General features: G+C 33.7%; 3 protein-coding genes and 2 pseudogenes across 8 annotated transcripts; 1 reads left to right on the top strand and 4 right to left on the bottom strand.

Moving 5' to 3' along the window:
- Nucleotides 1-23,693: 23,693 nt before the first annotated feature.
- Nucleotides 23,694-62,640, top strand: LOC18604822 (U5 small nuclear ribonucleoprotein helicase). The gene is made up of 49 exons (XM_018117714.2): nt 23,694-23,898; nt 24,706-24,764; nt 24,877-25,045; nt 25,536-25,989; nt 26,071-26,136; nt 26,891-26,995; nt 27,078-27,380; nt 28,501-28,617; nt 28,713-28,772; nt 28,924-28,995; nt 29,077-29,193; nt 29,284-29,445; nt 35,003-35,068; nt 35,186-35,338; nt 35,422-35,505; nt 36,536-36,610; nt 36,697-36,828; nt 36,919-36,984; nt 37,930-37,995; nt 38,083-38,205; nt 38,543-38,692; nt 39,235-39,447; nt 39,770-39,925; nt 40,017-40,241; nt 40,325-40,426; nt 40,525-40,605; nt 40,723-40,803; nt 41,289-41,492; nt 41,604-41,720; nt 41,837-41,959; nt 42,478-42,567; nt 43,433-43,558; nt 43,675-43,737; nt 44,849-44,937; nt 45,694-45,784; nt 53,499-53,648; nt 53,731-53,922; nt 54,011-54,076; nt 56,279-56,434; nt 56,534-56,677; nt 57,784-57,851; nt 57,949-58,114; nt 58,211-58,273; nt 59,791-59,886; nt 60,136-60,303; nt 60,906-61,076; nt 61,442-61,591; nt 61,659-61,790; nt 62,220-62,640. Exons 1-49 carry the CDS (start codon nt 23,789-23,791, stop codon nt 62,325-62,327), a joined length of 6,300 nt encoding a protein of 2,099 aa, XP_017973203.2. The 5' UTR covers nt 23,694-23,788; the 3' UTR covers nt 62,328-62,640.
- Nucleotides 62,641-63,111: 471 nt separating this feature from the next.
- LOC18604821 (protein CANDIDATE G PROTEIN-COUPLED RECEPTOR 2-like) lies at nt 63,112-65,992 on the bottom strand. Of its 6 annotated transcripts, none has more exons than XM_018117717.2 (8): nt 65,946-65,992; nt 65,424-65,725; nt 64,722-64,913; nt 64,419-64,451; nt 63,829-63,991; nt 63,630-63,732; nt 63,425-63,530; nt 63,112-63,333 (listed from the first exon to the last, which is right to left on the bottom strand). In XM_018117717.2, the coding sequence occupies exons 2-8, from the start codon at nt 65,700-65,702 to the stop codon at nt 63,256-63,258; spliced, it is 954 nt and encodes a 317-aa protein (XP_017973206.2). In that variant the 5' UTR covers nt 65,703-65,725; nt 65,946-65,992; the 3' UTR covers nt 63,112-63,255. The 6 variants fall into 6 exon arrangements, 5 of the variants coding, with proteins under 5 accessions (XP_017973206.2, XP_017973204.2, XP_017973207.2 ...); XM_018117715.2 differs by having other exon boundaries at nt 65,901-65,985; XM_018117718.2 differs by having other exon boundaries at nt 63,425-63,506; nt 65,901-65,985.
- Nucleotides 65,993-69,216: 3,224 nt separating this feature from the next.
- On the bottom strand, nt 69,217-71,776 carry TT7 (Cytochrome P450 superfamily protein). Its single transcript, XM_007037486.3, has 3 exons — nt 71,213-71,776; nt 70,481-70,927; nt 69,217-69,965 (listed from the first exon to the last, which is right to left on the bottom strand). The coding sequence occupies exons 1-3, from the start codon at nt 71,651-71,653 to the stop codon at nt 69,330-69,332; spliced, it is 1,524 nt and encodes a 507-aa protein (XP_007037548.1). The 5' UTR covers nt 71,654-71,776; the 3' UTR covers nt 69,217-69,329.
- Nucleotides 71,777-98,746: 26,970 nt separating this feature from the next.
- Nucleotides 98,747-101,172, bottom strand: LOC148763749 (uncharacterized; annotated as a pseudogene).
- Nucleotides 101,173-103,383: 2,211 nt separating this feature from the next.
- Nucleotides 103,384-118,440, bottom strand: LOC148763748 (flavonoid 3'-monooxygenase pseudogene; annotated as a pseudogene).
- Nucleotides 118,441-121,322: the final 2,882 nt, after the last annotated feature.

The following is a 121,322-nucleotide window of genomic DNA, read 5'->3' as shown; positions in this document are numbered from 1 at the left end:
TATCTGGTATTTAGATTGAGTATTTAGTGTAAGAACAAAGTAGTACCATGTGACTTTTCTTTTTATTCTTTTGAATTTAAGCAATAATATGAAATGAGATGATGCCATTAAGAAAAATGACTCATCTGTCAGTTACCACTATGAATCTGCATTCTGTAGTTGAGGGGGGGCTTCTAACTATAGTAGCCTCATTTAGTTCAATCAACCAGGTTGGCAGTGGTGCCCACATGTTGGTTTTCTTCTTGGCTACCATTATGATGTCCTTTGATGCATTATTTTTGACCTTTTGATTGCAGCATCATGTTATCAGCATTTGGGAAATGCTGGACTTAGTGTGAGATTGTGCTGATCCTACATTTTCTTTTTCTTTTCAAGGAACTACAAAAAGGTAAAAATGGCTACTATGGCCTATGGGGTACCTTCTTTGACCACAGATTTAACAACCCTATGCATTTTCCACACTATTGGATCTCAAATCTCTTCCCTCCATGCTGAAAAACTACATCTAGGGTGCATGGAGTTTGTAAAATTGCAGTAGTAAAAGGAACTACTTTAGTTTCAAATAAAGCAATCGTTTTGCCAATTGTGATCTGTGCCTTGAAAGTACATCCATAAAACAAGGAAAACGTTATCAAAGGAGCATTTTCTAAATTCATTGGTGTAGAGGACTCTAACTTTGCTAAGTTTACAACTTCTTATTCTCTCATTATCGAAAGTGACTCGAGCAATACATTTCTTTCATCTAACAATCACTCCATTGTACTTCGGCGAAAGAAACATATTTCGAATCACATTGAGAGCCATAAGTGCAGAACTACAGGTTTGGCTTTCAAGCATATATTCAGAGAGACAAACTCCATTGCAGACCGGTTAGCAAAAGCAATGCTCCTACATTCTAAGGACTTGGTTGCTATTGTGTAAGTCTCATTATATGGGGACTTTAATCTTTTCGTTTTAATTTCACTGCCTTTCAAAAAAAAAAAAAATCGCAACTAAAATTTCAATTAGAGGAAAATTCAAAACATGTAACAGTAAAGTTTAATATTATCCCTTCACCATAAACATTTTAATGTAATAGGACTCACTACACAAGCTATTTAACACACCTTTTTCGTATTATTCTTTCTGTTTTTGATTTCTTACAATGCGTGTTTACACAAAACTAACAATAACAATAGGATGGAGGGAGTAATATTCAAAGAAGAAACCCCTAATACAAAGCATTTTACACAATTAACCAATAACCAGCTCATTCAGTTAGCTTACCAAGAATCTAGCCAGCTTGGAACTAAAAGTAAGATTGTACAAACATTCAACAACTCTTACTGGGTTCTTTATTTGTTCTGGACGTTAAAAATATAACTTTTATAGAGGTGGTGTTGTCATAAAATAATCTAGAATCTATGCCCGCAAAATTGTTCTGAAGGAAAGCTCACAGAACATACAGTCAGAGAGTCTAGAGAGCTTACCCCGTGGGTCTAAATGCAGCTGTTTAGATGTAAATATCAACAACTTCACACCATCAATGTAACTTGTCAGCACTGAATTTTTTTATATCCATGAGCTGAAACAGTTGACTGTAATTCTGTTGGGATCTACACATCAAAGAAGCCATTCAAGTAATAAGATGAGTCCAAAATTAAAATTGTAAAAGGAAAATTAATTTAAGCCAGAATTCGATGTTGCAGCACACCTTTCCGTATAATCCACAGGATAAAAGTATAATGCAATGTCACAAAGATCTAGACAACCATTCTGGAGTATATCTGCCTGAAGGTGACACTGGTGAAGCACATTAACCTGAAGGACTGGGGGCATTTTCTGTGAAGACTTGTATGCTTTACGATGGACTCTGCATGGAGGTCAAGCCAGGAAACCACCGTAAAATTCACTTGGGGTAGCAGTATATCAAGAAATTTGAGACCTCCCCTAAAAAAGGATGAGAAAAGGTCAATATGAAGGCATGTCAGTGACTTCTGTCTGTGAGTAAATAGAGTAAACCTTTTGAAAGGAGCTATAAATGCAAACCCTAATTGCAAATTGCATGCTAGAATACATATGCGGGACCTCATGAAGACTACATGCCATATACATAACTTGAGACAAATTGCTTTTAACATTATAAGGATAGAAGAGGGCCTGACATGCTAAGAGGACTGAATTATTGAGAATGCTGTACTACTTATTTAAATTGTTATGTATAGAAATCAATGCCATTGTTTTGAGCTGTGATGAATTATGTTGATACAAATTTTCAGCAAGTAGACAATTACATAACATGAAGAAAGAATATGGTATGTACAATGTCTTGGAAAGACATGTTACTCACGCCCAGGTAGTATGAAGAGCAGGAAGATGTGGGCAGTATAGGGAAACCTTAAGTCGAATATTCCAGGTTTCTCTTTCTGCAACATCACAGTTCTCAGGTTCAGCAGCATCATAAAAGTTTCGACCTGAGAAAGCATTTGTTTAAAGAGGACATAAACATAAAAGTAAATTAAAATTGATCAGCTGCAAAAAAAGATTAATATAAACTATATCACCACTATAATCTGAAAACAATCAAACATCTGGATGGTAGGATACCACATAGAATTGGAAAATCAAGGTTATAGTTTTATCATTATTTCAAAAAGGTAGAGTACTGTGAAGTGATTAGAAAAATTCTCTTGCCTGAACCTACAATAGTTGTATGAAGCCTTGATGGTGAAGGTCTGCTTGATCTCATAGCCTCCTCTGTCTTTGTAGGAAGAATTGTTTGCTTATTATTAGGTAGGATGGCATCCGATATCTGTCCCTTGCAAACATTCTCTTTGTTGGGAACAACAAGGTCACTTTCTACTGAAAAAAGAACATAAGAGCAGCAATTTGTCACCACAAGGTAGATACGCACATATAAATCAAGTAGCTAAGACAACAGTATAAGTGGATAAACTCAAACAAAAAGCATACAGCACCAGTAGCTTTATAAAGACCAATTTAGACCACTTGATGATCTTCAAAATTGATACTTCTGACCAAGTTGCACCATGAAGATTTAAATTTTAAGAAAACTAAGCTCAAAAGTTGATTCACTCAGACCAGAAGTATGACCACATAAAAGGGACTGGCATACAAGTAAATTCTGGTAGAATATTTATGTTCAAAATGCAGTTACATGGAAGTCAAGTTGATGAGATGAGTGATAGCACCCAAATGTTAAATATAAGTAATGGGCATAATAAGTAAGATCATAATCTCTGTCTCTTACCTCACTACGAAATTTATGAGATTCCAAACTTCTAGCAAACTTCTGTGCTAGAAGTTTGGAACAAAATATTTTTCACCTTTCTAACAATTGATTTCTGAACTTCAAAAGATCATATGATACCTTCTGCCTCCTCTGCATCCCTATAAGAAAATGCACCTTTAGTAATTTTCAAGGCAAATCTCTTCCTAATATTCCATCAAGCTTTTCCAAAGCAAATCATTTGGGTTTTTCTATATAAGGAAAAACACACAAACAGAACAAACAAGTCAAAATGATATCATTTTAGAAACTTTCTTGCCGGTATTGATGATAGGCAAACTAAGCGTTATGGTTGGAGATGCAGACACTGTCTCTTTCATTTTGTTCATTGCTTTAGCATTAACGGTCTTGACTTCTTTCACAGACACAACAGAAGATACTGGCTCTTCATTACTACAGTATGTCTTTGCAAGCGTCTGAGGAGCTTTTTCTTCTGCATTGGGGCACAGAAGCAAAACATTCTAAGAGAAATCTGCATAGAGCAGTCTTTAACAAGACGTACGGGGGCAAGAAATCTATATCATTCATGCAAAGTAAAGTGCACAGCCACATTTACCCTATGCACATCAAAATTGCCATCAATGCTTATATAAGTTTTTGCGCTTCCAAAAGAAAACTAGCATAAAGTTCAAATAATTGTCTCATTTTTTGTCCAGCATCAGGGAAAAGAAAATCTAGGTTCTTGTCTAAGATTAAAAGTTTAGCATAATGGACACAGGCGAAACATAAAAAAAATAATATTCAACAACAATAAACAACCTTGATTTAAGGCATCAGATATTATAAAACATAAGATAAACTTGCAATCATATTTCGCATTGACTGCACCAAAAGCTCACAAAATATCATAATCTGGACCAACCGACTCCAACATACACCAACTCAACAGTGCTCAAAAGTATCTGTTTGTTTCCTGAAGCACCAACTCCAACAACTTGAGTGAAACATTCAAACAAAAAACTTTTACAAATAATCTAAACGAAACAAGCTCACCATCTGGAACTTCTTCCATTGTTACATCTTTCAACACTTCTCAAGACAGAAACTTTATGCAAAATATAAAAATCATGTTGGAAATCTCAAAAATTTTGTTATATTTGCAAACTATTATATGCTAAAGTGATGAAGGATAAAACTGGAAAACTGAAGAAAGATAAAACGAAGGAGAAAATATAATTAAACTCAAAGTCTCTCTACAATATTTCCATTCAACAATAACACTTATAAATATATTTAGAGAGAGAGAGAGAGAGAGAGAGAGAGAGAGAGAAAACAACATTAAAATAAAATAACAGTAAAATAAAATAATTGTGCAATATGCATGTCTTACATAACCACCTATTTCACAATACAAAATCACTACTCAACATGATAATAACTATAAAAAAGAAAATAAACTGATATTAACTAATAAACTAAAAGTTGTTGAGAATAACTTGTTAAATATATTCACATGCATATGTATGTACACATAAATAAATAATGAATAATAGCATAAGCAGAAATAAATAAATATAGGTAAATATCAACTATGATTTAACAATGATAGTGCACCTTTGTATACTGCAGATAAACCCATCAAATAAAACCCTCAATAAGGATCATGATACTAACCTTCAGCTATAGCAAATGTCAAGCTTCTTCCTTCACAAACTCACCTTTGGAGTTTTTAGTCTATTCCTAATGAGTTATTTTAACCCAAACAACAATTTTACAGTGATAGTATTATGGTATTTGTTTTCTTAAAAATTATTTTGGGTTGGGGATCTATATGTTTATTTTATAAGTAAAATCCCTCCCATTAAGGAGATAATTGCTACCTTGAAATTAAGGAATGTTAAAAATAATGGGTAATAATCATAATTCCATTCAAATAATGGGTAGTTATCGCAATCCCATTAAAACCATATCACTTATCATGAAATTTAAAAGTTAGGACTATTAAAGATAAATGAGATTTTAAAATTTTAAAATTAAAATTTCAACATTCTCCCACTTGATCCAAACTTTTATTACACAATTATTTTCGCGATATAATAAGCTTATTCCCTATATGCTTAAATAGAAAAATGGAATTACATAAATCATGGGGGTAAGTCCTTTTATAAATAAGTATTACCTTCCATGTATTACAATGTAATTTCTCTTTTTTTGAATAAACTTCATAAGATGATATATTACTTTATAAATAAACCTCAAATGTTTATTCTAGGTCCCTAATTTTTTGTTGTTTTCAAACATAAAATGTATACAATCATAAATGAGAAAACAAATTAAAATTATGAGTTTCATTACAAAGAAAGATGTGCTAGCATCTCAACTCAAATAGTAAGTGACAGATCGAAAATCAATCTCATTTTCGTTACATGATCCTTGAACGTCTTTAGTGGCATGCCTTTTGTCAAAGGATATGCAATCATTAACTTAATACAAATGTGTTCAATAAGCACTTCATTTGCTTTAATGTGCTCTCTGATGGCTAAGTACTTAATCCAAATGTGTTTACTTTGACTTCCACTCTTATTATTCTTAGCAAAGAACACAACAGTAAAATTGTCACAATACAACATCAATGGCTTAGAGATTGATTCAACAACTCAAAACCCAGAGATGAAACTCCTCAACCGAATGCCTTGTGATGTAACCTTAAAACAAGTAACAAACTCGGCTTCCATGGTAGAAGTAATAACCAAAGATTGCTTTGCACTTCTTCAAGATATAGCTTTTCCAACAAGCATGAAGATATATCTAGATGTTGACTTTCGAGAATCAATACAACCAGCAAAGTCTGAATCTGAATATCCAACAACTTCCAAGATGTTGGATCGTCTATATGTAAACATGAAATCTTTATTCCCTTGAAAATTCCTCATGACCTTTTTTGTAGCCCTCAAATGATTTAAGCTTTGATTACTTTGATATCTTCCCAACATTCCAACTGCAAATGTAATGTCTAGTCTAGTACAGACTTGAGCATACATTAAGCTGCTAATAGCTGAAGCATATGGAATGTTTTTCATTTGTTCCTTCTCAAGTTCATTCTTAGGACATTGGTTCAAATTGAACTTGTCACCCTTCACAATAGGTGTAACACTAGGTGAACAATCTTTCATCTGAAATCTCTCTAAAACTTTATTGATATAAGCTTTCTGAACAAACCCAAGATAACTTGAGATTTGTCTCTATGAATTTTGATGCCAATGACATAAGACGCTTCGCCCATAACTTTCATGTCAAAATATCGAGAGAGAAATTATTTTACCTCATGTAGCAATCCAATATCATTGGTTGCAAGCAATGATATACATGTATAACCAGAAAAATGATCTTACTCCCACTAACCTTGTGGTATATACATTGATCCATAACATTCTCTACAAAACCAAATGAAGAGATAACATTATGGAACTTTAAATACCACTGGCGGGAGGCCTGTTTCAGTCCATATATGGACTTTTTAAGCTTGCAAATCAAGTGCTCATCTTTATTTGAGATGAACCTTTCAGGTTATCTTATATAAACCTTTTCCTCTAAATCTCCATTAAGGAATGCTGTTTTCACATCCATTTGATGTAAATCTAAGTAAAAATGAGAAACTAATGCCATAATGATACAGAAAGAATCCTTTTTCAAAACAAGAGAGAATGTCTCTCGATAATCAATTCCTTCATTTGTGAGAATCCTTTGGCAACAAGTCTAGCCTTGTATCTCTCAATGTTGCCTAATAAATCTTTCTTGGTTTTGGATACCCATTAACAACCAATAGGCTTCACCCCGTTAGGTAACTAAACAAGATCCCATACTTGATTATTTTCCATAGAACTTATTTCATCCTTCATGGCATTATACCAAAATTTAGATTTATCACTTTCCATTGCTCTTGAAAACGTCTTTGGGTCATTTTCGACACTAACATCATAGTCAGATTCTTATAGATACACAACATAATTATTAGAAATTACTGATTTTCTTGCTCTAATTGATCTTCTTAATGTTGTCTCAACAACTTGTTGTGGAAATTGTTTTTCAACATGTTGTTCCACTTGTGGTGGTAGCTTAATAAGATCTTCTAAAGCATTTTTTATAGGACATGGAGCTTGAATAATTGGTTCCTCAATATCCATCCTATTTGGATGAACAACCAATGTGTTACTTGATGTTAGAGTAATATTAAGAACAAGATCTTCCTCAAAAACTAAGTTCTTAAGTTGATCACTCCTACTAACCACGTCTATCTCAAGAAACTTAGCATTTCTTGATTCAATAATTCTATTTGTATGATTTGGACAATAAAACTTGTAACCCTTGTACTTTTCAACATATCTAATAAAATATTCATTTATAGTCCTTGGGTCCAACTTCTTTTCTTGTGGATTGTAAACCCTAACTTCATATGGACAACCCTAAATGCGTACATGTCTTAAACTCGATTTTCACCCTTTCCATAATTCAAATGGCGTTTTAGGAACTGCTTTAGTTGGAACCCTATTCAATATATATGCTGTTGTTTTAAAAGCTTCACATCACAAGGATAAAGGAAGTTTGGAGTAGCCAAGCATACTCCTTATATATCCATTAACGTTCGATTTCTCTTTTCTGGTACACTGTTTTGAGATGGTGAGCCAAGCAAGGTGTATTGAGCTACAATACTTTGCTCTTGAAGAAACTTAGTAAATGGAGCAAGTGCTTGTCCAGTTCCTGTGTACTTACCATAGTATTCACCACCTTTGTCTGACCTCACAATTTTAATTTGTTTTCCACATTGTTTCTCTACCTCTGCTTTACATATTTTAAAAGCATTCAACGCTTCGTTCTTGTTATGAAACAAGTAGAGATACATAAATCGTGAGTAATCATTTATAAAAGTGATGAAATATTTCTAATCACTTGAGCACATATCAAGGCAATAAATATCAGTGTGTATGATTTCTAAAATTTCATAACTCTTCCTAGCACCTTTCTTAGTCTTGTTAATTTGCTTTCCTTTAATGTAGTCTACACAAGTATCAAAATCAGTAAAGTTTAGAGTTTCTAAAATTCGATTGTTTACTAATATTTTGATTCTCTTAATGGAAATATGCCCTAATCTCAATGCCATAACATAGAAGTTCTCTCATTCACAACATAACGTTTAATACCAGCATTATCATGTGAAGCCATAAAACTATAAGGAATACTATCATTTAAATGAATTTTAAACAAACCATCATCCATTGTACCATTTCTAACAACAGTTGCATTTTTAAATAAATTAAAAGATGTTCTAAAAAAGTTGAAGGAAAAACCTAAAGGTATAAGTCTTGAAACAAAAATTAAATTTCTAGAAAAACTTGGAATGTAAAAAGTTCGTTTTGAATCCGTAACAAAATCAGTTGATAAACTAGTTTGTATGTTCCAATAGCTTCTACACGTAAAGGTTCCTGAATAGATGCTACATTCACTCTTTGTTGGTTTCCTTAGGTTTAGAAAACTTTGCATGGTATTACAAACATGGATTGTAGAACTAGAATCAATTCACCAAGTGTTATGGGAAACATAAACCATATTAGATTCATAACACAAATAAGATATGAGATTACCTTTCTTTTCAAGCCAAACATTCCTTTTAAGACAATCTTTCCTCATGTGCCATTCTTTTTATAGAAGAAAAACTTAGATTTGTCTTTTATTCTAGTATGGGCAAGTCCATTCGATTTGCTAGTTGCATTTGATTTTCCCTTTCCTTTCTTGTTAAAGGCTTGCTTATTGTTTCTTGTTACTAGATATGCACTTTCACCCATTTCCTGAATCAATCTTACTTTCTCTTGAACAGACATGGTCAAAAGTTCATTAATTGACCATTTATTCTTATGTGTGTTATAAAAGATTTTGAAAGCATTATATTGAAAAGGAAGAGAATTCAAGATAAATTGCATAAGGAAATCATCAAAAATCTCCATTTTCAGAGACTTTAATCGAGCAATAATATCCCTCATTTGCATAATGTGCTCATGGATGCCTTTAACGCTAGTGAGCTTCATCGATGTCAACTTGCTTATTAGGATGCTAGCAAATACTTTATCAGAAGACTCAAATTGCTCATCAATAGCCTTCATTAGATCATTGACATTCTTGCAATAAGGTATCGACCCACAAATACTAGTCATATGTGAGATTTGGTAAACATCATACTTAAACGGTTTGACCATTCCCATCGTTCATACAATGCTATCTCAGCTTGAGTACTAGTACTTGTAGGTATGGTAGGCTCAGCTTTACGAAGAGCATGGTCAAGGTCTAAGCATCCTAAATGGAGAAGAACACTCTCTTTTCACCCTTTGTAATTGTCACCACTCAAGTAGGGAACTTTATCATTAAAAACCATCAAAGTTTGATCAACTGCAGATAAATAAATAAGTAAATAAACATGCTTACTTAATAATATATGAGGCACAAACCATCAATCATAAAGATAAGCTTACCAATGTAAGACAAATCAAAATATACATGAATCGACATGTCATCAAAATCTACCTATGGGCAAAGATTTTAACACATAATGATTCATTAACTTTTATGACGAAACTTAAAATTATTAATATTTCCTAATACCAGTGGGCTAATTAAGAAATAAAAATAATTTCTATTTCATTCTAATTAATCATAAAAATATAATAATTTCCCTATGGGGTAAAAAAATTATACAAACATGTTTAATTAGAATATGATGTCATCTTATCAAAATTAAGATGTTGTGGATAATCTCCATTATTCAAATATATACGATCATATGACATCACAATAATAATTAAGATATACACAAAATAAGTATAACATAAATTAAGTATAAATTAATTTATTATACTAACAATGTTTTGACCAAATAAAATAAATAAATGAGGTTAATTTGACTAAGTAAACTCCTTCCATGATTAATATAGTCAAACAAATTAGATCTAAAAAACAAATTTAATCCCAAATTAGCTTCATTTAAATGAGTTTACTTTTTCTAGATTTATTGGCCCATTAATTTTAAACACATAATAGTCTATTCAAACTAACAACCAATAAGCCCAAACAAAAAAACATAAATAGACTAAGAGCCTGTTTGGCCTGTGTTTCTTCTAACTTAAAAGCTATTATGAAGTTCTTATGAAAAATAATAGTTTTTAAAATTAAGCTAAAATTGTTTGATAAATTTCTTTTTATAAGTTATAATTTTTGTTAAAATTATTATAGAATGTATTTTTTTTTGAAAGGGTAATATTGTAATTATTTTTAACAAATGAGGATATTTTTGGAATAAAAATAAAAATTGTATTGTATTTTTAAAAGAAGAGAAGAAAAAGCTCCTCATTGGAGCTTTTTTTTTTTTTAAAGTTTTGTTCTTAAAGAAAAGCTACTTTTTTTTAAAAGCTTCTCAAAAGATCATGTTTGGCCTGACTTTTGTTTTTAAGAGGTAGATAAGTTAAAAAAAAGCTAGGCCAAACATGCACTAAGCTCAATATCCATTTATTCTAGTACAGACAAATTGCATAAAAGTAAACCCACTATTTTTTTTATTTTGGCCCATGCACACCACACAATTGATTTGAAATGTTAGAATATAGACTAACAAAATCGAATTTAGACCTAATGCAACAAAGATATTTTTTCTCTCAAGACTTTGCTAATTCACAGTAAACAAAGCTATATCTCTTTGGACATGAAGAATAAACTAATTTTTGTGATAAAATTTGTACATTTTCAACAAGTAGGGAGCAACCAACTCAATATCAAATAGTGTAATCAATTAAACAACAAAAGCCCAAACCATTTTCAACACCATGAAATGACAAAAATTATGGACTAATTATTCACAGACTATTTGAATATTTTATAATACTTAGTAATGTAAATGTTAGCCAAAAGCTACTACCTACTCTCAAACACAACCGTTTCAAGATAGCCATAAAAAAATTTAATAATTGTTTTAATAGACAATGGGTCTTTATATAAAACTTTACAAAAGCAAGATCAATGCTAAAGGCTTATAATTCTTTAAAAGAAAATTTCTAAAACAATATTTTAGAAATTTATAGAAAATTATAAATATACAATTTTCGAATAACACATCAAATATGCTAGGCAGAGATTATTTATTGCTCTGATACCACGTGTTAAATATATTCACATGCATATGTATGTACACATACATAAATAATGAATAATAGTAAAAGCAAAAATAAATAAATATAGGCAAATATCAACAATGATTTAAAAATAATAGTGCACCTTTGTATTCTGCAGATAAACCCACCAAATAAAATACTCAATAGGGATCATGGCATTAACCTCAAACTATAGCAAATGTCAAGCTTTTTTCTTCACAAATTCACCTTTGGAATTCTTCATTCTTCCAAACCAAATAACAATTTTACAGTGATGGTAATACGGTATTTGTTTTCTTAAAAATTGCCTTAGGTTAAGGACCCATATATTTATTTTATAAGCAAAATCCCTCCCATCAAAGAGATAACTGTTATCTCAAAATTAGGAAATTTTAAAGTTAATAGGTAATAATCACAATCCTATTCAAATAATGGCTAATTATCACAATCCCATTAAAGCCATATCACTTATCATGAAATCTAAAAGTTAGGTCCATTAAAAATAAATGGGACTTCCAAAATTTAAAATTAAAATTCCAACATAACTGAATCTAGTTCTTCAAGTCAAATCTCATTCTTCAACACTACTCCTTGAGATTGACATGATGAACTCCTATAACTCGATTTTGTCAAGTGATTGGCACATCCGCTATCAATAAAACACATGTTTTTCTTTTCATCACTAGAAACCTTGGCTATGAACAAATGTTCCTCTGCCACATCAGTTTCTTCAGCTACTTGATGAACTCCCATAACTCGATTTTGTCAAGTGATTGGCACATTCGCTATCAATAAAACACATGTTTTTTTTTTCATCACTAGAAACCTTGGCTATGAACAAATGTTCCTCTGCCACATCAGTTTCTTCAGCTACTACCACTTTCTCATCAGCATGATTACCTTTGGATTGGTAAACTTTCTCTACATGATCAAGCTGGTTACAGGACCTACAGTTCACATTAGGCCTATACCAACAAAATTTTAGAGTATGATTATACTTTTTGCAATATTGACTTAGGAAAACCTTGTTACCTTGTTTGTTTGAGTTCCCATCACATTTCTCCACTCCTTGTCTCTCTTATCTTCTTCTCTCTTTCTCATGTTGCTATCATCAATTAGAAAATCCTTGGTCTTTGCTATTAGAGCATTTTCAGTTGCATCATCACTGCAATAGGCCTTCATTTGTTCTTGAGCTTGTAAAGCATTTACAAGTTCTTTCATCGACAGTTGAGAAAAGTCTTTAGAGTCCTCAAGTGAAGAGATTTTTGTTTCAAACTTTTCTGGTAAACTCACAAGAATTTGGTTGACGATCTTATGATCTGACAACCACCAAGGAAACCTTCTCTTCATCAAAAACTCAATTTTGTCCATTTTGCATGAGTTAGATGTGAAACATTATTCTTTAACTTCCACATGATAGCTTCTACCGATATATCAATATAATCTATCGATGCTTATAATCCAATACAAAGTTTTTCGATAGATGTGTACACTAAGTAGAAGATGAACCGACATATATCGATAGATTTTAAAATCTATTGATAGATTGTTTGCTGAAAAGCATACATGACGTTTCCTCGCTCTCATAACTATGGCTTCCAAAACCCTCTCTCTCTCTCTCTCAAAACCTCTCAAGTTCATAGTAAATTTCTCCGATTCTAAACTGTTTAAAGGGCTTCCCTATCTACTTTCATCCTCGAACTCACAAATTAACCAAGTGTTGCTTCCAAATTTCACAAAAAATTTAGTTTAGGGTTTTATAAAACCTTAGGTCTCAATGCCCCCAATTATTTGATTCCCTTGCATTTTGAGGGAAATTCTCTCGATTAAATCATTTCCCTCATCCTCCTCGACATTTCTACCGAATCGTTTTAGAATAAAACACCCCAAGCCTTTAAATTTCATAATTTTTGAAAATGAGTCATAGACCTAAATGCACAAAGATGACTCATAACATGGGTTCAAGCAGTTCTGCTCATGCGAAAACATCTTCAGCCTCGATCGTGATTTTGTTTTTGCAAAATTTCATTCATCCATTGTACGTTGAAAAATTCAATGCTAATTTCGCCAAACGCAAGGTAATGCCCGGATGTATAATTGACTTTGATTACTTAAAGTCCATTGATTTCCCATACCTTGCGAACTTCAAAAATTTAAGGTGGACACATTATTTACAATTGAATAGGAAATACTATGAGAATTTGATTCGGATCTTTTACTTCAATGCAACATAAAAATATGCTAAGTTAGAAACAGGTCAGCCAGCGAACCATGATGATACATTTGTCACCCACGTCATGGGACAATAGATCCTTGTTACTCATGAGCTGATAAAACAAGTCCTTCACCTTACTTCCCTTTGAGAAGATCTCCACTATGTCTTTGATAATGTTGGTGTTCGATCTGTTTTTCTTTACTCTCCACCAAATGACAAAGGCAGTTCTAGTTGCATAAGGCTATGTTTCTTTGATCGAGTCTTGCACCTCATCATCACTCACACTATCTGTCTTCACAGCTCGAACTACTCGACTATCACCACAGAGAACCTTTGGTTCTTATTTAACATCAAATTAAATTGTCGTATTGACCTTACTAAATTCATCATGGATGACATGGTCCGCACCATTCAAGGGGATATTAAAAACTTGCTTTACGGCATGTTGATCAGTGAGATCATAGACTACTTCAATGTTGACACCCGTTGTGATCCATCCAAAAATCATGCTTTGTTCAATCTTATCGATGAGCATAGTATTAAAAAGCTAGATTTTGAGTTCAGAAACAACAATTGGTCTAGGAAGGGGGCAGTCAATAATCCGATTTTTGATGAGGAAGAGAATAAGGGTGAGTCAAGTGCTTACCGTAGTGGCCTGTTTATTGCTCAACCTAGTGCACCTATTTCCACCACATTTGATGTTGAGCAAGCCTTCATTAGACTCTTCTTATTTATGAAAACAATGGACTTTAGGTTGACTACCCGTATGAATTTAGTGGAGGTGCAAAATCATGAGATGTTGAAGCGCCAAAAAGACTTGAAGGATCCATTTCGCTCTCAAGTTCCCCACCATCATGCGTTCTCGTTAGAGACATTTATTCTACTCCATTTTTGGATTGTTTGATTCGATGGCTACATGTGCATAAGATTTTAGTCGTATTTACATATTTTTAAGTTGTATCTTCAGCTACATGTTTGTTTTTTCTATGTTTTTGGATGTATTTAGGGTACTTTGAACTATTGTTGTTTGTAATGCTTTAAATTGAGTTTGTTTTGCTTGATTAAGTGTCTTTTGTTTTTCTTGGGACCTTTTTATGATGGTTTAGTTGGATGCTGGTTTATGATCTTATCAACTGATTTTTGTTTACAAGTTAAGGGGCATATTTTTGTTCAGGCCCCTGAAATGAATTGTATAAATTTAAAAGGTGGTTCTCTTGTTTTAGTGTTATCTTAAGTTCCAAAGCTGTAGATTTTTTTTTTGGTTTTTTAGATAACTGAGTAGGGGTCTTTATGAGGAAATACTGGGGAGCTATGCCATAGTCAAAGAGATATCAACCAATATTTTTGCTTTTAGTGTTATGCTTTCTTCACTGTTTGTAATCTTAGGGAAAGTTCTATTCCCACTATTGGAATGAAATTCAATGAATGCATTTAAAAAAAAATTGCTTTAAATGAATGAGTTTCCTATTTTCTTAGATTGCATTGATGCTGTGTTTTTCTTCTAGAACTTATCTAGGTATGCTTGAGTGTCTACTATTTTCGTATGTATTGTAAGGGGGAAGAATTTTTCCCTTGGTTCTTAATAAATACTTTCTGATTGTTTTTGAAAAACAAGCAACAATGCGCTTCATATTTCAACTTAGATGAAGAACATCATCGAAATATTCATATTGCAAAGACATAATACCTAAAAAACCATGATAATCTATCTATAGATTCTTGAATATATCGATAGAATGTTAGAGTTTTTTTATAACACTTCATTCATCTATCAATAGATGAAAACATTTATCGATATTTATTCACTCGAGAGTAAGGGTGGCCCGGTAGCTATCAATAGATGCCAACATCTATCAATCGTTTTGCACCAGGGAGCAAGGTAGACCCGATAGCTATCGATAGATGCATATATCTATTGATAGTTATTCACCTGGGAACAAGACAGGTCTGGTAGCTATCAATAAATGACAACATCTATCGATAGTTTCACAAATAGTTTCAAATAGCTTTTGTGAAACTATCGATAGGTGTAGATATGTATCGATAGTTGTTCACCCGTGAGCAAGATAGGCCTAGTACTTATCGATAGATATCAACATCTATCGATAGGTTAGCAGAGGGTAGCATAGCACATCATTTATCTATCGATAGATATCATTTATCTATCGATAGATGATCAACCAGAAACAAGGGTGGCACGGTAGCTATCGATAGTTTTTGGGACTATCAATAGATAGAGGACTCTTATGAAAATATATCGATATATTTATTAATCTATCAATAGAGCTACTCATATTTTTTGAATGTTTGAAGAACATCTATTGATAGATTACATATCTATCGATAAATGGTAAACATCTCAGTATAAATAACTTCGTCCATGTTTATTTGTTGTTAATTCTTCTCCCTGTATAATATTATACTGTTTACATTTTCAAATATAAAGATATAACCTAAGAAAATACCATAAACTTAAGGATCCAAACTTTAAATAAGAAGATTGAAACAAAAGTTTAAAAGTTCCTAATATATTAATATCCATTCAAACACCAAGTATTCTTTACAACAAACAACCTTGAAACTGCAAACATTAATAAACATATAGTTTCAACTTAACGAAAACTGAAAAAAGGTTAACATTAATAAACTAATAACTACTTATCCATTCTAATTACTCTATATTGATGAGCCACTAAGCCTAAGCACTCATTTCACATAAACGATCTTGTATTCCTTTGACATGTTGTAGAAGTAATTAACTTTCTTATGGTTGGTACAGATAATTTCTCCAACCGTAATAACATCACCATGAGTCAACCCTTGAAAACCTTCAAATCCCTTACAAATCTCAAAAACCTCCATCATCATGTCATCTTTAGTAGCCATGTGTTTAAAACACTGGGCCAAGTTATCAATTTTAGTAGTTTCAGCTTCACAAACATCCTTTAAATCACTTATATTGTTAAAAAATGCCAACTCTTCATGACTATTACTACTAGATTTGGTCTTAGCTTTTTGCTAAATCGAATTTACCTCAGGCAACATTGAATTCCTTTCTGTTGTAGCAGTGGATGTCTCAGTGTTGGCATTGTCAAGTTGAGTACCTGACAAAGTCTTTGGAATGTTGACAAAGTTCATATCATCGTCTTCATGTTCACAACCTAATCCATTAAATGCATATGAAGTTGCCTTACTGTTGCTTCCTTGAATTCTATGTTCTCCATAATATCTGTCGATGCCTTTGCTTAATTGCCTTATTTGTGCCAAATATAATTGCTAACTTATCAAAATGAGAAAAAGGTTTATTCCTAAGTCCTGTAACAGTTAGATGACCTTGCAATTCAGTATCAAACTAAACATTAATGAAAATAAGTAAACAATCATATGGATTGAAATCAATACTAAGCACATGAGAATGACATAAATAATAAGGAAATATTTGATGACACCCATGTTGACTTACCTTCACCCATCCATTCTAAACATCAGTTTCACAAGTGACACATTTGTTCATGTCATCCCACCCAAAGTCAGAAGTAGAATGGCCTAGCATTTCAGCAACTGCCTATATTGTGACTTTAGTAACCACATTTTGGATTGTATATGTGGGATGCCTCTAATTTGACAATTTGTGATCTTTTCAGCCATCCATTTCTCAAGTTCTTGCAAGTAACCAGGCTTAAAAGTCCTAGTATCTCTAGACCAACCACCAACATTCACAAGATCCAACCAACAATCAATTAGAATTGCATCTTCAAGAGGAGTCCACTGATGGGTGGATCTCTTACTTGCCTTTTGTGATCTTTGAGTTGATGTTCCCTCCATCTACAATAACAAAATGTTAGCAACTGCTCTTTGTACATAAGAGGTAAAAATGTACACAAAAAGAACTTCACACCCCTTCAAACAAAAAATGTGAGAACCCTAAACCCGTCAACACACAAACTATGCAAAATATGCCTACCTCTATACAATCATTGCCCCATAACATAGTCAAGGCTAGCAACCCTAAACCCTAAACCTTAAACATAACATCTAATAATTACAATGACAAATATATACTGTTACGACATGTGTCATTTCTAAAAGTTAATCGGTCATCCCATATTTCTTTTACCAAGTTATTTCTTCAATTATTCCATTTATTTGAGCTCTCAATGTGTAAAACTTGACCCTATAAACACATGTCATGACATACATGCACTGAGTAGCATGTTATTATGCTAGGAAAAGCACTTAAGAATAGACGAAACTCGGTATTGTACCTAATGATACACTTGAGTTGATTTAACATCGAACTAGTTCAAATAGGAATTGTAGGATGAAATTTAATATTTTATAGTCAAGGAATGACTAAAAAAATGATTGTTCGGAGTTCGAGGGTTCATTTGAGGTAAAATTGGAAATTTGGATGTTTAGGGGCAAAATCATCATTTTGCCACCTAAGATAATAATTTGATCATGGAGTGAAATTTTTTATCAAGATTAACTATTTGGAGTATAATTTAATGATAAGAAGTGAAAAAGTTTAATTCTGGTGATTTCTGGAGTGTAGGGGTAAAATTGTAATTTTACCACCCACAGACAAAATTTGAGATTTTGAGAGAATTTAGATCAAATTTGACAAATTGGAGAATGGTATGAGTATAAGGGATGAAAAATATGTCTATGGGTAATTTTTCAATTTTTTTGGGTAAAAATGAAATTTTTCACTTTTACGGGGGTAAAAGTGTAAATTTTAAAAATTACTTCACTGAGACTTTGGATAAGTCTGAGAATTTTATCTAAGCTATGGATATGTGGGACAAGTGTATGGTGAAAATTTGGAAACAAATGGATGAAATTTTAAAAATGGGCCAATGGGAAAGTGACACGTGGCATTTTTAAAAATGAAATAATATTATTTTAATGAAAAGTCAGCCCATTTAAACCCCATTTTAAGTGCTGGCCGGCCATAAGGAAGAACAAGAGAGGAAATAGAGAGGAAAGGAAGAAAAAAAAGAAAAACCAAAGAGAAACAAGAAAATTCAAAGGGGAATTCGCTATTTTCGACCGTTTTAGTGTCTAACGGTAAGATTTTTCGATTTTAGCTTGATTTCTACCTTTTCTATACCTTTATTTCCATTTAGCATGCTTGAGGAGAGAGATCAAAAAGTGATATCAAGAGCTGGATGAAATTCTAGGGGAGAGAAATTGAAATTTTTAGGTTTTGTTTTTTAGTTAAATTGATAGTTTTAGTTAGTTAGATGTGTTTAGAAATTAAATTGGACAAGAAATCATTAAATTTTCACAATACCCATTCTTGGCTGGATGCTCAATGCTGTACAATGATGATGAATTGATTTTATTCTAAGGCAAATGAAGAGAAAATAATGAAAAACGATTAAACGTGATAGAAAAATAAAGTAGAAAATTAACCGAGTTAACGTCTCATTTTTGGCCGAATTTTCCAAGGAAGGGAGTGAGCTGATTTTGTTGTTTTTAGAAGGTTATTGGCTGATATTTAATGGTTAGAAATGTTGGAGAGAGAATGGGATGATTTAAAGCTAAAATGGAGCGCGTTAGCAATTTATCGGGCAAAGTGCCAAAAATAGGTTAATACCGCGTTTAAGCCGTTTTAAGCTATTGCATTTCATACCATACATTAGTATAGGATTGAAGTTAATTATATAGTGATTTAGCATCCATGTGATGAATTGTGTAAATTTTTGTAATGTGTCTAGGAGGAGAGCCTTCCGGAAAAGGCAAAGAAGTCGTACCCGACGAGTAGTGATCGGGGCCCTTAGAAAGCTTTTAGTTTGTACAAATGGTGAGTAAACTTATTATTATTGTAAATTATCTAGAGTTTATTTTTAAATGCCCTTTATGTATTTTATGAAATGAGAACGAGATTAAAACGGGATTTTTGATATTTTAGAAATAAATGTGACAAATAAAAATATATTATATAGATTATGAAATTGAGTAATTGGAGGCTGCAAATTGACTTGAAAAATATATATTTTCCTAGGAATGGCTTATGAGAAATGAGTATATGTGGCTATATTTTGTGAGTGCATTGGAAAATTTATGTAAGTTGTTTTTACTATGCAGGCTGGATAAATAAATAAAAGTCATGTTATACTGTCGTAATTTTATTAAAATTGGTGGGTTAGTCACTGTAGTGACGAGTTTCAGTGGACTGCCTATTAGAGGGGCACGGTAAACCCAGTTATATAGTTACTTCGGTTGTGGAGGCAAGGAGGATAACTCCCGGGGTAGTATTAGAACTCACTTCATGTCGAACCCCCACGTGAATGTGTAACTCGGCCAACGCCAAGGGACGGCTTGTTTTAAAAATAAAAATGTGTTTCACGTGTAAATATTTTAACACCTTTGGTGGACTCGGTTAGATGTCTCGGCCAAGGTATCCCCGAGGATTAGTTTTGGCTTGAGCCTTGTTTTAATAAAAGACATAAGCCTTAACAACTGTTTTGGTAAATTACAAATATTTTATGGTTTAAGAAATTGAAAACATTATGAAATGTGTTGAAATTTGTTGTTTAAACTTACCTCCATTTTACTCGCCTTTAGATATTTATGATAATGTCTGTTTACTCATTGAGATTTTATAATCTCACCATCCTCCTTTCCACCCATTTCAGGTTCAGTATAGACTGTAGATAGCTGATCTCATCGAAAACTACCATTGGATCTGCATTTTCCAAACCATAGGTTTACAGTCCTCTTTACTTTTGTTTATTCGGGGCCCTCTTGTTATTGTAAATTAAATTAAATATTTTGGCTTACTGTATTTCAGTATGTATAAATTTATTTAGCTTTTACATTATAAAAATTATTCACGTATAACTTTATAAATATTGTTTTATAAGAAAATAAGATATTTTCCTTAATATTTTTTTTATTATATTCAAATAACCGTAATTTCGTTTTAAATGAAGATTTTAGACTTTTAAACTCATTTTGAATATGAATTATGTATTTTGTACTTGTATATTACGTTTTAGCCAGTTTTAAAATTTTTGAGAAAAAATGACCAAAATACCCCTGTGTGGCGAAAATTTTATTTTGATTGTTTTTGATCTAAAATAATGTATATTCTCTAAAAACTTCCTGTGTGGCGAAAATTTTATTTTGATTGTTTTTGATCTAAAATAATGTATATTCTCTAAAAACTCGATATTTAACAACGATTGCTCACAGGAAAGGAAAAAAACTGATATGTAAGCCTTGCGGGGTTCCGGTTGATATTTCGAATAATGAGTGTCAATCGGGACGTCGCGGCGATTATCATGGGCCTGAGAGAGGTTCCGGGTCGTGGCACAATGTATTGTATAATATCCATATTTTCCAACTCTGCTAGTCCGACATATCCCTCATTGAATTCAACTTCAAGAGGATCGTGTGTCATCTCCCTCCTAATATGATTGTGTAATAAAGCACAAGCCGATATAATTCTACATTTGGTTTCAGTGAATACCAAGATCTCTCCATAAGTATTGCCTATCTCATCTTAAGAAATCCAAAACATCTTTCAATAACATTTCTAGCGCTAAAGTGTTTGTAATTAAACAATTCTTCTTTTGATCGAGGAGTTTGATTTTGCCTCCATTCATTCAAATGATATCGTTTACCTTTATATGGAGTTAAAAATCCCTTTCCATTGGTATATCCAGCATTACATAAATAGTAAAACCTATGATAGGAAAATAGTTTTGTATCAGGAACTAAATATATCAAGCTAACACTAATACAACCTTTTAATTATTAATTTAACACATGTCATCCCTTTACTTACCTTTGAGGACTTTCAAACTGTTTTTTCTAGAGATTGCATCTCGAAGAATTCTAGAGTTTGCAGCTGAACCTTCCCATCCAGGTAAGATATATATGAACTGCATATCTTGTGAACATACCCCTAAAACATTTGTGGCAATCTCATTCTTCCTTATTGTGTGTCTAGGCTTATTATTTTCTAAGGCATTGACTTTAACATATGTCTTATATAAAGCACCTAAACAATTCTATTGCTTCCAATAAAATGGTGACACAAACATATATCTTATTAGATTCAAACATATAAAAATTTTATATGTAAATTATAAAGAGAAACCAATTAAGTTTACCTTGAACCATTTCCATCATAGGTCAGTTAAATTCTCGATTTTAGGCTCCGGATTCTTCAATAGCATTGCTTGTAACCTCAATACAGAATTTAAAACCACCCTAACTTGCCTACTTATTGTCTCACCACTTCTAACAAGCTCTCTCTTCATTATTCTATTCTTTGCTTGATGAGCAATGAGGTACAAAAAGATTGCAACCATTTCCTTAGCATTCATGTGTGTTGTTGGTTTAAGCATACCAATGGTTTCAAGCAAATTGCATAGTTTATAGAAGGCATTCCTATCCATTCGGATATGTTCAACGCATGTTATATCAGAATTAAAGACCATTCTTATAAAGTTCAATTACCTTATAATATGCCTCTCATAACTAGTACCATTATATGACCTCTTACTCTTTTTTTCCTTTAAGTGCACGTAACAATATTCATTAAGCAAAATAGTAATCAACACTACTATTGTATATAATTGTAACACCAATGCAATAGTAGACGCTATCATTGCAATTTGCCGTTTAGAATATCTACTCATTGTCTGAATTATAATATAGAAAGATAACATGTAAAAAATAGTAATACAATCCACTTTACACATATAGCAATGTTCGAATTAATACATTATAGAATAAAACAATAAAGTAAAAGTACATACCCTAATAAATGGTAATTAACAACAACTAGCTGAAACAAAATTGTATGTAGCATTTAATCCATATTTGTAAAGACAAGAGAAAAAAAAAATGCATGAATTCAACTTGAAACACTATATAAACACTACCCTAAACACCCTAAACACTATATGAAACACTATATAAACACAATATAAACACTATGAAACACATGTATTGTAAAAATACAATGTATTGTATCATATACTTTGAAACACAACCTAAACACTATCCTAAGCACCCTATAAACACTACCCTAAACACTATATAAACTTAAACCAACCATCTTACATAAGTCACAAAACTATTATCCACCCTAAACTATTATTTTAAATCCAATAGGAAAACACAATTCTCCCTCTTCCTTTGACCCTTTCTTTCCCTTCTTGACTAAAAACACTAAACCCTTCTACTTTAGCTATCTCCACAATGTTATTATTATACATATTTTTCTAGGCGAAAATATGAAGCAACAGGCAAAATGTAGGAACAAAATCAGTACTTTCCCTTTGCTAAAAATACCTTAAAAATCTAGGTTAAGACCCTAACCCTTGCACCAAATATGAAGCAGCAGAGGAGCCCAACCCCTAATAGCTATACAAAATCAGCGCTTTACACAAGTGTTTCATTTGCATTAACCCTAAACCCATAGAGAAAATACACCCTAAAATCACAAAGAATACTATGAACTCTTAAAACTTAATTTATTCAAGCTAAAAAAGCCCTAAAATACCAAAAAAAATTTGAATGCTTGAGAGGTATACATTGCAATCTTTTCTATACATACCTAAGTAGAAGAAGGAAGACGGCTTTGGGAAGGTGAGAAGAAGATGAAATGTGTGGGTGAGAAGGAAGAAGAGAAGAGCAAAAAATTAGGGACTGTTAGGGTACGATGGGAAAAAAAAAGAGTTTTTACTTTCCTTTTGCTGAGAGAAAGTAACTTACCCTTGATGAGTTGAGAGAATGAGATTCCTTTAGTTGAAGACAATGACTTTTTCTGCAATAAGATACCACTTGTATTTTTTTAATTAAACAATATAATGCGATTACACTATTTTAAAATACAAAGAATATACCTTACTTTCCTTCAACTAACCGGACCCTTACATCTTTATATGACTAGAAGAAAAATCCATAGGACCAAAACCCGACCCACAAAGCCCAAACACATCGAAACAGAGCAATACAAAACCCGGTTCAATTTTTCTTTTGTTCTTTGTAACTTTCGATCACCAATAGCGACTGCCCCGAAAGCTATATATATAACGAGACGCATAGTCTTCCATTGATAAAGTTTGCAGTGCAGTCTAGGGTTTTCCAAGATACGGATGCTTTTGGTAACTGTGACCGTGGAAAAGAAAAATGTTGGTTCAGCTCCCTCGGTTGACAAATTCTTTGAGGGAACCCTTCGACATCGACCAAGCTTATCTCCAGCGCAAGATTTTCCTTCAAAGCCGCAACAAAGCTACCAAGTAAAAGCAAAACTTCCTATCTTAATTTACTCTTTTTTTTTGTTTTTTAATGCTTTCTTTATTTGCTTAAAACAGAGGAAAAGTGGACTGTTTAGGATTCGCTGTTTGGTTTGTTAAAGTGCATTGGGTAGAAAAATGCTATTATTGAAGTAGAACTTTTAAAATTTCTGGTCGATTGAAATTATGTGAAATTAAGTGAGAAATGCTACTATTTGGTTGTTGCTGTTGTTACTTTTTTTCTTCTGCCTGCCATAGAGAACAAAAGTGCTTCGAATGCCACAGTAAATGTCGTTTTGGAAGAGTTAGAAAAAGATGAATAAATGGACTTTTATATAGTAATACACTGTTGTTAGATTTGGTTTTGCGTTTTATATATTTATTCATTTTTAATCAATTACTATGATTTTACATTTTGCTTTTACTCTTCAGCAACATTTTAGGAAGTAATAGGGCAAGTAGCAAAAGCAACATTCAGATGAAGCCTAAGAGTATCTTCTGTCTATAATAAAATTTAAGTTCTATCAACTTATCATTGTAGAAATTTTCAGAGGCCTTTTAGCTTTTAACTTCAGAAAAATCATTTTTAGCTCTTACATAAGTTAAAAACTGCTTTTTTGTAATCCCAGTTTGACCCAGCCTAAGCTTGTTGGAATAGAGAAGCTGCTGACCAAAAAGACCTTATAAATTTATTTGCTTTATTTTAGTTTGGTGTTAGTTTATTGATAAGAAGTTTTACTCTTCATTCTTTAATTTAATTTTCAGTGCAAATTATATGAACCTTGTTTTTTTAATTGTGTAATTTACTAGTGGAAACCAACTTGATGAGTCAGATCTTGCAAGGAAGATAGTTCATCAATGGGAAGAAGGTATGTGCCATGATGTTTTATTGAACGCAGAATTTTAATGTGCATGCGGAGTTTTCTCTATCAGATAGGGTTTAACATGATGTTTATTTTGTTGATGGGACTTATAAAGCAGCTTCAGTAGAAGTGAGACAACTATACAAACAGTTTATTGGGGCAGTGGTTGAGCTGATTGATGGAGAGTTGCTGCCTGAAGGGTTCCGTGAGGTTGCATTGACTGCTTACCGTATTTTTAGTGGGACAGTGGAAGGTGATGAAGTTGCTAAAAATATAAATGAGAAGAAGTAAGGCTTTAATTTCTGATTGCTTGATCCCATCTTTATTGATGGAGGTCGAAATTAGCATAAGTAGGGAACCTTTGCCAACATTTCTAATTTTTTATGCTTCATTTTGCTTAGAATAGGATCCTAATGTGGATAATCTAACATATTAAGTTTGGACATGTGATGAAAGAACTGGACAATTGGTAGCCCAAGCCTAAATAAAAACCATTAACAAGTACTAAAGAGAAACTTCAGAGTTGTTTTGAGATGGATTTCATTTTGTTCATTTCAAGATTTATAATGACAAAGGTTTTTATGGTCCCATTGTTAGTTCTAATTTTCCTAAGGATCAAAGTAAGTCGTAGTGGATTAAATTGGTTGTTGGAAGGAGATGAGTCAACATTGCATTTTAACGTACCCCATTGGACTCTGATACCTGCATTAGATATATGGTAAGATATTAATCTAAAATTTCAGAGTTGTGATTTCAGTCAATGACATCAAAATGCAGGGTAGAATTGCAGAAAGTTATTGGTCATGGAGTTTCATATGCTAATGTGCAGAAAGTGGCCTGTTTGGCACAAAAGCTTTCTCAGTCTCAACCAAGAGACAGCGGCGACACGCTTGTTTTTGAGAAGCATGTAAATGGAAGTGACGATGGTTCAGAATTTGGAGCTGACCTCATCTTTAAAGCACCAGCCCGGTTTCTGGTGGATGTTTCTTTGGAGGATGTGGAGTTACTGGGTGAGGAAAACACTGCACCTTCTTCTGCATTTGTTGAAGGATGCTATGATAAAAATGGCACTATTAATTATCACAATGCTGCTGATAGTGTAAACTTCAATTTGAGTTGGTTAAGAGATTCCTGTGAACGGATAGTCAGAGGGAGTACTTCACAACTTTCACGAGATGACCTGGCAATGGCTATCTGTCGAGTACTTGATTCAGACAAACCTGGTGAAGAGGTATGGATTGGCAATGATTCTTCTTTAAGCATATCTGTGTTTCTTTTGCATGTTTTGCATAACATTAAAAGTATTTTGTAGATAGCTGGTGACTTATTGGACCTTGTCGGGGATAGTGCATTTGAAACTGTTCAAGACCTTATATTGGTAAGACATCAATTTTATTTCCAGTGTTTTATCTTTTATGTTCTTGTGGAGTCAAGCTATTCTCCCCACTCTCTCACAGGCTCCAAAAAGATGCTACTTTCCAATTGGCTGAAGCCTAATCTTCTTATGCCTTGATATGATTGGGCCATGCTTAAGAAGTTGCTAGTTTTATGTTTCACTGATTTTTTAAAGGTTAAAATATGATTTTAGTTCTCAAATTCACTGGAAGCTTATGTATCTACCTCTTGTATTGTCTAATCAATAATGACCTTGAAGGATAAAAATTATGAAGTTGACTAAGTTGATATTAACTGGTCAAATTACAAACTTCTCTTTGTTTGTATGACTCGTTATTATCATTTTTTTTCTCCCAAAAAGTTTTCCTCTCCCGTTGTTCTTGTTCATTAATTTATTTATATTTTTATGTTTCACTGAGATTTTAAACGTTAAATTATAATTTTGGTTTTTAAAATTTGCTGGAAGCTTATGTATCTACTTCTTGGATTGTCTAGTCAATAATGACCTTGAAGGATAAGTATTGTGAAATTGACTAATTGATATTAACTGGTCAAATTAGAAACTTCTCTTTGTTAGTAGGACTCTCATTATTATCATTTTTTTTCTCTCAAAAAGTTTTCCTCTCCCTTTGTGCTTTTAATTTATTCATTTATTTTTTCTGTAATGCCTAACTATTAGATACTTCAGATTCAGTCCTTTGGAGAAGTCACTTCCTGATTGTCTTTTCCTTTTTCAGCACCGAAAGGAGCTTGTTGATGCTATCCATCATGGATTATCGGTACTGAAATCTGACAAAGTGAATCCAAATTCTCGATCACGCATGCCCAGCTATGGGACTCAGGTATTGCTGGATTTTATATTAGAAAGTTGTTCATCAAAATATCAAACGACTGTTAAGAATTCATTTTTTCCTTCTTTTGTAGGTTACTGTCCAAACAGAGTCTGAGAAGCAAATTGATAAACTACGGCGCAGGGAGGAAAAGCGTCATAGACGTGGAACTGATTATGCAGCTGAGAGTGATATGTCAGCTGCAAGCTTTTCTTCTTTACTTGAAGCAAGTGAGAGGAAAAGTCCATTTGATGATTTGATTGGGTCTGGCCAAGGGCCCAATTCTCTGGCAGCAACTGCCCTTCCACAAGGGACCATGAGGAAGCATTTTAAGGGGTATGAGGAGGTCATTATTCCCCCAACACCAACTGCTCAAATGAAACCTGGGGAAAAGCTGGTACTTCACATCTATGGCCATATTATTCTTTACCATCTCTTTACCATCAATATTTTTCCTGTTGATTGGCTCAGTGTTTTCAATACAATTGTAAAACGTAGAGATTTATTCGTCAGTGAATAACATGTTCTATAAGTTTGTGTAAGAAGTACAACGGACTGGCTGATAAGCAATTATGGCAAACAATGTTACCTAAAATAATTGTTCTGTTAGTTTGTTACTATTTACCTGGAAACCATCTGTTTTGAGGATTTTTAAAATATGTAGGTAGCCTCCCTTATAACTTCTCTACTTTAATTCTTTACCATGGGCAAGGATGTCTTCTGAAATAACACCTTAGCTGTGCAAGGATGTCTACTGAAAAAACACCTTAGCTATGCAAGGATGTCTACTGAAAAAACACCTTAGCTGTGCAAGGATGTGAATTTCCTGTTTTCTACTTTATTCATGGTACATTTAACACCTTGGCTCCTCATTTCCATGTGTTTCCTCTCCTCTCTCCCCTTTGTGTCTGTGCATCTATCTATGGGCTTTCACTCATTTTGAGTGCATCTTTGAGGTTATCCTTTCTAGGACATCCCAGCCCTTATCCCAATTTCTTTTCATAACATGATGTATGAGACTGAAAAAGTCTTCTCTCAATCTGTGACATTGATTAGGAGAACCAAAGAAGGAAAAAAGAGGAATATGATATTTATGACACTAAAAAGTTTATTAATTTGTTTATAGAGGGAAGGGCTTTGAATGATTGGGTGTTACAGCTTGCCAAAGTAAGAGCAACTGTTATCGCTTGTCAGAGCTCCAAAAGATTGGGTGATACAACCTCTAGGTGCCGTTGTTTGGAGCTTTGCTTCTGCTAAAGCTGTAAAAGGGTTTACACAATTTCTTATGCTTAATTTCTGATTTATAACATCGTTTGCAAAACGAATTGCCTTAGGGCACTGCCATAACTACATGAGCTTATCTCCTCAAAAGTACTGAAGTGGTGATCAGTTGTGGTGTTAACTTTTTGAATCAATGCTGTTCACTGGTTTTATAGATGGATATTCTATTATTGCTTGCTTAGTTATACTTTTGATAGTGGCTTAGTGTATTCATTTTCTTTCTTGTATTTGGTCAGATTGAGATAAAGGAGTTGGATGACTTTGCTCAAGCTGCTTTCCGGGGGTACAAGTCTCTGAATCGTATTCAGAGTCGGATATTTCAAACTGTTTATTGCACTAATGAGAATATATTAGTAAGTCTTCTGTTCTACAGCTATAATTTAATATTAGAGACAAATTATATTTGTAAAAAGATCACTTTTCATTAATTATGTTGATGTACTTTAAGGTTTGTGCACCAACCGGAGCAGGCAAGACAAATATAGCCATGATATCTATTCTACACGAGGTATGTTCTTTAGTTAGGTCTCTATGCTCTGCTTTTTTGGGTTTTTATATTTGATAATTTGGTATAGAAATACAATTGAATCATTGTTTTTGGATGGTACTTGATGCATTTGATGCAATGCTTTGTGTTATCTGCTGGTCTTCTTTTGCAGATTGGACAGCATTTCAAGGATGGCTACTTGCATAAAGATGAATTTAAGATAGTTTATGTCGCCCCTATGAAGGTTGAACATCCCATATAATTTTCTGTCCCTTTGTCAGTAGGATTGGTTACTGATTACTTTTTTCTGGTTATGTTTTTCCAGGCACTAGCTGCTGAGGTGACTTCGGCATTTAGCCATCGCTTATCTCCATTGAATATGTGTGTGAAAGAACTTACCGGAGACATGCAACTTTCTAAGAATGAACTTGAAGAAACTCAGGTTCATTGTTATTAAATTACATATGCTTATTTTTATGGTGACAACAAACACACTGTTACCGAAGGGTTTTTTTTTGTTTTCACCAATCAGATGATAGTTACAACCCCTGAGAAATGGGATGTTATTACTCGCAAAAGTAGTGACATGTCACTCTCAATGCTGGTGAAGCTCTTGATTATTGATGAAGTGCATCTTCTGAATGATGACAGAGGTCCAGTGATAGAAGCACTAGTAGCTAGAACTCTTCGTCAGGTAAAGGACTCATCATTGTTTCTTCTGTTGAATTGGTTATATTTTCATTAATGTAGTTTGAGATCACGGGTATGGTTGCAAACTGTACCATGAAATAATAGTGCTTCCCCCGCTCTTCTCACCAAACAGATATAGGATTACTAGAGCAAGGATCTTGGCATTCAGTACTGCTGCGATTAGGATCATACTTTAGTGAGTTTGTGAAGATCAAGAATACATGGGAATATGGGATTAATACATTGAAATTACAGTCAAGTTTTATGCTAACTCAAGGCAAGTTAGCTAAGTCCAAGCTAGCTGTTTAGATGTTTTAGATGTTCTTTATTGACAAGAATCACTACTATCTGTTTTTGGTGATAAAGTTTATCAGTTCTGAAAAACAGAGAATGAAACAAAATTCTCTTTTATCGTATTGGAATAACTAGGTGCTAATTATATACAAGAAAACCTATCTAAATTAAGTCTTGGAATCTGGTAAATTACCAGAAATTAGGGAACAAGAAATCAGGAAATAATCCAGCAAAAAAAGGAAAATAGAGAAAGCAAATAATATCCCTAAACTAACTCCTACAAATCTGGAATATAGTCAATAAAAAAAATTGATAAGCTGTCAACACTTCCCCTCAAGCTGGTGAATAGATGTTGGTCATTCCCAGCTTGTCTACTATCACTTCAAAACTCGGTCTAGGCAGCCATTTTGTTAGAACATGAGCTATTTGTTGTTTGGTAGGCACATAGGTCATGCAAATTACTCCATCTTCTATTTTTTCTTTGATAAAATGTCGATTTATCACCACATGCTTTGTTCGGTCATGATGAACCGGATTATGTGCAATACTTATTGCGGCTTTATTGTCACAATATAGCTTCATAGGTCCCATACTAGACACTTTCAGTTCATCCATTAGCCTCTTTAACCAAATCAGCTCACAGGTTCCTTGTGCAAGGGCTCTAAATTCTGCTTCTGCACTGCTGCGAGCTACAACTGGTTGCTTCTTGCTTCTCCAAGTAACCAGGTTCCCCCAAACCTTTGTACAATAACCAGATGTAGACCTCCTGTCCTCAACTGAACCTGCCCAATCTGCATCAGTAAATGCCTCCACACTTCTCAGCTCATTTTTCTTGAAGAACAAGCCTTTACCGGGTATAGATTTTAGATACCGCAAGATTCGGTTGACTGCCTCAAGATGTTCTTCACTCGGAGAATGCATATACTGGCTCACTACACTTACAGCAAATGCAATATCTGGTCTTGTGTGAGATAAGTAAATCAATCTTCCCACTAGACGTTGATATCTCCCCCTATCTATTGGAATTCCACTCCTTGTTCTTCCAAGCTTCATGTTCATAACTATCGATGTTTCAGCTGGCTTGCAACCAAGCATCCCTGTCTCTTTCAAAAGATCTAATGTTATTTTCTTTGAGAGATAATAATACCTTTCTTGCTTCTTGCCACTTCCATCCCTAAGAAATATCTTAGTTGCCCAAGTCTTTGATTTCAAATTCACTCCTAAGAGTTTTCTTAAGCCTCTCCATTTCTTCTGTATCATCTCCGGTTAAAATAATATCATCCACATACACAATCAAGATAATTTTCTTTCCATCTTGTGAATGCTTGAAAAAAAGAGTATGATCATTTTGTCCCTGCTGGTAACCATACCTCTTTATAGTCTTTGCAAAACGGTCAAACCAAGCTCTCAGTGATTGTTTTAATCCATATAGTGACTTCTTCAATTTACATACTTTTCTGTTACCAATTGCCCCTTCAAAACCTGGAGGCAAATCCATGTAAACCTCCTCATCAAGCTCTCCGTTGAGAAAGGCATTTTTGACATCCATTTGATGTAGTGCCCAATCAAGATTAGCTGCTAGTGATAGTAGCACCCTTATAGTGTTTAACTTTGCAACTGGAGCAAACGTTTCTGTGTAATCCACCCCAAAAACTTGAGTGAATCCTTTGGCAACTAGACGAGCCTTGTGTCTCTCTATTTCACCATCTGACTTGTACTTAATGGTAAACACCCATTTACACCCTACAGAACTCTTACCCTCAGGTAACTCCACTACATCCCAAGTTTCATTCCTTTTTAGGGCTCTCATTTCTTCAAGTACGGCAGCCCTCCATTCTGGCTTTTCAAAAGCTTCTTGAACATTTTTTGGAATCTCATCCCTTTCAATCTTTTCTGTCAAAGCTCGGAATGCTCATGATAATTGGCTGTAAGATAAGTAATTAGAAATAGTATGTTGAGTGCATGATCTAACCCCTTTCCTGAGAGCTATTGGAATGTCCAACTCATTAGGTTGAGTCTCCACTTGAGGCAAATTAGAAGTATCACCAGCACCAATAATTTCAGTTTTTGTTTTAGCATTTACCTTTGGATTGGACTCTTGGCAACATGGTTGATGAGTGAAAGCTTGCACTTCTTGAGGCTTTTTGTTTCTTCATGAATAACACGAAGCTCTGATTGTTGTTGACTAAGCCCATTTGGATCTTCCCCTATTTCCAACCCAAAATCTGTTGATGACATAATTGGAGGATTTTTATTTCCTGGTGGTGTTTTTCAGGTAGGTCAGCAACTACAGGAAGAGGAATAAGACAATCCCAAGCTTCTCTTCTCCTAGTATCTCCCCCTGAAGAGTAGGATTTGGGTAGAAAGGTTGATCTTTAAGGAAAGAGACATCTAAGGAAACAAACATTCTTTTTGTGGTTGGACAGTAGCATTTGTACCCTTTTTGACTAGGAGAATATCCAACAAAAATACATTTTATAACTTTAGGATCTAATTTTTCACGGGTAGGACTGGTATTATGTACGAAGAAAGTGCAACCAAAGACTTTTGGAGACAGAGGTGAATAATCGAGTTTGAGGGTAGGTTTCCAGTAAGATACTCAAAGGAGTTTTAAATCGGAGGACTCGGGATGGAAGTCTGTTTATTAAGTATGATGCAGTTAGGACTGCCTCACCCCAAAACTGTTTAGGAACATGAGTTTTGAACATAAGTGCACGTGCAGTCTCCAATAGATGGCGATTTTTACGTCCAGCAATACCATTTTGTTGTGGGGTTTTGATACAAGAACTTTAGTGAAAAATTCCATTTTCTGTAAAGTAATTGCCAAGAATTGAATTGAAATATCCCCGACCATTATCTGTTCGAAGAATTTGAAATGATGTATCAAATTGGTTTTGGATCATTTTATGGAATCGTTGGAAAATGGTGGCTGCATCTGATATTTCTTTGAGAAGATCAACCCAACATGCTCTTGAATGGTCATAAATAAAGGTTATGAACCATTTAGTTCCTGAAATATTATTTACCCTTGAAGGACCCCAAATATCACTATGGATCAATGAAAAAGGTTTAGATGACTTGTATGGTTAATTTGGATAAGAAGTATGGGTATGTTTGGAAAATATACAAGTTTCACAACGAAAAGAATTGATATCTTTATTCTTGAACAGAGAAGGAAACAAGTTTTTCAAATATGGAAAAGTAGGATGGCCTAACCTATTATGCCATAACATAATCTTACTGGAAATTAGAGTTAATTCACCACTTAGAGCCAGAGCTTGTTTATTCACTTGTCCATTATCCTCAAGGTAGTATAGCCCGTCACGCATCTTAGCATTGCCAATCGTCCTCCCCGATAGTAAATTTTGAAACTCACCAAATGATGGATAAAACTTAACCACACAATTCAAATCATTTGTCAATTTGCTAATAGACACTAGATTACATTTTAAATTTGGGACATGAAGTTCAGATTTTAGTGTCATATTAGCCAAATTTACAGATCCTTTTCCAGCAACAGATGATAAAGCACCATCAGCAACACGAATTTTGGAATTTCCCGAGCATGGGGCATAGGTAGAGAACGACCTGTGGCATCCAATCATATGATCTGAAGCTCCTGAATCCATAATCCAAGGGTCATTAGATTCAAAATTTGCACTCAAGGCAGAGAGATAATTACCTTTCTGGGCTATAGAACAATTTGAAGCTGGAACTTGTGCACTAGTTTGGTGTTGGGCAAGAAAGGCTTGTAGTTGTTCAAGCTGTTCCTTGCTAAAAATTGATCCTCCAGCCTTGTTTTCCTCTGCAACAGCTTGAAAACCTCTACTTTGTTCACCTTGTTTACGTGCCTTCCAATTTGCTGGGTTTCTATGTATCTTCCAGCATGTTTCTCTAGTGTGATATGGACGTTGACAATGATCACACTAGGTTTTATCATTTTTCCGATTCCCACGCTGATCACTAGAGTTGGCAGGTTCATGTTTTCTTGAAACAAGAGCAGAACTTTGGGACAAGTTATCTAAAATAATCTCTGTAGTCACTCCTAACATAACACGTTTCCCGCTTTCTTCTCTTCTCACCTCTGCAAATGCCTCTCTAATGTTTGGAAAAGGTTTTGTCTCCAAAAGTCGACCTCGTACCTCATCTAACTCCTTACTTAAACATGAAGAAAATCAAACACCCGTTCTTTTTCAAGCATTTGTTTATACTTTAAGCTGTCCTCAGGACAATGCCAATTTGTTTCATAAAACATATCCATCTCTTGTCATAACTTAGTCAAAGTATTGAAATACTCAGTCACTGAAAGATTACCTTGCTTTGTGCTTCTTAAGGCAGCTCTGACCTCAAAACATTGTGCTGAGTTTTCCAGATCTGAGTACATTTCATGTGCCATATCCCATATCTCCTTTGCTGTCTTGTAGAATAAATAAGTCCGGCCAATCTTAGGCTCCATGGAATTAATTAACCAAGCCATAACCCTGGAATTCTCTGACTCCTAAGTTGAATGACTTGCTGCTCCTTCCTTTGGTGTTACCTTTGTACCCATTAAGTAGCCGAGTTTTCCTTTGCCTCGTATTACCAGCATAACCGACTGAGACCATTCAAGGAAATTGGCTCCATTGAGTTTATGTTGGGTTATTTGGAGAGAATGGGTTTCCCCGACAGTAGAAATTACAGATGAAGACACATTTCTAGAAGGTTCAGATTACACCTCTGAGGAACCTTTTAGAGTTGTATCTGCCATGGCTGCTTTGGCCAACAATAATGGTTAGAGGAGCTGAAGCTCTGATACCATGAAAAAAAGAGAATGAAACAAAATTCTCTTTTATCGTATTGGAATAACTAAGTGCTAACTATATGCAAGAAAACCTATCTAAATTAAGTCTTGGAATCTGGTAAATTACCAGAAATTGGGGAACAAGAAATCAGGAAATAATCCAGAAAAAAAGGAAAATAGGGAAAGCAAATAATATCCCTAAACTAACTCCTACAAATCTGGAATATAGTCAATAAAATAAATTGATAAGCTGTCAACAAGTTTTCTTTTAATGAATTTAAATTAGCTTTTTGTTTCTTTTTAGTTTTTTGAATGATAATTTTATTCATCTTCATCTGAGGGTGCTTTAAAAAATGAATTTATTGTTGGTTTTTGCTCCAGCTCTGATCAAGGTGTTTTGTAGTGGCATCATCACTTTGGGTTATACCAATGTTAAGTCTATATTGTTCTATTATCTTTATTTTATGTTTTTTCCTTTTGGTGGCAGGTGGAGTCAACACAGACAATGATACGAATTGTGGGCCTTTCAGCTACTCTACCTAATTACTTAGAGGTTCTTTTAACCATATATTGATAGTTGGGACTTAATATTCACTCTTAAATGGTGGAATTTTGATGTCTCTACTTCTGATTTTTTAGTATGGTTAATGTCTTTCATATAAATGTCCAGGTTGCACAGTTCCTTAGAGTGAATCCAGAGACAGGCCTTTTTTACTTTGATTCTAGTTACCGTCCAGTTCCTCTTTCACAACAATATATTGGAATTAGTGAGCAGAACTTTGTTGCTCGCAATGAATTGTTGAATGAAATATGCTATAAGAAGGTCTCTGTTTCCTAGTAGGCTCTCATTCTTATAACTCAAGTCTTGAGTGAGAGTTTAGTAAATTGATTATACTTTACTGCCAGGTTGTTGATTCCTTAAGGCAAGGTCATCAGGCAATGGTGTTTGTTCATTCACGGAAGGATACTGCAAAAACAGCTGAGAAATTGGTATACCTTTTTTTTTCTGTCTGTGTTTATCGTGGCTGAGTGGTCTGGCTTTTGAAGTTTTTCTTTTGGTTTGTTTCTCTGCATACATGTGCTTTCATGTGTTCGTGTTGTAGAATGACTTCCAAAGCTGTTTAAAGCAAAAGATATTTAAGGAATAGGTATGATCCTGGGAAGCGGGAATCCATTTACCAGGAGAATGAGAATCTGTTATCATTTACCACAAAATCAAATCAATCAACATGACTAAGCCACTCTGTTTTATAGAATATATCTAGGATAACTTGGGTGGAAATTGATGAACAACTAGGGTTGAGCCCAGTACTTCAAATTGATCTGTCTGTATCTGAGTAGTGTACTTATTATATTCCAGGAAAATGGATGGGGGGAGAGTTATGAGTCTTTTTGTATGTAGGTGTGTGTGTTTGAGAGAGGGGGAGTATGTGCTGAAAAATTGTTGTATGATAAATGTATGTTAGGAGAAGGAAAAAATAGGGAGAACATATTTGAATGGGAAACTAGGGAAAAACAAGATGAAGAAAGAATTGGTCTTGGGCAGGCACTTCTGAAAAGATATCTTAGTTCTCTTCTTGCTTTGGTGGAAATGGACTCATAGAAACATTTTTCTAAGGATATGATGCCTAGCTGTGAGAACAACAGAGGCTGCACTTAAGGGTTTTTATTTTCCGATCAAGAATCTATTGCCAAAGAAGAATAAAAGTACATTAAAGGAATTGTTTTATATTTTGGTCACAGTCAAAGATATTATGAAATGATCAAATGTACAACAAAATATCTTATTTTGCAACATAAAGATATGATAATTAGGCACTATTAAATCTCACAACTGATTTAACTAGATAAATGGCTAGACTGCATCTTCCAAGCATATGCATGTTATAAACACATGAATTACTGCATTGGCTGGCACATGCTTGCAAAAACATATATAGGAGCCTTTTACTCTTCTTCTTTTTAATACTTTATCAGTGCTATATTTGTTTTAACCTTTAGAACACTGCATTATGAGCAGGTTGAGCTTGCTCGAAAGTATGAAGATCTTGAGCTTTTCAAGAATGATGCCCATCCCCAGTTTTCCTTACTCAAGGTGAGGAATGGAGAGCCCTCTTTGTTTTCTTCACCTATGTCATTTTGTGATGCTTATTAAATGGACTTCTGTCTCCTGCATTTCAGAAGGAAGTTGTTAAGTCAAGAAACAAAGATCTTGTCCAGCTTTTTGAATTCGGGGTTGGTGTCCATCATGCTGGCATGTTACGTGCTGATAGAGGGCTTACTGAGAGGCTTTTTTCTGATGGAATCTTGAAGGTAAAGCTGATTCAACTTTCTGTTCAAGGTTGGTCCTTATGAATTTCATCTCACCCAGTTTTCATTGAATTCTGTTATTTTCCTATTTAGGTACTTGTTTGCACAGCTACTTTGGCCTGGGGTGTTAATCTGCCTGCTCATACAGTTGTCATCAAGGTTTGTGAATAGCTGCATAAACACATCATTCATTTTTCTTTACATGCCAAAACTTTAGTTGTTGCATATTATCATTTCAAGTTACATATATTAACGTTTCTGATGTCCCCAGTGAAGACAAAGTGGAGTATGATTTTACTAGGAGTAGGACATTTTGTCCATTGAAGGTTGTGTCCCCCTTCTTTTGAAGTTTGTGATGCTATTCAAACATATTCTAGACATTGATCTTGTTGTGGAAATTAAATATCAATATCATGGGTCACAGCCCTTTTGCTTCTTTAACAGTTATCCCATTTAAGATGTCAGGTTATTTTGGTTTGTATGCTGACACTAAAAGAGTTGCTTTTTTGCAAGCTTCCGCTGAAAATTGAAAGCTAGCCTAATATTTCCTCTAAGTCAGCTATATTATGCTTTTCAAAGAAAAAAAAGAGTCAGCTATACTATGCTTTTCACAGAAAAAAAAGAGTCAGCTATATTATCTTGACTTTGACAACCATTCCTCTGGAACCCGTTCACCAGGGCCTTTCTTCCAGGAGGGTCAATCGCTATTCTCTATTAAGCAGATGGCGATAATAAATAGATCGTGTTAATGGGAAACAATTATAGTAGTGTTGATTTAATAATCACTTATGTGCACACATTTGTTTGCAGCTTGCTTTGAAGATAAGGAGACCTCATTTTGTTTTAATTATTCTTCCAAAATTGCCTTTGCACGGTAGAGTAGAGAGACAGGTGGATGTGTTTGATGCTACAGTATTACAGAAATTATATTGGAAAATTTGATCTTTCGACTTTTTGATAACGAAACTTATTTTAGATTGTCCAAGAAAGGAGTATAAACACTAAATTGGGATGGCAGGAGTACATATAATATAATGAGGCAGATACACTTCTTGCTATATTTTCTTCATCTTCTAATTTTGTTTGTCTGGTATCATCTTCCAGGGCACTCAATTATATGATCCAAAGGCTGGTGGGTGGCGAGACCTAGGCATGCTAGATGTTATGCAGGCAAACCCTGTTTCCTCGAAGACATGAAATTAAAATGGGCTAATACTATTTTTGATTTCTGATGGTCTCATGATGTTTCTGTTTTAGATATTTGGAAGGGCAGGTCGACCGCAGTTTGACAAAAGTGGTGAGGGCATCATAATTACATCTCATGACAAACTAGCCTACTATCTCCGATTACTGACAAGTCAGCTCCCTATCGAAAGTCAGGTATTTATATGTACTATGATGAACTTGAGGATTTATGAGAAAATGAACATGAGGATTTTAAAACAGTTTATTTGATGCATATGTACTCCTTCCCTTCTTAATGTCAAAACACAGTCCCACTCCCTTACTTCAAAGAAGAGCATAAAATTTGGATGAGGTCATTGATGTGCATGTATAGTGATTATAAAAAATGGTCAATCTGATAGAATATTTGCATGTGCTTGTAAACTGGTGTTGAATAAGCAATTATTACACCAATAAGTTGATCTACAAAATTTGAGAATGTATTTCTAATACTCAGTTTTCTGTCTGTTTTTAATAAATCTTTTGATTGCAGTTTATTAGCTCGTTGAAAGATAACTTAAATGCAGAGGTGGCATTGGGTACTGTAACTAATGTTAAGGAGGCTTGCGCATGGCTTGGGTACACCTATCTATTTATCAGGATGAGGTTGAATCCCCTGGCATATGGCATTGGATGGGATGAGGTACCTAATAGTTTTATTAATTATATTTTGTTATTGAAATGTAACATGATTTCTGGATATGTCCTCACAAATTCAGATACGCAAATAGTAGATGTTCATATATTGTGGCTCGCCTCCCTTCACTTCATTTGATCTTCCATTTTTAATTAGTTGATGATAACTTGATGAGTATGTTTTTCTTTGGCTCCTGGGAATTTTAGATTTGAGAGGCTGATAATGAGTGCCATTTTCTTGGGGTCCTGGCTTAATGATGAGCAGGGTGTTCTCATTACTTGATGATTGGCATTTTGCTGGATACTTTCTGGGGATTTGGATTTTCAGGCTGGAGATGAATGCCTTTTTTTTTTTTTGTTTACTTTTTGGGGGGAAGGGGAAGGGTTGTTTTATGACCAGTAGGGTATTACTTTTTGCTTGACAATATAACTTAATTTCTTCTTCTGTTATGAACATGTTCTTAGATTTTTGCATGGCCTGATTCTTAGAATGCTGCTCTTGAAGAGGGTGTATGAACATTAAATCTGATGTGCTTTTATGTTTGGCAGGTTATAGCAGATCCTTCTTTGAGTTTAAAGCAAAGAGCTCTAGTGGCAGATGCAGCACGTGCACTAGACAAAGCTAAAATGATGCGTTTTGATGAGAAAAGTGGGAATTTCTATTGTACAGAGCTTGGTCGTATTGCAAGTCACTTCTACATTCAATATTCTAGTGTTGAAACTTACAATGAAATGCTGAGACGCCATATGAATGATAGTGAAGTAAATTGTTATGACCACTACACTTCGTACATGTTTCAATCAGTTTACTTGATGCATTATCCATCTCTTTTCTTTTTAGTTTAATTTTTTTATTTCTCATTTTGCCTACATTGTTATTCTATCTGAATATTCTTATAAACTATAGTAAACTAATACTGGGATTGCAGATTATCAATCTTTAGTTGCCTGCAATTGTCTGATGATAGTCAATCTTTTAATTAGGCTTCTTGCCCTGTGATGCAGTTTCTACAGTCATTTAAGACTAAGAGGCTGAATATAAACTTATTATTTTCATTGTTTTGTCACTCTGCTACTACTATAGGTAATTGAAATGGTTGCCCATTCTTCTGAATTTGAAAACATTGTTGTTCGAGAAGAGGAGCAGAATGAATTAGAGATGCTGGCACGCACGTCATGCCCATTAGAAGTTAAGGGCGGTCCTTCAAACAAACATGGAAAAATTTCAATTCTCATTCAGGTATTCACTTCTTGTTCAGCAATTAATGCTGTTGCTAAGTGAAACAAATTGTAATATATAACGATTAATGTGGTGGTTAAATACTTTGCAGCTATACATATCGCGTGGCTCCATTGATACTTTTTCATTAGTATCTGATGCTGCCTATATAAGTGCTAGTTTGGCTCGTATCATGCGTGCTTTATTTGAAATATGCTTGCGCAGAGGCTGGTGTGAGATGTCATTATTCATGTTGGAATATTGCAAGGCCGTGGATCGCCAAATTTGGCCCCATCAACATCCTCTCAGACAATTTGATAAGGATCTTTCACCAGAAGTTTGTTCTACACACTATTCTACATTGATTGCTCAAAGGACTCGTTCTAAACTTTCTCTGATGATGCATCTTTACTGGTTCAGATATTGAGGAAGCTTGAAGAACGAGGGGCTGATTTAGATCGCCTTCACGAGATGGAAGAAAAAGACATTGGCGCTCTGATTCGTTATGGACCTGGAGGAAGGGTACTTTTCTTTTAACGGCATGGGTTGTCTAAAATTTTTCATCAGAATGATAATAAAGACTCTTGCTAACCTTTTTCTTTCTCTTGGGATTATCGAAGTTGGTTAAGCAATATTTAGGATATTTCCCTTGGATCCAGTTATCAGCTACTGTTAGTCCAATAACAAGGACTGTTTTAAAGGTAATTACTGCTCTAACTATTCTTTTTTCTTTAGCATATATTCTGAAGAAAAAAGCTCTTAGATTGTAGTTTTCTATTTCAAATTAGGGGTACTTTATGAACATTATTTTTTTTCAGGTGGATTTGGTTATATCTCCTGACTTAATTTGGAAAGATCGTTTTCATGGTGCTGCACAGCGTTGGTGGATACTTGTTGAGGTGCTAACTTGCAAGTCCTTCACTTGTTTGTTAGATTTCTAGAGAAAGCAGGCATATTTGTCTGATTTCATTTCTTTCAGTTGTTAGATGATAAAGGATCATGAAATTTCTTTATTGACTACCATGAATTTCTAAGAGGTGTAAAATTAATGTACTTCAAAATTTAAGTAATTTATGACACTTCATTGTTTAGTTGCTGTTAGTTATCTGTTTCAATGCATGTGGAGATTCTATTTGACATGGCTCAATAATCTGGCTTTGCTGGCTTTCTAGGACTTAATATCAGTCGTTAACTTCATTTTAACTGCGTTGATCTCTTACCTTAGCTAACTATTGTTTTGAACTATCGGTGTGAAGTTTAGTTGCTTGTGTGCTTTGTTATTTTGTACAAGTTATGGCTTTGTTTAATTTTTCCATACTTTGATTTCCATGTTTATTGGCATTAGAGTTTTAGGACTTCTGATTTAATTGAGTACTTTGAATAGGACTCTGAGAATGACCACATCTACCACTCAGAACTTTTTACACTGACAAAGAAGATGGCTAGAGGAGAACCTCAGAAGCTTTCCTTTACTGTGCCGATATTTGAACCACACCCTCCTCAGTACTTCATTCGTGCTGTTTCTGATTCTTGGTTGTATGCGGAGGCTTTCTACACTATATCATTCCATAAGCTAGCACTGCCAGAGGTTTTTATTCATTCCTGTTAATGATATCTGAAAACTTTGATTGAGCTGTTTTCTTGTCTTGTTTATTTCTTGACAAAAGCCTGACTAATGTAAAGGGTATGCCTCATTCAGGCTCGTACCACTCATACAGAGCTTCTTGATTTAAAGCCTCTGCCTGTAACTTCACTTGGCAACAGCACTTATGAGTCCTTGTATAACTTTTCACATTTTAATCCAATACAAACGCAGGTTTGCTTCAGTCAATTTACTTTAGGTTTTGTTCATTGATGCCTTCCACTTCTAGCTTTTAACTATATTAGTCTTACTTCAAAAAATGTAATTGTTTCTTTTGCTCCAATTGTCAGATCTTTCATGTCCTGTATCACACAGATAATAATGTTCTATTAGGAGCTCCTACTGGTAGTGGGAAAACCATTTCTGCTGAACTTGCTATGCTTCGCCTCTTCAATACTCAGCCTGATATGAAGGTATGAGTGTTAATTTTTTAATGAAATAATTAAAGAGACTTGAGTATAAACCGTGATGGTAAGGACAGATAAATGTAAAAAAGAAAAGAAAAGAAAAGATAGGATGAAAATGAGGGTTTCTTGCTCTTGCTCCTGTTTCTGGCCAGCAGGCAATTTCTAGGGAAGGTAAATATTCTTGTGGTTTTATTATGATAATACCTTTCCCAATAAAGAGTAAGTTATTTACTGGATTTGAGTACAGCTGTAGCTACAATATTCTGATGTATGCAGTAGATTTGTTGCAACCAAGCTTTCAAAAAAAAAAAAAAAAAAAGATTTGTTGCAACCAACTGATATAAAGGGAACCTTCACTGCTAACAGATTATGTACTCTCTATATATGCTTAATAATAGTTGGCATAGGCCTTCTAATTGTATAATAAGACATTTTTCAGCAAGTTCAACCCTTGGTGTTTATCTCTATTTAGCTTGTCACATTTTTTAGTGCTTCATATCCTGAAGTTTGTTGACTGACTGCAGGTTATCTACATAGCACCTTTGAAGGCCATTGTACGGGAAAGGATGCACGATTGGAGGAAGCGTCTTGTCTCTCAGCTTGGGAAAGAGATGGTAATTATATTATTTTGCATATGGTTATATCCTCACATAGATACATACATTCTGCATATGCATACACATTTTCTGTCATGCAATTGAATGGATGAAACTATTTATATTGGTTAAATTCTGCAATTAGTCCCTGTACTCTACCAAAATGGTGGATGTAGTCCTTATATAATAATTTATGAAAATTGAGTCCTTGTTCTTTCTAAAATTAACAATGTTAGTTCAATATGTTAAATTTTTTTTGTTATCTATGCTGATATGGCATTTTCATCCTGATGTGGCATTAAATATTATGACTATTAATGTTGACATGGCATTTTTGATCTATTTCACAACATTCTTTTCACGGCTTTAAATTATGGATTACAAAAATTCAATTCTTCTTATCGCACAACACTCATTTCCTAAATCTTAGAAACCTATTCGTATTTTTTATCTATTTCTTTTCCAATCATATTTAAAATCATTAGCTCACATTGGATGATTTCATGTCTGTACTTATAAAATCCATGCAGTGATTGGTTATGTTATATCAACACTACTATTGCATCATTTATGGAATGCTGCATTATCATCGTCATGTCATCATGTTGAATGTCATAACAGCTTAAAAATGTCACGTTAACACATCAAAATGTCATATCTGCATAGATAACAAAAAATTTTTAACACATTGGATGGACATTGTCAATTTTAAAAAGTACAAGGATTCAATTTTTACAAATTATTGTACAGGAACTAAATCCAACACTTTGCTATAGTACAGAGACTGATTGCATGATTTGACCATTTATATTCGCATATTTTAATATACTGGTATTGATTTTTATTTTGAAAGTTACTGATGTTATCTTGCTGGTTTGTTAAGGTTGAAATGACCGGGGATTATACTCCTGATTTGATGGCCCTTTTGTCAGCTGATATAATTATATCTACTCCGGAGAAGTGGGATGGTATTAGTCGGAATTGGCATAGTCGAAGCTATGTCACAAAGGTTTCCTCATAATTTTCTCTTCTTCTTATTTTCCTTCTGAAGATAACGCAAATCTTAGCTGTACGTATGATTATGTTATGGTGTCTAGGGATTAATGTGTTATATCTGATCAATAGGTTGGTCTTATGATATTGGATGAGATTCACTTGCTGGGAGCTGATCGTGGACCTATCCTTGAGGTATTTATCCTATATGTACTGCAATATTCTGCTTAGTTGTAGTTAGATTATAATTAAATCAATATTCTCAAAACACTGAGGAAGTCTTGTTGTATCAAGCTTTATAAAAAACACAACAAAAGTTGCCAAAGAAAGTAAAAATATCTGTTCTTCGGTCATTTGACCTATGTCCATGGGAGAGATGCCATAGGGATTGACTATAAAAACATTAGGAGAATGCAGCAACTTTTGGCCTCTCAAACCCTAACCCTAAACCTAACACACCAAAAACTCTTCTAAACACTAATTTTACCAAGTATAGTAGATTGAGAAAAGTAGGTTAATTCAGTTAGTGAGCCATAGAGAGTGCTTGCTAAAATTTTCCTGCTTTTCACCAGGATTGAGAAAACAAATACAAGACATACTCCCAAAAATTACTTGATTGTCAAGTGCTCAAGCATAACAATCGTTGGAACTTTATATGTTGGACATTTAGAATCAAATGGCTAAGTTTGTGTGCTAGATGGCAGAGTGGCCCATGAAAATAACCAGACAATTTTGATAAATAGAAGGGAAGAAATTACTTGGATTCTGTTATGAAGTGGTCAAAAGGAAGAGTTTAAAAGAAAGCATCTTAAAATGTTATTGTTTTGTTTTTAGAATTGATCAACACTCTTTCCATTGTAAAGAGAGGAAGAAGCCCAAGAATAAAATGGCTTGTCCTGTAGTAAGTTGTAAACAAATTAATAACTCTCCTGATGTATATTCTGTCCATAACTTGTGTAAATGGCTTTAGATGTTGTGGGTTTCTGAACTGCATTGATTCTGAGCTGGACCTGATTATGGATATGGATTATACTGGAATTAGTACTGATGTCTTAAGTAGGCCATAGTGGCACAATGTTCACATAGCCTCTTGCACATAGTGGGAACATGCTTGGCTATCCTTGTTGAGCCCAACCTGATTAGCAGATGCGAGGTCCTCATCAGGCTCTTTAATCTGCCACTATCAATTCAAGATGTCTTTGTAAATTGTAACTATTTTCTTGTATAATTGATTGGGTACAATTCTGCAGTTAATGTCATGTGAACTTGTAGCACGTCATCTCAGTTTAGAAAATTTTGTTTCCAGGTTATTGTTTCAAGGATGAGATATATATCATCACAAACAGAGCGTGCAGTACGCTTTGTTGGCCTTTCTACAGCTTTGGCAAATGCAGGGTATGTATATCTTATGCTTCCTCTAATTAGTATATGCCCTTTCTTCATATGTTGCAACGTTGATGTATTCTTTTAAACGTAGAACTTTTAAACTGTTGAAGGCAAGCTACTTGATGCAGCAGAACCAATTTTAGCTCTTTACGCGGTCATCAGTGTTCCCATTTGGATTCAAGGATCCTTAATGAACAATTACTATTCAAGCTACATATCATTATTTTATTTCTTTTTATTGATTGGTTTTAGCCACAATGAACTTATGCATGGAGGAGCTATTGGGTGACAGTTTTGAGAAAATCTGCCTAATTAGGTTTATGGTAGTCTATGGCTTTGATAGGGGTTAGGAATAGGGTTTACGGGTCAACTAGTTTGATTCAATTATGACTTGATCACAAGAGATGCCCAGATTTGAAGGAAAAATTTTGGTGGACTTCTGATCAGCAACAAAACAAGAAATAAAGCAGGGGTTTGACTCCTGCAAAACCCTTGTGCTACCAAATGGGGATTAGAGAATTTAGGCATTCACAGTTTCAAATTTTAAGGAATGGGATGGTTAGTATGAGGTGTAACTTGTTTATTATGTGAGTAGTTGTTGTATAAGATGCCAAGATGTGTGCCCCTCAAATTTAACTATTGGTGCATCCTTAAAATTGTTAGGTTTGTTTTTTTTTCTTTTTTTTTCCCTTTCTTTTGGTGCTTTTGAGATGCATTTTTTTTCTTTATAACCTATATTTTATTATTATTATTATTTTCTTTCAGTGATTTGGCTGATTGGTTGGGTGTTGGTGAAATTGGACTCTTCAATTTTAAGCCAAGTGTGAGACCTGTACCTCTTGAAGTTCATATCCAGGCAAGTTTCATGCATTGTTTCTTAAGTTAAGTTTAGCATTTTGGTAAAATCTTCTTGTATGTATTGAAGTGCCATATATGAATGAATTTTTATGAGTGAGGATTGGAAAGAAAAAAGTTTCCTATTAATTTCTTGCTAAAACAAAATGCAAGTTTAAAGGTATTTTCCCCCGAAGTATCTAATTATGATTTTAGGTTACATCTGTAACAAAATGAGAGCATTTCCTATTATAAGCACTTCTGATAGGCATTGATACGCATGTGGCAGCATAAACATGTTGCTTGCTTTGTGTTCGAATCTTTGATGCTTTAGATGTTAAGATTTGTAAACTTCTCTTTTCATATAAAAGACAAAAGTCTATATCCACAATGTAGAGGGCTATTCTATTTATAATAGAATAGAGAACAAGAAAAGACAAACAATCCTAAACCTATGTAAGTCATAACAATATATATCATGTTTTTAACACTCCCCATCAAGCTAGAGCATAGATGTGGATCATGCCCAGCTTGTTACAAGTTTAATCAATCCTAACCTGAGAAAGGTTCTTAGTAAATGAATCTGCTAATCTCTCTCTCATACTTACATAGGAAGTAGTCTGTTGAATCTTCTCTAGTACAAAATGACAATCCACTTCAATATGTTTTGTCCTTTCTTGCACCGGATTGGAAGAAATATGCATAGCTACTTGATTATTTCCGCACAATCTTATAGGAGATGAATCTGCAAAACCAATTTCCTCCAACAAATGACGAATCCACATAAGCTCACAAGTAGTTAGTTTGTGCCATAGCGCGGTAGTCGGACTGTGCTCTAGAGCTACCTACCACATCTGGCTTCTTACTCTTCCATGATACCAAATTTCCTGCCACAAACGCACAATACCCTGTAATAGATTTCCTATCATCTAGTGATCTAATTCAGTAAAGTCATCAACTCAGCTATGTCCTTGATCTCCACATAAACCCCTTTGCCAGCTGCCCCTTTTAAATACTTTAGAACATGAACCAAAGCATCCCAATGAACAGTAGTAGGTGCTGACATGAATTGACTTAATACACTCATTAAAAAAGAAATATCAAGACAGGTCACTGTCAAATAATTCAATTTACTAACTAACCATCTATGTTTCTTAGGATCTGCAAATGCCTTCCTTTCTTCTGCTGTAAGCTTCACACTCGAGTCCATAGTAGTCTCACAAGGCTGTACTTCAAGCAATCCAACATCCTCAAGCAAATCTAGGACATACTTCCTTTGAGAGAGAAAGATACCCTTCTTGGAGCAAGTTACTTGAAATCCTTAGAAAGTATTTCTAGTAATCCAAGTCTTTTGTTTGAAGAAAAACCTTAAGATCATGAATATCCGCTTGATCACTTCTTGTAATTACAATACCATCAACATAAACAACAAGCAATATACAAGCATTGTCAGTATGTCGAAAGAACACAGCATGATCACAAGAACTCTGCAACAGTCCAAACTCCAATACCACATTACTGAACCTCCCAAACAAACTCTAGGAGACTGTTCCAACCCATACCATGATTTTTTCAACCTGCACACTTTACCAAACTCCCCATGAGCAATAAACCCAGGTGGTTGCACCATATACACCTCTTCTTGTAACTCATTGTGAAGAAATGCGTTATTCACATCCAATTGGTACAAAGGCCAATGATGAGTAGTAGCTAAAGAAAGAAATATGCGAATAGAAGTTAATTTCATCACAGGAGAGAACTTGTCTGTATAATCCACACATAGGTTTGAGCATAGCCCTTAAATACCAATCGGGCTTTCAATCTAGCAATAGCACCATTAGAGATTCATCTTTACTGTATACACCCACTTACACCTAATAGCTTGTTTACTTGATGGAAGACATACTAAATCCCAAGTACCATGAGTCTCAAGAGCTGACATTTCCTCTTCCATAGCAGCCCACTAGCCATTGTGAGATAATGCCTTCATAAGAGTCTTTGAATGTGAAACAGAATCAAGAGAAGCAACAAAGGAATGAGAAGAACGAGATAGATTTTCATAGGACATAAAAGAAGAGATGGAATGGGTGCAATGACGTTTACCTTTTTGAAGAGCAATAGGGAGATCAAGATCATAATCTAATGACATAGAAATGGGTAATGGAAGTGAATCGGACAATATATACGGGCTGAGGAACTATTGCATCAATGCCATGACAACGGGTGTTTACCTATGTGATAAGAGGTCTAGATGAAACAGATGGAGTATCAAGACCAGGAGTACTCACTTTATAAATGAAGAAATCATCTACTGACTCGGTCTTAGAAACAGAGGAAGGAGGACCGTCAAAGTAAGGATTGTACTCAAAGAATGTGATATCACAAGAAACGAGATACTTGCTTAACTCTAGTGAGTAGCATCGATAACCTTTCTGTGTACGTGAGTAACCTAAGAAGATACACTTTAATGAACAAGTATCTAACTTAGTAACATGGGGTCGCATATCCTGAACAAAACAGGTACAATCAAATACTTTGGGAAGTACAGGAAATAAGGACTGGTCTAGAGATGATATAATATGGTGCTTGGCCTTGAAAACTAGAGGAGGGCATGTGGTTAATAAGTAAAGCAGTTGTATGGACAGCATTGGACCAAAAAACTTTAGGAACCCTCATCTGAAACATTAATGGTGCGTTTGGTAGCTATTTCCCCTTTATTCCCATGCAAATCCTATTCCCTTGTTTGGTTGTCAAATAGAATGAGGAATAGGAATTCCTCGGGAATAGCAATTCTGTCAACTTGGGTTTAAGTCTGGAATGAGTAACACCCGTGCTCCCCTTGGTTTTATCTATTCCCTGACCCATGGAATAGGTTTGAAATGTTTAATGGCTAAGATACCCTCAATAGATTTACAAAATCACAACTCTGTCCCATATAAAAAGTTCTAATTTTCTCTCTTTCTCCTCTCTCAGCTGGTCTTCCCCTGTCTACCCCTCCTCTTCCCCTCTCTCTCCGCAAGTTTGCAACCGTCCTCCTCCACAGCCACTGTCGTCCTCCGTTGTTGTCATCATCAAGTTCTCTATTGTCGGCCATCAAATAAACCATGGTGATGTTGGAGTGCTGATTTGATGATGGTTGTAGCCAAATCTAGCCATTGGAGTGCCAATCTGGTCACAGGAAGCGCCAGATCTGGTGGCCAAGGCCAACGCCAAATTAGCTCTCCAACGTCCGAAGAGAAAAAGGAAAGACGAGAAAAAAAATGAAAAATGAAAAAAAAAAAAAAATTATATCAATTAATAAATTATTAATTTTTAATGAAAATAGAAATTAAAAGATTAAAAAATAAAAAATACAAATAGAGAAAAATACTCAAATAATGAAAGTAAAAATTATATAAATTATTTAATAATTTAATAATAAATTATTGATGTTTAATGAAAATGTAAATTAAAAGATTAAGACATGAAAAATACAAATAGAGAAAAATGATTCAAATTGTTAAAATTAAAAATCATACAACTAATTTAATAATAAATTATTCAATAATTTAATAATAAATTAAAAATATTAATAATTTATATTAATAATTTAATAATAAATTATTGATATCTAATGAAAATAGAATTTATTTTTGTTTTTGATGAAAATAAATTTTATTATAAAAAAGGATAGTTTTGTCATTTTATCATTTATTCTTAGATTATTCCAAAGTTATTCTCACCAATCAAACATTCAAATAAGCCATAATAGCAATTCCTACCCTATTTTACTACATGCTGGGTTCAAAGAAATGATTTTCTTCTTTTTTTAAAAGGTAATATGAATTTGTATTTAATCTATCAAAAGACAATTTACATTTTTTTTAGGAAAAAATTGAAGGCCATCTTTTTATTTTCAAAGATATGATTTTCTATTTAATATATCAAAAGACATAACTTCCTTTTTTTTTTAGAAAAAAATGGAAGACTATCTTTTTAATTTCAAAGACAAGCATTTATTTAATATATCAAAAAACATGATTTTCTATTTCTACTAGTTTTTTCATTTTTTTCCCAAATATTTCTTCTCCAATATTTTTTCTAAACACAAGTGTAAATGATTCATAATATGTGAAGAATTGGCTAAAAATAAACATCTATACACAAATTTAATTGATTATGATGGATAAAATATAATATAATTAAATTATATTTTAAAATAATTATCCATTTATAAAAATGAGAGTAAATTATAATTATTTTTAGTAATTGGGATAAAATATAATTATGATGGATAATTGTCTTTTGGGATAAATGTGTATTTAAATGATAATAAGGATAATTTTATTTTTTAATGAAAATAAATGTTAATATGGTCAAGGGTATTTCTGTCTTTTTATCACCTATTCCTTTCTTATTCCAATCTTATTTCTATCAACCAAACACTGCAATAAGTCATAATAGCAATTCCTGCTCTATTCCATTCATAATACCAAATAAAGTAATAACTATTCTATTCTATTCCCACTTTATTCTATTCCCACAGAATAACAATTCTATTCCATTCTTGTCTATTCCGAGAACCAAACGTGCAGTAAGGTTCTAGCAACTTTCATAAGATGACGGTACTTTCTCTTTGATACTCAATTATGTTGATGAGTAATAATACACGAAGATTGATGAAAAATGCCATTTTGTATCATGTAAGAGGTAAAACATTCAGAGAAATACTCTTTAGCATTATCACTATGGAGGATGCGAATGTTAGAGAGAAATTGAGGGCAAATTTCTTCATGATTCAACACACATGGAAACAACTCAAACCTAGATTTTATTAAATTTAATCGAGTATTTCTTGAAAAATCATCAACAAATGCATCAAAATGCTTAAACGATTTTCTGAAGTCACAGGACATGGACCTCAAACATCAAAATGAACTAACTCAAAGAGAGACGTAGCCCTCTTATTGACTCTAGACACATGGCAGATGATGGTGCTTGGCAAACTCACAAGTCTCATATGGTAAACTAGGCAGAGATGTCAAATCAACATGCATTTTCTTCAACACTGATAGAGACGGATGACCAAGTTGGCAGTGAAGTTGGAAATGGGCAAGATCATTACAACAAGCAATTGATGCACCAGCAGAAGGAAGAGCAACGACTACTTCATCTAGTAGAAGTAATCCATTTGATTCACTCCCACTACCAGTAATCTTCCAAGTCAAAAGATCCTAGAAGGCAACACAACAATGTAAGGCTTTAGTTATTTGGTTAATTGACAAGTTAAATGGAAAATTAGGAAAATACAAAACTGAAGATAAAGGCAATGAAGGAGTTACGACTCACTACCACTACCTAAGACTTTAATAGTTGATCTATTAGCAAGAGTGACAATAGTACAATGATTGGAATGTCTAGAAGTGGAAAAAATACCTAAATTTCCTGTCATATGGTCAGTGGCACCTGAGTCAATGACCTAGCGATGAGAGGAAGAAGAAAGACATGCTGTGGGATTACCTCACTTAACTAAGCTAGCAATAGAAGAGGATGAAAGCTATTGAGACTTCTAGAACTGATTAAACCTAGAAAAGTCCTTATCAAACTACTGTACGGCGTTTAAGGTGGGGTGTAGCGAAGTCACCAACTTGTGATGCGATATGAGCAAATTTAGAGGGGGTTGATATTGTTGTTGTTGCCCCTGTGAAGGAGATTGATAATGCTAATTTTGTTGTCTTATAGGGGTTTAGAGGTCTGATTCCTGAGGTGACCTTGTTCTCAACTGTTATCAACATATTCCTGGACCTCCATGACCTCTTTTAAAATTGCCTTTTCCCCTACCTGATCCTTCTCTTTATCCACTGCCAAACCAACTAGTACCCTATGAGGCTAAGGCAGATTGATCGGACACATCACTAGTAGTAGGAAAACTTTCCTTGGTAGCACTCAGTACAGTTGTAACCACATCAAACAAAAAAGAAACATCCTTGTTAGCCAAGAGCTGAGATCAAATCACGCCATACTTTGAATCTAAACCATATAGCCAGCCAAAGCCAAGTAGTCTTTCATGTTAGCCACATTAGTAGAAAGTGGCGTGGTGGTGTAGAAATCTTCAATAGCACGCTTATAATCATAGTAATAATCCATAATTGTCCATTCATTCTTACTTGGACAACTAACCTCTTGTTATAAACTGTACAGTCTCGTCATATTCTTTGTACCTGAAAAACAATCATGTAATAACTCCCATAACTCTTTAACTGTCGTAGTTTGTTGCATTGAAAGAACCATTTTTCTATCAATACAATTAACAATCAAAGAAAACAATCTTCCATCATCTGTTATCCATAACTTGGTAGCATTTTCTTTATTTTGATAGGGTTCAGTAAAATGTGCTTCCTTTCCAAGCCTTTTTGCATTAACTTTCACTAGAAACTTCCATTCTACAAAATTTGAACCATCTCTGGCCAGCATAACATCAACTATTTTGTGATGGGAGGACACAACCTCAACACTTTTACTACCTTTTGACGCCATCTCACTGACCCTCAAACACCATTAATGAAACAATCAACTCATATTCAACTAACAGGCCCATCAATCTCAGTAGAACCCAATCCACATAGTCAGAACGATTCAACGAGTACGTTTTTTTTTTTTTCTTTTATGTCTTTAGGTTTTGGGTAAGTAGGCTCTAATACCATGTAAATTTTTCTTTTTGTATAGAAGACAAAAGTCTATCTCCACAATATGGAGGGCTATTTTATTTATAATAGCATAGAAAATGTGAAAAAGATTAAAGTAACCCTAAACCTACATATGTCATAACAATATAAATCGTAGACTTTAACAAGATTTATGGCAAAGTCAAGTGTTCGATTCTGTTAGAAAATTAGAGCTGCCATCTGACCCTACTTTTAGCACCGTGGAGTACTCGGATATAATAAATGATGAAAAAGGGGCTTCAATCGAGGCTGAAATTGAGTAAAAGTTTGCAAACAGTTGGTGTTGGGCTTGTCAAAATGTTTGGCTCTGCAAGCTTGAGTTAGATATTGGAGCTTCTTAAGATAAACTTTCTGAGCTTCGTAGTATTTGATTCAAATGCCCACAGGATTAGCTTGTTTAATGATATGTTAATGACTTGTTTGTAATTTTTATTTTTTCTCTATATAGTATATGTCTACACACACATACACAAATATAGTTATTATGTCTTTTATGATTGTGACTTAATTATTAATCTAAATTTTTGTGTTGGCTCACACTTGCAGCAGCTCCTATCAGGTAGGAGATTAATTTGAGCCTAGCTCACCTAGATCAAGCTTTTATGAAATGTTCTTCAATGAAGCTTGAACATAAAGTATGAGCTTGAGTGTGTTTGAGCCTGAGCCTTAGTTTCAAAGTTTTTATCTTGATCTAATCGTGTGCTTCTTAAAGCTTGTTCCAGCTTTGCTTGATTCCAACCTCTAGACTTAAGGGACCATCTGCTTAAGTGACCATGACTATTACTTACCACTGATGTATTAACTAGACACATTATGTTTTTACTTCTTGAGAATGTCCATTACTTGCCACTGAAGTATCAAGTGGACACATTTATATTTTGACTTTCTGAGAATCTGTTTGACCTGGGTTTTGAGCAAATATTGGAGGGTAGTGCTTCATTTCATTTTTCACATATCTAGTTGATATGGAAGTGAACAGGAGCCTTACATACAACTATCTTTTCAATTCTGAGCTCTTGCCTTTTGGAACAGGGATATCCTGGAAAGTACTACTGCCCAAGGATGAATAGCATGAACAAACCAGCATATGCTGCAATATGCACCCATTCACCAACAAAACCAGTTCTTATTTTTGTTTCATCTCGGCGTCAGACAAGGCTCACTGCTTTGGACCTTATTCAGGTGAGATCTGTATTTCATTGGGAATGTCTATAGTTCCATGGCTTTCCCGGTGTTAAATTTCTCTATTTCATTTGAACTGAAGTTTGCAGCATCAGATGAAAATCCGAGGCAATTTTTGAGCATGCCAGAAGAAGCTCTGCAGATGGTGCTTTCCCAGGTCACTGATCAGAACCTGAGGCACACTTTACAGTTTGGCATTGGGTTGCATCATGCTGGACTGAACGACAAAGATAGATCTCTGGTTGAGGAACTTTTCGCAAACAACAAGATTCAGGCAGTTCTCCATCACCTGACTGGTCGTTCTTACTTGGCAAAGATGTTAATTTTAACATAAATGATTTTTTTTGCTTTCCTAAATACAGGTTTTGGTTTGTACAAGCACATTGGCGTGGGGTGTAAATCTTCCAGCCCATTTGGTAATTATAAAGGTGAGGGAAACATTACCTGTGATGTGTTCAAGAAGTCCTGGAAGTGTTATCTGGTTTTTCAGGTTAAAAATTTCAAGAATTTAAAAGATAATAGCCATTTTAATTTGGGTAAAATACTCTATCACCCCTAACTTTTAATCATAATTACACACAAATCCATTAGTTTGCAAAATAGACACTCCACCCTAAACAACTAAACGGTGTTAAATTTAAATTGAAATGTCTAAAATGTCCTCTTTTTTTATTTTTTTGACCAGTCGGTGACCGGATCTGGCTCAAATCTGACCAAATTTCTCAAGGAGCACCCGATCTGGTACTCCCTAGATCGGTGCTCCCCAGGGAACACTGGATCTGTGCTCCTTGGGGAGCACCCAATCGGTGCTCCCAAAGAGCACCCATGATGGGTGTTCCTAGGGAGCACTGATTTGGTGCTCCCTCTGGGGGGAGGGAGATCCGGCTTCTGCTAGATCTAACAAGATAGGAAATTGTTTTTCAAGAGAAAAAAAATTAAAAATAAAAAAATATAATTTATATATTATGGTAATTTTTAAAATTGATGAAGGGTAAAATTGTTTTTTCAATATTACCACGTTATCAAAATAACGGAAATATTAACGGTGGACTAATAGTTGGACTTATGCGTCCAGCGAAAAATATTCTTTTGGAGCGAATTGTCTATTTTAAAAACTAATAGACCCACATGGAATTATGACTAAAAGTTAAGGAGGTGAGGGTATTTTACCCTTTTAATTTTGTTACATGCCTTCAAATTTTATTTTTTTTTTTTGAGTTTTGATGTAGAACAAGTAGGGGAAATAGATAGATAACAGAAATTAGAGGGGAAATCGGAGATAGGCAGAAGCAATTAGGCAAAAACAGAGGAAATAGGTAGCAACAGAAGATTTGGGGGAGAAAACCAGAAAGAATAACAAAGGGAGAAAATCACAACGCTCAATATCTCAAAATCTCAAATATTGACCATCCAAAAGCTAATCAAAACCAAAAGTAACATGGATATTTATTGGCTAAACCCTAAATTTAAAAAATACCAACTCTAACCGTAAAACCCTAATACTTGAAATAACCTAAGAATAGCCTAAATATATGTAAAAATTTCAATTAAACCTGTAAAATATAAAATAAAATCCTAGATAATTTAATCCCTCAACTAGCATATCTTCATTCTCCATCAAGTTTCCTATGCGATATTTCTAATATTTTCCTGCATGAAAAAGCTTATTGTAATTTGAGTGGTTGCAACTGTTCTTGGACTGAGCCGAGAATATTTTGCATGAACAACAATTTACTTGTTTTTAGATCATGGATCTCATATCAGGTGGAAAAAGAATTATTCTTTCATCTTTAGTTCGTTGAACTAGGTAGAATATAATATTCCTACGAGAATTTAAGGTGATGTACACAAATGTTGGATCCATAATAGTAGAGATGCTTTCTCATCAGTTCGCCATATAACATCTGCTAGAGGTTGCTGGCTCTGTTTTTGAAATTTTCAGTCTTCGGTGTAACGTTGTGGTTATATTTGTTGTCTTTATGTATAAACCCTCTCTATTTAACAATGTTCCCAAATAGAAATCTGAGGAAGCAAGTTACCCTTGGCATTATAAGCTGTAAGGCTTGAGGTAAAATGCTTTACTCTTTTGTTCTATTTTTACATGTGTACTAAAGTCATGCAGATATGGTGGGTGGGAAAGTAGGGGAAAAATTAAATGAATGAATACTTATAATCAAGAAAAAATTTAGTTTTAGAATATTGCTCAACATACAAGCATAGAGGTAGAAAAATGGCTTGTAAAATCATTAGTGTGATCAAGTAGAAATGATAAGGAATGCACTTGTGTTGTGTTTATTGGTGTGTGTCGAGTCACCCATGCTAGGGAGGTCTTGGGCTTATTATATAGATTGATGGTTTTCTTTAATTGTTAGTTTCTTGGGTTGAGGCCCAGGGCTGTGACAATTGCCATTAGTTGAGAGGAAGCAGTGGCATGATAAGGGCATCACTTGCTGACTAATTTCATGATGCAAGTGGAGCCCCAGCATGAGCTATATTGTTCCTGTGTGCTTTAGAGATATGTTGACTTTACATGACCTGGCCCTAAGAAGTGGTTTTTAATTCTTTGGGATAGTTGATTCCTTTTCCCCTTGGATAATTCTATTTTACCAAATGTTGTTTTAATGTCACAGGGAACAGAGTATTATGATGGGAAAACAAAAAGATATGTCGATTTCCCTATTACAGATATTTTGCAAATGATGGGTCGTGCAGGTCGTCCACAATATGATCAACATGGGAAGGCAGTCATTCTTGTTCATGAACCCAAAAAGAGCTTCTACAAAAAGGTTAAACAAAAATAAGTGACCATTTTCTTTGCTAATTTGACTGTGTTCTTTATGGCAAGAGAGTGCCTGGCCTAACCATTTCTTGTTTTTACCATGCAGTTTCTATATGAACCATTTCCAGTTGAGAGTAGCCTGAGGGAGCAGTTGCATGATCATATAAATGCAGAGATTGTTTCTGGAACTATTTGCCATAAAGAAGATGCTGTGCATTATCTTACTTGGACCTACTTATTCCGCAGACTGGTATGCTTTTGGTTATCATCACCTAGAACAGAAAGAAACGTGGTGTGATATTGTCATGGTCTTTAGTCTACTCATTAACATGGTGATGAGATAAATGCAAGTTGTAAAGATAGTTTGTTGCAATAATGGTCATTTTGTGCATAACTTTTGCCTAGTCCTTGCTTAGATTTAAATAAGGTTATACTGTCTGAGAATTACTGTTTAGTTCTCATATGTGTAACATCTCCCTTCTGGTAACTCTGGGTGGTTAATCTGCCATCGTAGTATTTGAGCTCTTTAACACCCGGTCCCTTTATTTGGTAAGAAAGAAGAAAAACTTTAGGAATACTGCATGCATAGTTTGACTTTATGTCTTAGCTTATCATATGATTTATACCTAGAAATGCAGCCTTTTAAAACTTTTTCTTGCCCTGATGTTTCAGCTACTTATTTACTTTTTAGTTGAGTGTTTCATGTTGATACTGAGAAAATCATGGGATAATGGATCTATTGCAATGTTTGTTTTATTACTTAATCAATAGCGCGGCCACGGTTGCTGTAGGTTAGTGATGAAGTTGCATTTCCTGGATGCAACTTTAGGGTGAAATTAATATTAACTTCTGCAGAGAGGGCCTGTTTTGTAAATTTCTTAGGTTGGATTGGACAATTCAGTGGTAAAATAATTGCAATTTCTGTTTAGAATTCACCCCTTAGCTGCTTTTGGGGCAATGTATGTTAGCACCTCTCTCCTCTTAGTAATATTTTGTTATCATACCCCACATGTTTATACTATATTAATGCCTGCATGAGTAACTATTTGTGGTTCTTTAGAAATAATTGGATACATGGTGAGAAGCCTCTTAAGTGGAGAAGAATGAAAATCTTGTAATTTTATTCTTGATTATATGGGATCTAAGAAGAAATTGAGTAAATTTCCAAGATACTGCTTCCTGGGCCATGTCCTGTGCCCAACACCACCCTCTTTTTGGCACCCATCTTCTTTTGGGGAGGAGGGCCTTGGGGACTTCAAATGTCAAGACACCCTCAATATTGATGTTACTTTTTCTCTTTTAGTGACAATTTTTTATTTACCTATGAGAGTTCTTATGGGCAAACTTTTATAACAGATGGTTAATCCAGCCTACTATGGCTTGGAGAGCGCAGAAGATGAAACACTAAGTTCTTACTTGTCCAGGTACCAAGCTGTTGAAGAGATCTCTTGGGTCCTTCCCTGCTAGGATAAATCCTTTTCCGTTTTAGTGCTGTGCTGAGTGACTAATTATCTTTGGCAGATTGGTGCATAGCACCTTTGAGGATCTGGAAGATAGTGGGTGCATTAAGATGACTGAGGACAATGTAGAGCCTATGATGTTGGGTACAATAGCATCTCAGTATTACCTTAGCTACATGACTGTATCAATGTTTGGGTCAAACATTGGGCCAGATACATCTCTTGAAGTAAGTAAAAACAGTTGATCATTGACTAATATTGGCATTTTTTTTTACTACAAATCACCGATCTTGATTTGTTTTTAAAAAAATATTTTATAACAGGTGTTTTTGCACGTTTTGTCTGGTGCTTCTGAGTATAATGAACTTCCTGTGCGGCATAATGAGGTAATTTTACATCTCATATATTGTTAATTATTTGCATGGTTAAGCAGTCACAAGCTTGGAGAGCACTGTTGAACGCAAACTTACAGTGGTATAATGGGTTTTTTGTGATAACATGTTCCCAATCACATTTACTAATGAGATTTTGTCACTTTGAGTGTTTATTTGGCTTGGAAATTGGTGATCCCTCTCTCTCTCTCTCTTGTGTTATTTTATTTCCCCTTTTGGGGCTTTTTTTGTTTTTTTCTTTTGCATGGTGTCTGTGTCTCTTGAGTTGTAATCAATGCCTCTTTGTTTAAACCTTTTCCTAAACATGTTGAATACAATGTCTGGATGTGTATCTATCAGTTATTATCATATTCTGGTAAAGTATAGAATACCCAAATTGGGTAGATGCAGGAAATAATTAGAATAAATCCTGGATGTGACAGTAGAGAGTACTGAGAGAAGATGTTGGTGTAAAAGCTGTTAAATGTGTTCTCTAAATCAAGATGCATATATTACAAAATGAATACATCCCAGTTTAGACCTATAAAAATGGGGGAAAAAAATCCCTGCATGGAGACTTTTAAAGAAAACAAGAACAGAAGCATAGATTTCCTCTGAATTTTCATTATGGAATAAGTTGTTTAAGGCCAAGGAATTCTAATATTTGATGCTTTATTGAATTTTGTGAGTTACTAGATCGTTTAGAAGAACAGATTTTCTCGTGGCTAAGCAATAGTGTAAATTACTGAATACTCACTCAGTCCCATTTTCTTAGTCCATATTTCCTTTCTGAGACATCTCCAAAAACTCTATCCTCTTCACATTTTGCTACAGTTATACTCTTAATTGTTTTAAGAAACTTTTTTTCTTTTTAACTGTATGGTGTGAAAAACATTTAGCATTAATATTATAGAAATTTAAGATTTCAATGCAAAAAGAAAGCTTTTTTGCTAGTCTTCATGCGAAGTCTGACCGCATGAATATAAAAAAAGGCTTATGATTTTTCTTTTTAAATCATGGATTCATAGATGCATCAATCATTTTAAATACACAAATAAGGTTTCCTTAGTAGTTTTCAAGGGCTTGAGATATTTTATTCACTGAAAAGAATAAGGATTTTCAGAAGCCTAACCTTTTTTCTTTTAAATATTATAAAAAACTAGAAATAGTTTTTGAGTTATATGAGACTGTCTCCTGGTTAAGAGAAAAAGTACTTTAGAATTGATCTGCTATCTTCTTTGGTGACTCATGCTAGAATTCAATATCATTATTTTCAAGCAGTCTGTTCGTGATAAGCTTTGTTCTTTTTAATAGATTAAATTGATAAGTATAACTTTGTGATATCTAGTATCCTTTTTTTTTAATTTTATACCTTGTTAATTATGATCTCATGCCACAATTGGATCAAATATGCCAGGTAATATTTGTTGTATAAAAATTATTGGTTATTATGCTTGTATTTTGAATTCTATGTGATGGACAGATGAGATGTTTATCTTCACCTTCAAATAAATCTTGCTTTTGCATCGCAGGAAAATTATAATGAAGCATTATCTAAGAGAGTCCGGTATATGGTGGATCAGAATCACCTTGATGATCCACATGTCAAAGCAAACCTTCTCTTTCAGGTCTGAGTTATTTCTGACTCTTTTTTTAGCATGATTAGAACCATCATTTTCATTTGTTTTCCACATACATAATGTATGCATATTTAGCATGCATGCACACATACATACAAGTGCATCTTATTGACATACATATGCATTCATCCATCCATCCATGCATGCATATATCCTCCTTTTATCTTTGTTTTACTCCCAATGTTCTTGAATTTCCTTATTTTGTTATCTGATCAATGCATAAATTTTGGAGTTCAGGCACATTTTTCGCAGTTGGATTTACCAATCAGTGACTATGTCACTGACTTAAAATCAGTGTTGGATCAAAGCATACGCATCATTCAAGCCATGATAGATATATGTGCCAATAGTGGATGGCTTACAAGCTCGATTGCTTGCATGCATCTTTTGCAGATGGTCATGCAGGTATTACTCTTTATATCTGATTTTTTCCCCCAATCAGATAATAAATTTTACATTTTGGTTTGAGTGTTGGTGCATGGTTTCAGAACTAAAGGTTTGTATCATGCTGTATGGTTTGCCCTTCCAGTCATAGGTCTTTGAAACCTGTAGGAATAACTCTTGTGAATAAATGTTTGAGTCATTAATTGCTTTGTTTATTAAGTTCAGAATCAACGGAGATGAAAGATGTAGCTTGCTGAAAAGGGGTCCTAGCTCAGCTATGAGCACATGATATTTGTTTTAATTGTTTTAAGGTTTTGGTTTATCATTCATTTCTACCTAAAACATTTATGATTATGAAATATTCCTTTCCACAGTTATTCCAGATATTCCAGTGTTTTAAAACTTTTAATTATGTTCCACCAATAAGTAACAGAAAGCGAAGCTATTCCAACATGATTTCTATGGTGGAAGGTGAACTGTAATTGGTTTTTAAATCTCATATTTACTAACGCTAATGAAGTTTCTAATCCCAGAATCCAGATAAATTTTCTCATTTTTAATAAAATTGTTTGGAACAAATATCGCTTTCCTCTGTCTTCATTCTGACAATTCGGTTGTTCCAGGGTTTGTGGTTTGATCAGGATTCTGCCCTGTGGATGTTGCCGTGCATGAATAATGAACTTGCTGGTGCATTGAGCAAGGGAGGAATTTCCAGTGTGCAACAACTATTAGATCTTCCTAAGGCAACATTGCAAACTGTGATCGGAAATTTTCCTGCTTCAAAATTATGTCAGGTGCACATTTTTGCGAATATAATGCTTAGATATAGTGCATCATACTGTCTTTGAGTTGCATGGTTAACTACTAAGTCTTGTTATGTTGGCATTAATTCCTTGGTCAGTGCACCCATTCCTCTTCTCTGCTCCAAGTTTCTGTGTTCCTAGCTTGATTTTGTAGAAATCCCTTGTGTTCCTGTGATATCTAGAGTCACTTAGGTTATTAACTGGTACCCTAATAAAAGGTGTTAGTCAATATCTAGAAAATTGGTGCTTGGATATTAGCCTCCAACTGGGAAAATGGTGTCACTTGAATTTATTTTTGATGTGTAGACATACCCTCTGATTACCTTGGTTTTTCCTGTGTTCTTATTTTTAATTAGGATCTGCAGTATTTCCCCCATATACAAATGAAATTAAAACTGCTGAAGAAGGGCCCAGAGAGTGAAAAGTCTCTCCAACTGAACATCAGATTGGAGAAGACAAATTTAAGGCGGAATGCATCAAGGGCATTTGCCCCTCGATTCCCTAAGGTAAAGTGTTAATGTTTCTTTAATTTCTTGTTTAGAAACACAAACTAAGCTAGATGTTCTGTTGCAGCTTAAAGATGAAGCATGGTGGTTGATTCTCGGTAACACCTTTACTTCTGAATTATATGCTCTGAAGAGAGTTTCTTTCTCTGATCGCTTAGTTACCCACATGGAGTTACCATCAGATGTGACCACGTTTCAGGTATTAAGGCCTTTAAATGCTTCTCTCTTTTGAAAAATAAAATCATGTGCTTTTCGCTGAATAATTTTCTCAGAAGAAGAGTTGTGTAGCAGTATGTGAATTAATTTAGTGAAGAATAGATGCATGACCTAATAAATCTGCTGTTTCATGTTGAAGGCTGAGGTGCATATTCGCTATTACTGATTGCATTTGGCGATATATTGTATTACATATGTTTTTCCTGGAAATTAATATGATAAAAGAAGAGTTGTTTAGCAGTTATTGGGTAAAGAATTGATAGGCTGACTTACTATGCATCATTTGTTTTCTGCTGGAGGAAGAGCATTTGACATATGTATATGATTTGCAGAGGTGAAATTGATCCTCAAATGCATAAACCATGGAATTAAATCTTGTTAGTTAATAAGTGGAGACTGTTCTGTTTTCCAGGGGATGAAACTGATTATAGTTTCAGATTGCTATCTTGGTTTTGAACAAGAACATTCCATTGAAAAACTTGCTGCACAATGCTTGGAAGTTGGAACCAAGACCGTTTAAGATTCATCAAATTCAACATCTAGAGTAAATCTGCAGGGCCGATATCTGGAGAAACACTCTCCTTTTCTCTCAAGGCATACTATAAGTCATTTTGTTGGGACTTTCTATCCAACGTAAGTTGACAAGCCTGACAGTGCCAGATGATAGATACCTGAAGTTTATGAAAGTTAAGTAGAGCATTATAGATATGTACAGAAATTTTTGCTGCAGTTTGTATGGCTTTTGCCAGGCAAAAGGTATGCAAACTTTAACTGATGCTGTAATACTCCATGGCCATGTTTGATACTTGAAAATCTTAGATGTGTTCCAATCATGTATGTGCCTTTGAATTTTGATTCTCTGCTTTTTGGAATATGAATATCGTACTTGTGATAATTAAAATGCAACAGAAACAGAACGGAGAAAACCTCAGGATGGCGTTGGCTTGGAAACAAGTTTACCACATCAGTTTTAGAGGTCTATTTTCTAGTTCTGTTTATGAAGTTTTGAGACATGTTTTTGTTAATGACAAGAAAAGAAAAACATGTCAAGCATTTTGAGCATATATGAGGAAGCCCTGAAGGAGTTGGGGATTCAGAATGTTTTCCAACTTAAGATGACAAAGTTCCGGTTCCTGCAGAACCTTCAGCTTGGTTGCGCAGCTAAGGGCTGCCTGCATATTTATACACTAACGATAATTTCTAAGCACCTAAGATGCAATTGTCCAGCTTGTATTATCAAAGCATATAAACCGAACCTGCGTAAATTGCAGCAGCAGATGCATTTGCAAGTACCAAAAGAAGTGTTGAGGATTCAAGGAGAAGATTACGATTTCATATAGAATCACTCAACTTAAAAATATGTTGCCTTTAAGTTAATTTATATTTACAAAGTATGCAACCAATGCCCTTAGCAAGTGTACAAACATTTCAATGCAGAGTTTTATGCACTAATCCCAATCAGCATCAAAGAATCCAGCATCTTTCATCTCAGAGTAATATGCATTATCCAAAAGAAAATCTTCCTCCTGGTCATTGAGAACATACTGTGTTATTATTACTGCACAATTGGGGAGAAACCATAAGAGATTATTACCAATGTTTTTGGGGAAAGATTACCTGGAAAAAATCTGCTAGAAAAGTTACATACAGGAAAGGGAGATAGAGCAAGTGATAGCAGATAACTGTTAAATTGTACAGCCTGCAGAAGATTTGGTATGCAAACCTGCGGTCATGGTCTCTTTCCATTGTATATGCAACTTTGATGTACGAATACTAAGCACCAAATGCTTCAATCCAAAGAGTAAAAAGAAACGTAACCTACCAAAGGCCAAAGCCTATTCCAATAGTAGCAAGACCACAAGCAAGCAGTGAAATAGCGTTAACAACAAACATCACAGCTACATAGTTGTAGAATGCTGGTCTGGCTGCATAATTGGAAAGAACATTGAAGAGTTATAGAATGTTGGTGCAATCAAGAAAAGAAAGCTGCATTTTAATTAATGATATGTGAATCTACTCACGAGGCAACTTCTCTCTCCACTTAGAGAAAGGCACAAACAAGATGAAGCCATAAACTGTTGTAAGTAATAATTTCTGGATGATCCATAGTCCCCACTTCATCTGGTGAGTGCTTCCAACAACATCAAAGAAGAGTGGGACCCCAAATCCAAAAATAAATATTGCCTGCAAAAGAATGATTCAAGAAAGAAAGCTGAAAATAATATGAACTTTCATGATGATTGAAGAACATTTACAAACTCCACGGCATAAAAGACAAAAAGCATAAAATATATTCTCATAAAAACTATAAGTATACTCTCAGAATGCAAGTCATGGAAACTAATTGAGGGTATACGATCAATCAACATTTTTGACCAAGAAAACTAAGCTTCTAGAAACCATCAGTATGCGTTTACTTTGAAATTGACAAAAGATCTGCAACAGCACCTCACTGGCCCAACTTCTTCCAAAACTGTCCAGATATAAAAGGTGATCCAAATATTATTACCCCTCTTTAGGAGCATAAAGGTTGAATCCTCCCACTTCGTCATATGTACCAAAAAGAAAAAGGACAAAATCACTTGATCTTGACCTTAGGAAGAAAACTCACCTTCCCACTTAGATCAATAAATATGTAGTCCATCTACAACTACACAGAATACCATCAGCACCCTAGAACATTAAGAGGTTCTAAGAACCCTTTCTAGCAGCTCTGTTTCAGAGTAATGAAGTTACTAAAACTAATGTGGTAATACTGATTCAGACTAACCAGCAAATCAACAAGTAGATTATGTTCAGACAACAACGTATTGCAGTAACAAAAAGCTATTTAATCTTAGCATTTCATCACTGCTCCTATTGCCATGGAGGATTATGCAATATTTAACATGGTCAATTGATTTTGAGAAGTTACCTTGAGAAGCATATCAACGGCAACAATGATCCCTGATATGGTGAAAGTACGTGCTAAAGCTTCCAGCCCATTCGCATAACTCTCCTGAAGTAAGAAACCCACCAGGCTTAATTCTAAACATAGAAATCCGGAAGTGGTGATCAGCGACAGAAGATTCCAAGCAATCTCCTTTCCACTAGCACATTGCCATGCCTGCTCATTAAAGGAACAGTCAGAAATTTGAAGGTCATCTGCAAATGAACTATTTTATACTTCAACACTTAAAATGACAGTAACCAGTGGATCAAAAGGCATTTTTGATTGCTTTCCAGTATCATATCAGTATCCTACAGAAAACAAATTGGAGACACCAACTAATACTCCCTTTGGTTGTTACTTTTTCTATTTGCTTTTTACTTCCTCAACAGTTACCAATGGAAAGCAAATAGTAAAACAACAAACTTATATTCAGTTAAAAGAAACTATCAAAATGTAACAATCAACTAATGCTTAAATCTTTCAGATTTCCATATCATCCCTAAATACTTTCCAACATTGTCCAAAAGAGAAATCAATTTCTCAAATTCCTTTTATTCATTTCTTTTCTTAACTTATATTCAACAAATTAGCAGTAAAAAGAGCAAAAGAAATTTCATTAAGCTCACAATTAAATCTAAAAAATATATTTTTGTTAGTGAAAGAGACAAAAAGCCAGAGTTATACCTGAAGAGAACACCAAGCAAGGTTGAGTCCACTGGCGAGCCAAAGAAGGGCAAAATAGGAAATCAAAACCAACGACCTTCCATTTCTCAGCTTGTTCACGTTCTTCTTAGCGTTCACCGCCAAGTAAACCACGAACAGCACCGCGGGGACCACCAGTAAGGCGTCGTACCAGACCCCGTGGCATTGTCGATCACTTTGACCATCTTGGCCGTTGATATTTGAGATCGGAGGAGGAGAAATGGAAGAGTTTGTGATGATCTGATGAAGATTGTTTGGCATCTCGGGGTTTGGGAGGGGAAACCCTAGATTAACAGCAGGTATTGAAAATTCGAGATTCGATCATTTAAAAAAAACAAAGGTTTCGATTGATAGATTGATTGATAAGTAAAATAAAAAATAAAATTGATTAAACAAAAAAAATACTGGAACCGATGAGTTATAATAGTATAAGATTTGTCATTTGAGCAAGGAGGAGACCTTTGCGTCAGTTAACCTTAGAACAGCGCTTACTGCATGATATACCTTTCTAAACGCCCACGCCCGTGTCAGGAGAGATTTGCTTAACATATATAGACTTTGTTAAAACGATGTCGTTTTCGTTAGAGTTATAAAATAGCTCATGAACGGTGAATTCTAATAAATGGAATTTGATGACAAAAACGATGTCGTTTTGTCAGAGCTATAAAGGAGCTCATGTTCGGTGGATTCTAATAAATGGAATTTTGGTAATTATAGGTGTATTTATTAGTTTTTAAAATAAATATTTTATTTAAATATGGAAACAATGTTAATATTTAAATATAAAATATCTTAAATATATATATATATATATTTTTTACTCTTTCCATTTCTTTTAAATCGACCGGTAACGTTCTCTTATATTGGTTGACCACCCTTCCATCAAATTTGATCATAAAATGACAAATTCCACTAGATCTTCCTAGGCTCCATTGGGGAGTACTAGTGCTCCATTGGGGAGCGCTATCAATCACGAGTGGTTGATGAAAAGAATTTTTTTAAAATAAAAAATTATAATTTATATAGTGATAATTTTTAAAATTAATGAAAGATAAATTTGTTTTAAAAATATTATCACGTAATTAAATTAATAGAAATATTGATGATTGATTAACGAGAAGACCTATGTGTCTAACGAAAATATTCTTTTGAAGCCAAGTATTCATTTTGAAAACTAAAAAACTTTACTTGAGTCAATTAAATTTAAAAAATAATTTAATAAGTAGATAATATTATTTTTATTTTCACTTTTTCTAATTTTTTTTAATCATTTGTAACAAGCAATTTAAATAATTAACATAATATCTAAAAAACTCTAAATTATTTAAGAAAATTTAAGTAAGTTTTTAGTCTTTTATTATGTTCAATCAAATCTTTATACTTTTAAGTCAAATAAGTCGTGAAGGGTACACCCTAATTTTAGACACATGAAGGAACAATTTTGTCTTAGTAGCCTTCTTTTTGATAAATCAAAAATAACGTGTCAAAATAACTTTTTAAAAAAAATAAAAAATATTTTTTCATTTCTTTTTTCGTGTTGTACTTGTTTATGTTTGTGAATATTATGTTGAGTCTCGAAAATAGGTATATATAAATGTTGAGACTATGGTAAATGAACTATAGCGATATAGACAAGAGATGCGTGCTGGATCATGATTGATATAAACATTGTGAATATTTATATGAAATGAGATAGAAACCACACGTTACGTTGAGAAGTACCGTAATGAAGAGTACACATTATGTCATGAAGAGTACACCCTAATTTTAGACACATGAAAGAACAATTTTGTTCTAACAACCTTCTTTTGGATAAAACAAAAATAACACGTGTCAAAAAAACCTTTTTTAAAAAAATAAAATAAAAATATTTTTTTTCGTTTCTTTTTCCGTCTTGTACTTGTTTTATATTTGTGAATATTACGTTGAGCCTCGAAAATAAGTACATATTAATGTTGAGACTATGGTAGATGAACTATAGCGATATAAACACAGGATACGTGCTGGATCATAGTTGCTATAAAACATTGTGAATATTGATATGAAATGAGATAGAAACCACATGTTATGTTGAGAAGTTCCGTAATGAAGAGTACACCCTATTTTTAGACACATGAAGGAACAATTTTGTCCTAGCAGCTTTCTTTTTGATAAAACAAAAATAACATGTGTCAAAATAACATTTTTTTAAAAAATATAAAAAACAAAATTCTTTTTTCGTTTCTTTTTCCATCTTGTACTTGTTTATGTTCGTGAATATTATGTTGAGCCTTGAAAATAGGTACATATAAATGTTAAGACTATGATAGATGAACTATGGCGATATAGACACGAGATGTGTGCTGGATCACAGTTGATATAAACATTGTGAATATTTATATGAAATGAGATACAAACTACATGTTATGTTGAGAAGTTCCGTAATGATGTGATTTTGATGAATTATTTATAAATTCTAATCTATGAATGGAAATGTTTGTGAATGTAATGGATCACTAGCCCATACATTATTGATTAAGGCTTGCTTGGACCTAGTGGACTATACTCATGTAGGTTCATGCTTCGATCATGAACCTTTCAGAAATGGGATGTGACGTTTTCACTTTCACTTTGACTTTGCTATTCTTTGGAAGCTTCCCGAGTACGTTACTTTTTCTTTTTTTTTTCTTTCTTTCTTTTTCCTTATTTGTATTTCTTCTTTTCTCTCCGACTTCTGTCGCCTCGGTTTTTCTTTCTTCATTATAACTTTTACACAATCCATTTTTGTGTTATGACTAAGTCCTTGGCTCCATTACTCTTTCCTTGTTTCCAATTTAGGTGGATTCCATCACCCTTTCTCAATTTGAGTCTCAGTTGTATGCTTCTCTCCCTCTCTCATGTTCTATTTGTCTTGGGCTTGTATTTGCTTTCCTTTTTCAACACAATCAGTAATATTTCTTATCTCTATTGTTTGGTTTGCTCTATATTATTTTAAAAAAGTCAAATAAGTCTTTATTCTTTTATTATGTTCAATCAAATTTTTATATTTTTTTAAGTCAAATAAATCTTTATAATTAATAGTTGATTAATTGTTATTAGTCAAAATGTCATTTGTCTTTATATATCTCGTGACATGTTGACATGTCGTAGTGGATGATGATGTGATGTGTTGATGTGGTATGGTCATATGATATTTTTCACTATTTATGTTAACATCACGTGAATATTAAATAATAAAGTGATATTTTGATTAATAACAATTAGTTAACCATTGATCATAATAAAAGATTATTTAATTCAAAATAAAAATATAAAACTTTTATTAAATGTAATAGAAGAATAAGAGCTTGTTTAAATTTTTTTAAATAGTTCCAAAAAATTTTCAATTATTTTATCTTAAAAATTTTAATTAAAAGACTCTTCTATAAATTGTGAGTGGCTTTCTCTATACATTTTTCCACTCTTTTTATTGGCACAACGAGCACCAGGATCTACTCGGCCTTCAAGCACAAATGAATTTGGCCCATTGAATCTCATCATTTGAAAATGAAATGCTGAGAATATTTCTCCATGCTTTCTACTTCTTTGGAATAAATAAGAGAAAATCAAGAGGGAGAAAGCATTCATAAGCATGTAATAATATATTATTTGCTTAAAATAGCTAAGGAGCACATGTAACTCTTGTTGGATTATTTCTCTCTTGACGATTTCAAAGTTTGTTATCCATTAAGAAGTAAACTGCCAACCAGTTCCAACCCAAGCCAAGATTCATGAAGATGAAACTGAAGCCCAAAACTATTCCAAGCAAATTCGGGTCACCAAATTCGTGCATTTAAGTATTATCTGCAATAACACTCTTAACAGTGAACGCACACATAGCTAGATACATTAAGATGGGTGAGATACTGCTTAATAAGCACGCGGGGATAACCTTGGCCTGGGGTGCACCATCAATGGCGCGGCTCGTTGTAACGTCAAGCCGAAAGCTTCCTCCATGTTCAGCTTCTCAGGCATTAATCCATCAGCCAGCTCCCAGTCGAAAGCATGCACCAACGTAGCCGCTAATAGTTGCACCATGCGCAACCCTAAGCTCATGCCCGCACATATTCTACGTCCAGCGCCAAATGGTATAACCTCAAAATCATTTCCCCTGACATCAGCGTTGGGCCTTTCACCCCCGGGTAAAAACCTTTCGGGCCGGAACTCCAACGGGTCCTTCCACTCGTCAGGGTCACGAGCTATGGCCCATACGTTGACCAACAGTGTGGCACCCTTAGGGATGTGGTAGCCATTGATCTCACAGCTCTCGGATGCCATCCGAGGGAGGGAGAGTGGTGTTGATGGATGCAGCCGGAAGGTTTCCTTGATTACAGCTTGGAAGTAAGTGAGATTGGGTAGGTCTAAGTCCGAGACAAGCCGGTCTCGGCCCACAACTGAGTCCAACTCTTTTCGGACTTGGGCCAAGATCTTGGGATGCCTAATAAGCTCTGCTATCGCCCACTCCACAGTGCTTGATGAGGTATCAGTACCCGCTGTGAACATGTTCTGCAATCATATCAAAGGAAATTAGTACTAATATAGATGCAGGTGTTGCAAATTCCAAACTCTTTTATATTAATAAACATGACATAATTCATATATGAAGAAGTGCAGACATTACTAGCAACCCTGATAATTAAAATAAATTGTAGTAGAAGCTGTCCTGTCGATCTCAAGATCTGTGCAAAAGAAAATTGCTTTTATCACGTGACAAAGTGTTGTTGTACCATTCGAGCAATAATTTTGACAAGGAAAGTGCATCATCAAGACTATTCAAAATGGGAGAAGTATGTGGTCCAGCTCCACAAGAAACGCAATGACGTTTCTTTCGGGACCATGCTTGTCTGACTTTCAAAATAAAAAAAATTTAAATATTTAATTTATTAATTAATACATGATGTAATTTGAATTTTTTTTTAAATTTAAAAAATAATAATAATTGTTTTCAGTAAAAGTTGGATCAATGTTCTTTGAGTCATGCATGCGAAACAAAGATCTTATAATAGTAAAAGAAAGAGTACCAAGAGCAATGCTTTGATTTCAGTATCGGTGAGCTTTCCTCCTTCGCCGTCAGCATCCTCCAAAGAAATAAACGTACTAAGCAAATCCTTGTGCTGCCCACTGCCATCTCGAGCCTTGATTTTGTGTTCCTCAAGAATAGCACTCAAAAACCTGTCAAATCTCTTGTGGAGTTTCTTCATTTTGGCTTGTACCCCCTGTAAGTCTAGCCACTCCAGCGCTGGAATGAAGTCACCAATGTTGACAACCCCAGCCAAGACCATCAGCTCCACAACCATGGACTTGAATTCATCCGCTTCCGGATCAGCCTTCCCGCTACCGTCACCGAACACCCTTTTCCCAAGCATCACCCGCCCTAGCGCATTCACTGTGCACACGTTCAGCAGCTGTCCCAAGTTCACCTTTGTTTTAGCATCTGCCAAAGCTCGTACCAGCACCCCTACCTCATCCTGCTCAAATCACAATATCTACAAAATATTATACTCCAATTGGTTTTCAACAAAATCAATGCTTAACTATACACTTTTTCAAAGGCAAAGCTTCAATTCAATACATTTGATGATCATAACTATATTACTCTCAACTTGTATTGTGAGTATTTAATATCAAAATTTTTCATAAACCGTAACAAGTACACCTTGTGACACTAGTGTTATATTTTAATTAGTCAGAGACAAGAGAGTGAGTACATAAGCAAAAATTAATGCGTGTAGCAGTAGAGTGACCAAATTAACCTGGCGAACGTGTCTAAAGTCATCCAAAGCCTTGCCGGAGAATAGATGGACGGAGCTGATTTTACGGAGCATCCGCCACCTGGGTCCATAAGGCGCAAACACCAGGTCCTGGTAGTTATAAGCAACATACTTGGCACCAGAATTGGGCGGCCGGCTAGAGAAATTGGCGTCATGCACCTTCAAGAATTGGGCCGCCACGGATGCCGACGCCGCCACCACCACGTCCACGAATCCTAACCTCAGGTGCATGAGGGGCCCATAAACTTTGGCCAAGGCTGCTAAGCTGTGGTGAGGCACTGGGCCCATATGAGGCAAGTTTCCAATGATCGGCCATGGTTTTGGGCCCGGAGGGAGAGGCAGACGGTGGCGCTTCCTCAGGGTAGCGAAAATGAAATACAGAAAAACTGCAGAGAGTATAGAGTACAGAAGAAATGAAGCCATGGGTGTTTCTCTCTTTTTGGTTTTTCAGTCTTTTTGTGGAAAGTGTTCAAATTAGTGATGAGGAAGGAGATGAGCAGAGCAGAGAGTGTTACATGAACGGACAAGATCTCAGTTTATTTATAGGAAAGGAACATAAACGTTTTAGATGGATGCAGAATTGGTTAGCTAGCTTGAAGAGCTGTTTGGTGAACGTGAGTTTGGTAGGTAAGGCTACCTCCCTCGAAGTGGCAGTCAGCTCAAGACTAGAAGAAAGACAGATTAAAAAGGACTGTTCAGTGAAGGCGTGGTAATTTTTGATTTGTTTTGTTTATTAAAGGATATTTGCATTTTTAGAAACTTTTTATTGTTATAAACTACGAATTGAGTGGTAGATAACCCTACTTTTATATTCAAAACTTACTTGTCAGCTAATTCTTAGATCTTCATCGGTTCGTCCTCAGGTGTTTTTGCTAAATATATAAAAAATTAGTTCACAATTAATGAAAATAACTGTCAAATTATAACTAAGCAAATAAAAAAAAGATGACTTTTTTTTACCTTTCAAAAATAAGTTGCTTTAAAAAATAATTATCTTTTTAATTTTAATTATTTTTAATAAAAAAAAAATTTTAGACAAAATTACTTTTAATAAAATCTCTTTATACTCAAATTACACGATATGAAATTTGTGTCGATTTAGAAATGACAACTGAAACAACTCCACTAAAAGAAAATGCAACTGCAACTACAAGGATGAGGAAGAGAAGAACGACAATAGGTGCAGCCTCTAGAAGGGTTGTCGAGACTACGCTTTAGTTTTACACAGATGATGGACCAAGGTTCAAGATCTCCTCAAATGTCGTGCTTGTCATGAGCATTAGTTTCATTACTTTTATAGTCATTCTCCATATCATGGGCAAGTTGTACTTTGTAATGAGGCTTGAAAAGTGTATTAACATTAGCAAAATTAAGTTTTGATCTACTAATTTTCAATTTTGCTTTGATGGATTCGATTTCTCTCTCTTTTCTTTATAATACTAGTATATTTTAATTTTTTTACTAAAAAAATAAATAAAATAACCAACAACCTAATTATCCAAATAAGAAGATTTGGATAATATCTTTTTGTCCAAATTCATTTCATTCTAGCGACGTTGAATAATTTTTCAATACATACTCATTTTCATGTCAAATTCATTTTTGATTTTAAACTTTTATCTTTATCATGAAAGTGTTTTACTTCAAGTGTCACGACCTAGAACCACCTTCGAGTCCGTGACAACCGTAGCGATGTCCCGATGGGCACTCATCTTTCGAGTACCCTATCGAGACCTCGGAAGGCTCTCGTATTAGATCCTCACCTACCCTGTGATTTACTGTTACAAAAATCATATTTTAAAACAATGCAGATCATTTTTTTGTCCAAAAACAATAAAATTTTAATTTCTGCCTCATAGGGGCATTTTTGTCATTTTCGTCAAAAATTTTGAGACAGGTTAAAAATGTAATAATTAGGTGGAAAACACATATTTCATACTTAGAAATAAGTTTTGATATCTAAAACGTTCATTTAAAAGCAAATTGTTGACAATTGGAACTATTAAAAAATAATAAATAAAATATTCTATTTTCTCATAAAATAAATTTCTATAGAAATATTCGTAAATAATTTTTTCGCACATGAAAGTAAAGTAAAAATTGTATGAATAGAAATACAGATAACCAAAATATAAGATTTGATCTGCAATGACACGTGGGCTCCAATTGACCAAGAGGATGTAAGATTGTGAACTCTTATTTTCTATAATGCAGTTCCGAGCTTAGTTCTCGTCCTACTTGACTATCTACAAACTGTCCTGAGCCTGAAAAATGTATAGGAAGAAGGGGTGAGATTTTGTAATCCCAGTGAGTAAACAGATACCATCTAAAGTATCTAAAGCCGAGTAAATGGAGACAATAAAATATCCAATCCCAATATGCATTTCATAACTTAAAAATTTATTCCATCCCATGAAAACAATTATAATTCAATTAAATGATTTTCAAGGCTTATGTTTCTCATAAAATTTGGCTCATGCCAAAACTCATCCTCGGGGATACTTGATCCTCATCAAAGCATCCACTCGAGTCCGTCAAGACTATTAAAACGACTTATTCATATAAAACAACTGTCCCTTGGCGTTGGCTGAATCTCACTTTCACGTGGTGGTAAAGCGTGAAGTGGACTCAAACCCCTCCACAAGAGTTACCCTACGCGCCTCTCCCACAGAGGTAAAATAAATTAGCCGGGTTTACCGAGCTCCTCTAATAGGATGGTCCACGAAAACCCGCCACTGCAGTGTAGGTCAGCCCCACCATAATCATAAAATAGTTTAACAGCATAACAAGGTAATTTTTTTTATAATAACTAATTTGCACGGCAAACCACAATTCATGTAATTTCAATACAATAAACCAGCCAAGCATGCTCACACTATCATAAGCCATTTGAATTAAAAATACAATTCATACTTAACAACCACAGTTTCCATGTACTCTATTTTAAAAAAATAACATTCATCATTAATTTCAAACAATTTATAAAACCATTTTATAAAAACACATTTATTTATAAAACACGAAATTTATCCTTTTTAAATCCATTTTTCATAAAATTTATAAAATTTCATAAAAACTACCTTAGATAAATTAAATGATAATAAGATTACACACAGTATTAGGAGTAGAAATACTCCTATCCTCCGCCCTCAGGTGCAGTCTCTCACCCGAAACAATCACCATCTATTCATAATCCATGACACAAAATTCAATAAATTGTGTCAATTTATCATAAATTATTTCAGGCTCTTATCCATGCGTATGCATGAGATAGGGTTTGAAATGTCTGGATAATCGCTTAATTGCGGTGTCTGACCTAACTCGCCTATACACGGTGTAAATTCTTAAAATCCCCAATTCAACTCCAATTCCATCCATTTCAATTTCAATTATCCAATTATATTCACAATACCTCAATGACTGTGAATTTGGTCAAATTTATCAGTCCGGACTATAAATTACGCTTTTACCCCTAGTGGGTAAAAATTTCAATTTATTGCACCGAAAATTCTCATTTAATTTCCAACCTCATAATTCATCATTTTTCCACCCAATTCTCTTAAAAAAAGTCAACCTCATCCTCACATACCATTGGCTAGATTCAGCCTAGAGAAATTCATAGAGAAAATAAATATTTTTCTTATTGTTTTACTCATAAACATGCTAAACTAACATTAAACACTAACATAGCTCAAAATCAAATTTATCTAACAACTTTCTCTCTCTAAACCCATATGACCAGAATTGAAATCATTCTCAAATCACATGATTCAACCATGAAAAATGATGGGAAATGCATGGAAAAGATAAAGCACAAGACAAATTTAAGAAATGTTACATTTTTTTCACTTGATTTTTGAATTTCCACCAATTTTCCCTTTAAATTTCTTGGCTAGGGTTTTATTTTCTCCTTTCTCTCTCTTGTTTCTTGCTTGGCCGAATGTTGAAGAAGAAGAATGGGTTATGGGCTAATTTTTTTATGCCTTTTTATTTGTTTAATGAAATAATATTATTTTATTCACATTTTGAATATTTTATTAATTCATTTTTTTTCTAGCCATCCACTTATCCTACTTTTTCCACCATGCATTCCCTTTGACTTATACAAGTCTTAAGTGAAATTTTCAGATTTTTCCAAACTTTTGGTTGAGCAAATTTTTCAAAATTACACTTTTGCCCTTGAACTTTTCAAAAATTACATTTTTACCCCAAAAATTGAAAATTTGCCATAATGCATAATTTTCACTCCTCATACTCATTTCACACTCCAAATAATTAAATTTGATCAAAATCATTTCAAAAATTAAATTTTCGATTTCGAGTGGTAAAATTACCATTTTGCCCCTATGCTCTAAAAATATTGAAAACTCATATTTTTCACCGCTAAATCTTCCAATTGTACCTCAATACTCATATCATACTCAAACACGTTAAATGGGGCTAAAAAAATCTTTTCTAAAAATTCTCATTTTGTCATCAAATTGTAAAATGACCATTTTGCCCCTAATCGGTCAATTTTTCGGATTGACTCCAAATCGGACCTCGAACTCCAAATTACCATTTTGAGTCATCTTTGGGTTGTGAAATTCTCAATTTCATCTTTAAGATCTCGATTTTATCTTGTTCGATGTTTAATTGACTTAACTGTACTTCTAGAGGCAATATCATCTTTTGTCAATTTCTCGGGCTTTCTCAATATACAAACATTCTATCGAGTATGTGAATGACACCGTAATTACTTTATAGAGCAGGGTTTGACAACACTACCTCCCCTTAAAATAAAATTTTGTCCTCAAAATTTCACTTATCAAACTCAAAGAAAAAGTGGGGTATTTTCTTCTATTATTTCCACATACTTCCTGTTATCTCACAGGTATAAAATATCAATATTCTTAATCATGTTAATCCATCTCGTACAGCTTAACTATGCTATAGATCATATTTCCTTGATATTATCTCCTTGACTATTTCCCAGAGCCTCTTATGTTCACATAGTTCAATTTCTGACAAAATTTCTTATCATTGTACTACCTACATCACTCATCATATATTAAGTTTGAATCTTAATTCACTAAAAATCATTCTTCATTTTAGTTGATCACAACATCAACCCCACATATGTTTATATGCCTTATAATCCCATTTATGCTTCCAAGATCTACCTTGATTTGATCATTGAATACGATGCAGTATCACAATTCCTCAAAGTCATCCCTTTGTCCTCAATCATCTTTTATGCCTCTATATTGCTTTGTATCCCATCCTCAAACTTATGTGACATGTCAGTCATGAGTCTAACTTGACTGTATAGCCATTTGCTCCTTAAGCTTTAATGTTTTCTCATTGCGAAAAGTCTTTCGAATTTATCACATTAAAGTATTCATAAGGTGGATACATATCCATATTTTATAGTTCAAGGTCTAATGTAGCGAACACTGTCTCATCATTAAAGTTCTACCCTTATCTATCGATCATAGCTCCCTTGCACAATTACCTATACATTCCTAGGTTACCTACAAGCCACTCATGGCCATCCAACTTTTGCCCTCTTATAGTAAGTCAAACTAATATATTTTCTTATGCTTTTCCATACGCTTCCTTTTTATAATCACATAACTTAGTGCTTGCTTTTACAAGATCCACGGTAGAACTTCTCTTGAGTATTTCCTTAGGGATATCTATCTTAAACTTATGTCTCACAACATGTGATCACTTAACCTGTAACTTAGCCATTTATGTGGTATTTTCTTCGAGGTCCACCCATGTGGCCTCCCCATCCGGGGCCCATTCCAAGGTATTGTTATATCTGTATCTATTCCATTGGCTTCCTAGCCCTGCAGGACTGCATACACCAAGTATTGAACCCCAGACCTTTTACTTCCCCCGAAGGGAATGCCTTTAACCATTTCAGCTTTAACTTATTCATATCGATACCTTCCAAAACCTTAAAACTCCAATTACCAAAATTTAGAATCAAGTTCAATGACCTTAGGTCAACTCGTGAATTCAACTTCACATCTGTCTCATTTTATTCATGCGTCTTAGACATGAAGTGTTCTTAGCACCGCGGCACGGTCGCTATTGGAGTTTACTTGATCAATGTTATTCATCTATATTTAAGGTTACTACACTAATCATTCTCAACCGTTTGGTTTCCCTTCAAGCTTACGTCACAATTTCCATAACCATTTATATCCTCTTGTGCTTATCACATATAATAAGTAAAATAGATATTTTCAAATTCATCTCATCCTATTCAATTTAACCTGACTTAACCTAACTCGGGGCCACGCAATGTCAATGTGAATTTCTTAAAACAACTTTAAAATCGAAAACTTTAAAATCTAAAGCTTTAAAATCAAAATATTTGATCTTTAAACCATGCTCTGATACCAATAGAATTGTCACGACCCGGAACCACCTTCGAGTCCATGACAACCGCTGCGATGTCCTGATAGGCACTCATCTTCCGAGTACTCTATTGAGACCTTGCAAGGCTCTCGTATCAGTTCCTCACCTACCCTGTGATTTACTGCTACAAAAATCATGTTTTAAAACAATACAGATAATTTTTTTTTCATCCAAAAACAATAAAATTTTAATTTCTGCCTCACAGGGGCGTTTTTGTCATTTTCGTCAAAAATTTTGAGACAGGTTAAAAATGTAATAATTAGGTGAAAAACGCATATTTCATACTTAGAAATAAGTTTTGATATCTAAAATGTTCATTTAAAAGCAAATTGTTAACAATTAGTACTATTCAAAAATAATAAATAAAATATTCTATTTTCTCATAAAATAAATTTCTATAGAAATATTCGTAAATAATTTTTTCGCACATGAAAGTAAAGTAAAAGTTGTATGAATAGAAATACAGATAACCAAAATATAAGATTTGATCTGCAATGACATGTGGGGCCTAATTGACCAAGAGGATGTAAGATTGTGAACTCTTACTTTCTATAATGCAGTTCCGAGCTTAGTTCTCGTTTTACTCGACTATCTACAAACTGTCCTGAGCTTGAAAAATGTATAGGAAGAAGGGGTGAGATTTTGTAATCCCAGTGATTAAACATATACCATCTAAAGTATCTAAAGCCGAGTAAATAGAGACAATAAAATATCTCATCCCAATATGCATTTCCATAACTTAGAAATTTATTCCATCTCATGAAAACAATTATAATTCAATTAAAATGATTTTTAAGGCTTATGTTTCTCATAAAATTTGGCTCATGCCAAAACTCATCCTCGGGGATACTTGATCCTCATCAAAGCATCCACTCGAGTCCGCCAAGACTGTTAAAACGACTTATTCATATAAAACAGCTGTCCCTTAGCGTTGGCTGAATCTCACTTTCACGTGGTGGTAAAGCGTGAAGTGGACTCAAACCCCTCCATAAGAGTTACCCTACGCACCTCTCCCACAGAGGTAAAATAAATTAGTCGTGTTTACCGAGCCCCTCTAATAAGATGATCCACGGAAACTAGCCACTGCAATGTAGGTCAGCCCCACCATAATCATAAAATAGTTTAACAGCATAACAAGGTAATTTTTTTATAATAACTAATTTGCACGGCAAACCACAATTCATGTAATTTCAATACAATAAACCAGCCAAGCATGCTCACACTATCATAAGCCATTTGAATTAAAAATACAATTCATACTTACAACCACAGTCTCCATGTACTCTATTTAAAAAAAATAACATTCATCATTAATTTCAAACAATTTATAAAACCATTTTATAAAAACACATTTATTTATAAAACACGAAATTTATCCTTTTTAAATCCATTTTTCATAAAATTTATAAAATTTCATAAAAACTACCTTAGATAAATTAAATGATAATAAGTTTACTTACAGTATTAGGAGTAGAAATACTCCTATCCTCCGCCCTCGGGTGCAGTCTCTTACTCGAAACAATTGACGCACCACCTATCCATAATCCATGACACAAAATTCAATAAATTGTGTCAATTTATCATAAATTATTTCAGGCTCTTATCCATGCGTATGCACGAGATAGGGTTTGAAATGTCTGGACAATCGCTTAATGTGGTGTCCGACCTAACTCACTTATACACGGTGTAAATTCCTAAAATCCCCAATTCAACTCAAATTCCATCCATTTCAATTTCAATTATCCAATTATATCCACAATACCTCAATGACTGTGAATTTGGTCTAATTTATCAGTTCGGACTATAAATTACGCTTTTACCCCTAGTGGGTAAAAATTTTAATTTATTGCACCGAAAATTCCCATTTAACTTCCAACCTCATAATTCATCATTTTTTCACCCAATTCTCTTAAAATAAAGTCAACCTCATCCTCACATACCATTGGCTAGATTCGGCCTAGAGAAATTCATGGAGAAAATAAATATTTTTCTTGTTGTTTTACTCATAAACATGCTAAACTAACACTAAACACTAACATAGCTCAAAATCAAATTTATCTAACAACTTTCTCTCTCTAAACCCATATGAATAGAATTGAAATCATCCTTAAATCACATGATTCAATCATGGAAAATGATGGGAAATGCATGGGAAAGGTAAAGCACAAGACAAATTTAAGAAATGTTACCTTTTTTTCACTTGATTTTTGAATTTTCACCAATTTTCTCTTTAAATTTCTTGGCTAGGGTTTTATTTTCTCCTTTCTCTCTCTTGTTTCTTGCTTGGCCGAATGTTGAAGAAGAAGAATGGGTTATGGGCTAATTTTTTTATGCCTTTTTATTAGTTTAATGAAATAATATTATTTTATTCATATTTTGAATATTTTATTAATTCATTTTTTTTTCTAGCCATCCATTTGTCCTACTTTTTCCACCATGCATTCGATTTGACTTATCCAAGTCTTAAGTGAAAATTTCAGATTTTTTCAAAGTTTTGGTGGAGCAAATTTTTCAAAATTACACTTTTGCCCTTAAACTTTTCAAAAATTACATTTTGCCCCAAAAATTGAAAATTTGCCATAATGCATAATTTTCACTCCTCATACTCATTTCACACTCCAAATAGTTAAATTTGATCAAAATCCTTTCAAAAATTAAATTTTCGATTCCGGGTGGTAAAATTACCATTTTACCCCTATACTCTAAAAATACCAAAAACTCATATTTTTTACTGCTAAATCTTCCAATTGTACTTCAATACTCATATCATACTCAAACACGTCAAATGGGCTAAGAAAATCTTTTCTAAAAATTCTCATTTTGTCCTCAAATTGCAAAATGACCATTTTGCCCCTAACCGGTCAATTTTTCGGATTGACTCCAAATCGGACCTCGAACTTCAAATTACCATTTTGAGTCAGCCATGGGTTGTGAAATTCTCAATTTCATCTTTAAGATCTCGATTTTATCTTGTTCGATGTTTAATCTACTTAACTGTACTTCTAGGGGCAATATCGTCTTTTGTCAATTTTTCGGGCTTTCTCAATATACAAACATTCTATCGAGTATGTGAATGACACCGTAATTACTTTATAGAGCAGGGTTTGACATCAAGAGTTTATATCTCAGTGAAATATAAAGATAGAGAACAAGTTACACGCTATGTTTAAAAAATGTTGTTATTATATACCATGTTTAAAAAAATATTGTTACAGTTGAAAAAATATTGTTACACATTTAAATTTCAAAAGTTTATGTTGTAGTGAAATACAAAAGAGCAAATTACACGTTATATTTAATAACAGAAAAGAAAAACAAAATGACACTACAAGTTTAAGCAGATGTTATATGCTTCAACAAAAAATGTTACACATTAAAACTTTAGTAGCAAATGTTGTATGCCAAGGTCAAAACTTCAACACCAGATGTTACATGCTAAGGCCAATGCGTCATCATTAGATGTTACACACCAAAGCCAAAGCAGAAGATGTTACACTTTAAAACTTCGTTGCATGTGTTACAGCCAAGGCCAAAGCTTCAGCACCAGATGTTACATGCCAAGACCAAAGCTTAGCACTAGATGTTACATGCCAAAGCCAAAACACCAAAACTAAAACAGAAGATGCTACACGCCAATGTCAAAGCTTCAATACCAAATGTTACATGCCAAAACCAAAGCTTCAACACTAAATGTTATACGCCGAAGCTTCCTTATTCCTATTGATGTTACATGCCAAGGCATGAATCACTTTGTTACATGCTAAGGTATGTTCTACTAGACTTCAATCATTGAAAACCTCAACACTAATAAACCTAAGGACCTATTGTTACTCACCATGCCATGCTTTTTGGCCTGTAGATCGACGATAGATGGTTTTGTGAATGTAAACTAATAAATCCAAGAATATGTTATTATCTTCTATGTTATACTTTTTAGTTTGTAAATCGATGACTATTTGACAAGATAATGAGAGATAGAGAGAGATGGTGATTGTGGTAAAATTAGAGATAGTTGGATGTAGAGAGAGAAAAATAGAGAGCATAGTAGAACGGGGAGTAGCAAACGAATGGCGGGAGAGAAAAATTGAGAGCATTTAATTTGTTTAAAATAGTTTTAAGGGCATTTTTGTCATCTCATGGCTAACTTTGGCTAAAAATAGTTAAATTGAATTTTATGGTTTTTTCTGAAATGGTCTTATCAGGAAGGTTATTCTTCACATTTTCCTTAATAAAAATTAGCATGAATACTTATCCAATTAAGTAATATGCAATTATTGCTTTTCATTTTAATTTATTCTTCTAATCAAAATTTGCTATGCATGATATGCATTTTAAATGTAATTGCGAAACGCTAAGATCCAAAGGTCAAACTCAAATTCTCGTTATGCAGGGGTGTCCACCTCCTTAAGAGGAAGGTGAGGTACAAAAGCCTTGGTAATCTTAACTATAATTAGAGTGTAACTTGTGCAATGTGTATGGACAACATAGGTAATTTTTTGAGTAAATTAAAGTTAGTATTGGCAATTGTTGTATTTAATGGACAAGTAAATAGTGCCATTTGGTAATAATTATATAACAAAAACTCAACCAACAAATAAAAAACAATATTTTAGTAAAAATCACTAATAATGTACATTAACAAAAATGTTATGGTTTTCACGTATGTTAAGATAGTATTAATAAATGTTACTATTTTTCAAATAAAATATTCAAGTATTCACAATCTAGCTATGATAATCAAATACTATCAACAAAACCCTAAACCAAATAAGCTGACATATAGCTTCAATGAGGGAAACATAATCGTTTTAAGTAAAAAAAGTTTGGCATCTGCATAGTATAGTTTGTTTTATCGCTTGAATGTCTCTTTGATAGCATAATAATCAGCTATTAAAATTTTATGAACAAAACTTATCATAATTTATCATTATTTTCTTATGAAAAACAAAACGAAAAAACTAAACTGAACATTATAGAAAACAAAAACAGGAGAGATAAACAAAAAGAGTAACAGAACATGGCAGAAAACAGATATTAAAAAAATAAACGAAATTTATCAAAATTTATCACTCTGTGGAACCATTCAAAATATATTTCATTTTGTTTCTCAACTATTAATCAGTCTATTCTTATATCAATTGCAAGAACAATATTCATCTCATAGCTAGTTAAACATAAAGAGAGAAATTGAAATATTCATTTATAAATATCTCTAAACAATAATCAAACAAACTCAAATGTCAAAGATGAAATATTAATATCAACAAATTATATAAGAAATTGATAATAATCATTAAACATAACACAACGTTCAGCATATAACAATTTAATAAGAACCAAAACAAATAAAACCAAAATAAACATTAGAAGCAAAACTTCCAAATAAAAAATTAATTTGCAGTAAAACATTACAAATAAAATATCATAGACAAAAATTGCAAAAGACAAACTCTGCAAAAAATTATAGCAAAGATGAAAAAGAACAACTAGAACTTCCTAATATTTGCACCAAAACAAAGCACAAACCTATAAAAAAGAATAACTCACATAAACATACAGAAATAAATATAAAACAACAATGGAAATCAATTCAATATTAAAAAATAAGATACATGAACTAACTCAAAGAGTTTATTCACATAAAAGGTTAGTAATTACCATGACCAGTGTGGTAAATAAATTTGGCCAACTCATTGCGACGAAAGATACAAATAAAGATGACATAAGTAACTCTAAAAATAAGTATAAAAAATAATTTGCAGAACAGTATATAGTAATCCACAAAATTCTTGCAATAATAGCATAAAAAATATTACAGCACTAAACAAAATAAAATTTTCAATGGTGCGTTTTATACAATGGCCGCAGTTGAGAAAAACAAAAACTGAACAGAAAACATGATCCCTGAACAAAAAACACAAAGTCAATAGATAGTAAGATACTCTAAATATTTAAAATACCTTCAAGGTGGTAGTAATGTTAAAGTTTACAATAATAATAAAATCAAAATATCAAAACCATCATTGTCACACCATAAACATTAAAATCATTGTCATGACATCTCGATATATTTTTAGCGCGAGCCAAGGCCCTGATGATGGGACTTTTTGAGAGAGCTTGCGAAGGTGAATTCCTTTAGAAAGTTCCCTAAGTAAGAGAGTATCCCTGAGTCCCTCTCGTATAATGGACGGATTTGGAAAATATTTTCATTAAAAGGTTTTTATTTGACATTATTAATATTTATGCCATTCATTTCATAATTACATCATATGCATGTCACACCCATAAAACAAAATAATGGACTTTAGGTCGCGAATAAAACAAAAAAAAAGAAATAAAATAATTATTAAGGAAACAAAAGAATAAAATTAAAAGTTAAGGCTTAAATATGATAACATATGATTAAATGGTATCGTTCGTAGAACGAGTGTCACGAGGTTGCTAATCCTTCATTGTGCATAATTGTACTCCCGAATCCGAAATAAAAAACATAGATTAGTTTGTTGTTCTTTAGATGAACCTAAAATCAATTTAAGACCTTGTCGAATAAAACGAATTTAATAAGTGGCCAATCACACCTTATAAAAAAAGATTGGTGGCAACTCCTTAAAGTTTCCACATCAAGACGGATAGGTTCCCAGATACGCACGTAGCGATAGATTAGTAGCTCAATTGGGGACGCTTTGAGAGTCGAGCCATTAATTAATCATAGGTTATCCTAAGCCTTAAATAATTTAGTGTTTCTTTTAATTTTGAACATTTGTTTTGTGCATTATTATTTTGTACATTTATTGTTTCATTGTTGTTATTTTATTGCATTTAATAATTGCGAGACATTTAGGATAGAGGGACATGAGATGAGTGATTAAAGGTTGGTCCACTCTTTCACACACACAACACATTGCATCCATGCATAAGCCTTTTATCCGAGCTCTATTCTAATTAGGAGAAGGTTAAGTAGCTACGTTCTCGGGAGGTGATAACCTCCGCATGTCCTAGTGAAATACCTCTACTTAGATTGAACCTAGTTTGTTTAAAGCTTGTAATGGGTGAGGACCGAGTTACCTTGCTAGCCCAAGTAAGATGATAGCGAGGAACAATTTGGGAACTTTTAGCTTTGAATGAAACCAAACTCAACATGTAAAAAACCAAGAGTAACCATCCCATAAGTAAAGCTGTACTGAACTTGTCATGAAGAGTACACCCTAATTTCAAACACATGAAGGAACAATTTTGTCCTAGCAGCCTTCTTTTTGATAAAACAAAAATAACACATGTCAAAATAACTTTTTTTAAAAAAAAGTAATAAAAAAAATAAAAAATATTTTTTTTTCGTTTCTTTTTCCGTCTTGTACTTGTTTATGTTTGTGAATATTGTGTTGAGCCTCAAAATAGGTGCATATAAATGTTGAGACTATGGTGGATGAACTATAGTGATATAGACACGGGGATGCGTTCTAGATCACAGTTGATATAAACATTGTGAATATTTATATGCAATGAGATAGAAACCACACGTTATGTTGAGAAGTTCTGAAATGATGTGATCTTGATGAGTTATTTATAAATTCTAATATGTGAATGGAAATGTATGTGAATGTGATGGATGACTAGCCCTTGCATTATTGATTAAGGCTTACTTGGATCTAGTGGGCTATACTCATGTAGGTTCATGTGCCAATTATGAACCCCTCAGAAAATAGGATGTGACATTTTCACTTGCACTTTTGCTACTTTCTGTTATTGTTTGGAAGCTTCCTTAGAACTTTACTTTTTTTTTTCCTTATCCGTCTTTCTTCTTTTCTCTCTCACTTCTGTCACCTAGGTCTTTTTTTCTTCATATCACTTTTGCACAATCCATTTTTGTGTTATGACTAAGTCCGTAGTTCCATTGCTCCCTCCTTGCTTCTAATTAGGGTGGATTCCATCGCTCTTTCTCGATTTGGGTCTCGGTTGTACACTTCTCTCCCTTTCTCATGTTCCATTTGTCTTGGGCTTGTATTTGCTCTCTTTTCTCAACATAATCAATAAGATTTCTTATCTCTGTTGTTTGATTTGCTCTAGATATTTTATTTTATTTACAAAGGACCTACTATGGCTCAAACAAATATGTTCTTTTCTTTATATTGATGATTTGTTTTAACAAAAAGTCCTTACACCTATACCTGATGTAGTTGAAAATCTTATTCACTTGAACAAATAGACTATCAAGGCTTGCGTTTTGAGCCTTATAATCTTTATATATACATATGCTTTAAGCACACTTAATAATAGATTGTCTTTACAGGAATTGAAATTATTAGCGGATGAAATCTGTTTGGAATTGTATTTGATAATGTCAAGAACTCAAAGACCTTTCAAGGCTAGTTTGGCAGTAATGGGATTGATGGTTGCATTACATTATGTTTTCCATGAGGAGTGAATACGATCCATTTAGGGAAGGACTTGTAACTCTCGAAGGGGCTACCAATCGTCCAAAGGGTTGGGCATGGATTCAATAGTAAATATGTTAGACTTGGTATTATTTCTTACCCACTGTTTAGCTATATTTTTACTTTAGAGAGAATCACCACTTTAAAAGCTTTACTTTTGTTATTTAGATTTCATATGCTAATAAAGTTTCTCTTAGTTTGGGTGCATAATATAAAATCTTTTCTCTTATTACAAATTGATTTGTCGGTACTTAGCAATTTGGATTGTTGATATTTGTTATGTGTAATTTTGGTTAAGATCTTATTCAAGGTTGCTCAGTTGCTGTTTTGTTTTATTTAGCTTCCATCAGCAAATTATTGTTTCTATTCAAAATAAAACTTGGATTTTAAGAATTCTACTTCATTTCAAGTATGGTAGTTGCACAACTTATTACTTTCTTGGCATTAGTATTGGTATAAAATTAGAATTAGCCAATATATTTATTTTTATTAGCAAGCATCAGATTATCACTTTCTTTGCATTAATATTAGTATAATATTAGTATTAGCCTATATATCTATTTTTATTAGCAAGCATCGGCTTATCACTTTTTTTTTGCATTTTTAACTATTTTGCTTTAGATTGGTTATATTTAATGGAAAAAGGTCTGATGAAATTGATAGTTTTCTATTTGTAGGAGAACTGTGTTGTAATGGTGTTTGGCTTCAAAACATGTTATTTGAACTTTAGAAAGATATATAATTTTGGAAAAAAATTATTGATAATCTTTTCTATATAATTTTTCATTAGATTTATGGGATTGGAAGTTCTATTCCCTAAATGAGCCTCTATGCCCAGCATTATCAACATTGACAAAGTAATTGTAGCCCTGCTTTAGGTCTTTCTCTTGCTCTTTTCTTCTTTTGCTTCCACTTTTTGTTTTTCTCTTTGATTTCCCCTAAATTTTGGCCATTACTTCTCAACCATTTTCTTTTTGTTCTGGCTTTGTTTGTGTCAAGGCCCATGTAGAAGAGAAGTAATCATCTAATGTGAGTTTCTTGCTTAGAAGATCAAAATTACTGTTTTATTTAAAATATGGCAAAATTATTAAGTTATTTTGGTTTTGAACTTACAACATAGCATTGATGGATCAAGATTTTTTCTTAAATACCCTGGCATATGCTATAATTGATTAAGCTTAAAGGCTTAAAAATCCTTTCATTGTAGTTAAGATAGCTTGATATATCTTTCATGTTCTTCTATGAATCACTTTATTTATGATATTGTGGTTTATGTTTTAATTTCTATGTAAGTTTGATCTAAGTTGGTGAAACAAAACATTTTGATTTGTAGACCTTTAACAGGTTCTGTATAATGTCCTTAGTGATCTCTTTCTTATAAAAATTATACTAATTAATTTTAAGATTGGAAAAAACAAAAAGTCTAAAAGCTCTATCTTGTAACTATTATAAGTTTAAGAGTACATAACAAATTAAGAAACTTAAGAGTACATAGCAAATCAAGAAAACTTTAGATGCATGATGGTCAGGTGCCCTTTCCAAAGCTTCCATAATGTGTAAATAAGTATCCAAATCCCTTTAAATAACCTCACAACTGCCTAAATTAAAGAGAAAAAGAAGAAAAAGATGTTCTCTCTTCTATTGAGAAATCTAGAAAACTTGAATTTGGTGCTTTAGAAATATTTTTGCTGTTTTTGAGCTGATTCTGAAAGTCTAGTTTTGAAACTGAATTATGTAGGTTTGAGGTGCTTTTAATCCTTGTTTTATACAATAGGTATCTAATTATAGTTAATTTCCTTAGGCTTTGTTGATTCCAGCTTTTTTCGTAATTTCTTAACACTGTTTGGTTTTAGTTAGATTAATTCTTGAAATCTATATGGTCATTCTTTGATTAGCACCTTGTTTGAACCCTATGAACTTTGAATTTTGTAGTTATGGTTCTTTTAGATATGGTTATATGTAATCCATGTACTGAGTTTTAACTTTAGCTAACTAAAGTGGTCTATGAATTCTACCAATATGATAATAAATCAATTCATTATAGCCTTAAAATTTACCTTCAATGAACAAAATATGTAAAACCTGACCTTATAAACACATGTCATGACATACATGCACCGAGTAGCATGTTATTACGCTAGGAAAGTCCTAAGAATAGACGAAACTCGGTATTGTACCTAATGGTACACTTGAGTTGATTTAACCTCAAACTAGTTCAAATAGGAATCGTAGGATGAAATTTAATATTTTACAGTTCGGGAATGACTAAAAATGATTGTTTGGAGTTCGAGGGTTCATTTGGGGTAAAATTGGAAATTTTGATGTTTAGGGGTAAAATCGTAATTTTACCACCCGCAGACAAAATTTGAGATTTTGAGAGAATTTAGATCAAATTTGACAAATTGGGGAATGGTATGAGTATAAGGGATGAAAAATATGTCTATGGGCAATTTTTCAGTTTTTTGGGTAAAAGTGTAATTTTTCACTTTTACGGGGGCAAAAGTATAAATTTCAAAAATTACTCCACCAAGACTTTGGATAAGTCTGAGAATTTTATCTAAGCTATGGATATGTGGGACAAGTGTATGGTGAAAATTTGGAAACAAATGGATGAAATTTTAAAAACGGGCCAATGGGAAAGTGACACATGGCATTTTTTTTAATGGTTTAATATTATTTTAATGAAAAGTCAGCCTATTTAAACCCCATATTAGGTGCTGGCCGGCCATAAGGAAAGAACAAGAGAGAAAATAGAGAGGAGATGAAGAAAAGAGAAAAACAAAGGAAAACTAGAAAATTCAAAGGGAAAATCGCGTTTTTCGCCCGTTTACCCGTCTAATGGTAAGATTTTTCGACTTTAGCTTGATTTCTACCTTTCCTATGCCTTTATTTCCATTAAGAATGCTTGAGGAGAGAGATCAAAAAGTGAAACCAAGGGCTGGCCGAAATTCTAGGGGAGAGAATTTGAAATTTTTAGGTTTTGATATTTAGTTAAATTGGTAGTTTTAGTTAGTTAAATGTGTATAGAAATTAAATTGGGCAAGAAAGCATGAAATTTTCACAATACCCACCCTTGGCTGAATATGCATTGATGTACAATGATGATGAATTGATTTTTATTCTAAGAGAAATGAAGAGAAAATGATGAAAAATGGTTAAATGTGATAGAAAAACAAAGTGAAAAATTTACCGAGTTAATGTCCCATTTTTGACCAAATTTTCCAAAGAGGAAAGTGAGCTGATTTTGGTGATTTTAGAAGGTTATTGGCTGATATTTAATGGTTAGAAATTTTGGAGAGAAAATGGGACAATTTAGATCTAAAATGGAACGCGTTAGCAATTTATCGGGTAAAGTGCCAAAAATAGGTTAATACGCGTTTAAGCCGTTTTAGGCTATTGCATTTCATACCATGCATTAGTATAGGATTTAAGTCAATTATATAGTGATTTAGCATCAATGTGGTGAATTAAGTAAATTTTGTAATGTGTTTAGGAGGAGAGCCTTCCAGTAAAGGCAAGGAAGTAATACCTGACGAACAGTGATCGGGGCACCTAAAAATCAGTTAATTTGTATAAACGGTGAGTAAACTTATTATTATTGTAAATTATCTAGAGTTTATTTTTAGATGCTTTTTATGTATTTTATGAAATGAAAACGAGATTAAAACGAGATTTTTGATGTTTTAGAAATAAATATGACAAATAAAAATATATTGTGTTGATTATGAAATTGAGTAATTGGAGGCTGACAATTATTTTGAAATATATATTTTCCTATGAGTGGCTTATGAAATATGAGTATAGGTGGCTATATTTGATAAATTGTATTGGGAATTTATGTAAGCTGTTTTTATTATGCAGGCTGGGTACGTAAATAAAAGCCACGTTATACTGTTGAAATTTTATTAAAATTGGTGGGTTTAGTCACTGTAGTGATGGGTTTCCGTGGACTACCTATTAGAGGGGCACGGTAAACCCGGTTACATAGTTACTCCGATTGTAGAGGCGAGGAGGGTAACTCCTGGGGTATTATTAGAGCTCACTTCACGTCGAACCCCCACGTGAATGTGTAACTCGGCCAATGCCAAGGAACAGATTGTTTTAAAAATAAAAATGTGTTTCACGTGTAAATATCATAACAACCTTAGCGGACTCGGATAGATGCCTCGGCCAAGGTATCCCTGAGGATTAGTTTTGGCTTGAGCCTTGTTTTTTAATAAAAGACATAAGCCTTAACAATTGTTTTGGTAAATTACAAATATTTTATGGTTTAAGGAATAAATTGAAAACCTTATGAAATGGTTTGTGATTTGTTGTTTAAACTTGCCTCCATGTTACTCACCTTTAGATATTTATGATAATGTCTGTTTACTCATTGGGATTGCAAAATCTCACTCACCTCCTTTCCAAACATTTCAGGTCTGTGGTAGCTTGTAGATACCTTATTTTGTCGAGGATTCTAGTTGACATTTTTATCTCACAAACAGTAAGTTATTATCACCAATACTTGGTGTATTTTGGTCCACTTGTCATTGTAATTATTATTGTACATTATAACTTTGTAAATTATTGTATGTATGAATTTATTTTACTTCCAAGTTATAAAAGATTTCTTACACGTATTTCTATAAATATTGTTTTATATAAAAATCTTATATTTTAATCAATATTTTGAATAGTAATATTTGTCTATAAATCCTTTTAAAATATTTTTGTCTTTTGATTTACTTGAGCCGGAAACTACTGGAAATTGTTTAAAATGGAATGTTTAAAAACGATTTCTCACAGAAAAGGTAAGAAACTGATATGTAAGCCTTACGGGGTTCTGATTGGCATTCCGGGTAATGAGTGTCAATTGGGATGTCGCGGCAGTTGTCATGGGTCCGAGGGAGGTTCCGGGTCGTGACAAAATACTTAGTACGTCAGTCTATACTTTTTTAGCATGTTTTGAGCATTTATCAATGAAAATTTATTCTAATTTAAATTAATTATTTAAATTGGTCTAATGACATAATATGAAGCTCCTATGGAGTAAGTCATATCTTTAATGTTTTCTTGCATGATATAATATATTTGATTGAAAATGGTGTTTTTGTACGAAATTGAGATCCAACTATGAGATTATGAAATGCTATGAATTATTTGGACTATGATCACTTATAGGAAAATTATAAGAAAGTGATTTATTATTTGTGGTCTCTTTTATACATTAGTGAAGCCTGTATTTCATGTACCCATTTAGATTGAACCAATAGGAGTTTGACTTGTCCAATTAATCTATAGAAGTTTCAACTTTTCTAGTGCACAAGTGGAGAATATGTTATATGAACATTTGGCTGGTAGCGCCTTATTATGGGAGTTTAACCGTTAAGATGCATCAACAAGAGTTTAAATTTCATTGTCTGATTTTGAAAGGGAATTAAATATGAACTTTTAATATCTTAGGATTGTTAAAGTATCAAATGAATTTTTTGAATTATGGATATTTGTTGATTAAGCTTTGAAAGTATTCACTTATGAAATATGAACTCTTTGTCTTCTTTCTCTACCTAGTCTACCTTTTAATTGATTTACTTTTTAAAAAAAATCTTTTCTTTCTTTTTTCTCATTTTTCTTACAAAAAATTAAAAAAAGAACTAGTTATAATAGTTGATGGTCGAATTTTGCAATCGTCAACCCCGATTTTTTTTCATGTTCACACCCTCCTCTTCCTTTTAATCGGTTCACCTTCTCTTTTTTCTCTTTCTTTTTCTTCTTCTCTGTGTTTTTTTTCTCCTCTTTTCTTGGCCTTACGTCATCAACACTACTAGTACCGGTGATAGCCTTCTGTCTAGCAAGTTAATTAATGAGCAAATTAAAGTTGCTAGGCAAGAAAAGCTAGACCAGTGGTCATTTAAACAAAAACTCCACCCAAGTAGTGTGGGTTTAAGTTGTTTGTTGTGTCTTATTTTCCTTGGATTGATGAAATTGAAATATAAGGCATTGAAACAAACGAAAATACGTGGACAAATTAGATGGTTGTGGGTAAATGTAATGCATTAAAATGACTTAATTTTGAATTTGGATAATGTAAGGTGTTTGTAGGTGGGCAAGACCATCAATGCACTCGTCCCTTGTGATTCAAATCAAAATGATGCGTGTCTCTTTCAAGGACAGTACAACATTTTTAATTGGTGGACATTTCTTTTAAGATTAAAAATGTAAAGGCGTGGTTGGAGTGCTTTTGAGAAAAAAGGAGTAGCTTGAAGACTTTGTTTGGGATTTTAGACAGCACATGGATTGCATTTGAAACACATCCTTATCTTTTTTTCTTTCATATGGTTTAGGTGACTACGGACAACTAACACAATGCTTAGGTTACGTTTGGTATATTGCAAGGAATGTGATTGCTAGGAATATAACTTTGCAGTGTTTGGTATAATAAGGGAAAATGATGATTACAAGAAATGTGATTACTAAAAGGATTACATTTTAGTGTTTGGTTTGTAAGCATTTTACTAGGAATGTAATGTAAATTGACAAAATTACCCTTATGTATAAAAAACGTATAAGTTGAATAAACTTTTAATTTTTATATAAAATTTGACTTTTCAATATTAAGCAATTAAAATAATAAATAATAACATTAAAAGAAAAACATAATATTTTTTAAAAATGTATTAAAATCTTGAAATATTTAAAAAATTCATAAATATATATTCTTGCTTAAACTTATTAAAATTAAAAATACTAATGGTAGTTTGGAATTATGATCTGACTAATATAAAAATATTATGCAATAATCATGTTGTAGGACCTTCTCTTCATCAAAAACTCAATTTTGATCCTTTTGCACGAGTTGGATGTGAAACATTGTTCTTTGACTTTCACATGATAGCCTCTATTGATATATCAATATAATCTATCGATGCATACAATCACATACAAAATCTATCTATAAATGTGTACACTAGTGGAAGATGAACTGGCATGTATCGATAGATTTGAAATCTATCGATAGATTATTCACTGACAAGCGTACATGATGCTTCCTCTCTCTCATAACCGAGGCCTCCAAAACCTTTCTCCTTCAAAACCTCTCAAGTTCATTGTAAATTTGTCCGATTCTAAACTATTTAAAGGGTTTCCTTCTCAACTTTCATCATCGAACTCATAAATTAACCAAGTGTTGCTTTCAAATTTCATCAAAAATTTAGTTTAGGGTTTAGGGTAAAACCTTAGATCTTAATCCCCCAAATTATTGGATTCCCTTGCGTTTTGAGGGAAATTCTCTCCATTAAATCATTTCCCTCATTCTTTTTGACATTTTACCGAATCGTTTTAAAACAAAACACCCCAAGCCTCCAAATTTCATAATTTCTGGAAATGAGTCGTAGACCTAAGTGCACAAAGGTGACTTATAACAGGGGTTCAGGCGGCTCTGCTCGTGCGTAAACATCTTCAGCCTCAATCGTGAGTTTGTTTTTACAAAATTTCACTCATTCATCGCACGCTGAAATATTCAACGCTAATTTCACCAAACGCAAGGTAATGCTCGGACGTATAATTGACTCTGATTACTTAAAGTCAATTAATTTCCCATACCTTGCGAACTTTGAAAATAGATGGACACATTATTTATAGTTGAATAGAAAATATTATGAGAATTTGGTTCGGATCTTTTACTTCAATGCAACATAAAAATATGTTAAGTCAGAAACAAGTCAGCTAGTGAACCATGACGATACGTTTGTCACCCACGTCATGGGACAACGGATCTTTGTTACTGGTGAGCTGATAGAATGAGTCCTTCACCTGACTTCCCTTCGAGAAGATCTTCGCTATGTCTTTGATAATGTTGACCTTCGGTCGACGTTTATCTACCTTCCACTAAATGAGAGAGGCATGTTAGCTTTAAAATTATTATAGTTTTGATTATGACAAAATGATCAAATTTGCTTGAACATTATTTGAGTAATCCTTGACAATTTCTTGAAATGATTTAACTCCCATACATTTGTTCTTACATGGACATAAGCTTAACTCTTGAAGTTATTGAACTATATCTATAAGCTTGTATGACTTAGGTGTATGGGTGCTTATGAATTTGATTCATTAAAGTCTGATTTAAAGATTAAAAGAAAATCTTGATGCACTCATTAAGGGGGAGTTTTGAATATCTTGTTTAATGATGAAAAAGAAAATGGAAAGAAGGAAAACTAAGTTAAATAGAGTTTGATAGGTCTTCATGTTTAATTTATGTGTGTGATGCTTAGTTACTTATGACATTCTGCTTTAATAATTGTTGATGGTTAGGATTTGACAATCTGCTGTGATAATTGCTGATGGTTAGGATTTAGATGCTGATAACTTACTTTTGTTATGCTTTTATGTTATCTTTGTTGGCTTGTTAATGAGATTTGATTCTAGAATGGATATGGTTTGTTGATGATAAGTTGATGATGGTATAAATGGTCATAATATTGATAATATCTTGTTACTTATAACTGGCAGCTCTGCAAGCTCGTAAGACAATTCATGAATATGCTCTGTCAAATGTCTGAATCAATGCTTGTTATTTTCATTAGGAAATAGATAAAAATTAGCTGACCTGTTAAGTTAGATAACAAAATAACTTGAAAAGATCATGCATACATTAAGGGGGAGCACACACTTAGGGGAGAAATTCCTCATCTTGTGCAGAACAAAAAGAACTAATAGACACTATGATATTAATCAAGGAATGTTTTGTCATCATAAAAAAAGGAAGATTGTTGGCTCCATAAGTTTTTGATGATAATAAATCATTCCCATTCATTTATGTCTAACTCTACTACTTGAGTGTGTAGAACAAAAATGTATGTCAATAATAAATTAATAACTCAAAAATGAAGGTGGCTGGTTCAGAAATAGAGACAACTTAATTGACTAAGGAGCATTGTTAGTCGACTAAGATCTTATTACTAGAAACTGGGTTCAGAAACAAAGACAACTTAAACGACTAAGGAGCATTGTTAGTCGACTAAGAGCTTACTGCCAGAAACTGAGTTCAGAGATAGAGATGACTTAATCGACTAAGAAGCATAGTTAGTAAACTAAGAGCACATTGTCAGAAACTTTAAATTTCAGCATAAAAGGACAAAATAACGGCCAGAAATGGCTAGTTTCTGTCTCCAATGGCCAGAATTGATTTTGCAAGTATTTAAAGCCTCTCCAATAGTCAAAAACAGGATAGAGAAGTTATCAAAAGTGATTTTGAGCTTAAAAGACCAAAAACCTTCTCTTTTCACTTGTATTTCACTCCTATCCTTTGAAGAAGAGTTTGAGCTTAACTTTGTACATCTTAGATCAGCTAGGTGATAAATTGTACTTCATTTTTCCCTTATTTCCTGTTTACTTAGAGTGTCAGAGACACTCTAATGGGTTGTTCAAGCTTGGGTTAGCTTGGTTGTTGTGATAGGTTCTAACTTAGCCTTAAAAAAGTTAGTTTTGGGTTTTGGTTGATCTCATGAAAAACCATTGTTAAAGGTTGTGGTTGAGCCTTTAAAAAGCCATTTTGGGTTTTGGTTGATCCCGTGAAAAACCTTTGTTAAAGGTTGTGGTTGAGCCTTTGAAAAGCCATTTTGGGTTTTGGTTGATCCCCGTGAAAAACCATTGTTAAAAGTTGTAGTTGAGTTTGTGAAAAGCTATTGTAAAAGCTTGGTGGAAGCTTGGGAATTCCACTAGTTTTAATGATTTGGTTTGGAAAATCCTTGGTTGAACAATCAAGGTAGTGGATGTGGGTCTTTGACCGAATCACTATAAATCTTTGAGTATTGTCTCTTTTGTTTTATTTTTCATTTTCATTCTTTCTAAAATCATTCCTTCATCTTGCATCAAATTTCTCATCTTTGGCCTTCAATTTGTCCCCAATTAGAAATCAAGTTTAGTAAGACCTAAAAAGTGCTATTCACCCCCCCTCTAGCATATTTTTTTGGGACCAACAAGGCAGTGCTAGTTGCACAAGGTTATATTTCTTTGATAGAGTCTTGCACCTCATCATCACTCACACTATCCTCCTCACGGCTCGAACTACTCAACTATCACCACAAAGGACCTTTGGTTCTTATTTAACATCAAATTAAATCACCATATTGACCTTGCTAAATTCATCATGGATGACATGCTCCTGACCATTCAAGGGGGCATAAAAAACCTACTTTACAGCATGTTGATTAGTGAAATCATAGACTACTTCAAAGTTGGCACCCGTTGTGATATGCCCAAAAATCATGCTTTGTTCAATCCTATCGAGGAGTATATTATTAAAAAGCTAGGTTTTAAGTTCAGAAACAACAGTTGGGTTAGGAAAGGGGTAGTCGATAACCCGGTGTTTGATAAAGAGGGGAATGAGGGTAAGCAGAGTGCATATCATAGTGGCCTCTCTACTGCTCAACCTAGTGCACCTATTTCCACCACATTCGATGTTGAGAAAGCTTTCACTAGACTTTTCTCATTTATGGAAACAATGGACTCTAGGTTGACTGCCTGTATGGATTTGTTTGAGGTGCAGAATCAAGAGATGTTGCTGTGCCAAAAATACTTGGAGGATCAATTTTGCTCTCAATTTTCGCCACCATCATGAGTTCTCACTGAATACATATGTTCTACTCAGTTTTTGGACTGTTCGATTTGATGGCTACCTGTCCATCAGATTTTGGTTGTATTTACAAGTATTTGTATCTTCGGCTACATGTTTGTTCTTTCTATGTTTTTGGATCTATAGGGTATTTTGAACTATTGCTGCTTTTAATGCTTTAAATTGAGTCTGTTTCGGTTGATTGGGTGTCTTGTTTTTCTTATGAACTTTTGTGATGGTTTATGATCTTATCAGTTGATTTTTGTTTTCAAGTTATGGGGCATATTTTTGTTCAGGCCCCTGAAATGAATTGTACAGATTTAAGGGGTGGTTCTTTTGTTTTTGTCTTATCTTGAGTTCTAAAGCTATAGATTTTTTTTTTGGTTTTTGGATAATTGAGTAAGGGTCTCTGTGAGGAAATATTGGGGATGTACGCCATAGTCAAAGGGATCTCAACCAATATGCTTTCTTCCTTATTTGTAAATAGTGGGAATGTTGTATTCCCGCTATTGGAATGAAATTCTATGAATGCATTTAAAAAAAAACTGCATTAAATGAATGAGTTTCCTACTTTCTTAGGTTGCACTGTTGTTTTCGTATGTACTATAAAGGGGAAGATTTTTTCCCTTGGTTTTTAATAAATACTTTTTGATTGCTTTTGAAAAACAATCAACAATGCGCACGCAAAACCTTTTACAGTATGAATCTATCGATAGATGTAGTCATACATCGATAAATTAAGAATATCTATCGATAGATTCATATTGCAAAGGCGTAATATCTAAAAACCATGAACATCTATTGATAGATTCCTTAATATATCGATATAATGTTAGAGTATTTTATAACAACTCAATCATCTATCGATAGTTATCAATATCTATCGATAGTTCTCCACCCATGAGCAACACAGGCCCGGTAACTATTGATAAATGACAACATCTATCTATAGTTCGGAGAGCGTTTGTGAAACTATCGATAGATCACGATATCTATCGATAGTTATCAATATCTATCGATAGTTCTCCACCCATGAGCAACACAGGCCCGGTAACTATTGATAAATGACAACATCTATCTATAGTTCGGAGAGCTTTTGTGAAACTATCGATAGATCACGATATCTATCGATAGTTCTTCACCCGCGAGCAAGGTAGCCTTGGTAGCAATCTATAGATGACAAAATCTATTGATAGTTCAGAGAGCTTTTGTTAAACTATCGATATATCTCGGTATCTATCGATAGTTTTTCACCTGCGAGTAAGATAACCCCGGTAGCTATCGATAGATGACAACATCTATTTGTAGATTCCCGAAGGGTAGCATAGCACTCTTTGCATCAATTGATAGACATCATGTATCTATCGATAGATGATCAACCAGAAACAAGGGTGGCACAATAGCTATTGATAGTTTTGGGACGATCAATAGATAAAAAACTCTTATGAAAATATATCGATATATTTATTAAACTATCGATAGAGCTACTAAGCTTTTATAGAGGTTTAAAGAACATCTATCTATAGATGGTGAACAAACCAGTATAAATAACTTCGTCCATGTTTATTTGATGTTAATTCTTCTCCCTGTACAATATTATACTGTTTACATTTTCAAATATAAGGATCTAACCTAAGACAATACCATAAACTTAAGGATCTAAACTTTAAATAGGAAGATTGAAACAAAAGTTCAATAGTTCCTAATATATTAACATCCATTCAAACACTAAGTATTATTTACAACAAACCACATTGAAACTGCAAATATTAATAAACGTCAGTTCTGACTTAACGACAACAGAAAAAAGGTTAACATTAATAAACTAATAACTACTTGTCCATTCTATTTACTCTATATTGATGAGCCACTAAGCCTAAGCACTTTTTTCACATAAAAGATCTTGTATTCCTCTGACATGCTGTAGAAGTAATTAACTTTCTTCTGGTCAGTGCAAATAATTTCTCCAGCCGTAATAACATCATCACGAGTTAACCTTTGAAGACCTTCAAATCCCTTCCAGATCTCAAAAACCTCCATCGTCTTGTCATCTTCAGCGGCCATGTGTTTAAAACACTAGGCCAAGTTACGAATTTCAGTAGTTGCAGCTTGACAAACATCCTTCAAATCACTTATATTGTTAAAAAATGCCAACTCCTCAAGACTACTACTACCGGATTTGGTTTTAGCTTTTTTCTGAATCAAATTTACCTCAAGCGACACTGAATTCCTTCTTGAACCAACAATAGATGTCTCAGTGTTGGCATTGTCATGTTGAGTGCCTGACAAAGTCTTTGGAATGTTGACAAAGTTCACATCATCGTCTTCATGTTCACAACCCAATCCATTGAATGCATCTAAAGTTGCCCTTGCTGTTGCTTCCTTAGATTCTATGTTCTTCACGGCATCCGTCGGTGCCTCTGCTTGTTCTCCAATTTCCCTATCTCTCCAAGTATAATTGCTAACTTATCAAAATGCGAAAAAGGCTTATTTCTAAGTCCTAAAGCAGTTGGATGACCCTACAATTCAGTTTCAAAATAAACATTAATGAAAATAAGTAAACAATTGTATGGATCAAAATCAATATTAAGCACATGAGAGTGACATAAATAACAAGGAAATATTTGATGACACCCATGTTGACTTACCTTCACCCATCCATTCCAAACGTCAGTGTCACAAGTGACACATTTATTCATGTCATCCCACCCAAAGCTAGAAGCAGAATGGTCTACCATTTTAGCAACTTCCTTATATTGTGACTTCAGTAACCACATTCTAGATTGTATATATGGGATGCCTTTAATTTGACAATTTGTGATCTTTTCAGCTATCCATTTCTCAAGTTGTTGCAAGTAACTAGGCTTAAAAGTCCCATTATCTCTAGTCCAACCACCAACAATCACAAGATCCAAGCAACAATCAATTAAAATTGCATCTTCAAGAGGAGTCCACTGATAGGTGGATCTTTTACTTGCCTTTTGTGATCCTTGAGTTAATGTTTCTTCCATCTATAATAACAAAATGTTAGCAATTGCTCTTTGTACACGAGAGGTAAAAGTGTATACAAAAAGAACTTCACATTTCTTCACACAAAAATGCAAGAACCTTAAACTTGTCTACACACAAACTATGCAAAATATGCCCACCTCTATACAATCATTACCTTATAACACAGTCAACCTTAGCAACGCTAAACCCTAAATCCTAAACATAGCATCTAATAATTACAAGGACAAAAATATTATGTTACGTTACGTGTCATTTCTAGAAGTTAACCAGTCATCCCACATTTCTTCTGCCAAGTTATTTCTCCAATTATTCCATTCGTTTAAGCTCTCAATGTATTGTATCATATTCGCATTTTCCTATTCTGCTAGTCTGACATATACCTAATTGAATTTAGCCTCAAGTGGATCATGTGTCATCTCCCTCCTAATATGATTGGGTAACAAAGCACATACCGATATAATTCGGCATTTGGTTTTCACTGGATACTAAGGCCTCTTACAAAGTATTGCCCATCTCATCTTAAGAAATCAGAAACATATCTCAATAACATTTCTAGCACTGGAGTGTTTGTAATTAAACAATTCTTCTTTTGATCGAGGAGTTCGATTTTGCCTCAATTCATTCAAATGATATCGTTCACCTTTATATGGAGTTAAAAATCCCTTTCCATTATATGGAGTTAAAAATCCCTTTCCATTTATATATCCAGCATCACATAAATAGTAAAAACCTATGATAAGAAAATAGTTTTGTATGAGGAACTAAATATATCAAGCTAACAGTAATAAAACTCTTTAATTATTAATTTAACACACGTCAACCCCTTATTTACCTTTGGGGACTTTCAAACCATTTCTTCTAGAGATTGCATCCCGAAGAACCCTAGAGTCTGCAACTGAACCTTCCCATACAGGTAAGATATATATGAACTACATATCTTGTGAACATACCCCTAAGACATTTGTGGCAATCTCATTTTTTCTTGTTCTGTATCTAGGCTTATCATTTTCTAAGGCATTAACTTTAACATATGTCCCATCTCAAGCACTTAAACAATTCTATTGTTTCCAATAGAATGGTGACACAAACTTATATCTTATTAGATTCAAACACATAAAAATTTTATATGTAAATTATAAAGAGAAACCATATTAAGTTTACCTTGAACCATTTCCATCGTAGGTTAGTTGAATTCTCGGTTATGGGCTCCGGAGTCTTCAGTAGTATTGCTTGTAACCTCAACACATAATTTAAAACCACCCCAAATTGCTTACTCACTGTCTCACCACTTCTAAAAACTCTCTCTTTATTATCCTATTCTTTGCATGATGAGCAATGATGTACAAAAAGATTGCAACCATTTCCTCAACATTCATGTGTGTTGTTGGTTTAAGCATACCAATGGTTTCAAGCAAATTGCATAGTTTATAGAAGGCATTTCTATCCATTCGGATATGTTCAACACATGTTATATCAGAATTAAAGACCATTCTTCTAAAGTTCAATTGCCCTATAATATGCCTCTCATAACTAGTACCATTATATGATCTCTTATGCTTTCTTTTCTTTAGGCGAATGTAACAATATTCGTTAAGCAAAATAGTAATCAACACTATTATTGTATATAATTGTAACGCTAATGCAACGGTAGACGCGATCATTGGAATTTGCCATTTAGAATATCTGCTCATTGTCTGAACTATATTATAGAAAGACAACATGTAAAAAATAGTAAGACAATCCACTTTATATATGTAGCAATGTTGGAATTAATACTATATAGAATAAAATAATAAAGTAAAAGTACATACCCTAATCAATGTGTAATTAACAACAACTAGTTAAAACACATTGTATGTAGCATTTAATCCAAGATGAGAGAGAAAAAAAGAATGCATTAATTCAACTTGAAACACTATATAAACACTGTCCTAAACACTATATGAAACACTATATAAACACAATATAAACATTATGAAACACATGCATTGTATCATATACCCCAAACACTACCCTAAACACCATATAAACACTACCCTAAACATTATATAAACTTGAACCAACCATCTTATATAAGCCACAAAACTATTATCCACCCTAAACTATTATTTTAAATCTAACAGGGAAGACACAATTTTCCATCTTCCTTTAACCCTTTCTTTCCCTTCTTGACTAAAAACCCTAAACCCTTTTACTCTAGTTATCTCAACAATGCTATTATTATACATATTTTTCTAAGAAAAAATATGAAACAGCAAGCCAAAATCAATCAGGAAAAATGCAAGAACAAAATCAATACTTTCCCTTTGCTGAAAATACCCTAACCTAACCCTTGCACCAAATATGAAGCAGTAGAGGGAGCTCGACCCCCTAATAGCTATAGAAAATCAACCCTTTACACAATTGTTTCATCTTTATTAACCCTAAACCCATAGAGGAAAACACACCCCAAAATCACAAAGAATACCCATAGAGGGAATGAAATTCCCTTAGCTGAAGGCAATGACTTTCCTTGCAATGAGATGCCACTCCTATTTCCCTTCAACAAACAATGTAATGTGATTACACTCTTTTAAAATGCAGGGAATGTGCCTTACTTCCTTTCAACCAAACAATCCCTTAGACATTAGATTTTGGGTTGAAGAAGAGAAAAACACACAGTTGTTGTCTTCTTTATAACAAATATTTAATAACATTTTTTTTTATATTCCACAGTTTATTCTTCAATAATTCATAAAAATATACGAAAATTTTTATTTTTCATATTCCATTTTTATTTCTTTCAACTTTTTATCTTGATTTAATTTAATTTTTTATTTTAAATTATTAAGAAAAGATTTTATTTTCTGTATTTCTTTCATTTTGAAATCTTATGATTTGATTTACCAAGGTTGGTTTTTGGTTTTTATACTTAATAAAAATAAATTACAGTATTTAATTCTAAAAAAAAGGATCAAAATATTATCAAATAGTTTTATACATCTTATATAGTATTACTTTCGTATTAAATCTGCCAAATATTATCTTAATCTTCTCTTTACCACACTTTTAGTGGGTGTCTAACATAACTTATAAAAATATTTTTCTACTTTGAAGTATTTGATTTTCAAAATTAAAATTTTTAGCTTATGCGAGGAATCCATAGATGAAGCTATAAATCAATTTTTTTTCTCAAAAAGTGCTAATATTGAGTAGTAATAAATATTTAGTGAGAGTTTTTCTATATTTGTACTTTACTTTCAATTATTCATAAAATTATTGGGAAAATTATATTTTTTTATATCTATCTCTTTTATTTGATTCAATTTCTTCTCTTGATTTAATTTATTTTTTTATTTTTAATTAATAAAATATTTTTTATTTTAAACCTTATGATTTGGTTTAATAAAATTGAGTCTTTCATTTTTTATCATATATCAACTAATGAGTCAAATGTTTGAATGTTAAGATTGTAATAAATGTTTGTTCACTTACAAAGCATATAAAGGATGCATTAAGGCTAGTAGCATTTAACTAAATAGCATGCAGCCTGGGCCCGGTAAATGCACATACAAATCCATCATTAATATGATCAAATATGGAGCATTGCTATCGGTTTCTCAAGGTGGAACCCTAAGAAGAGAAAAAAGAGATTTAAAGGTCTTAATGAGCATCCAACGATCATATATTACTAAAAAAATAATAACAAAAAAAGAAACTAATTAAGTAGATGTTGGATATGCATGCTTCAAAAGCCTAGGCCTGGGGTGCACCGTCAAGGGCATGACGCGTTGTAAGGTCAAGCCATAAGCTTCTTCCATGTTCAGCCTCTTAAGAATTAATTCTTAAGGCAAGCCTTAATCAAATGCATGAACCAATTTCGCTGTTAGCAGTTGCACTATGCGCAACCCTGACCTCATACTAGCACATATTCTACATCCAACACTAAACGGTATAACCTCGAAATGATTTCCCAAAACATCAATGTTGGGCTTTTCTCCCCTTGCCAAAAATCTTTCAAGTCTCAACTCTTGCGGCTCAACCTATTGATTTGGATCACGTCCAATGGCCCATGTGTTGACCAATAATGTAGAGCCCTTTGGGATGTGGTAGCCATTGATCTCGCAACTCTCAGCTGCTATCCAAGGAAGAGAGAACAACGTCGATGGATAAAGGTGGAAGGTTTTGTTAGTATATGCCCTTGAGCCAATTGAATTGATCAAGAAATATATATTGTCATTTAATGGATACTTAATCGCATAACTATATGTGAGAGAGGTTTTCCTTCATGTTAGGGCAATAATAAAGAGTTATTAAGTACTAATTGGATGAAGCCCATGGAACATAAAAGCCTTACAAGAGAATTGTAAAGTTGTTACAATTATGAGATCACTATGCATCAAAGTCATGTTCCTAAAATTGTTCCTGGTCATTGTATTGTCAAGATAGGGCATTGACAATGCTCAAAGACTGGTACATGTTAAGCCTCCTTACTTGGAAAGTAAGTAATCAATCTCATAGATTGAAGTATATGGGATGCTTGAGGATAATATGTAAGTGCTTGTTAAAGAACAAGTTCACTGAACATGACCCACTGTGAGAACTCCATTTAGCATTTCACTCAAGTGTCTATGGAAAATGTTCTCATGTGATAATCGTGCAACTAGTCCTCAGACTTGAGACACCAGGTCATCTTGTATAGAGAATGACATACTTTGATTTCACCTCTATGGGTTTGGAAGCGACTAAATGCCTAAACAGGATGTTTTTGGGTATGCCATGAAGCATGTGAAGGTGAATGAGTGATTAAGAGAGGATTCATCACCCCACGTGATATGAAGGGATGTATCTCACTTATTCTCAATTCTTGATTAACTGGTATAAAGTTTCTGGCCAAAGCATGATGAATTTGAGAAAAGTTAGTTTCCTAAATTCATAAGGTTAGTCATGAATTATGAGAACTAATATGGAATGTCATAAGTAGACACCGAACCATGCTTAATGACATATCCAAATTTTTTGATGAAAGGACCGTATTGCATTGAGAAGCTTATCACTGAAGGGCTTTGTCAAATTTTTTAATTGACTCTCTAACATTTGGGTGGTCATGATGTATTGCTAGATACCACTCATAATCTATAAATATAAATCAGTTATCAAATTGATATTTGAGCTAACATGTTAGAAGCCTAATGAGTCACACACATTAAGTGACATGATTGGGATTAAATAAGGATAATTAATTAAGTTGGACTTAATTAGAATAGACCAAAATAAAATGAGAAATTAATTAAGTTCACAATGACTTAGTTAAATTAAAACACAACTGTTGTATTTAGGGTTACAACTTAGTTTGGCTATATAAATATAATATGTTAGCAAACTAAAACTCTAAGCCTCTAGCCACTTCTCAGTCGTTTCATAAAATAAGAAAAGAAAAATATTTTTCTTTGTCTGACAAAAATAAGATTCAGCAAGAATTTTTTATTTTTTTTGTCTTAGAAACAAAACTTGCTAGCACAAGTAAAAAATCTTACCTTTTGAGAAGGTCTTATTCAGTTATTGTGTGGATTACTGTTAGAGGCCAAGCACTTGGGTAGCTAAAGATTTGATGAATCCTAAAGGTGAAGAAGCAAAGATTTTGATTTAATTGGCTCTTGATTATGATATCTAGGGTAAGATATGTAACTATTAAACTTATGAGTGTTCATAATTAATTTGAAAGTTATATGAAAAACACAAACATTAATATTGTAGGATTCGACTGTTTCTCTGATTAAATATTAGTGTATTTTTTCGTTACGTTATATATTTAATTTATTAATTATTTTCATATTTGAATATGAGATCGTATCTCAATAAGTTTCTTTGATGACGGTTTGAAAGTAGGTCATCAGTTTGGGCAGGTCTAGTTCAAAAACAAGCCGGTGTACCTACAATTGAGTCCAACTCTTGTTGGACTTGTGCCAAAATTTTAAGATGATGGATGAGCTGTGCCAGGGCCTAGTCCACCGTGCTTGATGACGTGTTAGTGCCTGCAAGGAACATGTTCTGCAACCAAAATTTAGTTACCAACGTGGATCGTTTTTCTTCTTTTAAGGCAATGGGTTGGTTGATAATTTGTGCAACTTTGGTGAAGCCGCATATTACCCTTTTTTCACAGCATAAGTCAAATCTAATTTTGAGACATTGAAATTACTCTTGGGAGATGTAATGAATGATGGAAATGCGAGCCTCCACATTCCTTGTATGCCTTATTTTTAAATAAAATAGAAACGGTGCCATTGTCTCAATTTCTTCCATGTGCATTAAAATGTACTTGTGTTGTGTGTGTTGCAAAAGATTCCATCACAAAAAGACACGGGGAGCAATTATATCAAAAAGTAAAATGATTAAGTAATAATTTTTTTATTTTTTAAAAGCAAATGATAAAGTACTACTAATTAATGGTTTATATTTCTCTTATTTTAAATGTTAGGTGTCCGTAAATTTGATTGATATTGTGCATAGATGTTAACGGATAAGACATTCGTTATTTTTGAGATACCTGAACTCAAACTCTATTATTTGATAAGGTACTCGTATCTTTTAAATATTCGATTAAATTTTTTAACTGTTACTTAAATTTTACTGAATATCTTAAAACCTACTTGTTAAATACCTAATTAAAATAAATTCAAAATCAATTTTTATGTATATTAATCATAAAAAATAAATTAATAAATTAAAATTAATATATAAAATAATAAAATTAATATTTGAAATCATAATTGGAACAATTAATGAATTTTTAGTAAGTATTAAATTAATTATAAAAAATTTATAAATAAAAATAATATATTAACTAAAACTTAATATAAAAAATCATTATTTATAATCAGATTCGAACAATGAGTACTCTAAAACCATTACCCGAACTCATGACGGGACGAGTAATAGTTTTACTATCTAAACCCTATTTCAACATGATTATAGGATACCATAATCATACTTAATCAGGATGAGTAATGCAAGGTATCTATTTACATGATTCCTATTGACATCTCTAAAATAGAATAGGTCATGCATCACTTGTTTTTTTTTTAAATTGTGTCAATCTACATATATATAAAAAAAAACTAAATTCCATTTTCCTTTTTAAATTAAAATTGATTTGTGAAATGGACCCTGTTGCAAAAAAAAAGAAAAAGGTAGAAGTACGAAAATACTATACAACCAAATGAATCTTGTTGTCAATTTAGTACACGTAAGTATACTTATTGAATAAGTAATATAGATCGTAAATCTAAAATCATATCCCACAAAGATTTGCTCTTAATTTTTCACTAAGTATTAAAATTATGACAAATTAATCTTGTTCAAATAACTTGATTTTATGAAAAACTAATTAAATCTAATTTCAATCTAACACTAAATTAATTAACAAAAACTAAAAATTTAATTGAAAAAGGCAGTAGATTAAAACTTAGGATTATGGGTTTATTCAACAATTCATCTGCTACTAGCTTTTCTTATTATTTACATTCATCACTGGTCTTACTAACCTAGAATCCAAAACTATGCATAAGTCTTCGTTGAGATGCTTGTACAAATATCTAACTTAATTGGGTCACTATATGTCTATAGTAATCAATTAAATAAAGTTCATTAAGCTAGTGTTCTAATTTGGCTAATTATGGCAATTGGCATATGTCTACCTTAATCGCAAATCAAATCACTTAAGCAACGTAAACATATACTATTTAAACTTTAATCCAATCTAAAATTTCTCTGTTGAATCTCAATTAAATTTACAAATCAGTTAAGTATTGGCCAAACAATCAAAAACATTTAGAGCAAAGTTGAATAAGTAAAACTATACTCATTCATAATAAATAAAAAAAACATTAATATTCAAATTACATGTTGAAATCCACTAGAATCCTAGAAAAACAAATTAGTTCATAATATCTAAATAAACATTATCCAAATAAAATTAGCTATTAGTCCAAGTCAAAGAAAATAAGAGAAACACAAAAGGAAAAAAACTAATGATTAAAGCTTTTGATCTTGATTCTCTCTCTAAAACTCTTGCTTTGTTTTTGACTCATTTTCTCCAGAATAATTGCTTGCCGTCTTCACTTGAGAACCTCTGAAAAAGGCCCTTTAAATAGGCTCTAAAAACCCTAGTTTCCATAATCTCATCAAAAACAGATTTCTAGTAACTCGTCGAGCGCCGAGGCGCCTTACTCTCGGGTGGCGTTATGGTGCTCCTCTCTTATGTTGTCTCTCCACCACCACTTCATCTTGTGACGTGATTTTTGACTTTTTCTAGGTCGAAGGAGGAAAGTGGTAAATATGAAAGTTGTATCCTTATTTCTTAGCTTTCCAATGATTCAAGAATCACCTCATTTAAGCTTATGTATTGAAAGATATGCTCAAAATACTATAACATGTGCAGGAGAAACATTGACCATACTTGCACGGTTCACACCAAGTAAAGCCTTTTCATCCATTTTCTTATGAAAGCAATCAAATAGATCAGCAACAACTAATTTTAAAGTAATTTAAGGCAATTTAACATAAAATTAAACTAAAATAATTTAAACTAAGCTAATTAACATGTAATTGAACTTAACTAAGAGAAATAACTAAAATACTTAACTTTGAACTTAAAATCTTAAAGACTTAGCTATTTAAACCTCCACAATATGACAAAATGACTCTATATAATAGAGTTATCACATCCAAAACTTAAGATTTTGCTAGTCATCAAGCAAAACATAAAATAAAATGTAATAACCTAAATGAAGAAAACACTTAACTAGAAATCGATTGCACTAACTCATTAATTATCTTTAATCCTCAAAAGTTAATCCATATTCTCAACTCTAAGCAGCACACAAATTATATTCAAGTTTATATTTCAATTCAAATGCAAAGTTATCATCAAATGGATTTTCGTGTGTGTATGCAATCTTTTCACCTAGAACGTTATACACTCTGTATAAGTTTTTATGCATGCAAAATTCAAATTAATAATAGAGTTTCATAAGTTTTCTTTTCATCTCTCTCTCCACTAATGTAGACTAATACTAAGTTAAGAATTAATAGGACTTTAATTAGCTTGTAATGCTTGGCTAGGGTTGAGGTAGGATATGGGATAATATGTAGCTCAAATCACCCTAAGCACATAATTGTTTTAAGACCTATTTAGAAGTTTATTTTCCTTCACCTATACCCCCTTTTCATCAAATTTTTCTTATGATCAACACTTTAATCTTTTTCTTTTTCTCAATTTCACACCTCCAAACTTATTTCTTTAATTGGGTAGTGAGATGAATACAATCATACTTTTGAACTTTTCATCACTTTTCATCTTTACTACCTTTCTCACTATCTAGCCCATAACACTTCCTAAATTGACATATGCACTTAGGAGTGAGGAATGCAAAAATTAGAATTTTTGTGCAAGGCTTTAGGCTAATAATTAAGCGTTTAAACACAGAAAATATTGCATTAGGCTCAAAAAGGGTAAACTAAGGATAAATTATGTAAAAGTAGGTTAAAAAGGCTCAATTGATCCAAAGATAGCCTAAATCATCTTTTTAACTATGTATAGCGTAGGATTTTACCTCGAGAAAGAATCAAACAAATTATGGAACTAAATACATAATTCAAAATTTCACACTCACATAAATCTTCTATAGATATGTATAATGAATCTAAGCAAAAGACACAATGTGCAAATTGTAGAAATCTCATCTTAACAATGAATCTTAGCATAAGAATTTACATAATACTTAAACAATATTCACAATTGCAAAGAATTAAGATAAGAATATAATTTGTAAAGCCCGACCTTATAAAATACTATTCATGACATACATGTGATGATAGCATGATTGCATGCTAGGAGAGTCCCGAAAAATTTACAAAAGTCGGTATTGTACCTAGAGGTACAACAAAGTTTATTTAATCCTCGAACTAGATCAAATAGGAATTTTAAGGTGAGATTAAGAGTTTCACAGTTCATAGATGACTTAAAATGGTAATTTGGAGTTTAAGGATCAATTTGGAGTCAAATCGAAATTTTCACTAACTAGGGGCAAAATGGTCATTTGCCTCTAACGGGACAAAATGAGAATTTTAGAAAAGATTTTTTTGACCCCATTTGACTTATTGGAGTATGATTTGAGGTTTAGAAGTGAAAAATTTTAATTTCGGTATAATTTGGAGTAAAAGGGTAAAATAGTAATTTTACCACCTTAGGGGCAACATTATAATTTCCACCATCAGGATATTTTTTCCACCTGTAGTGCCTCCAACTACTCCTTTAGTTCCACCACCAGTACAGGATGTATCCATTTCCAAGAAGCTGAAGGAGGCTAGGCAATTGGGTTGTGTATCTTTCACGGGTGAGTTGGATGCCACTATGGCAAAGGACTGGATTAATCAAGTTTCAGAGACTCTCTCTGATATGGGATTAGACGACGACATGAAGCTGATGGTAGCTATGAGATTATTAGAGAAGAGGGCTCGTACTTGGTGGAATTCGGTGAAGTCCCGTTCCGCTACTCCTCAGACATGGTCTGATTTTCTCAGGGAATTCGATGGTCAGTATTTCACTTATTTCCATCAGAAAGAAAAGAAGAGAGAATTTCTGAGTTTGAAACAGGGAAATCTAACTGTAGAGGAGTATGAGACTCGTTTTAACGAGTTGATGTTATATATGCCGGATTTGGTGAAATCTGAGCAGGATCAGGCCAGCTATTTTGAGGAAGGGCTCCGTAATGAGATTAGAGAGTGAATGACAGTGACTGGTAGAGAGCCACATAAGGAGGTGGTACAGATGGCTTTACGGGCTGAGAAGCTCGCGATTGAGAATAGGAGGATTCAGACTGAGTTTGCAAAAAGGAGGAATCCTGGTATGTCTTCTAGTCAGCCAGTAAAAAGAGGCAAAGACTCAGCGACTTCAGGGAGCACTACTTCTGTTTTCGTGACATCTCCTCGACCTCCATTTCCACCATCACAGCAGAGACCTTCGAGGTTTAGCAGATCTGTTATGATTGGTTTTGGGAAGAGTTCCGGAAGTTCTAACAGATGTAGAAATTGTGGGAATTATCATAGTGGGCTATGTAGAGGGCCAACAAGATGTTTCCAATGTGGACAGACGGGTCATATTAGGAGTAATTGCCCACGGTTAGGATGAGCCACTGTAGTTGCATCATCTCCACCAGCTCGCACTGATATGCAGAGGAAAGATTCTTCTGGGTTACCACCGAGATAAGGAGTAGCCATACGGTCCGGTGTGGAGAGTAATACCCCGACACATCCACCTTCGAGACCACAGACTCGTACCACGACAAGAGTTTTTGCTATGACAGAAGATGAGGCACGGGTCCAACCTAGAGCAGTGACAGGTACTATGTCTTTATTTGATAAAGATGCTTATGTTTTGATAGATTCTGGCTCAGATAGATCTTATGTGAGTACGACATTTGCATCAATTGCTGATAGAAACCTGTCACCATTAGAGGGAGAAATTGTAGTGCATACCCCTCTAGGAGAACAGTTGATTAGAAATACTTGTTATAGAGACTGTGGGGTAAGGGTAGGTGAGGAAGAATTTAGGGGTGACTTAATTCCTCTAGAGATCTTGGATTTTGATTTAATATTGGGTATGGACTGGTTAACTGCACATCTGGCGAACGTGGATTGTTTCCGAAAAGAAGTTGTTCTTCGAAATTCGGAGGGAGCAGAGATTGTGTTTGTAGGGGAACGTCGAGTATTACCATCTTGTGTAATCTCGGCCATCAAAGCTTCGAAATTAGTGCAAAAAAGGTATCCGGCTTATTTGGCATACGTGATCGATACTTCACAGGGGGAACCTAAGTTAGAGGATGTCCCAATAGTAAGTGAGTTTCCTGATGTATTTTCTGATGATTTACCGATACTACCTCTTGATCGAGAGCTTGAGTTCCCTATTGATTTACTTTCGGGTACCGCACCTATTTCTATTCCTCCATATAGAATGGCTCCAGCAGAGTTGAAGGAACTGAAAGTCCAGTTGCAAGATTTGGTGGATAAAGGTTTCATTCGCCCTAGCATTTCTCCTTGGGGAGCACTAGTCCTATTTGTAAAGAAGAAGGATGGCACTCTTCAATTGTGTATCGATTACCGTCAGCTGAACCGAGTGACCATCAAGAATAAATACCCTTTACCCTGGATAGATGATCTTTTTGATCAATTACGAGGTGCTATGGTATTCTCTAAGATTGATTTGAGATCTGGGTACTATCAGTTGAGGATTAAGGAGCAGGATGTACCCAAGACTGCTTTCAGGACGAGTTATGGGCATTATGAGTTTCTAGTGATGCCGTTTGGTTTGACTAATGCCCCGGCAGTTTTTATGGATCTTATGAACAGAGTGTTCCATCCATACTTGGATAAGTTTATGATAGTATTCATCGATGACATCCTGGTTTATCCGAATAATGATGATGAACATGCTGCCCATTTACGCATTGTGTTGCAAACTTTGCGCGAGAGACAACTCTATGTCAAGTTCTCTAAATGTGAATTCTGGTTGAAGGAAGTGGTTTTCTTGGGACATGTGGTGTCCGAAGCTGGAATTTATGTCTATCCCAAGAAGATAAAGGTAATCTTACAATGGGAGCAACCAAGAATGGTTACAGAGATTCGTAGTTTCCTTGGCTTAGCCGGTTATTATTGGAGATTTGTTCAGGGATTTTCTTTGATAGCAGCTCCTCTGACTCGTTTGACTCGTAAAGGAGTTAAGTTTGAGTGGGATGATGTTTGTGAGAATCGATTTCAGGAGCTAAAGAACCGGTTAGCCTCCGCTCTCGTTTTAACACTTCCTGTTAGTGGAAAAGAATTTGTGGTATATAGCGATGCATCTAAGTTGGGATTAGGGTGTGTGTTGATGCAGGACGAGAAGGTAATAGCTTATGCTTCCCGACAGTTGAAGAAGCACGAGACGAATTACCCTACTCACGACTTGGAGTTAGCAGCAGTAGTCTTTGCATTGAAGATTTGGAGACATTATTTATATGGTGAGCGTTGCCGAATTTTTACTAATCATAAGAGTTTGAAGTATTTGCTCACCCAAAAAGAGCTTAACTTGAGACAGAGACGATGGTTGGAGTTGATTAAGGATTATGACTTAGTGCTTGATTATCATCTGGGAAAAGTAAATGTTGTAGTGGATGCCTTAAGTCGTAAATCCTCATCGTCGTTAGCAACACTTCGGAGTTCTTATTTTTCGATGTTACTTGAGATGAAATCTCTAGGGATCTAGTTGAATAATGGTGAGGATGGAACCCTACTTGCTAGTTTCGTCGTGAGACCTTCATTGTTGAATCAGATCAGAGAATTGAAGAAATCTGATGATTGGTTGAAACAGGATGTTCAAAAGCTGCAAGATGGAGAAGCTAGTGAGTTTAGACTCAGCGATGATGGTACTTTGATGCTTAGAGACCGAATTTGTGTCCCTAAGGATGATCAGTTGAGACAAGCTATTTTGGAGGAAGCTCATTCTTCTGTCTACGCTTTACATCCCGGAAGCACCAAGATGTATCGGACTATTAAAGAAAGTTATTGGTGGCCGGGTATGAAACGAGACATAGCAGAGTTTGTAGCGAAATGCCTCACATGCCAACAGATCAAGGCGGAGCATCAAAAACCGTCAGGTACTCTTCAGCCTTTACCGATTCATGAATGGAAGTGGGAACACATGACTATGGACTTTGTATTGGGTTTACCGCGGACACAAAGTGGGAAGGATGCTATTTGGGTGATTGTGGATAGATTGACTAAGTCCGCCCATTTCTTGGCTATCTATAGCACGTATTCTATTGAGAGGTTGGCAAGACTTTATATAGATGAGATTGTGAGATTACATGGAGTCCCAGTTTCTATTGTGTCAGATCGAGACCCTCAATTTACTTCTCGATTTTGGCCGAAATTTTAGGAAGCTCTTGAACTAAATTGAGATTTAGTACTGCCTTTCATCCACAGACAGATGGTCAATCTGAGAGAACTATTCAGACCTTGGAGGATATGATACGGGCTTGTGTCATTGACTGTATTGGGAGTTGGGATAGACACTTGCCATTGGTGGAGTTTGAGTATAATAATAGTTTTCAGTCTAGTATTGGGATGGCACCATACGAGGCTTTGTATGGAAGGAAGTGCCGAACTCCGCTTTGTTGGGATGAAGTAGGTGAGAGGAAATTGGTGATAATTTGAAATTTTCAAGTATTAAATCTTATTTGATTATATTATTGTGATAATTTGTGGTATTTATTGGGTGATAAAAGGTGTGATTCGATTCGCGAAGAGGGGAAAGCTCAATCTAAGATACATTGGACCCTTTCGTATCATTGAAAGGATTGGGCCAATGGCTTAAAGACTTGAATTACCCCCAAAGTTAGATCGGATTCATAATGTCTTCCACTTCTCGATGTTGAAAAAGTATGTTCCCGATCCCTCTCACATTTTAGAGACACCTCCCATTGAGTTGCACGAGGATTTGAAGTTCGAGGTGCAGCCTGTACGTATTCTAGATCGAAAGGATCGAGTGCTAAGGAACAAGAGCATTCCAATGGTGAAAGTATTGTGGAAGAATGCTCGAATGGAGGAGATGACGTGGGAAATCGAGAGCCAGATGAGAAACCAATATCCACATCTTTTCTTCGAATTCGGTAAGTGAAATTTTGAGGTCAAAATTTTATTTTAAGAGGGGTAGTGCTGTAAAGCTCGACCTTATAAAATACTATTCATGACATACATGTGATGATAGCATGATTGCATGCTAAGAGAGTCCCGAAAAATTTACAAAAGTCGGTATTGTACCTAGAGGTACAACAAAGTTTATTTAATCCTCGAACTAGATGAAATAGGAATTTTAAGGTGAGATTAAGAGTTTCACAGTTCATGGATGACTTAAAATGGTAATTTGGAGTTTGAGGATCAATTTGGAGTCAAATCGAAATTTTCACTAACTAGGGGCAAAATGGTCATTTACCACCTGAGGACAAAATGAGAATTTTAGAAAAGATTTTTTTGACCCCATTTGACTTATTGGAGTATGATTTGAGGTTTAGAAGTGAAAAATTTTAATTTCGGTATAATTTGGAGTAAAAGGGTAAAATGGTAATTTTGCCACTTCAGGGGCAAAATTGTAATTTCCACCATCAAGATATTTTTTCCAGCACATGGTCTTCCTTTATCTTCATCTTTGACCCTTGACTAATCATGTGGTGGAGATAGAATGTTTAAATTTTTAAAATTTTAAAAATGGACCAATTAGAAAATGCCATGTGTCAAGCTTAGGATATTTTATTATTTAACTTAAAAATCAGCACAAATCAGCCCATTATTCCCCAAATATTTGGCCAAGAAAGGAAGAGAGGGAAAGAAAGGAAAAACAAAACCTAGGTGAGGAATTTCAAGAGAAAAAGTGTGGAAAATCAAGGAAAACAAGTGAAAAAGGTAGGATTTTTCAACTTAAGCTTGAAATATATTTTCCTTAAGCATTTCTCTTCATTTTCCATGCTCAAATTGCATGTTTTTATGATGAATTGTTGGCTGATCAAAATGGGTTTAGAGAGAGAAAGTTGTTGGATTTATTTGATTTTAATATATGTTAGTGTTTTTAGTTAGTTTAGTATATTTAGAAACAAAACAACAAGAAAAGAATTTATTTTCTCCCACAACCATTAATGGCTGAATTTACCATGTATTGAGTGAGGATGAGTTTGATTTTTATTGTAATAGAATTGGTTAAGAAATGATGAATTATGAGCTTAGAAAAATAATGGGAATTTTCGGAGCAAAAATATGAATTTTTACCCACTAGGGGTATTTTCGTAATTTACTATCGAGACTGATAATTTGCACCACACTGAGGGACATTAAGTTAATGTGGGTGCAATTGAGGTATAGAAACTGAAAAGAATTAAATTGGAGTTTAAACGGACGCGTTAGAAATTTAATCGGGTGATAAGACGAATTAGGCCAATACTGAGTTTAGATAGTTACCAGTGCATTTTTGCATTCCATATCATGCATTGGTAGTCGAAATTAGTTTAATTTTGATTTAGTACCAACTTGGTGAAATTCTCGATTTTGTACTGTGTCAAGGTGGTGAGTCCTCCGATAAAGGTAAGGAAATTGTATCCGAGGACTAGTAGACAGAGTGCTTCGAAAGTCTGCATTCTAGACATTGTGAGTAAACTTACTGTCATTTTAATTATCTAGGGTGGTTTTTAGATGCTTTTATGAATTCTATGGAAAAAGGAATTTAAAAAGGTAAATTATCATGTTTTATGAATAAATGAGTTTCAATGAAATTAATTTATAAATTGTTTTGGAATTAATAATGATTTTGAAAAATAGAGTACACGGAGACTGTTAATTGTGGCAATTTGATTGTTTAAATTGACTGGCTTATGATAAATCGAGCATGATTGGCTAGTTGGCAATTGTATTGAAATGCGAATTGTTTGGTTGCCTTGAAAAACTACGAATTACAAAATTGTCATATCATGTTATTGAGTTTTATTATATGGTGGATTATATATTAATTAATCACTGCAGTAAGGGGTTTCTGTGGACCAGCCTTTTAGAGAGGCACGGTAAACCCCATTATATTCTTACCTCGAACGGAGAGGCGCGTAGGGTATCTCATGAGGTAAAGTTTTGGGTTCACTTCACGCTAAACCACCACGTGAGGGGGAACTCAGCCAACGCCAAGGAACGACTATGTTTTCAAAACAAAAACATGATTTATGTGAAATGTGAGTTTTAATAGCCTTGGCGGTCTCGGTAGGATGCCTCGGCCAAGGTGTCCCCGAGAATGGATTTATGGCACAAGCCTAGATTTTTCTAAGATTCATAAGCCTCTTTACGTGTTTTGAACAAAATGTGTTCTAATGCTATGACCCAGTTTATGATGATTTACTTTATTGTCTCCATGTACTCAACTCTAGATGTTTATAATGATGTTTGTTTACTCATTGGGATTTTATAATCTCACCACCCTCCTTTCTACCCATTTCAGGTTCAGTACAGACTGTAGATAGCTGATTTCATCGAGGACTACAGTGGGATCTGCATTTTTCCAAACCGTAGGTTCACAGTCCTTTTTACTTTTGTTTATTCGGGGGCCCTCTTGTTATTGTAAATTAAATTAAATATTTTGGCTTACTGTATTTAAGTATGTATAAATTTATTTAGCTTTTACGCTATAAAAATTATTCACATATAACTCTATAAATATTGTTTTATAAGAAAATAAAATATTTTACTTAATATTTCTTTTATTTTCTTATTATATTCAAATAACCATAATTTCGTTTTAAATGAAGATTTTAGACTTTTAAACTCATTTTGAATATGAATTATGTGTTTTGTACTTGTATATTACGTTTTAGCTAGTTTCGAAATTTTTGAAAAAAATGACCAAAATACCCCTATGAGACGAAAAATTAATATTTTATTTGTTTAAAGTTGGAAACAGCTTAAAATCTTTTAGAACACGATATTTGACAATGGTTGCTCACAAGGGAACAGAGAAATTGATAGTAAAGCCTTGCGGGGTTTCAAGTTGACATTCTGGGTAATGAGTGTCTACCAGGATACCGCGGTGGTTGTCACGGGCTCGAGGGGAGTACTGGGTCGTGACATAATTAGTTCTCATCATTGATAGGAAAATTAAAAGAAATTGGCATAATTAAATTTGGCTCAAGTTTTTAAAATATGCATAAAATTAGATGATGAACAACTTAAATAAACTTAAAGTCTAAAACATAAATGCAAAACGAAACAAAAAAAGATTAGCAAAAATAAACTAACATAAAAACATCATAAAAACTAATAACAACAAAACCCTCCCCCAAACTTAAATTGCACATTGTCCTCAATGTGAAAAGCTAAAAAAAGATAAGAAAAATAAACTTCCCTATAAATGGTGGCAGTGCATTAAAAGTTCTAATTTTCTTTCTCCTCATCTTCACACTTTTCAAACCTGCATATTCAACAAAACAAGCCAGGGAGAGATTATAACTACTTATTTAAATAGAAAAATAAAAACTAACTAAAATAACAACTAAATCTAAAAAGATATAGCTTGGGGTTACCTCTCAAGAAGTGTTTGTTTATAGTCAATAGCTTGACTTTGGTTGAGATATTTTTTCACCTTTTAAAGAGGTTTGAGTTTACATGGGAAAAGCTTGAGGTGTGAAAGTAGCCTCCTTCTAAGATGAGGTTGTAGTGGCATTAACTCAAGATTTAGTGCTTGTCAACCTATGGTGATGGAATAAGATGACTTTTACCCAATATCTCAAATTGAGTTCTTCTTGAATAATGCATTTTTTGTGTAGCTTTCAAAACATGTGTAACATTTGTGAGTTCTTCATTCTTGTCCTTTGTTGTTGCATCTTGAACTAAACAAGCTTTAAGGAGTTTCTTTGGATTTTTCACCTTCTTAGGTAACTCATCAGCTGTATCCAAAATGAGAATGGGATGCACAAATGGCTTGACTTATGGTGGTGTAAATATTTCCTCTTCTTACTTAATGTCGTCATCTTGAACTTGCTTGCTGGAAATATTCTCCTGATTTACTTTATCTCCGTCATCAACCATATTCTTGATTTTACCTCATCAATATGCTTACCATAGTCTTCTCTTCTAAGAGTAGGCTCAGTGTCATTTGGTAAAGTTTTCTGAGACCTATTGTTGATGTCATTAATAAGTGGACTCACATATGTCTCCATATTTCTTATTAAAGCTTTATTACTTTGAATGGTTGCATACATATTTTCCATGCATTGTATAAACATCTCTTCCAAAGTTGGTTTTTCTCAAGTACAAGGGCTCTAACTAGTGATTGCAAACCATTATGGAAAATAGGCTGTGATGAATATGCAGGTACCTGATCATTACTTCATGAAAAATTTGGATGATTCCACCTTAAGTTACAACTATTGGAGTATGAATTGTTTTACTGCCCATTGAAGCTTCCATCAAATTGGATTGATTCATAATAGGCTAGACAACAATCACTTGAATGTTTATCTCCACAAAGCTTGCATGTCACAAAAAGACTATGAAAAACATTAACACCCAAAGTACCAATTTTCTGAGATAGAGCATCTACTTGGACGGTCAAAGCACTGATTGCATCCAATTCATAATCATTAGCAACCTTCCTAGACACAAACTTTTTAGATGGCCACTGATAGTTATAATAACTCATCACCTCAACTTAAAGTACTTGAAAAACAAAGAAAGAAAAACTCGAATTAAGATTAATTTGTGAATATTAATATTAGTAAAATAATTAACACAAATCTTCGACAACGGCGTCAAAAACTTGTTGTTGGTTTAGTACACGTAAATATACGTATCGAACAAATAATATAAACAATAAGTCCAAGATCATATCCTACAGGGATTTGTTTCTAATTTTTCACTAAGTACTAAAATTATGACAAATTAATCTAAATTCAATCTAACACTAAATTAATTAGCAAAAACTAAAAATTCATTTGAGAAAGACAATAGATTAAAATCTAGGATTATGGGTTCATTCAACAATTCATTTCATACCAACTTCTCTTATTATGTACATTCATAGGCGATTCAACTAACATAGAATCCAAAACTATGCACAAGTCTTCGTTGAGATGCTTGTACAAATACTTAACTTAATTAAGTTACGATATGTCTATAATAATCAATTAAATAAGGTTCATTAAACTAGTATTCTAATTTGGCTATGTATGGCAATTGGCAAATGTCTACCCTAATCGCAAATCAGATCACTTATGTGACGTGAACATACACTATTCAAACCTTAATCCAATCTAAAATCTAACAAATCAGTTAATTATTGGCTAGACAATCAAAAGTATTAAGAGCAAATTTTGAATAAGAAAAACTATACCCATTCATAATAAATAAAAGAGACTAATATTCAGATTATATTTTGAAATCCATTAGAATCCTAGAAAAGCAAATTAGTTCATAATATCTAAATAAAATATCATCCAAAGAAAATTAACCATTAATCTAAGTCAAAGAAAATAAGGGAAACACAAAAGGAAAAAAATTAATAATTAGAGAGAGATTTTCTCCCTAATTCTCTTGTTTTCTTACTTTTTTTTTTGGCTCATTTTCTATATAATAGTTCCTTGCCATCCTCACTTGAGAAACTTTGAAAAAGGCCCTTTAAATAAGTTCCAAAAACCCTAGTTTCCAAAATTCTTTCAAAAATAGATTTGTGATAACTAGTCGGGCACCCAACCTTGCCTCTTGGGCACCATGGTGCCTTATTCTCGAATGGCACTATGGTGCTTCTCTCTTATGCTGTCTCTACTATACTACTTCATCTTGTGACACGATTTTCACATTCTTCCAAGCAGTACTTGATAACTCTACTATCTAGAGTTATTTTGATACATTTTAGGGCTTAAGTAGCTACTTTTTTGAGATTTTAGGTCTGAATTTGAGTAATTTAGGTGTTTTTCATAGTTAAGTTAGATTACATGTTGATCAGTTAAATTTAAGCTATTTTAGCTTAATTTTATGTTATTTTATTTTAAATTACTTTAAGAATAGTTATTGTTGATTTCTCTTATTGCTTTTGTAGAAAATTTCATGAAAAAAACTCATTTGATGAAAATTCGTGCAAGCATGGTGATGGCTTCATTTGTACATATTTTCATATTTTGAGGATAACTTGAGCGGCAAAAGTTCAATTGATATGATTCTTAGACCATTAGAAAGTTAAGAGAAAGGCCTTTAACTTTGATGTTTACCACTTCATCCAATTATGATTGGATGGAGGTCAAACTCCTTATCAAATTTAGAGCATTGTAGTAGTCTACATAGACTGAACATGATGCTGTATTTTGCATATATCGTTCAATTAAGAAGTCCAAATGATGTGATTCTTAGACCATTTATGTTTACCACTTTGCCCAGTTCAGCTTGGAAAAAGGTGAAAATAACATCACAAGATGAAGCAGTGCAGCAAAGACAGCATAAGAGAGGAACACCATAGTGCCACCCGCGAGTAGGGAGTCGTAGGGCCCAAGAGACAAGGCCGCGGTGCCCGAGGACTTACCAAAAATCTATTTTTGAATAGATTTTGTAAACTAGGGCTTTTAGAGCCTATTTAAAGGGCCTTTTCAGAGGTTTTAAAAGGGGGAGGCAACAAGCGACTATTTTGGACAAAAAGAGCCAAGAACAAAGCAAGAAAACAAGAGAATTTGAAAGAGAATTGAAATCATAAAACTTCAATAATTAGTTTCTTTTATTTTCTTTAACTTGGATTCATGGCTAAATTTCGTTGGATGTTGTTTTTATTAGTTATTATGAGCTAAATTATCTTTCTAAGATTGTGGTGGATTTCAATATGTAATCTGAATATTTGTTTTTCTTTTATTTACTATGAATGGGTATAGTTTGCTTATTTAAATATGTTATTAATGCTTTTGATTGGTTAGCTAATAATTAATTGATTTGTGAATCTAATTGAAACTCGACAGAGAGATGTTAGACTGGACTAAGGTTTGAATAGTGTATGTTCACGTCACTTAGGTGATCTAATTCGTGATTCAGGTAGACATATGTCAATTGTCATACATAGCCA

Source organism: Theobroma cacao, chromosome 3 (genome assembly GCF_053813885.1).
Source record: "Theobroma cacao isolate CCN51 chromosome 3, ASM5381388v1, whole genome shotgun sequence".
Lineage (NCBI taxonomy): Eukaryota > Viridiplantae > Streptophyta > Magnoliopsida > Malvales > Malvaceae > Theobroma > Theobroma cacao.
This window is presented reverse-complemented; position numbering and strand designations above follow the sequence as displayed.

Excerpts from the sequence above, each read along its gene's own strand:
- LOC18604821 (XM_018117717.2), bottom strand. The coding sequence starts at position 65,702 with ATGCCAAACAATCTTCATCAGATCATCACAAACTCTTCCATTTCTCCT. Across the intron at positions 64,914-65,423 it reads TTGCTTGGTGTTCTCTTCAG|GCATGGCAATGTGCTAGTGG; the intron begins GTATAACTCTGG and ends TTTAATGAGCAG. Across the intron at positions 63,992-64,418 it reads TTATTGATCTAAGTGGGAAG|GCAATATTTATTTTTGGATT; the intron begins GTGAGTTTTCTT and ends ATTCTTTTGCAG.
- LOC18604822 (XM_018117714.2), top strand. The coding sequence starts at position 23,789 with ATGTTGGTTCAGCTCCCTCGGTTGACAAATTCTTTGAGGGAACCCTTC. Across the intron at positions 40,427-40,524 it reads GTTATGGACCTGGAGGAAGG|TTGGTTAAGCAATATTTAGG; the intron begins GTACTTTTCTTT and ends GGATTATCGAAG. Across the intron at positions 41,960-42,477 it reads ATACTCAGCCTGATATGAAG|GTTATCTACATAGCACCTTT; the intron begins GTATGAGTGTTA and ends GACTGACTGCAG.
- TT7 (XM_007037486.3), bottom strand. The coding sequence starts at position 71,653 with ATGGCTTCATTTCTTCTGTACTCTATACTCTCTGCAGTTTTTCTGTAT. Across the intron at positions 70,928-71,212 it reads ACTTTAGACACGTTCGCCAG|GATGAGGTAGGGGTGCTGGT; the intron begins GTTAATTTGGTC and ends TGATTTGAGCAG. Across the intron at positions 69,966-70,480 it reads AAATCAAAGCATTGCTCTTG|AACATGTTCACAGCGGGTAC; the intron begins GTACTCTTTCTT and ends ATATGATTGCAG.